The sequence below is a fragment of the Ranitomeya imitator genome, chromosome 3 (genome assembly GCF_032444005.1).
Source record: "Ranitomeya imitator isolate aRanImi1 chromosome 3, aRanImi1.pri, whole genome shotgun sequence".
Classification (NCBI taxonomy): Eukaryota; Metazoa; Chordata; class Amphibia; order Anura; family Dendrobatidae; genus Ranitomeya; species Ranitomeya imitator.
Window position 1 is genome coordinate 774,925,110 of NC_091284.1, and position 104,850 is coordinate 775,029,959.

The window sequence follows — 104,850 nt, forward strand, 5'->3', positions numbered from 1 at the left end:
CCTGCCCCATCTGTCTCCATCCTGCCCCATATTCCTGCCCCATTGTCTCCATCCTGCCCTATATTCCTACCCCATGTCTCCATCCTGCCCCATCTGTCTCCATCTGTCTCCATCCTGCCCCATATGTCTCCATCCTGCCCCATTTGTCTCCATCCTGCCCCATTTGTCTCCATCCTGCCCCATTTGTCTCCATCCTGCCCCGTGTCTCCATCCTGCCCCGTGTCTCCATCCTGCCCCATGTCTCCATCCTACCCCATTTGTCTCCATCCTGCCCCATATCCCTGCCCCATCTGTCTCCATCCTGCCCCATATTCCTGCCCCATTTGTCTCCATCCTGCCCTATATTCCTGCCCCATGTCTCCATCCTGCCCCATGTCTCCATCCTGCCCCATCTGTCTCCATCCTGCCCCATATGTCTCCATCCTGCCCCATATGTCTCCATCCTGCCCCATTTGTCTCCATCCTGCCCCATTTGTCTCCATCCTGCCCCATTTGTCTCTATCCTGCCCCGTGTCTCCATCCTGCCCCATGTCTCCATCCTGCCCCATGTCTCCATCCTGCCCCATATCCCTGCCCCATCTGTCTCCATCCTGCCCCATTTGTCTCCATGCTGCCCTATATTCCTGCCCCATGTCTCCATCCTGCCCCATCTGTCTCCATCTGTCTCCATCTTGCCCCATATGTCTTCATCCTGCCCCATTTGTCTCCATCCTGCCCCGCTTGTCTCCATCCTGCCCCATTTGTCTCCATCCTGCCCCATTTGTCTCCATCCTGCCCCATTTGTCTCCATCCTGCCCCGTGTCTCCATCCTGCCCTGTGTCTCCATCCTGCCCTGTGTCTCCATCCTGCCCCATGTCTCCATCCTGCCCCATGTCTCCATCCTGCCCCATTTGTCTCCATCCTGCCCCTTGTCACACATTCTGCCCCCTGTGTCACACATTCTACCCGTGTTTGCATTCCTGCCCCGTGTCTCACATTCCTGCCCCGTGTCTCACATTCATGCCCCCGTGTCTCCATCAAGCCCCTGTGTCTCCCATCCTGCCCTCTTATCTTTATCATGCCCCGGGCTTGCCGCATTCAGTAAAAAAATTAAAAAAAAACCTTTCTCCTTACCTGGCCGGGCTTCAGCGCCGACGTCCATCGCAGGCATTTCAGCTTGGAGTCGCCGGCGAATGACGTCCGTGCGCGCTGACGTCGCTGCCAGCCTCCGATTGGCTGGCAGCTTTAACTGTTGCCTTGCGGGCCCGGACAGGCCCGCAAGGAACAGAGGACACTGAGCCTGCGTCTCAGACGCAGGTTCAGTGTACTGTCTGAAGCCTGCCGCTGGGGCCGGGGCCTGATGGGCAGATGAGATGGGGCCCCCTCTGCCCACCGGGCCCCATACGCCAGTCACGGCTGCAATGCGCTGATGGCAGCCCTGACAAGGGAACTTGAACATGTCACTCGAGCACAGGCGATTCTCTATGCATACCCGGGCACCCTAGGTAAGCTCAAGTAAGAGATTCTTGCACTCATCTTGCACAGCAGCTTCATCAGGTCATCACCTGGAATGGCTTCCAACGATCCTTAAGGAGTTCCCAGACGTGGTTAGCATTTGTTGTGTAGTTTGCCTTCACATTGTGTTCAACTCGTCCCAGACTATCTCATTTGGAGTAAGGTTGGGTGACTTTGGAGGCCATGTCATCTCATCCGTCTCCTAGGACACATAAGCCCTTACAGAGCCTTGATTTGTTTTGGCAAATTTTCCTGTTTCAACACAAATGATGCTCTCACTGAATGCAAACCAGATGGGTAGGCATATCATTGCAGAATGCTGTGGTAGCCATAGTAAATGTACCTTGAATTTGTTATAAATTACCAACAGAGTCACCTTCACAGGACCCCACACCATTTCACCACCCCGCCATAGTTCACAGTGGACACCACACATGTAGAAACCATCCATGCAACCTATTCTTCATCTCATAAAAACATGACGATGGTACCAAAAGTCTCACTTTTTGACTTAGCAGACCACAGTACAGATTTACACTGTCCAGTCTTTGTGTTCCTTAGCTAAACAATTCTCTTCTTGTTTGTGGTCCTCAGTTGTGGCTTCTTTACAGCAATTTGACCATTAATGCCTACTGCTCAAAGTCTCCTCTGGACAGTTGATATTGAGATGTGTATTCTACTTAATGTCTGTCCATCATTTTATGAGGGCTGTTCAATCTGTGATTCTGTCAATTTGTGGTTCCTGGGGTTGGCAACTCTGCTGAGCTTATTGACTTCTTCATAAGTGGTAATTTTTTAATGTTCCTTTCCTAGGTCCCCATGAGAGCCAGTTTCAGCATAGAAATTGATGATTATTATGACTACACCTGAGGATACCTTCAAGGTTCTAGTAATTTTCCAGATAGACTGACCTTATTGTCTTAAAGTAATGATGGATGGTCACTTGTCTTTACCTAATTGAGTGGATCCTCGCTATATTCTTCCTTACAGCACTGCAGCCAAAACACACCTAATGGTTGCAAACACTTTCTAAAGGCCGGCGATACCAAAGATGTTCTTTTGGCAAGCCATTCCTGTTAATTGGAAGGCATTTCTGGTGACTACCTGATGAGGCTGCTCGAAATATTACTGTGGGTGGTGGAAGGGGGGTAGGTGGTAAAACTGTCACCTGAGCGAAATGAAGGTACTTTGGTGAATCTAAGGTGTTTAACACATTCTAGTTTGTTTCACACGAGCTTCTTTACTTCTTGTTTTCATATGTGTTTCTTTGTGGTTTTGCTGTATTTAACCCCTTCCCGACCTGTGACACAGCGTATGCGTCATGAAAGTCGGTGCCAATCCGACGTGTGACGCATATGCTGTGTCACAGAAAGATCGCGTTCCTGCAGATCCGGTGAAAGGGTTAACTCCCATTTCACCCCATCTGCAGGGACAGGGGGAGTGGTAGTTTAGCCCAGGGGGGGTGGCTTCACCCCCCCCGAGGCTACGATCGCTCTGATTGGCTGTTGAAAGTGAAACTGCCAATCAGAGCGATTTGTAATATTTCACCTAAAAAACTGGTGAAATATTACAATCCAGCCATGGCCGATGCTGCAATATCATCGGCCATGGCTGGAAACACTTATGTGCCCCCACCCCACCCCACCGATCGGAGGGCTGGGGGGGCTATTGGTGGGGTGGGGGCACATAAGTCCGCTCCCCTCCGTCCTGTGCTCCGCTCCCCCGTCCTCCTGTCCGCTCCCCCCGTGCTCCAATCCCACCCCCCGTGCTCCAATCCAACCCCCCCGCACTCCGATCCCCCCCGCACAGCGATCCCCCCGTGCTCCGATCCACCCCCCTGCACAGCGATCCCCCACCCCGTGTTCCAATCCACCCCCCCGTGTTCCGATCCACCCCCCCATGCCCCGATCCACCCCCCCATGCTCCGACGCCCCCCCGTGCCCTGATCTCCCCCCCCTTATACTTACCTAGCCTCCCGGGGTTCGTCCATCTTCTTTCCTGGGCGCCGCCATCTTCCAAAATGGCGGGCGCCTGCGCAGTGCGCCCGCCGAATCTGCCGGCCGGCAGATTCGTTCCAAAGTGAATTTTGATCACTGTAATAAAACCTATCACAGTGATCAAAATAAAAAAAAACAGTAAATGACCCCCCCCCCCCCCGTTTGTCACCCCCATAGGTAGGGACAATAATAAAATAAAGAATTTTTTATTTATTTTTTTCCACTAAGGTTGGGGTAAGAACTAGGGTTAGGGTTAGGGTTTCGGTATGTGCACACGTATTCTGGTCCTCTGCGGATTTTTCGCAGCGGATTTGATAAATCCGCAGCGCTAAACCGCTGTGGATTTATCGTGGATTTACCGCGGTTTTTCTGCGCATTTCACTGCGGTTTTACAACTGCAATTTTCTTTTGGAGCAGTTGTAAAACCGCTGCGGAATCCGCAGAAAGAAGTGACATGCTGCAGAATGTAAACCGCTGCGTTTCCGTGCAGTTTTTCTGCAGCATGTGTACAGCGATTTTTGTTTCCCATAGGTTTACATTGAACTGTAAACTCATGGGAAACTGCTGCGGATCCGCAGCGTTTTCCGCAGCGTGTGCACATACCTTTAGAATTAGGCTATGTGCACACGGTGCGGATTTGGCTGCGGATCCGCAGCAGTGTTCCATCAGGTTTACAGTACCATGTAAACATATGGAAAACCAAATCCGCTGTGCCCATGGTGCGGAAAATACCACGCGGAAACGCTGCGTTGTATTTTCCGCAGCATGTCAATTCTTTGTGCGGATTCCGCAGCGTTTTACACCTGTTCCTCAATAGGAATCCGCAGGTGAAATCTGCACAAAAAACACTGGCAATCCGCGGTAAATCCGCAGGTAAAACGCAGTGCCTTTTACCCGCGGATTTTTCAAAAATGGTGCTGAAAAATCTCATACGAATCCGCAACGTTGGCACATAGCCTTAGGGTTAGGGTTGGGTTGGAATTAGGGTTGTGGTTAGGGGTGTGTTGGGGTTAGGGTTGTGGTTAGGGGTGTGTTGGGGTTAGGGTTGTGGTTAGGGGTGTGTTGGGGTTAGGGTTGTGATTAGGGTTACGGCTACAGTTGGGATAAGGGTTAGGGGTTTGTTGGAGTTAGAATTGAGGGGTTTCCACTGTTTAGGCACATCAGGGGGTCTCCAAACGCAACATGGCGCCACCATTGATTCCAGCCAATCTTGTATTCAAAAAGTAAAATGGTGCTCCCTCATTTCCGAGCCCCGACGTGTGCCCAAACAGTGGTTTACCCCCACATATGGGGTACCAGCATACTCAGGACAAACTGCGCAACAATTACTGGGGTCCAATTTCTCCTGTTACCCTTGAGAAAATAAAAAATTGCTTGCTAAAACATCATTTTTGAGGAAAGAAACGTCAAAACGTCACTACTTCACTTCCGAGCCCCAGCATGTGCCCAAACAGTAGTTTACCCCCACATATGGGGTATCACCGTACTCAGGAGAAACTGGACAACAAATATTGGGGTCAAATTTCTCCTGTTACCCTTGGGAAAATAAAAAATTGAGGGCTAAAAAATTATTTTTAAGAAAAGAAATTTTTTTTTTTATTTTCATGGCTCTGTGTTATAAACTTCTGTGAAGCACTTGAGGGTTCAAAGTGCTCACCACACATCTAGATTAGTTCCTTTGGGGGTCTAGTTTCCAAAATGGGGTCATATGTGGGGGATCTCCAATGTTTAGGCACACAGGGGCTCTCCAAACGCGACATGGTGTCCGCTAATGATTGGAGCTAATTTTCCATTTAAAAAGCCAAATGGCGTGCCTTCCCTTCTGAGCCCTGCCGTGCGCCCAAACAGTGGTTTGCCCCCACATATGGGGTATCTGCGTACTCAGGACAAACTGGACAACAACATTTGTGGTCCAATTTCTCCCATTACCATTGGCAAAATAGGAAATTCCAGGCTAAAAAATCATTTTTGAGGAAAGAAAAATTATTTTTTATTTTCATGGCTCTGCGTTATAAACTTCTGTGAAGCACCTGGGGGTTTAAAGTGCTCAGTATGCATCTAGATAAGTTCCTTGGGGGGTCTAGTTTCCAAAATGGGGTCACTTGTGGGGGAGCTCCAATGCATAGGCACACAGGGGCTCTCCAAACGCGACATGGTGTCCGCTAACAATTGGAGCTAATTTTCCATTCAAAAAGTCAAAAGGCGCGCCTTCCCTTCCGAGCCCTGCCGTGTGCCCAAACAGTGGTTTACCCCCACATATGAGGTATCGGCGTACTCGGGAGAAATTGCCCAACAAATTTTAGGATCCATTTTATCCTGTTGCCCATGTGAAAATGAAAAAATTGAGGCTAAAAGAATTTTTTGTGAAAAAAAGTACTTTTTCATTTTTACGGATCAATTTGTGAAGCACCTGGGGGTTTAAAGGGCTCACTATGCATCTAGATAAGTTCCTTGGGGCGTCTAGTTTCCAAAATGGGGTCACTTGTGGGTGAGCTCCAATTTTTAGGCACACGGGGGCTCTCGAAATGTGACATGGTGTCCGCTAAAGAGTGCAGCCAATTTTTCATTCAAAAAGTCAAATGGCGCTCCTTCCCTTCCAAGCCCTGCCGTGCGCCCAAACAGTGGTTTACCCCCACATAAGAGGTATCAGCGTACTCAGGACAAATTGGACAACAACTTTCATGGTTCAGTTTCTCCTTTTACTATTGGGAAAATAAAAAAATTGTTGCTGAAAGATCATTTTTGTGACTAAAAAGTTAAATGTTCATTTTTTCCTTCCATGTTGCTTCTGCTGCTGTGAAGCACCTGAAGGGTTAATAAACTTCTGGAATGTGGTTTTGTGCACCTTGAGGGGTGCAGTTTTTAGAATGGTGTCACTTTTGGGTATTTTCAGCCATATAGACCCCTCAAACTGACTTCAAATGTGAGGTGGTCCCTAAAAAAATGGCTTTGTAAATTTAGTTGTAAAAATGAGAAATCGCTGGTCAAATTTTAACCCTTATAACTTCCTAGCAAAAAAAAATTTTGTTTCCAGAATTGTGCTGATGTAAAGTAGACGTGTGGGAAATGTTATTTATTAACTATTTTGTGTCACATAACTCTCTGGTTTAACAGAATAAAAACTCAAAATGTGAAAATTGCAAAATTTTCAAAATTTTCGCCAAATTTCCGTTTTTATCACAAATAAACACAGAATTTATTGACCTAAATTTACCACTAACATGAAGCCCAATATGTCACGAAAAAACAATCTCAGAACCGCTAGGATCCATTGAAGCGTTCCTGAGTTATTACCTCATAAAGGGACACTGGTCAGAATTGCAAAAAACGGCAAGGTCTTTAAGGTCAAAATAGGCTGGGTCATGAAGGAGTTAATCGGGATCTACAATTTGCAAATTCCAATGAGTACAAGAACATGTTTTTTGACTAGTCCTGCATGTGTTCAGTCGGAAAAAAACACATACCCAATATGGTCTGCGGGCATTTTATTTTTTCCCGGACCAGTGGGGACGTCTGTTTTTTTAATCCAATTTGTGGATCAAACTCTCCCATTCAATTGAATAAGTCTGTGAAAGAAGGTAACGCTCTGATGGTATCCTAGTGCTGTCCAATTTACACCGACGAGCAAAAGGGTGACAATGTTTTGAGCTTTTGACTTTCAGGCTCCATATCTCATTATCCACTGCTGCATCAAACATGAGACTGCCATCATTTTATAGACAAGCATCTTGGCTATCTCATACATAAATTTGACTTGCAACTATTTAGCATATAATTAGTTATGCAGATTCTTGTCCGCTCACTGCATTGTTACTGTTTTGCTCCTAAAAATCTAAATTTAAATTTTTATTATTTTGCAGTGTTTTATAAATAAACCTTTGGCTTTCAAACCCTTCCTGAATCCATCTGGGCAGCTCTCTATCAGATACCAGCATGTCTCGACTGAAATCTGATCTCAGGTCTCTTCTACACGTTCCCAAAATTGGTGCATACTTGTCGACTCACTTCGTATGTATACAGTTTTTTCTTCAACTCTACCCATAAGTGTTTGAATGGATTGAGGTCTGGGGACTGTGGGGACAAATCCAGCACCTCAACTTCATTGTTATTGAACCATTTCTTTGCCAGTCACAATGTATACTTCGTGCTGTCCCGTTGGAACACTATGTCATCCTTTTCATACCCATAGTACTCGAGTGTATTGATCCTGGTTAAGTATCCAATGCCTTTGGCTGTGAAACAACCCCATATCATTAGACTTCCTCCACCATACTTGGCAGTTCCTTCAATTTCTCGATCCGTTAGCCCCTTTTTCCCTTGTTTCTTTCATACCCTTTTGCACCCACCAGAGCCGAGTCTATTGACTTTCATCTCATCCCTCCCAATCACCTGTTTCCAATCTTCTTCTGCTGTACACTTTTCGTTCTGTTTTGCAAAGTCGAGTTCTCGCTTCCTATGACGATACTGAAGTTGAGGTTTCTTCACCATTATTCGGGCCACCATTCCAGACTTGTGTAACATGCGTTGCATGGTGCTTGCATGGATGTCTGTGATCTCACTATCATGAACATACGAGCCACCTCCACTGCCGTGTTTATCGCACCAGAACTGATGGACCTTGTAATGGGCTTAGGCTTCTTGCACACTTGCGTCATGTGACGTCCGTCGTTTTGGGGAAAAAACGGATCCTGCAAATGTGCCTGCAGGATGCGTTTTTTTGCCCATAGACTTGTATTGCCGACGGATCGCGACGTATGGCCATACGTTGCATCCGTCATGCACTGGATTCGTTGTGTTTTGGTGGACCGTCGGCACGAAAAAACGTTCAAGGGAATGTTTTTTCGTACGTCGCTTCCGCCATTTCCTACCGCAAATGCGCGTCCGGAACTCTGCCCCCTCCTCCCCGGACTTTAGAATGGGCAGCGGATGCGTTGAAAAACTGCATCCGCTGCCCACGTCGTGGCAAATTTTCACAACGTGCGTCGGTACGTCGTGCCGACGCTTAGCGACAGACCCGTACCGACACAAGTGTGAAAGAAGCCTTACTTGTTGACTACAATATTTTGCCTGGATGTCCACCTCTTGGCTTCTCAATGGATGGACGGATTCCATGTCTTATCCTTTCAACTGTTATGGCATTCACATGATGAGGGTTTTGGTTCATGTCTGGAGCCCTAAGTTACCTTTTGAAAACACCCATTTATATATGTAACAATAATTAAATGGGTCTTTTTTTGCGCATTCTGGATCGTGTATCTTTCCTCCTGTTACACCATCAGTTTTATGTTTACACAGACTAGAATTTTTAGTCCATCCTAAAATATTCTATGAGCAAATTCTCGTTGACCGCACAATCATATATTTACACTTTACGCCTGTCATGAGTGTGTCAGAGGCTGCAGACAGTCGCACTACATCTGGCTGCAGAAGGTCTCTGCGGTTGGCTTTGCGGACACCTTCTTAATCTTTCTGACTCTTGGACCCAGTGGCAATCTCCCCCCAGCTCTAATTGACACACCTGGACTGGGTGTTAATAGATTTCCTTTCTGCTTTCCAATTTTCCCTGTTGAGGCTTGGAGCTATAGCAGTCAGCTATCTTCCTCTTTGGTGCTGTCGGAGGACATCTGTGTTACCTCTCTGAGTCTACTCAAGATAAGTGTTCCCCTTGTTTGTCTATCCCATCTGTCTTTAGTTGTAGTGGGGATCGACTAGTGCTAACCTCATCCTTCTCTAAGCAGTGCTTATTGCCAGGGTCAGGCAGGGATTAGGTTCCTGCTCAGTGATAGGTGCAGAACTTATATAGAGACGTTTAGGGCAGATAGGGTGACTTTAGATCTGCCTAGGGATCTCCACTCCCCTAGTGTTGGACTCCCTTCCCTTCTTCCCTTCGTGTTGCACTTAGTCTTCACACACTGTGTGTGACAGCGCCTGCTTGATATAACAATTTTTTTACATGATAATCGCTCCGCCATCTTACACCTAGGTGACGTGGTACAAGCTTTAGGACAGTCAATCGGTCATCTCTAGGACATATTTGGCTGCTACAGATGATTTACTTTTTTCAGACCAGGAGCTACGTCCCTAGCCAAGAATCAAACATGTCGGAAGTGCTCCAAGCTAGCTGTGCCAGCGATTGTGTACATTTCGTTGCTCACGTTTGATCTTGGTAATTTAACAATAAGGACAAACCTTCCCTGAATATGACGAATCCAGCTCTCTACCAGAACCTTTGACGTATTATTGTTTATGAAAGAGAAGCGTAATTCACCATCACCGTCTATTAAAGAGATGAAACCCTGGTGATGATCCGCACTTACTAAAATAATAATACGTGTTTACATCCACTTCGTTTTTTCCAAATTAACTAATTTTACAAGAATTCGGTTTTGGTTTTAATAGCTGAAGTAGAGATTTCATCTAGGTGTGTGTTTTCTTTAATTATTTTCTGTGTTTTATGACCGAGCAGTGATTAATGCTTTATACTTTGATTACTGTTGTATTTAGGTGACAGTTGATGCAAGTCATTATCTCTAAAAGGTGGATCAAACCATTGTGTTATAGGGCTGAAATTTATTGTGCGTGCTCATTATGTTCTTCTAAGCAGTTTATACAGCACAGTAGATCTCCAGAGGCACAGCTCAAAGCTCCTGGGGCTCGATGCAAAAGGCATAACTGGGCTAACCACAACTTCTAATGACATCCTACACTGCCCTAAATAAAGTTGCACAGGATTTCTATACCTGGAAAAAAATTCCCTGTTCAGGGATCTGGTCTTACAACGAGGTCTACTAGATTTCTGCCACGGAAGGGCTGCAGTCCGGAGGAGTAAACCAGAGGCAGGAAGGGTTGCCAAGCAGGATCAAAGCCATGAGGTCTTGTTAGGAACAAAATCATAAAGCAAATGGGTAGTCAAATGTCAATTTGAGGTCAAGGACTGGGTATAATCAGGACAAAACACAGGAACACAGCACAGAGGCATATGCCAGAACAGCAGAGCTATTGACTGGCAGCGGGAACTAATTCTCAGGGGTTTAAATAGTGAGCAGCCCATACTCAGTGCTAACAAGAGGAAGAAACACATCCTGGAACTAATTCTCAGGAGTTTAAATAGTGAGCAGACCCATCCACTGCTGACAACAGGAAGAAACACAACCTGGAACTAATTCTCAGGGGTTTAAATAGTGAGCAGACCCATTCACTGCTGACAACAGGAAAAATACAACCTGGAACTAATTCTTAGGGGTTCAAATAGTGAGCAACCCACACTCAGTGCTGACAACAGGAAAAATACAACCTGGAACTAATTCTCAGAGGTTTAAATAATGAGCAGACCCATCCACTGCTGGCAACAGGAAAAATACAACCTGGAACTAATTCTCAGAGGTTTAAATAATGAGCCATCCCACCCAGTGTGGTCAACAGGAAAAAATACAACCTGGATCTAATTTTCAGGGTTTAAATAATGAGCCATCCCACCCAGTGCTGACAACAGGACAGCAACACAACCTGGATCTAATTCTCAGGGGTTTAAATAGTGAGCAGCCCATTGAGGGACCATTTCTACAAAGTCTTTCAAAGGAAGTTGGGATGGAAATTTGTAAACTGTGAAATAGAGCTGAAGCAAAATGCCTGATCTTAATTTATAGGAATAACGGGAGCATAGGAACGGCTAATTTTGATCTTATGTCAAAGTCAAAGTCCTTTTAAAAAGGATAAACATTGTAAGGAAAGCTGTGAAAATGCAGACCAAAGAGAAAGATCAGCTCATTTGGCTTTTGATGTGTTTTTTTAGGGGGTTGAATACTTTTACAACATTGCAACACATGGTATATTCTACATATTTAGTATAGTACAGCAGGTTCACGACTAGGCTGACGTGCTTTCTTTTTTTATCCGTGCCCTCGGGGGGAGTTTGTTCTCATATGAGTTCTATCATATTTCGAAAACAGATAATCTTTTGGAAACAAATGTTAAGAATGAAAGATTATACTGGAGAGGGCACTCTCTGCATTGTTTTTTGCTTAAGGGAGTAATTGGATTGTGAGTGTACGACTGCTAGCTCACCCCTATATTAAACTAGAGGTACAATCAAAAAATCCTAATTTGTCCTGCAGTGCCACTAAAATGAAAGGGCCAGATATGTACTTTACAAAGACTCTGCAGTCTGGCCAGTAAAATGAGCTCTAAATTGCAGAGCAATGGAGTAAATGTAAACCTGATTTAAATCTTGCCTTGTGCAGGCATGTACTACGGAGGACAGAGAATGAACTTCAATCCAATATTGCAGCCAGCATGCAGCCAGCGTGTAAGGAAAGGGTGAATCAAACACCCGAAAACCCCGCCTCCATGGCTGAAGATTGTTCCCTCCAAATTCAGGTGACAGAGTCCCTTTAACGTGTGTGCGCCTTTATCCCCCAAACAGTTCTTCAGCTGGTTTAGACTGGCAAACCCGGTTAGGATGGTGCAAGATTGAGAAATGTGCCCTAGTTTTATCTTGCTTTGTGCACATTTTTTCATACTGACTCCAAAATGCTTGCTGTTATGAAAGGCAATTCAGTATCACAATGGACATGGAGGTCAGAGCACATACAGTGATCTGACAATAACCCAAAATAATAGAACGCGCTCTGAGACGTGGGAACCCTGCAGACCGCAATCCCTGATCCTCTCCAAACACAACTAGAGGCAGCCGTGGATTGCGCCTAACGCTACCTATGCAACTCGGCACAGCCTGAGAAACTAACTAGCCTGAAGATAGAAAAAATAAGCCTACCTTGCCTCAGAGAAATACCCCAAAGGAAAAGGCAGCCCCCCACATATAATGACTGTGAGTAAGATGAAAAGACAAACGTAGGGATGAAATAGATTCAGCAAAGTGAGGCCCGATATTCTAGACAGAACGAGGATAGGAAAGATAACTTTGCGGTCTACACAAAACCCTAAAGAAAACCACGCAAAGGGGCAAAAAAGACCCTCCGTACCGAACCAACGGCACGGAGGTACACCCTTTGCGTTCCAGAGCTTCCAGCAAAACAAATAGACAAGCTGGACAGAAAAAATAGCAACAAATAGCAAAGAAGCACTTAGCTATGCAGAGCAGCAGGCCACAGGAATGATCCAGAGGAACACAAGTCCAACACTGGAACATTGACAGGAAGCATGAAACAAAGCATTAGGTGAGGTTAAGTAGAGAAGCACCTAACGACCTCACCAGATCACCTGAGGGAGGAAACTCAGAAGCAGCAGTACCAGTTTCCTCCACAAACGGAAGCTCCCAGAGAGAATCAGCCGAAGTACCACTTGTGACCACAGGAGGGAGCTCTGCCACAGAATTCACAACAGTACCCCCCCCTTGAGGAGGGGTCACCGAACCCTCACCAGAGCCCCCAGGCCGACCAGGATGAGCCACATGAAAGGCACGAACAAGATCGGGAGCATGGACATCAGAGGCAAAAACCCAGGAATTATCCTCCTGAGCATAACCCTTCCATTTAACCAGATACTGGAGTTTCCGTCTTGAAACACGAGAATCCAAAATCTTCTCCACAATATACTCCAATTCCCCCTCCACCAAAACCGGGGCAGGAGGGTCAACAGATGGAACCATAGGTGCCACGTATCTCCGCAACAATGACCTATGGAAGACGTTATGTATGAAAAAAGAATCTGGGAGGGTCAGACGAAAAGACACAGGATTAATAACCTCAGAAATCCTATAAGGACCAATGAAACGAGGTTTAAACTTCGGAGAGGAAACCTTCATAGGAATATGACGAGAAGATAACCAAACCAGATCCCCAACACGAAGTCGGGGACCCACACGGCGTCTGCGATTAGCGAAACGCTGAGCCTTCTCCTGGGACAAGGTCAAATTGTCCACTACATGAGTTCAAATCTGCTGCAACCTGTCCACCACAGTATCCACACCAGGACAGTCCGAAGACTCAACCTGTCCTGAAGAGAAACGAGGATGGAACCCAGAATTGCAGAAAAATGGCGAAACCAAGGTAGCCGAGCTGGCCCGATTATTAAGGGCGAACTCAGCCAAAGGCAAAAAGGACACCCAGTCATCCTGATCGGCAGAAACAAAGCATCTCAGATAGGTTTCCAAGGTCTAATTGGTTCGTTCGGTCTGGCCATTAGTCTGAGGATGAAAAGCTGAGGAAAAAGACAAGTCAATGCCCATCCTACCACAAAAGGCTCGCCAAAACCTCGAAACAAACTGGGAACCTCTGTCAGAAACGATATTCTCTGGAATGCCATGCAAACGAACCACATGCTGGAAGAACAATGGCACCAAATCAGAGGAGGAAGGCAACTTGGACAAGGGTACCAGATGGACCATCTTAGAAAAGCGATCACAGACCACCCAAATGACTGACATCTTTTGAGAGACGGGAAGATCTGAAATAAAATCCATAGAGATATGTGTCCAAGGTCTCTTCGGGACCGGCAAGGGCAAAAGCAACCCACTGGCACGAGAACAGCAGGGCTTTGCCCGAGCACAAATCCCACAGGACTGCACAAAAGAACGCACATCCCGCGACAGAGTCGGCCACCAAAAGGATCTAGCCACTAACTCTCTGGTACCAAAGATTCCAGGATGACCAGCCAACACCGAACAATGAACCTCAGAGATCACTTTATTTGTCCACCTATCAGGGACAAACAGTTTCTCCACTGGACAACGATCAGGTTTATTAGCCTGAAATTTTTGCAGCACCCGCCGCAAATCAGGGGAGATGGCAGACATAATAATTACTCCTTCCTTGAGGATACCCGCCGGCTCAGATAAACCCGGAGAGTCGGGCACAAAACTCCTAGACAGAGCATCCGCCTTCACATTTTTAGAGCCTGGAAGGTACGAAATCACAAAGTCAAAACGGGCGAAAAACAGCGACCAACGAGCCTGTCTAGGATTCAAACGCTTAGCAGACTCGAGATAAGTCAGGTTCTTATGATCAGTCAATACCACCACGCGATGCTTAGCTCCTTCAAGCCAATGACGCCACTCCTCGAATGCCCACTTCATGGCCAGCAACTCTCGGTTGCCCACATCATAATTCCGCTCAGCAGGCGAAAACTTCCTGGAAAAAAAAGCGCATGGTTTCATCACTGAACAATCAGAACCTCTCTGCGACAAAACAGCCCCTGCTCCAATCTCAGAAGCATCAACCTCGACCTGGAACGGAAGAGAAACATCAGGTTGACACAACACAGGGGCAGAAGAAAAACGACGCTTCAACTCCTGAAAAGCTTCCACAGCATCAGAAGACCAATTGACCAAATCAGCACCCTTCTTGGTCAAATCGGTCAATGGTTTGGCAATACTAGAAAAATTGCAGATGAAGCGACGATAAAAATTAGCAAAGCCCAGGAACTTTTGCAGACTTTTCAGAGATGTCGGCTGAGTCCAATCATGGATGGCTTGGACCTTAACAGGATCCATCTCGATAGTAGAAGGGGAAAAGATGAACCCCAAAAATAAAACCTTCTGCACACCAAAGAGACACTTTGATCCCTTCACAAACAAAGAGTTAGCACGCAGGACCTGAAAAACCGTTCTGACCTGTTTCACATGAGACTCCCAATCATCCGAGAAGATCAAAATGTCATCCAAGTACACAATCAGGAATTTATCCAGGTACTCTCGGAAGATGTCATGCATAAAGGACTGAAACACTGATGGAGCATTGGCAAGTCCGAATGGCATCACTAGATACTCAAAATGACCCTCGGGCGTATTAAATGCAGTTTTCCATTCATCGCCTCGCCTGATTTGCACCAGATTATACGCACCACGAAGATCAATCTTGGTGAACCAACTAGCCCCCTTAATCCGAGCAAACAAATCAGATAACAAAGGCAAGGGATACTGAAATTTAACAGTGATCTTATTAAGAAGGCGATAATCTATACAAGGTCTCAGCGAACCATCCTTTTTGACTACAAAAAAGAACCCTGCTCCTAATGGCGACGATGACGGGCGAATATGCCCCTTCTCCAGGGATTCCTTCACATAACTGCGCATAGCGGTGTGCTCAGGCACGGATAAATTAAACAGTCGACCTTTTGGGAATTTACCACCAGGAATCAAATTGATAGCACAATCACAATCCCTATGCGGAGGTAGGGCATCGGACTTGGGCTCATCAAATACATCCCGGTAATCAGACAAGAACTCTGGAACCTCAGAAGGGGTGGATGACGAAATTGACAAAAATGGAACATCACCATGTACCCCCTGACAACCCCAGCTGGACACCGACATGGATTTCCAATCCAATACTGGATTATGGGCTTGTAGCCATGGCAACCCCAACACGACCACATCATGCAGATTATGCAACACCAGAAAGCGAATATCCTCCTGATGTGCAGGAGCCATGCACATGGTCAGCTGGGTCCAGTATTGAGGCTTATTCTTGGCCAAAGGCGTGGCATCAATACCTCTCAATGGAATAGGACACTGCAAGGGCTCCAAGAAAAACCCACAATGCTTAGCATATTCCAAGTCCATCAAATTCAGAGCAGCGCCTGAATCTACAAACGCCATGACAGAATATGATGACAAAGAGCAGATCAAGGTAACGGACAGAAGAAATTTTGACTGTACCGTACCAATGGTGGCAGACCTAGCGAACCGCTTAGTGCGCTTAGGACAATCAGAGATGGCATGAGTGGAATCACCACAGTAGAAACACAGCCCCTTCAGACGTCTGTGTTCTTGCCGTTCAACTCTGGTCAAAGTCCTATCGCACTGCATAGGCTCAGGTTTAAGCTCAGGTAATACCGCCAAATGGTGCACAGATTTACGCTCACGCAAGCGTCGACCGATCTGAATAGCCAAAGACATAGACTCATTCAAACCAGCAGGCATAGGAAATCCCACCATGACATCCTTAAGGGCTTCAGAGAGACCCTTTCTGAACATAGCTGCCAGCGCAGATTCATTCCATTGAGTGAGCACTGACCATTTTCTAAATTTCTGGCAATATACCTCTATCTCATCCTGACCCTGACAAAGAGCCAGCAAATTCTTTTCTGCCTGATCCACTGAATTAGGCTCATCGTACAGCAATCCGAGCGCCAGGAAAAACGCATTGATATTACTTAATGCAGGATCTCCTTGCGCAAGAGAAAATGCCCAGTCCTGAGGGTCGCCGCGCAAAAAAGAAATAATAATCAAAACCTGTTGAACTGGATCACCAGAGGAACGAGGTTTCAAGGCCAGAAATAACTTACAATTATTTTTGAAACTCAGAAACTTAGCTCTATCTCCAAAAAACAAATCAGGAATAGGAATTCTTGGTTCTAACATAGATTTCTGATCAATAGTGTCTTGAATCTTTTGTACTCTTGCCGAGAGCTGATCCACAAATGAAGACAGACTTCTAATGTCCATCGCTACACCTGTGTACTGAACCACCCAAATGTCTAGGGGAAAAAAAAGACAAAACACAAAGCCAAGAAAAAAAAATGGTTTCAGAACTTCTTTTTTCCCTCTATTGAGAATCATTAGTACTTTTGGCTTCCTGTACTGTTATGAAAGGCAATTCAGTATCACAATGGACATGGAGGTCAGAGCACATACAGTGATCTGACAATAACCCAAAATAGTAGAACGAGCTCTGAGACGTGGGAACTCTGCAGACCGCAATCCCTGATCCTCTCCAAACACAACTAGAGGCAGCCGTGGATTGCGCCTAATGCTACCTATGCAACTCGGCACAGCCTGAGAAACTAACTAGCCTGAAGATAGAAAAAATAAGCCTACCTTGCCTCAGAGAAATACCCCAAAGGAAAAGGCAGCCCCCCACATATAATGACTGTGAATAAGATGAAAAGACAAACGTAGGGATGAAATAGATTCAGCAAAGTGAGGCCCGATATTCTAGACAGAACGAGGATAGGAAAGATAACTTTGCGGTCTACACAAAACCCTAAAGAAAACCACGCAAAGGGGCAAAAAAGACCCTCCGTACCGAACTAACGGCACGGAGGTACACCCTTTGCGTCCCAGAGCTTCCAGCAAAACAAATAGACAGGCTGGACAGAAAAAATAGCAACAAATAGCAAAGAAGCACTTAGCTATGCAGAGCAGCAGGCCACAGGAATGATCCAGAGGAACACAAGTCCAACACTGGAACATTGACAGGAAGCATGAAACAAAGCATTAGGTGGGGTTAAGTAGAGAAGCACCTAACGACCTCACCAGATCACCTGAGGGAGGAAACTCAGAAGCAGCAGTACCAGTTTCCTCCACAAACGGAAGCTCCCAGAGAGAATCAGCCGAAGTACCACTTGTGACCACAGGAGGGAGCTCTGCCACAGAATTCACAACAGCTTGCTTCTTGCGCCGTTCCCCAGAAAGTTAGGGCTTGTGCAAGCCTGTGTGCAGGGGGCTGGGAGACTGGTTAGCGGTATATGGAGTCCATAGAAGGAATCTTCTGTTCACACATAGCAGCGATAATGTGCGATGCTTTCTAGTTATGTCATGTTGTTTCCTGCCTCACTACTGAGACCTGGGCAAAGGTTCCAGACTCGTCTGCATCTCAAGGCCGATTGTTCTTGCCAGGAGCCGCCTTTCAGTTCTGTTGTGATTTATAACTCTGGCTGGGATTGTCGCTAACAATTGATCATAAGCCCCAGTGAGGTTTTTATTTGAAATATTAATCCTTGAAATGAAATCATAAGATACCAGATCTGCCGAGTGCGGTGTAAACAATCTATTATTGTCATGCACTACAGCAAACAACTGCAAAACAAAGCGATTTGTTAGTGGTGAGAGGTTTTATGGCCAAACACTCCTTGTACTGACTAAGTGCTGGCTTTCAACTCTGTTCTTCCCGGAAAAACAAGATATTAGGTTTTTATATTATGTTTTCTTTAAAAAGTCTATTTCCATTGATTACATATATAATTTGTAAAGCGCTGCGGAATATGTTGGCGCTATATAAATAAAATTATTATTATTATTATTATTACATTCCTGTGTCTTTAATTACATCATGATCTCTGAAGGTGAAGAAGCTGAATGTGTTTTTTTTTTGGTAAAAATATTCTGCCATTTTGCTGCTGCACAGTATGTGCAGGTCCTTCTCTTAGCTGGCTGCTCTGCAACAGAGGCACAGATGTATCGGAGCGCTGTATCTAGCGTCTCTTGGATTTCTCCTCCTCTCTCTCAGTGTTGGAGATAGCAAGAAGGTGGGGAGGAATCCTTTACACAAATCCGGATGTTGAGAGGTGGAAAAGTATTGTTCTCAGGAAAAGCCTGTGCATAAGGAAGTACCGTATATTAAAAGCCATAAGAAAAATAAAATGTGGAATTAATTGTGTGTAAATTTGAACTTAAAGGTTTGCTCCACTACTTATTGATCTATCCTAGGGGCAGGTCATCAATGTCAGATTGGTGGGGGTCCAACACCTAGCACCCCCACAGCGATCAGCTGTTCTCAGTGTCTGACATATGTTAGCAGTTGTGAAGCAAAGCCGTATAGCTCTGTCATCTGTGTAGTGTCTGCGGCCAGGTTTTTCCTCTCTTGGAATAAATAGGGGTAGTTCTGCAGTACCCAGCTGTGACTACTACATAGTTTATGGAATTGTACTTTTCAGCTGTGCAACTTCTAACATCTGGCTGGTGGAAGTCCCAGGTTTTGGCCCCCCACTGATCTGACATTGATAGCCTATCCTTAGGGTAGACCCTCGATAAAAAAAAAAGTCATGAAGAAAAGTTGAGATAATTCAGGGTACCCCAGTACACATTAGATGATTGTCCAGTTCCTCAAAAAATCAGCAGGTTCAGCCAACTTTAAAGGGATTTTTCAAGTTAATATTTTTTTTTTTTACTCTGCAGACTTAGTCTATATGAAAAAATGAGCCTTACATACACTTTGAAAGTTCAGTGCTTCCTCTCCGACACTGCCCTTGTTTTTGTTGACATGGATGGAGCAGTGACATGACTACTACAGCCTGTTTCTGCTGATCCCATGACCATTTAGCCCAGTGATTGGCTGCAGCAGTCACCTGCTGTAGTTGTGATGTTACTGCTGCAGTCTTGTCAACAAAGACTAGGGCTGCGGCAGAGAGCTAGTGCTGGGCCGGCAGCAGATAAGTGAGGGTCGTGTTCTTTTTTTTTTTTTTTACCTACAGCAATTTTGTGGAGTTACTGAAAACCTTTAACCTGGAAAATCCCCAAAATCTAATGTGTATTGAGTCCTTAGAACTGTATAACAGTTCGATGGATGTTACATTTGAGGAGGATACTGGTAAGTTATTACTTTTGTGCAAATTCTTAACATCATAAACAAGGCCTTTTGCAAAAGAACTGACACCAGGTTCAGATACGAGTCAGCCCTGCAAGCAGTAGAGGGGAAAGGAAGCATTGAATGACAGCTGTGGTTGATCTAACAGACATGTCTCATCACTCATTAAGAAACATAGTTAGAGATAATCTGTCATCTGACCTATCTATAAGATATGGGAACCATTGTCTGCCTTACAGGAGAGCTCTTATGGACATATGTTACCAATGGGCTCCATGTTATACCATTATACACCTGTAGTGGCGGGTGTAATAAAAATATGCAGGGGCTTGTTACTAGTGATGAGTGAAGGTGCTTGGATGATGGGCATGCTCGGATGCTAACCGAGTGTATTTGGCCTGCTCCCAAAATATGTTTGAATCCCCACGGCCGCTGTTAGACTGCCGTGAGACATGCAGGTGCGGAGACTCCAACATATTTTTCGAGCACGCTGAAGACACTCAGTTAGCACCCAAGCGTGCTCGGCTAAGGCCTTCATCTGCCAAGACCTATGGTGATCTTATTGCTAGTTGGTCTAATGAGAACAGGTTGACTAAATCAAAAAACCTCTTAAAGGCACACTACTGTCTATTGTAAATGGTGCCAGCATTCTTCTCCTTTGGGGCAGGGGTAAGGAATAAGGCACATTAACGTATGCTTTGTGGGAAATGGGACATAAAGGAAATGGTCACTCAACGTGGAGATTTACTGTACACATATCTTATATATCCTTATTAGAGATGAGAGGACTTGTGGAAGCTCGGGTTCTGGTATCCAAACTGTACCTAAAATTAAACCCCATTGAAAACAATGGGGACCCGAACTTTGGACTTGGAAAAATCTCTCTCTCTCAGTCTGTCCTCCCAAACTTCCCCCAGAACTCTGAACATTAAAACGGACTTCCGGGAGAAGTTTATGTTCGGAGTTTAGCACCGGACACTACCTGTCCAGTACGAACCTTAAACTTTTATGTTGGGGTTCGCTCATTTCTAATCCTTATCTGGAACGAAATAAAAAGATCAAAATAAAACATTTGTAGATCATGTTTGATATTAATCATATCTGGTCTATTAAGTCTTTCTACAAGATACTCGGGAACCCCTTCTGTACAGTGAATGACTATACTAGAGGTGCCCGGGGCAAGCCTGCCCTAACCCGAGCCTTGTTGAGTGCATTTCTTCTTTTGTTTATATGCTCATTTAAATCATTTCTGTTTTGTCATCTTTGTCCCCTCCTTAAAGGGGACGTTCACATCTGTAGCACTCCTGGCACAGCAGGAGTGTCATCTCCAAGCTGGGCCTGTGACGTGTCCAAACATCTGGTCAAACAGGTTTCTCTCTCCTGCGTTGAGAGACTGTCTAACGCAGCATTAGGAGGTAGATTTTCCTCGTGTACAGACGACTGGGAAACATTCTCTTGCTCTTTTGTTTCAGCAAACTTAAGATTTGGAAGCGAGATGTGAAATGGCTGCACGCCGTGTCCGGAGAGTGGTTCGAGGAGATCCAGAAGAAAAAGTTTAAGGATGATCCAGACGTGAGGAGCTTAGTGAGGTCCCCTCTGACCCATCATCTGAAGAAGAAAACCCCTAAAGGCGGTGAGTCGGGGGAAGCTTTGATGTAGGAGGAGGTGGGTCGTCTGTCAACAACAATGTAAAAAATGAGTTTCACTTATTTAAACAGTAGTAAATCACAAAGTAGCCGAGTAATGATTGACAAAAGGATTAAGAGGTCCTCAGATCTGGCCAAAAAGTAACTATTAGGGGGCGAAAGGCATTGACCTGTAATAACCCTTAGGTTACATGCTCATCTAAAACAGGTATTATTAGTAAAAGTAAACACTCGAGCTGTTGTCAGACATGATGTGTGTTGTCAGGTGCGATGTCTGTTTTTTGAGAAGGTCTGGTAAAACTGGCAGATTTCCTCTTGTAGGACATTTTGATTAATGGTTCTGTGAGTATGGCTGGGATAATGTAGAGTTATAAAAGTTCCAATCACACTGACTTCCCAGAAATTATCAGGATATTGGTTATTAATTAGCTTTTATCCGTATGGGGACTGGAAAAGTTTTCGAGTAGTTTGCAGTTCTACAGCCTACATGTGCAAAATCGGGTAAGACTGGGTGTGGAATAGTACTCAGTCCTCGACTGCATGTTATTTTCTCCCATCTTATATACAAAATATATTCAAGATTACATGTGATCAGGAACGTTTTTAATAAGGAGACCAGTAGTATTGATGATGTGAATGTTTGGTTGTTGTCTACCCGCATGGTCTTACAATTTTTACAGAAGATTGGTATTGTAGAGGGTTTTTTTTTAGTAAGCATCTTTATTTTCCATAAATAAGATTTACTGAACATTTTTTCTTAGTACTCTGTCCTGCTGTTCCTCTTTTATTCCTTCTAGACATCTATAAGTAAATTGACAACTGGGCGTTATTATTGGAAGGTGGGTTGTCCAGTGTGAAATTGTCCAATCAGCACTAACAGGATAGAGACACACCCCTCTGTCATAGAAAAAGGTAACACAAAGTTGTCAACTTATTTGTAAATGTTTGGGAGGAATAACAGAGGAATGATACAAGGTTGAGTTAGAAAATAGAAAATCCAGAAAAGAATTGTTTACAAATGTTTTAGAAAAAGCTGAGAATTCTATAAATTAGCGTAATTAAAAATACAGTCATACTCACATTATTGATCTCTAAACTTCTGGGTCCCCGACAGGTCATTGTTCCAGCAATGACTTGTTGCCACTGACATGTGGCTGGTGCAGCCAATCACTGAAATCACTACTACAGCCAGTGATTGACTGCAGCAGGCAAATGTCTGCAGGAGTAGTAAGAACAGAGACAGACAGGGAACCTGGAAAAGTGTGGAACAGGAATAGCGTAGGTGCGTAAGGTAAGTGAGGTCACAGGGGTACCTTGCAAATGGCTTCTCTAGGGAAACAACTTTTGTGTAGAAGATTTTGAAGTAAGTTAAGGGACAGATTTCTGTTTCAGTTTAGAATATATTTGTGCCAGTTTTGGCTATTTGAAAAAATAGCAAAAAAGGCAGAGATGCTTACCTTCCTAGGCCTCTGAACAAGTGCATTATCAGGATGCAGTGGAGGACCCAGTGGTTAAGATGGCGGTTACACCGGTGCAGAAATACCAATAAGGCAGCCACTCACAACCTACCAAATTAATGGAGGGGGTGGCTGCTTGGCATATGACTGCACATTAGAGACTTGTATGTGGCGCTGTTCACACAATGGGAATGCACAGCATCCAGGTTAACAGCCTATTAGTGACTCCCTTCTATTAGCTCAGGTGGGCTGCGCAGCGCTATTAAGATGCATCCCATGTGAACAGACACCACAGTTTACAAGACAGAGTGGGCCCACCTACACCCCGAAAAAATGCATAAAACACATAAATATGTAAGCTCGTAACCCAACATCAAGGGTCCCCACGCTTACGAGTCCTACTCTAACCAATGCTAGCACAAAGAAAGGATTCAAAGATCCTCCAAAAATTCCAAAAAATAGCAAAAAATGCAGAGATGCTTACTTGCCTATGCCATATTAATGAGTCCTCAGCCCTGGATGCTTCAGAAAAGTGGTTAAAGGCCCTGCAGCTCTTGTACCAAACTTGTCCAACACCTCTCTTTTTGGAAAAGTGTATAAAAGGGGTTGATGCTGCTGTAGGAGGGGGGATGGCGGGTCACTTGTCTGGTGAGCTGGTACTAAGAAATACACCTAGGTGTCTCCATTTTGTATTGATGCAATAATAGTTAGGCTCTGGTCACCCCTTACACTCTCAGGTGGTCCATTATTACTATTTCAGGTCTTTGTTACGTACATGGCCTTATCACGCTACACGGGAGTGAGACAGAGAAAATTGAGAACCCAAGAGTGGACTCTCTGGGTCGCGGCCCCAGAGCCCCCATGGGCAAGCAAACCTGATGGACGCACCCCCTATACAGGGAGTGTTAGGAGCAGGCCCAAGGAGGATGGAACTGCAACTGCCGGAGCCAAAGGGACGACTGGGTGAAGTTGGAGAACAGGAACTCTGAGGATGACGAGGCGGTGAGCTGGAAAAGAAACACAAGTATTAGGAGACGGCAATACTACTGTAAGAGTATGGAGGCAGCGGAGGACAAAAGAACCAGGAACAAACAGAACAAGCACGGAAGGAACGGCGCACTGGGAACCAGCACTAGAGAACGGCCTGAGCACAATGCTAGATAATCAGATTTGCAGCAACGACGATACACAGGCGCTTTACCTGGGGAAGCGCCGAGCAGAAATACCCGGTGGGCGCCGCCATATTGGAGGCGGAGCCACCGGGTCCCGACCTCCCAGAAAGCCGAGCGGCGGAGGAGACGCTACGGCGCATGTGCGGACCGCCAACGCGCCGAGAACCAGAGAAGCCGGGCAGAGAAGGACGAGGAGGGACGTTGGGAGCGCGCCAGCCGGACAGGTGAGTATCAGTGATCGTGACAGGCCTGTTATTGTAGAAAGTGTCTCACAATGTGCAGAGCAATTTTCTTTCCCCGGGGCATTCATATACAGTGTAGGTAGGACAACAAATTGAGGCACATGATGTGTTTTGTCTCTGTTCATCATCATTATTCATTGTTGATTTAGAGGCGACAGATCATCGGAACATTAGATCATTATTTTTTGCATTTGCATAGAGCTATTGGTCGTAGAGAGTGGAGTGATGGTTTATAGATGACGTTAAGCCTAATTATTTTTTTCAAAATAAGCAGATCTGCAGTACCCGACAGCGGCCGCGACACAGTGTACAGAGCTGAGCTGTTCTGTTCCGTATATTTACATCCGACTGCCGCTAGAGGAGAGAACAGCTGATCTGTGGAGGAGCCGGGTGTCAGAACCTTATTGGTCTTGTATTGATCAGTATAAATGTGGTGGAAACCCCCTTTACGGCCTTGTTGCACAGAGCAATGATCAACGGAACCTAGTTTCATAGGAATGTCCTTTCTCTTTTTAAATCAGATACATTTTTATTAGCAAAATTTAAATCAACAGATAATCTCAATATTGCCAAATTTAACAGGATCACAAATTTCAAAATGACCTCCCCTCCTATTACATATATGAACAGCAAATGATTAATAATACAGCCTTCATTGGGGATCATCTTCTCTAAACCCATGATGTCCACAATGTCTCAAATGTTTTCCCCCTTTTCTTTTAACATAAATACTCTTCTCTATGTTCACAATAGAATCAGATTGTCTATCAAATTCTCTCAGCGTCGGCGGTTCTTCATTTATCCAGTATCTGGCGATTAGTTTCCACGCAATTTATAGTAATCTAGCTATTACCGCCTTATATTTATTTTGTACCCGAATCTCCTCCACGTATCCCAGAATACACACCACAGGATCCTTCTCAGCTATACGCTCCCTCCACGGCATTAACCACTGTTATCTGGGTTGTAAGATAGCGCTCACTAGCGCATTGTGGAATACTCGCTTGGCACGGGATTTAAGCACTCAGGCATGGTTGCTCCACGCAAACAGTCTTATTCGGTTTATTAGACATCATAAACCATAACACAAACAGTTCATTACAGTTCGTTATATACATCAATGGAACACTTTGACCACCGACAGTCTGTTCCAATGGCAGCTACGTCTCTGCCTGTAACCCCTTGTTATCTGGAGTTACCTTGCAGGAGCTCCGGCTCCACACACTGACTCCTGCCAGTGCTGGTTCACAGGGGGAAAACTGCCTCCCCGGGATCACCGTCCTTGTGACCAGCGCACCTCAGATAGTCCAGACCCGCAGTAGGAACTGTAGCTTCCCCAACACAGAAGCCGTCACAGGCTCTGTAGATGCAGCCTCTCCATGCACTTCCAGGAAGTCCAGTCACAGGCACTTCCAACACACAGGCCATCAGTCCATGGTCCCACCAGTTGCTTGCAGGACTCCAGTCCATATCAGGACAATCCAACACCCTGACCATTCCAGGACTCACACTCTCACCAGGTTCTTGCAGGACTCCAGTCCATCCCATGATAATCCAACACCCTGACCATTCCAGGACTCACACTCTCACCAGGTGCTTGCAGGACTCCAGTCCATCCCAGGACAATTCAACACCCTGAGCATTCAGGTCCACTGTCTTTCTAAGTGCTTCCAGAACGTCTCCTACTCCCAAGGGCCTCCAACACAGACCTGACCTTCCACGTGGACCATACAGATCCAAACACTTTCCATTATGTAGTTTGTAACCACACCCACGGGTGAGGTATGGATCACATGGGCTGATCACGTGATCCTGACATCACTGCAGGTCCTCAAACACCCGTACTTCCCACAGGAAAATGGGTACAGTGAGCACCCTCACCCAGTGGTGAGGTATGTGGGTAGCCAGACCCTCCCACCTCTCACAGCTACCCGCAACCTGGACCCAGATGCACTAAAAGAACATTTTAGTGCTCATGTGCACCAAAGACAAAATACTCCGGGTTGCATTGCAGGGAGCAGCTCCCTATATCATAGGGAGGCTTACAGCGCAGAAGACCTCCTCCTCTGCGACACATACCGGCCATTCACAACAATGCCGGACACTGTCTCACTATCCCCATTACACCTCCATGCGTGTCCTGGGGAGCACATACAGCGCCCCCTAGCTATAACAGGGGTCACTGCATCACATGGTTCAGCCTTGGACTCTGCCATAGTATATGGAGGATCCCTGCCCCTTCAGCCTGGCAGGAATGTTCTTTCTCAATCATTGTCCCATGTAAACATCAATCACCCAACAAACACAAACGCTCATATCTTGCCTGATATAATCTTTTATGTAGCAGTACAACAACCCATGTAAATGGCAATGTGCTGTTCATCCGCATACAGTTTGTTCATTCATGTAATTGGAAGCGTAGCGAACATTGTCTTGTTACTGTACCTGTGTAAAAGACCCCTTCCAGTTAACTTGTGCCTAGTAATGAGCCTTACAACTCTGTTGTCATCACATTTACAAATCTCTTTATACATTAGACTTAAAGGAGTTTTCTGCCCCTTTGTTCAGCTTGACATCTAGTCCCAGTGGGCTAATAAAGGAAAAAATTGCATATACTTATCATTCAGTCACCTGCTGTTCCTCCAGGCTGCTGGCCATGTTCCCTACTGGTCTCTTCCCCTTATTGTTGATTGCCTATAGCAGTCATATGACCAAGTGCTAAAAAAAAACCCTATGTATAGTCATCTATTGATCACCTGCACATGACTTCCACCAATCTCATACCCTTATCTTCTAACCTGGTAGCTGCTCAACCACTGCAGACAATTTCTGATTGGCTGCATCAGTCACGTGCTGGCCTTGTCAGAGGAGTAAGATATAACACTAGGCGTACATGGCCAGGTGGAGAAGAGATAGGGGGTCGCTAGTAGTGTACCGTAAATGCCATTTCTTTTTTTCTTACCTTAGGACACTCATACCGTTTATCAAGTTAAAGAAATGTTCAGAAAACACCTTTATTTGTAATGGATAAAAATAAATACTATGAATGTGATGGCAATGGTAACAGGATTGTAAGGCTGATTACAAGGCACAGCTCTGATAACCATAAGGGACCTTTTACACGGGTATTGTAACAAGCACAGCCAGAGATATACCATGTTGATCGGCTTTGGTTACATTTCCAAAACACTTACTTTACCTCAATGGGGCCAAATGTCATGTAACTTTTAGTTCGTTCCACCTTCTAACACCCACTACTGAAACAGTAGTGATAGGTAGAAAAGGACTGATCCAGTCGACTAGCCGTGTCAGCACCAAGAAAACTTATCAAAACCTGTTCTTAGATAGAAATAATATTTACCCATTTGTAATCAAAGTGAATTTGTCTCCAGATTTCACAATACAAAGTGTACAAAAAAAGAAGAAGATCCCTTAGACCTGATGAAACTGGTGTACTTACTTTGAAAATCCACCTCAGGATGGCTAGCATAATCCTGAAATCAATATTATCATTTTGGGTTCCATCCAGAGCTGGATTCCTAAAATGCTAAAATTTTAATTAGGAAACTTTCACAAAGGATCATACAGCCATGGATTTTCACAGTAAGTGCACCAGTCTCATCAGGTCTGAGATATCTAATTCTTATCCTATAAGGAAGCAGCCAATTTTTGTTTTTGAATATACATTTTCTCCTCCCTCTTCCTCAAAGAACCTTTATTTTTTTCTTACGTCAACATAGCCATATGAGGGCTTTTTTTTCTGTGAGACGAGTTGTAGTTTTGAATGACACCATTTAAGGTACCTTCACACATAACGATTTTGTTAACGATATCGTTGCAACGTCACGCTTTTTGTGACGTAGCAACGATCCCGCTAACGATCTCGTTATGTGTGACAGCGACCAACGATCAGGCCCCTGCTGGGAGATCGTTGGTCGTGGGGAATGATCAGGACCTTTTTTTGGTCGCTGATCACCCGCTGTCATCACTGGATCGGCGTGTGTGACGCCGATCCAGCGATGTGTTCACTTGTAACCAGGGTAAATATCGGGTTACTAAGCGCAGGGCCGCGCTCAGTAACCCGATATTTACCCTGGTTACCATTGTAAAAGTAAAAAAAAAAAAAACAGTACATATTCACATTCTCATGTCTGTCACGTCCCCCGCCGTCAGCTTCCCTGCACTGACTGTCAGCGCCAGCCGTAAAGCAGAGCACAGCGGTGATGTGTGTGTGTGTGTGTGTATATATATATATATATATATATATATATATATATATATATATATATATATATATATACTGTGTTCCAAATTATTATGCAAATTAGATTTAAGTGTCATAAAGATTTAATGGTCTTATTTTTCAAATAAACTCATGGATGATATTGTGTCTCAGCGCTCAATGGATCACTGAAATCAATCCTAAACACATGGATGATTAGGTTTCCAGGTGATTCTAATTAAAGGAAAACTACTTAAAAACTATGTTCCACATTATTGAGCAGGCCACAGGTTTCAAGTAATATGGGAACTAAAAAGGATCTCTCCGCTGCTGAAAAGCATTAAATAGTGCAATGCCTTGGACAAGGTATGAAAACATTAGATATTCCACGAAAACTTAAGAGTGGTCATCATACTGTGAAGAGATTTGTGACTGAAACAGAGCAAAGACAGAGTTCATGCAGATAAAGGCATAATGTGGAAGGTTTCTGCCAGACAAATTCATGGGATTAAGAGAGCAGCTGCCAAAATATCATTACAAAGCAGCAAACAGTTATTTGAAGTTGCTGGTGCCTCTGGAGTCCCTTGATCCTCAAGGTGTAGGATCCTTCAAAAGCTTGCTGTGGTGCATAAACCTAATATTCAGCCACCCTTAACAGTGTTCACAAGCAGAAATGGTTAAAGTGGGCCCAGACATACATGAACACTAATTTCCAAATAGTCTTGTTTTACTAATGAGTGTCGAGCAACCCTGGATGGTCCAGATGGATGGAGTAGTGGATGGTTGGTGGAGGCCACCATGTCCCAACAAGACTGCGAAGTCAGCAAGGAGGTGGAGGAGTCACATTTTGGGCCAGAATCATGGGGAAACAGCTGGTAGGACGCCATAAGGTTCCTGAAGGTGTGAAAATGACCTCTGTAAAGTATTTAGAGTTTCGTACTGACAACTTTCTTCCATGGTCTAAAAAGCAGAAACGTGCCTTCAGGGGCAAAATCATCTTCATGCTGACAATGCCCCATCTCATGCTGCAAAGAATACCTCACTGGCTGCTATGGGCATAAAAGGAGATAAACTCATGGTGTGGCCACCATCTTCCCCTGACCTCAACCCTATAGAGAACCTTTGGAGTATCATCAAGCAAAATATCTATGAGGGTGGGAGGCAGTTCACATCAAAACAGCAGCTCTGGGAGGCTATTCTGACTTCATGCAAAGAAATACAGGCAGAAACTCTCCAAAAACTCACAAGTTCAATGGATGCAAGAATTGTGAAGGTGATATCAAAGAAGGTTTCCTATGGTAACATGTAACTTGGCCTGTTAGGAGGTTTTGGAGTTAAATAGCTTTTTTGTTCAGTGAATGTGACCTCCTAATGCTACAAATTCCACAAATGAGCATTTTCAGTTCTTTAAAACATATCAAATGTATAGAAATTCTACTGTGCCTAATAATTTGGAACAGTGCATTTTGAGTTTTTATTTGTTTTGGAGATTATACTGTTATCATTGGGAGGTTTCTTCAATAAAATTCGATGTATACGGGTGATGACTTTTATTAGACTGACTGTCATTTGCACCGACCATTTAGGAAAATCTGAGTAAAATATCATTTGCATAATAATTTGGAACACAGTGTATATATATATATTTATTTATTTTTGTAAAGCTTTTTTACCTTTAGTCCCAATGGAAGACTTGAACTTGCAGTTGTTTGATGGCTTGCTCTATTATATTCTATTGCACTGTGTAGTGTTATTCTGGGACTGCTATGAAGCTCAGCCAGAGGATGGGCTTCACAGAACAACCAATGTGGGAGCAAAAGGGTCTTTCAGCAGGCCCCCCAACTGACATGACAACTTATCATCCCCCCCGTGATTACGTTTCGAGGTGGATTGAGGGCATTCAAAACTGACACTTGAGTAGGATTGCACATCATTGCTGTCAGTGATTGATAGAGGCATTTAACAGGTTAACAGCAGAGATTGAAGCTAGCTCCGATTCTTGCTAACAAGAGGCGGATTTATTGGTATCCATTCGCAAACCCATTTGTCACACATGGAAGCCATATCGCGTGTGTGAACAGACACTAATTCTTTCAGTATCGGCCTCCATGCTTACACTAAGAGATGTTTTAGATTTTCTTGGCAAGTTAATAAAAATTCCAAATAAATTAATAGAAACCAATCCAAAAGGTTTACATGGGATTTCTGATGACAGGGACTGATGCCGATCTCAGGTCTGTGATGTCTCTCCGATAGTCCTTGTCCGGAGGGAGAAGATTTGAGGACAAACTGGATTTTAATCTGGCTGATACTTTTTTGCCTGGAGATAAGCATTGAATGAAATGTCTAGCAGCCGCTTCTATCATGTTCAAAAAATGCAAATCCAAGCATGTTTTATGAAACACACAGGTAAAATAGCTTAAAGGCTATGGAAATCTTTGACATGGAAAAAAAATATTTTTACATGTGTTAGTGGTTACCTTTAGATAATCAACTAAGTTTCAGGCTGAATTTTTCATTCCTTCATTAATATCCAGACCCCTTGATATGCAGTTTGCAGCCTGATCCAAGTTTCAGATTTTTCTTTCTGTGGGAGTGTCATTCCCAGTAATACAGGCTGGATGTGAGGTGCTTCTGTCTATATTAGCTCATATATCAGCACAGCTTCTATCCTGCATTCATTTTCTTCTTCTCTTGTGCTTTACAACTGTTTTATAGAAAGCAGTAAGGAGAAGATCTCAGACATTTTTTGGAAAAGTAATCAACTGGATAAAAGACATTCAGACACTCTCTCTGCAGCAGCAAAATTTCAGGAAGGCTATTTGTAAAGACGCTTAACTATGTATTTAGGAAGTAAGTTAACAATAAAATTCTGGGGAAAGGTGTGCGTTGGCTTTAAAAAGCTATGGTAAATGTGTATTGTTGTTGTTCGTTTGCTTCATACAGTAAATGCAGAATTAGGCAACTTTCTACAGACTCTTCATAAAAAAATGCAGAGAATTTTGCCTAGCTAGCTGGTCTGCAAAATGTGCTCCTGGCTGTGACAGCTCCCGGTGCGCTCTCCTTCTCCCTGCTCTGTGTGTGCAGGTAGGATGAGGAAATCAGGAGACACAGTCAAATTAATTCGGGAGAGCAGATCACTCCCTTTGTGGACACAGAGAAAAGCACACACAGGTCAGTTTGTAAAGGGAGTGAGAGAATCGTACCGACTGGGTACAAGTGCAAGGAGAAGGCAGACAATGGAGAGAAAGATCACACATTCTTCAGCATGACTGTCAACACAAGCTGGAAGGGATCCCTCATGAGGTCTAGCTGGTAAAATCACTCCCAGGAATGAAGCTGTGCTGATACTTAAAGGGCTGGTCTAACGGTAAAGCATTTTTCTCCTAACTCCCTATCTATTTAGTCCCGTAATCCTAAGCAACGAAGGGTCATCAGTGACGCTCATTTCAGGGACTGATCTCTGCTCTGTCCTTAGGTGTCTCCTTTGTGCAGTGCCTCCCACCATACAAAGTCTTCCCCAGTGTCCTTTTCGATGAACACAGCGTCCGGTCTGTTGTCGGTTTAGATAAACAGTTATGAGCTGGCATCAGAGCTTTTGGGACCACCCCTTTAAGCGCTACTGACCACTGGTCACACAGATCTTACATCCAGCATGTATTACTGGGAGACACACTCCCACAAGAGAAAGGCCTAAAACGGAAAGCATAACGAGGGCGTCTGAAAATAAATGAAGGACTGAAGATGTAGTGCAATATTATTAACTAAAGGTAACCACAAATATACATGTAAAAATTGTGATTTTCATGTCAAAGGTGTCTATAGCCTTAAAGGGGTGATGTTCTTCACCCCAAAAAAGATTCACTGGACCATGGTCTCCTGCGTCCAATTTGTACTCTGACAGCCCAACCAGGATCTTGTGTCGAGGCAGCACGTGACATTATGACGTTGCAAGTTCAAGGGACCCTGAAAATCTGAAAATCATTTTTCTCTTCTATTCTGGTTAGAAAGGTCCCTTGACAATAATCCAGAGTCTTCCTCCTGGAACCCCCAGTGATCAGCTGTAACCTCTTGAGAAACCAGTCTTGATCCAAACGCAGGGTCTTAATGAATTTGACAAATCTTTCAGCTGTGCGAGCGCCATCCTGGGTATCAATGGCACCTAATTCATTAGGCTCCACACGTGCATTTAATGAATGTCTCCATTTTTAGCCACCTGGGGTCTACTGGTAAGTGATAATTATAAAGGAGGGTCGGACACTTTCTCCTCAGTGCTGATACTAGTGAAGAATCTGTAAATCACACCCCATTCCCCAGACACAGCAGGCTCCTTGTGTCCTGGTTACTCCCGTGTATCTAAGCTGCAGTGTGTGCTGCCGTCACGGAGCAGCGTGCTAACAATAGTCACATACTTTGCACTTTGTACCTTTGAATTTTGATTTTTAGATGATAAGTACAGTTGTGCACTACGTATCGGCAGATTATACAGGAGGGCCCGCGTACCAGCACCCTGGGATGACCGAGGGAAATGCATTTATTGCTAAAAAATAAGCTTCATTTTTTAAGTCCGGATTTCACTTGTCACGGAGTGGACTTATCATTTCAGCACTCGCACTGCCAGTATGTGCGTAGTCCTGCCGAGCCGCGTCCGCTGAGTCTGTGGGTGAACGGCTAACATGTCTTCTTTGCTTCCAGATCCTGAATCCTCTAGAATGACAACATCTAGAAACTTTCAGCCCCAAAAGAGCTCCGGATCGTCTTTCCTCGGACTTCGCTCTCCTTTATCGTCTTTATTCTCCTTCAGGAAGTCTGCCAAGCAAAATGTAAAGCCGCCATCTCCGCAGGAGAGGTAATGCTTTATTGAATTTCTTCATCGCCAATCTTCCAGTTTTATGGTTACAGTCCGATGTGTCACCTGTGATCCCCGGTGCTCTTCTTTCCTCGCACATGCAGTGATGGTGGTAATCTCTGCAGATTGCGGAGCTTTGTCTTGTCGGATATTCTGTGCCTAAAATCATACGTACAAGAATTGTCGATATATAGTGGCTTAGTTGCTTAGGACAGAAGTGCGAGGAAAAGGAAGCCAAATCGGTTTTTTTCAGAGTTTTTGCAATTTCTCATTACTTTCAATGAGTAAAAAAAATGCTGCAAAAATCCTGAAAGAATTGACGTGCTGCAGTTCTCAATATCTGTAAGGAAATTTTAAAAAATTTAATTTTTGAAATCATATAGTTTTTGTTGTAAAGTGCAGCTTTTTTCCCACCCGAAAAAAAAAAAAGCACCAAAAAAATGCTGCAAAAAGCAGCGTGTGAACGTAAGCCGTATGTAGTTGCTGCTGATGACAGAGCATCGTCTACACTTGGTGTATGACTACTTAGATGCCAGCTTGCTGCCTGGAGACTGTCCTTATTCACTGACAGCAAGCACGTTTCTTGAAAATGTCGAGGAGGTGAAACAGGACGAATGTTAGAAAGTTGCAGAAGTTTGATTGTATGTAGGGATTACGTCTTATTAATATTATAACCACAAAGCCCTCTAATTGTCTAACACTGTCCGTGGATGTGATGACAGTCTAACTAGAAGAGAAAAGTTGGAAAAGGTTGTGATGAAATCCCCAACTAATAGCAGCAGCTCCTGATACCCTTAAGGTACCTTCACACTGAACAACTTAACAACGATAACGACAGCGATCCGCGACGTTGCAGCATCCTGGATAGCGATATCGTTGTGTTTGACAAGCAGCAGCGATCAGGATCCTGCTGTGACATCGTTGGTCGGAGCTAGAAGGTCAGAACCTTATTTCATCGCTGGATCACCCGCTGACATCGCTGGTTATGGGGGACTTTAACTACCCGGATATTAACTGGGAAACAGAAACCTGTGAAACCCATAAAGGCAACAGGTTTCTGCTAATAACCAAGAAAAATTATCTTTCACAATTGGTGCAGAATCCAACCAGAGGAGCAGCACTTTTAGACCTAATACTATCTAATAGACCTGACAGAATAACAAATCTGCAGGTGGTCGGGCATTTAGGAAATAGCGACCACAATATTGTGCAGTTTCACCTGTCTTTCACTAGGGGGACTTGTCAGGGAGTCACAAAAACATTGAACTTTAGGAAGGCAAAGTTTGAACAGCTTAGAGATGCCCTTAATCTGGTAGACTGGGACAATATCCTCAGAAATAAGAATACAGATAATAAATGGGAAATGTTTAAGAACATCCTAAATAGGCAGTGTAAGCGGTTTATACCTTGTGGGAATAAAAGGACTAGAAATAGGAAAAACCCAATGTGGCTAAACAAAGAAGTAAGACAGGCAATTAACAGTAAAAAGAAAGCATTTGCACTACTAAAGCAGGATGGCACCATTGAAGCTCTAAAAAACTATAGGGAGAAAAATACTTTATCTAAAAAACTAATTAAAGCTGCCAAAAAGGAAACAGAGAAGCACATTGCTAAGGAGAGTAAAACTAATCCCAAACTGTTCTTCAACTATATCAATAGTAAAAGAATAAAAACTGAAAATGTAGGCCCCTTAAAAAATAGTGAGGAAAGAATGGTTGTAGATGACGAGGAAAAAGCTAACATATTAAACACCTTCTTCTCCACGGTATTCACGGTGGAAAATGAAATGCTAGGTGAAATCCCAAGAAACAATGAAAACCCTATATTAAGGGTCACCAATCTAACCCAAGAAGAGGTGCGAAATCGGCTAAATAAGATTAAAATAGATAAATCTCCGGGTCCGGATGGCATACACCCACGAGTACTAAGAGAACTAAGTAATGTAATAGATAAACCATTATTTCTTATTTTTAGGGACTCTATAGCGACAGGGTCTGTTCCGCAGGATTGGCGCATAGCAAATGTGGTGCCAATATTCAAAAAGGGCTCTAAAAGTGAACCTGGAAATTATAGGCCAGTAAGTCTAACCTCTATTGTTGGTAAAATATTTGAAGGGTTTCTGAGGGATGTTATTCTGGATTATCTCAATGAGAATAACTGTTTAACTCCATATCAGCATGGGTTTATGAGAAATCGCTCCTGTCAAACCAATCTAATCAGTTTTTATGAAGAGGTAAGCTATAGGCTGGACCACGGTGAGTCATTGGACGTGGTATATCTCGATTTTTCCAAAGCGTTTGATACCGTGCCGCACAAGAGGTTGGTACACAAAATGAGAATGCTTGGTCTGGGGGAAAATGTGTGTAAATGGGTTAGTAACTGGCTTAGTGATAGAAAGCAGAGGGTGGTTATAAATGGTATAGTCTCTAACTGGGTCGCTGTGACCAGTGGGGTACCGCAGGGGTCAGTATTGGGACCTGTTCTCTTCAACATATTCATTAATGATCTGGTAGAAGGTTTACACAGTAAAATATCGATATTTGCAGATGATACAAAACTATGTAAAGCAGTTAATACAAGAGAAGATAGTATTCTGCTACAGATGGATCTGGATAAGTTGGAAACTTGGGCTGAAAGGTGGCAGATGAGGTTTAACAATGATAAATGTAAGGTTATACACATGGGAAGAAGGAATCAATGTCACCATTACACACTGAACGGGAAACCACTGGGTAAATCTGACAGGGAGAAGGACTTGGGGATCCTAGTTAATGATAAACTTACCTGGAGCAGCCAGTGCCAGGCAGCAGCTGCCAAGGCAAACAGGATCATGGGGTGCATTAAAAGAGGTCTGGATACACATGATGAGAGCATTATACTGCCTCTGTACAAATCCCTAGTTAGACCGCACATGGAGTACTGTGTCCAGTTTTGGGCACCGGTGCTCAGGAAGGATATAATGGAACTAGAGAGAGTACAAAGGAGGGCAACAAAATTAATAAAGGGGATGGGAGAACTACAATACCCAGATAGATTAGCGAAATTAGGATTATTTAGTCTAGAAAAAAGACGACTGAGGGGCGATCTAATAACCATGTATAAGTATATAAGGGGACAATACAAATATCTCGCTGAGGATCTGTTTATACCAAGGAAGGTGACGGGCACAAGGGGGCATTCTTTGCGTCTGGAGGAGAGAAGGTTTTTCCACCAACATAGAAGAGGATTCTTTACTGTTAGGGCAGTGAGAATCTGGAATTGCTTGCCTGAGGAGGTGGTGATGGCGAACTCAGTCGAGGGGTTCAAGAGAGGCCTGGATGTCTTCCTGGAGCAGAACAATATTGTATCATACAATTATTAGGTTCTGTAGAAGGACGTAGATCTGGGGATTTATTATGATGGAATATAGGCTGAACTGGATGGACAAATGTCTTTTTTCGGCCTTACTAACTATGTTACTATGTTACTATGTAATCGGCGTGTGTGACGCTGATCCAGCGATGTCTTCACTGGTAACCAGGGTAAACATCGGGTTACTAAGTGCAGGGCCGCGCGCTTAGTAACCTGATATTTACCCTGGTTACCATTGTAAATGTAAAAAAAAAAAAAAACACTACATACTTACATTCCGGTGTCTGTCGCTGTGCTCTGCTTTACGGTTGGCCGGCGCTCACAGTCCGTGCGGGAAGCTGGCTGCGAGGGACGCGACAGACACCGGAATGTAAGTATGTTGTGTTTTTTTTTTTTAGGTAACCAGGGTAAATATCGGGTTACTAAGCGCGGCCCTGCGCTTAGTAACCCGATGTTTACCCTGTTTACCTGGGGACCTCGGCATCGTTGGTTGCTGGAGAGCTGTCTGTGTGACAGCTCTCCAGCGACCACACAACGACTAAACAGCGACGCTGCAGCGATCGGCATCGTTGTCTATATCGCTGCAGCGTCGCTTAATGTGACGGTACCTTTAAGGCTCACTGTAGCTATTTAAGGTATGTCCACACGTGACGGAAATACTGTCCATTTCATCAGCGTATTTGCACTCTAACAATGGGAGCGGATTACAGGAGCGGACACGTGAATCCTTTCTGAGCGGTGCACAGTTTTAGCTCCTCAGCGGGTAGATTTCCACCGCAGATGTCACCCCATTCACTGCACCAGGATGAAATCCGCGGCAATACCAGAGTGAAATCCGTATGTGGAACCTGAAGGTTTTACCGTGGATTTTATCATCAGATAAATTTTAGCTGATACATTTTAATCCAAAAATGAAGAAAGTGTCAGTGATCAGATAAATGATTGATATGTGCAATACATAAGCGTCACCTCCAATGATGGCCGGTGATCATACACTAAAGCTCTCTATGGAAATTGCATTGGTTTTATGACTTGGACATAGTCCTGACAGCACAGTATGTTGGTCCTAAAAGGAGGTTGTCATAGTCTGGTGCGATTCCATAAAGTGATCCATGACTACAATTCATAAGCCCAGTGTCGCAAAAAAACAGTTGTCTAACTATTTCCATTATTGTATGACTACACTGCGCACATCCCTTTATATTATTATTGTGCTCATGACCCTGGTGTGGTCACTGGCGTATAATGTGGTCACAGTCTCAGGAAATAATGGGAACTAAAGGGGATGTCTCCTTTAGAAAACCATTTACTAGTCACAGAGGAGAGCAACTACAAAATGTGACTCGTGCTTAGGAGGACCTAGCTTGACTATGTGATGCACAACCCTTTGGTTTCAATTGAAAATGTGTAAAGCTGTGTTTGCACTATGGTGACGCTGTAGAAAATCGGGCACTTGGATATACAGTCATGGCCAATAGTGTTGGCACCCTTGAAATTGTTCCAAAAAATGAAGTATTTCTCCTAGAAAATGATTACAATTACACATGTTTAATAATACACGTGTTTATTTCCTTTGTGTGTATTGCAACAACACCAAAAAATAGAAAAAAAGGTAAATTGGAGATAATTTCACACAAAACACCGAAAATGGGCCGGACGAAATTATTGACACCCTCCTCTTAATATTTAATTTCACACCCTTTGGAATAAATAACTGCAATCAATCACTTTCTATAACCATCAACAAGGTTCTTACACCTCTCAACTGGAATTTTGAACCACTCTTCTTTTGCAAACTGCTCCATGTCTCTCATATTTGAAGGCGCCTTCTCCCAAAGGCAATTTTAAGGTCTCCCCCAGGTGTTCGATGGGGTTTAGATCCGGACTCATTGTTAAGAACTCTGCAGCGCTTTGTTTCCATCCATTTCTGGGGGCTTCCTGAAGTATGAAGTATGTTTCAGGGGGCTTCCTGAAGTATGTTTGGGGTCATTATCCTGCTGGAAGACTCATTACCTGGACACAAATCCTGCATTCTAACACTGCGCACTACATTGAGAGCCAAAATCCTTTGGTAACCTTCGGATTTCATGATGCTTTGCACGCCGTCAAGGCACCCAGTGCCAGAGGCATCAGAACAACCCCAAAACGTCTTTGAACTCCCCCATATTTAACTGTAGGTACTATGTTCTTTTCTTTGTAAGTATCATTCCTTTTCAGTAAATAGGAAAATGATGTGCTTTACCAAAAAGCTCTATCTTGGTCTCATTTGTTCACAAGACTCTTTCCCAGAAGAATTTTGGCTTACTCACGTACATTTTGGCAAACTGCAGTCTATCTTTTTTAGGTCTCTGTGTCAGCAGTGGGGTCCTCCTTGCTCTCCTGACCCAGGTTACATTTCATTCAAATGTTGATGGATAGTTCACGCTGACTCTGATGAACCCTGAGCCTGCAAGACAGCTTGAATTTCTCTGGACCTTGGTTGGGGCTGCTTATCCACCATCTGGACTATCCTGCGTTGCAACCTTTCACCAATTTTTCTCCACCATCCACGTCAAGGAAAATTAGCTACAGTGGTGTGGGTTGTAATCTTCAAGATTATGTTGCCTACCGTGGACAAAGGAACATCAAGATCCCTGAAGATGGACTTGTTACTTTCAGATTGGTGATATTTTTCAACAATTTTGGTCCTCAAGTCCTCAGACAGTTCTCTTCTTCTCTTTCTGTTTACCATGCTTAGTGTGACACACTCAGACACACAATGCAAAGATTAAGTAAACTCTCCCCTTTTTATCTGGCTTCAGGCGTCGTTTGACCGAGCATCACATGCTAGAAACAAAGTTGTTTACCCACATTTTTGGAAAGGTGCCAACAATTTTGTGCGGCCTATTTTTGGGGTTTTGTGTGAGATTATGTCTAATTTGCCTTTTTTCCTCTGTTTTTTGTGTTGTTCCAGTACAAACAAAGGAAATAAACACGCGTATAACAAAACATGTAATTGCAATAATTTTCTGGTAAATATGCATCTTCTTATTCAAGGGTGCCAACACTTTGGGTTATGAATGTATAAATGTTTTGTGCGGATCCTACCTTTTGGTGATTCATGCTGGCGGCAGATCTGAGGATAGTGCTTCTATGACTTCAGTTGGTCATGCCTTACTAAAGCTGCGGGAAGACATAGAGAATGGCAATGTTTATGTCCTAACAAGGCTTCTAGATCTGTGCATCTCAAACCGTGAGGGGCCCTGTAAAAGTTGGTATGGGGCAGCTCCGGAAGGTCTCAAATAAATGGTAAATTGAGCCGGCTGTACTTTCAGTTTTGGTGTCGATATCCTTCAGTATTCTCGAGGCCAATTTCTTGCAATAGTCCCTCTTCTCCACTCTGCAGTGAAAGTGGCGTCACCAAGGGTCAAGAACGGAGAATACATTGTTAAAGGGTTTTCCAGCGCTGAACATTTTTTTAAAATATGGCCACAATGCTAATAAGTAGTGATGAGCGAATATACTCGTTACTCGAGATTTCCCTAGCACGCTCCGGTGTCCTCCGAGTATTTTTAAGTGCTCGGAGATTTCGTTTTCTTTTGCCGCAGCTGGATGATTTACAGCTACTAGCCTGCTTGATTACATGTTTGGATTCCCTAGCAACCAGGCAACCCCCACATATACTTATGCTGGCTAATAGCTGTAAATCATTCAGCTGCGGCGATGAAAACTACATCTCCGAGCACTAAAAAATACTTGGGAAATCTCGAGTAACGGGTATATTCGCTCATCACTACTAATAAACAATACTCGCCTTACCACTTCTGACACAACGCTGCTTGCCCACAGGCCTCCGTACTTCTTCTTGGTAGTGCAGTGTTGGACACCAATGTAGGAAACGATTGATAGCAGCGGTCCCATGTTATCCAGTATGAATAGTAAGTACGGAGACTGCCAGGAGACTAAGACACTGTTGGAGTGGCGGGGTATTAATACGTTGTGTATTATTATTTTTTGTCACACTTTGAGGAGGGACTTTGTTTCGGGTCATTGTCATGCTGGAAGACACAGTCACAATCCATCTTTAATGCTACTACTGAGGGAAGAAGGTTGTTGGGCAAAATCTCGCGATACATGACCCCATCCATTCCTTCCTTCAATACGGTGCAGTCCTCCTGTCCCCTTTGCAGAAAAAAGTACCTACAAAGTATGATGTTTCCCCCACCGTGCTTCACGATTGGGACTGTGTTCTTGGGGTTGTACTCATCCTTCTTCCTTCAAACACGGCGAGTGGAGTTGATACCAAAAAGTTATATTTTGGTCTGACCTTCTCCCATGCCTTCTCTGGATCATTCAGATGGTCATCGGCGGACTTCAAACGGGCCTGGACATGTGCTTTCGTGAGCAGGGGACATTGCGTGCCCTGCAGGATTTTAATCCATGACGATGTAGTTTGTAATTAACGATAATGTTTGAGACTGTGGTCCCAGCTCTCTGCAGTTCATTGACCAGGTCTTCCCGTGTAGTTCTGGGCTGATTCCTGACCTTTCTCAGAATCATCCTTACCCCACGAGGCGAGATCTTGCATGGAGCCCCAGACCGAGGAAGACTGAAAGTCATCTTATGTTTCTTCCATTTTCTAATAATTGTGCCAACAGTTGTTGCCTTCTCACCAAGCTGCTTGCCTATTGTCCTGTATCACATCCCAGCCCCCCGATCTGTGGTCCGCTCCCCTCCGTCCTGTGCTCCGCTCCCCCGTCCTCCTGTCCGCTCCCCCCGTGCTCCAATCACACCCCCCGTGCTCCAGTCAAACCCCCCGCACTCCGATCCCCCCCGCACAGCGATCCCCCCCCGTGCTCCGATCCACCCCCCTGCACATCGATCCCCCACCCCGTGCTCCAATCCCCCCCACCCGTGCTCCGATCCACCCCCCCATGCTCCGATCCACCCCCCCGTGCTCTGACGCCCCCCCGTGCCCTGATCTCCCCCCCCCTTATACTTACCTGGCCTCCCGGGATCCATCCGTCTTCTTTCCTGGGCGCCGCCATCTTCCAAAATGGCGGGCGCATGTGCAGTGCGCCCGCCGAATCTGCCGGCCGGCAGATTCGTTCCAAAGTGAGTTTTGATCACTGAGATAGGTTATATCTCAGTGATCAAAATAAAAAAAATAGTAAATGCCCCCCCCCCCCCTTTGTCACCCCCATAGGTAGGGACAATAAAAAAAAAATAATATTTTTTTTTCCACTAAGGTTGGGGTAAGAAGTAGGGTTAGGGGTAGGGTTAGGGCTAGGGTTAGGGGTAGGGTTAGGGTTTCGGTATGTGCACACGTATTCTGTTCCTCTGCGGATTTTTCCGCTGCGGATTTGATAAATCCGCAGTGCTAAACCGCTGTGGATTTATCGCGGATTTACCGCGGTTTTTCTGCGCATTTCGCTGCGGTTTTACAACTGCAGTTTACTTTTGGAGCAGTTGTAAAACCGCTGTGGAATCCGCAGAAAGAAGCGACATGCTGCGGAATGTAAACCGCTGCGTTTCCGTGCAGTTTTTCTGCAGCATGTGCACAGCAATTTTTGTTTCCCATAGGTTTACATTACATAGTAACATAGTTAGTAAGGCCGAAAAAAGACATTTGTCCATCCAGTTCAGCCTATATTCCATCATAATAAATACCCAGATCTACGTCCTTCTACAGAACCTAATAATTGTATGATACAATATTGTTCTGCTCCAGGAAGACATCCAGGCCTCTCTTGAACCCCTCGACTGAGTTCGCCATCACCACCTCCTCAGGCAAGCAATTCCAGATTCTCACTGCCCTAACAGTAAAGAATCCTCTTCTATGTTGGTGGAAAAACATTGAACTGTAAACTCATGGGAAACTGCTGCGGATCCGCAGCATTTTCCGCAGCGTGTGCACATACCTTTAGAATTAGGCTATGTGCACACGGTGCGGATTTGGTTGCGGATCCGCAGCGGATTGGCCGCTGAGGATCCGCAGCAGTGTTCCATCAGGTTTACAGTACCATGTAAACCTATAGAAAACCAAATCCGCTGTGCCCATGGTGCGGAAAATACCACGCGGAAACGCTGCGTTGTATTTTCTGCAGCATGTCAATTCTTTGTGCGGATTCCGCAGCGTTTTACACCTGTTCCTCAATAGGAATCCACAGGTGAAATCCGCACAAAAAACACTGGAAATCCGCGGTAAATCCGCAGGTAAAACGCAGTGCCTTTTACCCGCGGATTTTTCAAAAATGGTGCTGAAAAATCTCACACGAATCCGCAACGTGGGCACATAGCCTTAGGGTTAGGGTTGGAATTAGGGTTGTGATTAGGGTTGTGATTAGGGTTATGGCTACAGTTGGGATTAGAGTTAGGGGTGTGGGGGGCTTAGTGTTGGAGTTAGAATTGAGGGGTTTCCACTGTTTAGGCACATCAGGGGTCTCCAAACGCAACATGGCGCCACCATTGATTTCAGCCAATCTTGTATTCAAAAAGTCAAATGGTGCTCCCTCACTTCCGAGCCCCGATGTGTGCCCAAACAGTGGTTTACCCCCACATATGGGGTACCAGCATACTCAGGACAAACTGCGCAACAATTACTGGGGTCCAATTTCTCCTGTTACCCTTGTGAAAATAAAAAAATGCTTGCTAAAACATCATTTTTGAGGAAAGAAAAATTATTTTTTATTTTCACGGCTCTGCGTTGTAAACGTCTGTGAAGCACTTGGGGGTTCAAAGTGCTCACCTGACATCTAGATAAGTTCCTTTGGGGGTCTAGTTTCCAAAATGGGGTCACTTGTGGGGGGTTTCTACTGTTTAGGCACACCAGGGGCTCTGCAAACGCAACGTGACGCCCGCAGACCATTCCATCAAAGTCTGCATTTCAAAAGTCACTACTTCCCTTCTGAGCCCCGACGTGTGCCCAAACAGTGGTTTACCCCCACACATGGGGTATCAGCTTACTCAGGAGAAACTGGACAACAACTTTTGGGGTCCAATTTCTCCTGTAACCCTTGGGAAAATAAAAAATTCTGGGCTAAATAATTATTTTTGAGGAAAGAAAACGTATTTATTATTTTCACGGCTCTGCATTATAAACTTCTGTGAAGCACTTGGGGGTTCAAAGTCCTCACCACACATCTAGATAAGTTCCTTTCGGGGTCTAGTTTCCAAAATGGGGTCACTTGTGGGGGGTTTCTACTGTTTAGCCACATCAGGGGCTCTGCAAACCCAACGTGACGCCCGCAGAGCATTCCATCAAAGTCTGCATTTCAAAACGTCACTACTTCACTTCCGAGCCCCGGCATGTGCCCAAACAGTGATTTACCCCCACATATGGGGTATCAGCGTACTCAGGAGAAACTGGACAACAACTTTTGGGGTGAAATTTCTCCTGTTACCCTTGGGAAAATAAAAAATTGCAGGCTAAAAGATCATTTTTGAGAAAATAATTTTTTATTTTTATTTTCATGGCTCTGCGTTATAAACTTCTGTGAAGCACTTGGGGGTTCAAAGTCCTCACCACACATATAGATTAGTTCCTTTGGGGGTCTAGTTTCCAAAATGGGGTCATTTGTGGGGGATCTCCAATGTTTAGGCATACAGGGGCTCTCCAAACGTGACATGGTGTCCGCTAATGATTGGAGCTAATTTTCCATTTAAAAAGCCAAATGGCATGCCTTCCCTTCCAAGCCCTGCCGTGCGCCCAAACAGTGGTTTACCCCCACATATGGGGTATCAGCGTACTCAGGACAAACTGGACAAGAACATTTGGGGTCCAATTTCTCCTATTACCCTTGGCAAAATAGGAAATTCCAGGCTAAAAAATCATTTTTGAGGAAAGAAAAATTATTTTTTATTTTCATGGCTCTGCGTTATAAACTTCTGTGAAGCACCTGGGGGTTTAAAGTGCTCAATATGCATCTAGATAAGTTCCTTGGGGGGTCTAGTTTCCAAAATGGGGTCACTTGTGGGGAAGCTCCAATGTTTAGGCATACAGGGGCTCTCCAAACGCGACATGGTGTCCGCTAACGATGGAGATAATTTTTCATTCAAAAAGTCAAATGGCGCTCCTTCCCTTCCGAGCCTTACCATGTGCCCAAACAGTGGTTTACCCCCACATGTGAGGTATTGGTGTACTCAGGAGAAATTGCCCAACAAATTTTAGGATCCATTTTATCCTGTTGCCCATGTGAAAATGAAAAAATTGAGGCTAAAAGAATTTTTTTGTGAAAAAAAAGTACTTTTTCATTTTTACAGATCAATTTGTGAAGCACCTGGGGGTTCAAAGTGCTCACTATGCATCTAGATACGTTCCTTGGGGCGTCTAGTTTCCAAAATGGGGTCACTTGTGGGGGAGCTCCAATTTTTAGGCACACGGGGGCTCTCCAAACGTGACATGGTGTCCGCTAAAGAGTAGAGCCAATTTTTCATTCAAAAAGTCAAATGGCGCTCCTTCCCTTCCAAGCCCTGCCGTGCGCCCAAACAGTGGTTTACCCCCACATATGAGGTATCAGTGTACTCAGGACAAATTGGACAACAACTTTCGTGGTTCAGTTTCTCCTTTTACCATTGGGAAAATAAAAAAATTGTTGCTAAAAGATAATTTTTGTGACTAAAAAGTTAAATGTTCATTTTTTCCTTCCATGTTGCTTCTGCTGCTGTGAAGTACCTGAAGGGTTAATAAACTTCTTGAATGTGGTTTTGTGCACCTTGAGGGATGCAGTTTTTAGAATGGTGTCACTTTTGGGTATTTTCAGCCATATAGACCCCTCAAACTGACTTCAAATGTGAGGTGGTCCCTAAAAAAAATGGTTTTGTAAATTTCGTTGTAAAAATGAGAAATCGCTGGTCAAATTTTAACCCTTATAACTTCTTAGCAAAAAAAAATTTTGTTTCCAAAATTGTTCTGATGTAAAGTATACATGTGGGAAATGTTATTTATTAACTATTTTGTGTCACATAACTCTCTGGTTTAACAGAATAAAAATTCAAAATGTGAAAATTGCGAAATTTTCAAAATTTTCGCCAAATTTCCGTTTTTATCACAAACGCAGAATTTATTGACCTAAATTTACCACTAACATGAAGCCCAATATGTCACGAAAAAACAATCTCAGAACCGCTAGGATCCGTTGAAGCGTTCCTGAGTTATTACCTCATAAAGGGACACTGGTCAGAATTGCAAAAAACGGCAAGGTCTTTAAGGTCAAAATAGGCTGGGTCATGAAGGGGTTAATACAGGTAATGAGTGCAGAGTAGGAGGCTTCTTAAAGAAAGACTAACAGCTATGTGAGAACCAGAATTCTTGCTGGTTGATAGGTGATCAAATACTTATTTCATGCAATACAATGCAATTCAATTATTTAACCCCTTCCCGACCCATGACGCCACGTAGGCGTCATGAAAGTCGGTGCCATTCCGACCCATGACGCCTATGCGGCGTCATGGAAAGATCGCGTCCCTGCAGATCGGGTGAAAGGGTTAACTCCCATTTCACCCGATCTGCAGGGACAGGGGGAGTGGTAGTTTAGCCCAGGGGGGGTGGCTTCACCCCCTCGTGGCTACGATCGCTCTGATTGGCTGTTGAAAGTGAAACTGCCAATCAGAGCGATTTGTAATATTTCACCTATTATAACGGGTGAAATATTACAATCCAGCCATGGCCAATGCTGAAATATCATCAGCCATGGCTGGAAATACTAATGTGCCCCCACCCCACCCCACCGATCGCCCCCGCAGCCCCCCGATCTGGCCGGTACACTACTCCGGCTCCCCTCCGTCCAGTGCTCCGCTCCCCCCGTGCTCCAATCTCCCCCCCGTGCTCCAATCACCCCCCCGTGCTCCAATCACCCTCCCTGCACTCCGATCCACCCCCCCCCGGTGCTCCGTTCCACCCCCCCGTGCTCCGTTCCAGCCCCCCCGTGCTCCGTTCCACGCCCCCCGTGCTCCGTTCCAGCCCCCCCGTGCTCCGTTCCACGCCCCCCGTGCTCCGTTCCACGCCTCCCGTGCTCCGATTCCCCCCCCCCGTGCTCCGATCCCCCCCCCGTAGTCCCCGCCCACCCCATCATACTTACCGATCCAGCCTGGGTCCCGTCCGTCTTCTCCCTGGGCGCCGCCATCTTCCAAAATGGCGGGCGCATGCGCAGTGCGCCCGCCGAATCTGCCGGCCGGCAGATTCGTTCCAAAGTGCATTTTGATCACTGAGAGAGATTATATCTCAGTGATCAAAATAAAAAAAATAATAAATGACCCCCCCCCCTTTGTCACCCCCATAGGTAGGGACAATAAAAAAATAAAGAAATTTTTTTTTTCCACTAATGTTAGAATAGGGGTAGGGTTAGGGGTAGGGTTAGGGGTAGGGTTAGGGTTAGGGCTAGGGTTAGGGTTTTGGTATGTGCACACGTATTCTGGTCCTCTGCGGATTTTTCTGCTGCGGATTTGATAAATCCGCAGTGCTAAACCGCGGCGGATTTACCGCGGTTTTTCTGCGCATTTCACTGCGGTTTTACAACTGCGATTTTCTATTTGAGCAGTTGTAAAACCGCTGCGGAATCCGCACAAAGAAGTGACATGCTGCGGAATGTAAACCGCTGCGTTTCCGTGCAGTTTTTCCGCAGCATGGGCACAGCGATTTTTGTTTCCCGTAGGTTTACATTGAACTGTAAACTCATGGGAAACTGCTGCGGATCCGCAGCGTTTTCCGCAGCGTGTGCACATACCTTTAGAATTAGGCTATGTGCACACGGTGCGGATTTGGCTGCGGATCCGCAGCAGTGTTCAATCAGGTTTACAGTACCATGTAAACATATGAAAAACCAAATCCGCTGTGCCCATGGTGCGGAAAATACCGCGCGGAAACGCTGCGTTGTATTTTCCGCAGCATGTCAATTCTTTGTGCGGATTCCGCAGCGTTTTACACCTGTTCCTCAATAGGAATCCGCAGGTGAAATCCGCACAAAAAACACTGGAAATCCGCGGAAAATCCGCAGGTAAAACGCAGTGCCTTTTACCCGCGAATTTTTCAAAAATGGTGCGAAAATATCTCACACGAATCCGCAACGTGGGCACATAGCCTTAGGGTTAGGGTTGGAATTAGGGTTGTGGTTAGGGTTAGGGGTGTGTTGGGGTTAGGGTTGTGGTTAGGGGTGTGTTGCGGTTAGGGTTGTGATTAGGGTTATGGCTACAGTTGGGATTAGGGTTAGGGGTGTGTTGGGGTTAGTGTTGGAGGTAGAATTGAGGGGTTACCACTGTTTAGGCACATCAGGGGTCTCCAAACGCAACATGGCGCCACCATTGATTCCAGCCAATCTCGTATTCAAAAAGTCAAATGGTGCTCCCTCACTTCCGAGCCCTGACGTGTGCCCAAACAGTGGTTTACCCCCACATATGGGGTACCAGCATACTCAGGACAAACTGCGCAACAATTACTGGGGTCCAATTTCTCCTGTTACCCTTGTGAATCAAAAAAAATGCTTGATAAAACATAATTTTTGAGGAAAGAAAAATGATTTTTTATTTTCACGGCTCTGCGTTGTAAACGTCTGTGAAGCACTTGGGGGTTCAAAGTGCTCACCACATATCTAGATAAGTTCCTTGGGGGGTCTAATTTCTAAAATGGGGTCACTTGTGGGGGTTTCTACTGTTTAGGCACACCAGGAGCTCTGCAAACGCAACGTGACACCCGCAGACCATTCCATCAAAGTCTGCATTTCAAAAGTCACTACTTCCCTTCTGAGCCCCGACGTGTGCCCAAACAGTGGTTTACCCCCACTCATGGGGTATCAGCGTACTCAGGAGAAACTGGACAACAACTTTTGGGGTCCAATTTCTCCTGTAACCCTTGGGAAAATAAAAACTTCTGGGCTAAATAATTATTTTTGAGGAAAGAAAACGTATTTATTATTTTCACGGCTCTGCATTATAAACTTCTATGAAGCACTTGGGGGTTCAAAGTGCTCACCACACATCTAGATAAGTTCCTTTCGGGGTCTAGTTTCCAAAATGGGGTCACTTGTGGGGGGTTTCTACTGTTTAGGCACATCAGGGGCTCTGCAAACGCAACGTGACGCCCGCAGAGCATTCCATCAAAGTCTGCATTTCAAAACGTCACTACTTCAATTCCAAGCCCCGGCATGTGCCCAAACAGTAGTTTACCCCCACATATGGGGTATCACCGTACTCAGGAGAAACTGGACAACAAATATTGGGGTCAAATTTCTCCTGTTACCCTTGGGAAAATTAAAAAATTCTGGGCTAAATAATTATTTTTGAGGAAAGAAAACGTATTTATTATTTTCACGGCTCTGCATTATAAACTTCTATGAAGCGCTTGGGGGTTCAAAGTGCTCACCACACATCTAGATAAGTTCCTTTCGGGGTCTAGTTTCCAAAATGCGGTCACTTGTGGGGGGTTTCTACTGTTAAGCCACATCAGGGGCTCTGCAAACGCAACGTGACGCCCACAGAGCATTTCATCAAAGTCTGCATTTCAAAACGTCACTACTTCACTTCCGAGCCCCGGCATGTGCCCAAACAGTGATTTACCCCCACATATGGGGTATCATCGTACTCAGGAGAAACTGGACAACAACTTTTGGGGTCAAATTTCTCCTGTTACCCTTGGGAAAATAAAAAATTGCAGGCTAAAAGATCATTTTTGAGAAAATAATTTTTTTTTTTTTTTCATGGCTCTGCGTTATAAACTTCTGTGAAGCACTTGGGGGTTCAAAGTCCTCACCACACATCTAGATTAGTTCCTTTGGGGGTCTAGTTTCCAAAATGGTGTCATTTCTGGGGGATCTCCAATGTTTAGGCACACAGGGGCTCTCCAAACGTGACATGGTGTCCGCTAATGATTGGAGCTAATTTTCCATTTAAAAAGCCAAATGGCGTGCCATCCCTTCCGAGCCCTGCCGTGCGCCCAAACAGTGGTTTACCCCCACATATTGGGTATCTGCGTACTCAGGACAAACAGGACAACAATATTTGGGGTCCAATTTCTCCTATTATCCTTGGCAAAATAGGAAATTCCAGGCTAAAAAATCATTTTTGAGGAAAGAAAAATTATTTTTTATTTTCATGGCTCTGCGTTATAAACTTCTGTGAAGCACCTGGGGGTTTAAAGTGCTCAATATGCATCTAGATAAGTTCCTTGGGGGGTCTAGTTTCCAAAATGGGGTCACTTGTGGGGGAGCTCCAATGTTTAGGCACACAGGGGCTCTCCAAACGCGACATGGTGTCCGCTAACAATTGGAGCTAATTTTCCATTCAAAAAGTCAAATGGCGCGCCTTCCCTTCCGAGCCCTGCCGAGTGCCCAAACAGTGGTTTACCCCCACATATGAGGTATCGACGTACTCGGGAGAAATTGCCCAACAAATTTTATGATCCATTTTACCCTACTGCCCATGTGAAAATGAAAAAATTGAGGCGAAAAGAATTTTTTTGTGAAAAAAAAGTACTTTTTCATTTTTACAGATCAATTTGTGAAGCACCTGAGGGTTTAAAGTGCTCACTAGGCATCTAAATAAGTTCCTTGGGGGGTCTAGTTTCCAAAATGGGGTCACTTGTGGGGGAGCGCCAATGTTTAGGCACACAGGAGCTCTCCAAACGCGACATGGTGTTCGCTAACGATGGAAATAATTTTTCATTCAAAAAGTCAAATGGCGCTCCTTCCCTTCCGAGCCTTACCATGTGCCCAAACAGTGGTTTACCCCCACATGTGAGGTATTGGTGTACTCAGGAGAAATTGCCCAACACATTTTAGGATCCATTTTATCCTGTTGCCCATGTGAAAATGAAAAAATTGAGGCTAAAAGAATTTTTTTGTGAAAAAAAAGTACTTTTTCATTTTTACAGATCAATTTGTGAAGCACCTGAGGGTTTAAAGTGCTCACTATGCATCTAGATAAGTTCCTTGGGGCGTCTAGTTTCCAAAATGGGGTCACTTGTGGGGGAGCTCCAATTTTTAGGCACACGGGGGCTCTCCAAACGTGACATGGTGTCCGCTAAAGAGTGGAGCCAATTTTTGATTCAAAAAGTCAAATGGCGCTCCTTCCCTTCCAAGCCCTGCCGTGCGCCCAAACAGCGGTTTACCCCCACATATGAGGTATCAGCGTACTCAGGACAAATTGGACAACAACTTTCGTGGTTCAGTTTCTCCTTTTACCATTGGGAAAATAAAAAAATTGTTGCTAAAAGATAATTTTTGTGACTAAAAAGTTAAATGTTCATTTTTTCCTTCCATGTTGCTTCTGCTGCTGTGAAGCACCTGAAGGGTTAATAAACTTCTTGAATGTGGTTTTGAGTACCTTGAGGGGTGCAGTTTTTAGAATGGTGTCACTTTTGGGTATTTTCAGCCATATAGACCCCTCAAACTGACTTCAAATGTGAGGTGGTCCCTAAAAAAAATGGTTTTGTAAATTTCGTTGTAAAAATGACAAATCGCTGGTCAAATTTTAACCCTTATAACTTCCTAACAAAAAAAAATTTTGTTTCCAAAATTGTGCTGATGTAAAGTAAACATGTGGGAAATGTTATTTATTAACTATTTTGTGTCACATATCTCTCTGGTTTGACAGAATAAAAATTCAAAATGTTAAAATTGCGAAATTTTCAAAATTTTCGCCAAATTTCCGTTTTTATCACAAATAAACGCAGAATTTATTGACCTAAATTTACCACTAACATGAAGCCCAATATGTCACGAAAAAACAATCTCAGAACCGCTAGGATCCGTTGAAGCGTTCCTGAGTTATTACCTCATAAAGGGACACTGGTCAGAATTGCAAAAAACGGCAAGGTCTTTAAGGTCAAAATAGGCTGGGTCATGAAGGGGTTAATACAGGTAATGAGTGCAGAGTAGGAGGCTTCTTAAAGAAAGACTAACAGCTATGTGAGAACCAGAATTCTTGCTGGTTGATAGGTGATCAAATACTTATTTCATGCAATACAATGCAATTCAATTATTTAAAATTCATATAAGGTGATTTTCTGGTTGTTATTTTTAGATTCTGTCTCTCACAGGTGAAGTGTACCTACGATAAAAATTACAGACCTCTCCATTCTTTTTAGGTGGGAAAACTTGCAAAATCGTCTGTGTATCAAACACTTATTTTCCCCACTGTAACTTAATCTGTCAGTAGAATCGTCCCTTCTAAGTCATCTAAATGGGATCACAGGTCATAGGAATCTGAATAAAGTGATACCTTGGTATCTGCAATCTGATGTCTTATTCCATAGAAATCCACATTTTGCTTATTATGTAAATGAACTGTTACGATCTATGGGCCGGACATAGATCTCCCTGAGAATCTGCCTCCAGTGTGAGACATGTAATGACTGACAGTCTGCTCTCTAACTCCTTATCTACATGTACTTCTCTGGAATAAGATATCGGAACGCAGATATCAGGGTATCATTTACAGCAACTTTCTATAACCTACATGCCCATATATACGACTTAGGAGGGTTCATTTTTCTGACAGATTCCCTTTAAAGGGAACATGACAGCTACTACATGGTGCATGCTATACTGGCAGCATGTATCAGACACTGGCTGCAAGATTTTAGCCAGGTATGTTTGACTCTGAAACTCTGTGACATTTCAGAAAAAAACATACTTTAAAAGCACTGAGCCTAGTCGTCAGGTGGACCCCCAACAGCTTCTCGTGTCCGCTGCCAGTCACTGACAGGTCTCACTCTACACACACAGGGAGTTATCCGCCACTCAAGGGCAGTGGGCAGGGAGAAGCCACGAGGACCGGCCTTTCCGACTAGTCTCCCCGTGCAGCCAAGCTAAACTATATATCTATTTTATGAAGATAACAATTGATGTTTTGAAGTGACCTTCCAGATCAAAGGGTTTTCCAGAGGGAAAAATGTAGAATCATTGGAATTTGTAAAGTATATAACTTCCTAATATATCTTTACTTCCTCCCATGGTCTGTCTCATGGTCATGAACTGACCCCAGACAGTGTCTCCTGTGGTGGTTTATGACTGCAGCAGAGTGTAAAGACTATATATCTATTTTAATAGCTAAGCCAGCCCCCTTCTGTAAATTCACTCCCAAGAATGGAGCTGGTGGCTCGACCATGCGAAGCACGCACATCAAAGTCCTATTCCCTTGAATCACAAACTACTGTACAAGGCAAAGCCACGCAGAGAGACCAGAAGCCACGTCTGTGCAATAAGTAACGGGTACGTGGAGCTCGCAGGAGGACCTTAGAAAGATTTGTGTTCCACCAATAGAACATAAGGACAGACCGTGAATGTTGAAGTACCGGACATCCCATGTAAAGCCAGTTTTACATGCCAACTAAGACAATTGCGTTCCTTACTGACAAGATGATTGTTCTATGTAGGCCATGGTCAGCATTAACATGCATGCACGCCGGTCTCGCCCTGTATCTAATGATTGTTTTGTTTCGGGTGCCGACGTTGCTTGGTGACAGTAAATCACTTCTCTATGATTTTGCTCCTGACATTTCCACACATGGCGATCAGTTCACACTAGAGCAAGTAAGAACCTGATCGCTCGATGACTGACAGCTCGTACGTGTCACTGCCTTTCCCTCAAGAACTTCTCAATTATTGCAAAAAAATAAAAAATAAATTGGGGAGTGCTGGAAGGCAGGGTAGGACACCCGTCATGAAGCACTTTAATTTTGTGTCTGTGATTTGGCTTAATTTCCTCTCGGTGATTTCATGACAGTAATTTGGAATAGTTTATAAAGTTACAAAACACGAACTTGTCTTCTACCCACCGAAAAAATGTCTTAGTTTAGCCATTTACGATTTGCTAATAATTGTGATACCTGTAAAATTGCTTCTTCTTCACGAATGGAGCGAGGTGTAAAATGTGAATGTGTAAAGTCCGTAGGTTGGATACAGACAGGGAGAACCTGCGGTTTCTGTTTTTTTCATTTTTAAGGATAAACCAGAAAAGTGCGGTTACTGCAGGTCCTGGCAGGTTTGACAATTATCAGAGTTCCTATAGAAAAGAATGGAGAGAGCTGCAAATGTGCGGCCATCTCTGCTTTTGACAGTGGAGTCCCGTTATTGTGGTGGGTGCCGAATCTGTAATTTATAGGTTATCCTGTTGATTTGCCATAAATGTAAGAGAAGAACAACCCTTTAAGCTGACAGATTTGCTTTAAGTAAATGAAGAATCATTCTTACAGTATTTTGGGTCCAGCCATTTCCACATCATTCTCCATCCATGCATTACTCTGGGGGTTTTCTTCTTTTGTGTACTTTTTCTCTGGATGACAATATTGGTAAGGCGATTGTGTTTTCATGCATTTGGAGATATTTTTTTTTTTTAGTCGCATGCATTTGGAAATTTTAGTTACGGTACATGCATTTGGCATTTTGGTTAGTTTGCATTTTGATTGTTTTTTAATGTTGCATGCATCTGGAAATTTTTAGTTGCATGCATTTTGCAACATGCCTTTGCATGAGGTTGCATGTCAGCTCTAAATAGGGCGTCCACAAACAGGCTTTGCTTCACCTATTCTATCCAGTCCGAGGGGAGCCCTGGGCTTCCCGCTTTATTTCCTGTACAGGTATGTGGACTTACACAGGGATCCTGGGTTGAGATCTTGGAGTAGCTGCTGGCTGGTGGAGCTGCCTGGCAGAAATGGTCAGGTGCAAGCTTGGACTGGCCCACAGGAGAACAGGAGAATCCTCCGGTGGGCCCCTGTGCAAGAATGGACCACCACCCTTTTATATGAGCAGCAGTTGCTTGAATCACTATGTTCAGATAAAGGCAACATCTTATTAATTTAACAATCTACCCAGTCCATTGTTATATAAATTTGTGACTGAGGATAATGTCATATTTACATGTAGTTGGGCCCTGGAGTTGGTTACTGGAGGGCACCCCTGTCCGGCACTGGTCAGGTAGCCGGGTCAGGACCTGGAGGTATGGATGGGGACAAAATTGTCAGAGGAATGGTCAATAAACAATCCGAAATCTGAAACAGGAAGTCACATGAATCACAGGAGCTGAGAACAATAGGAGTTTACCAGAGCTAGTATAAACTATAACTGGCAGTCTGAGTGCTGTAGGTTTAATAGGAAGAAACCCTTCCCATGGCTGCAGCAGAGTACTAATTACATCAGACTTAATGATCCCACTGAAGAGAAAAGGAAAAACTTTCTGTGACAACACAAGTCCTAGTAGTGCTAAGGTCCAACAGAAACACGCCTGCACCGCACAGCGACAACCATAGTGCTATTGCCACCATTTGGCAATTTTTAGTTGCATGTATCTGGATATTTTTGGTTGCATGCATTTGGCATTTCAAAATTTTGTTAGCAGGCATTTGGAAATCTATATTAGTCATTTGTGGCTTTCTTTTACTAATTTTAGTGTTTGTTTTTTATTTCTAGGCAGTGTGATGATTCTAATATACATTTTTCAGTTTTATTAAGAGTGCATACCATCAAGGGTGGTCATTATTATGTTGAACGAATCTTTATTATATAAGTGGTTTTTCATTTTTGAGCCTAGTTTGTGTATTCCATAAAGTTCAATATGTGATGCTGTAGTTTATGGTTTTTTGCATTTTTTGTGTTTCTTGTTGCTGTATATCAATTTTTCTACTTTCTGATTTTCTGCTAATCATGGTAATGTTTCGTCCTTTTCCTCAGACACAGTATCTTTTCTATCAGCGGCCAGATACTGCCCAACACCGAGGTGAAGAAAAAGGCAAGTAAATGGTTTACAGAAGTGTTTTTAAGTTCCATATTTTCTTTTTGGATTTCGGGTCAACAATTGTTTCTTTACCTTTATATTAATAAAACTTAAATTAAAAATAAGACATAATATAATTTCAAATATTGACTACAAATTTGTTATTTTCCATATTTATTTCTTCCCTCAATGGTTAAAGAATATTCATAAATACTCTGTCTTGGCTAAAAAAATAATTTTCATTAAGGTGGTAGTTTTTTTTATTTTTTGCAAAAATGTCATATATTCCGCCATAGTTGTGCCATAATCCCTAACCATTGGTGTTTTGACAAAGACGGTTCCTTCTTAGTTGCTATTAATGTATTTGTATTCCTTCATACTCTGTTTCTTATTTTCGAGCAGTCACAGCGAGAATGACAATTCGAATAATAATTTTGCAAAAATATAAATGAGAATAAAATATAGACATTTAATTGTGTCAGTAGCTAAAAACAAAAAAGAAAGAAAAACGTTATTAATTTTTGAAAGTCAAAGAAAGTAAACATCCATTAAAACCAAATTTTATTTGTTTTAAAACATGTTCTTTTTTTCCATTCGAAGTTTGAAAATTACCATTCTGCAAGAAGCGTAAAACAGATTGCCAATTTTTTTGAAGGGCAACATAAAACCAGACACAATGATGCCCCAAAGGCCACCGTCCAGCTCGAAAAAGAAGTTTTTCAAGGTTAGTAGTTGAGTAAAGACTGCGCCACAAAATAATTGTAATGAGATGGATGGTAAAAACGGACACACGGACCATACACTGATGACACACTGATCCAAAACACTGATGACATTGGTACCATTTTTCCATTTACATGTTTAAACAAGGAAGTGTGAATGAGGCCTAATTATTACTATTCATTTGTATAGCACCATTGATTCCATGGTACACGAGACGTGGTTACATACAAATTACAGATATCACTTACGGTAAACTAACAATTATAGACTGATACAGAGGGGCGAGGACCCTGCCCTTGGGGCTTCCATTCTACAGGAGGGTGAGGAAGGAGACGATAGGTTGAGGGTTGTAGGAGCTCCGGTGTTGGTGAGGCGGTAGCTTCGGTAGTGGTGAGGAGGCAGCGGGGTCAGTGCAGGCTGTAGGCTTTCCTGAAGAGGTGGGTTTTCAGGCCTAATGCAGACATGTACACGCTAATACACATACACACTAAGGGCGCAGACAGACGGATGTATTTCCCATGTGAGGGCCACATTACAGTACATGGACTGGCACAGCACCTCTCATAACCTCAGTGTGATATATTTCTATGCAGCTGTCACACTCAGGAAATAATCAACAACTTTATTGGGACTCGCAAATCCCTTACAGCTCAGCTAAGCTCCACTAATTCACAAGCAATTCGAATTCGTCCAGTCCTCCTGACAGTCATCAGTTCTGCTCCTGCCATCCTCTACCCCTCATCATGGGCTCCCTACATATTAGGCAATTGCTGTTCATTCAGAATATCTCATCAGGTACTACGGTCAGGCTTCACTAACATTGTGTACATTACCTCCTCAGCTAGAATTGTATCCGTGCACCTTCACTTATCTACTAGGCTTGGCATACAAAGACAGCCGCCATTATATGACCGTGACTCATACATTCCTTTATATGTGGATAATTCCAGTGAGGATTGCCATGTCTAGAGAATACTAGCCAAAAGGGGAGTTCATAAAGTAATAATGTGTAGGCCTTTGTTCAATCCTTAAAACCTAGGTATTCCATATGGCAGAAGGAATATGTTTGGACTTGCCATCATGGTAATGTTATTTCTCAAATGTTATTTCTTAAATGTTTAAGTAAGAATTTCAGAAATTATGAAACTTGGTCTAAGTTAAATTGTTTACATGTTTCAGTTTTAGGAGATCTGGATCAAAAACTTGCCCAAGAACAGAGTCTCAGCCAAACACCAAGGATTAGTAGACTTGAAAGCTATAAGCGAGGAAGGCACAATGGCAAAGAAGATTCACTCCATAATACATCAGAAGCTAAAAACGTCTTCAGCAATTTACCTTCTCATGATGGAAAAAGAACTGTGTCACTTCAGGAGACTCAAACAACCTATGCCACATACCAACCCAAAAAATTTTCTGAAATGTACTTAAACAGACAACACTCTGCTTCCAAACTAGAGACTTCCAAAAAACCTTTTTACAAAAAGAGTTCTTTGCTTTTTTCAGCTGCAAGCAACACTACAGCAACTTCATCCTCTCATTCTGGCTCATTTTCATCAAGTAGCTTGCAGCCATCAACTCCAGGCATAGACCTGGAGAGGACAAGACCACACAAGTCAAAGAGGACACCTGTCACTTCCATCAAATGGGATAATGCATTTCCTTCTGAGCAGCCTAAGGAGACCGGTAGACCGTTCAAGACACAATCAGCTTTGGATCTTACAATACTTGATAAATACAGTCAACACAGCAGAGTGTCTGATCTTTTCAAGTACAACACACCGAGAGTACAAGTGTCCTCTACGAATGACTTTAGTGAAGTCAGAAATATCAACACTGAAGCAAGCACATCATCATTTATGTATACTGCAGATAATAGATCCACTGGATATTACAAAACTGACTCTCCTAGCCACAGGCATGAAGTCAAATATGCCACAATATCTGAAAGGTATTGTGAGGAGGAATCTAAAAATAATTATTTTAATAATGAAATGAGTAAAACGCCTAATGAGAATTCGAGTGGCAATGACAAGGAAGCAGAACCAATGGAAATAGAAAGTGAATTATCCGTACTGAATGATAGCAATGTGCATTATATAATGGGAAGAGCAGAGGCTTCTAGTAACGTGCAAACAGAGGGCTGTTCTACAAAAGCAGATGTAATAATTATAGAGTCAAAAATGGCAGTAGATAATGAACAATGCAGACATTCCGAATCCGAGATCAATGATGAAGATGTTCCAGTAGATCATACGTTCCATGAACCGATTGAAATATCTTCTAGTCAAGCATTAGAACCCAAGATCTTGGATATTGATGCTCCAAAAGTCTTCCTTAGTTCTAGAGATACCAGTTTGTCAACTTCTGCTGACATTGGTTCCATTGCTCAAGAAGATCGTTTCCCACCAAAAACAGAAAGGCTTGTTCATAATCCGATATTAAATGCCATTAAAAAATTTTCTTCACTTGAACACAAAACATCTTCTAAAATTGATCCTCCTTCTTTTAAGGATATCAAATCTTCAATAATCAGTGATCGGAAAAACACAGCGGCTTATAATAATAGTTCTAGTTTTTTTAAGGACACCTCAAATACTGGCGGAAGATTTGCTTGGATGAATAAGAGGAGAGGATCAAAAGACAATCAAACAGCAGGTTTTCGGTCTGATACACTTAAGTTTCAGAAAAGAAACGCGTCTTCTCTCCCAGATTTACTTGACCAGGACAGTGATATTTTGTCTAATAATATCTACGCTACAGGACCCAAAAAGAGTTGGGAAAATCTAGAGGTAGAATTTGATACCACCCTGGTTCCTGAAACAAAATCTTTCAGAATTTCTGATGACGTAGATAAAAGTTACTCAGAAAATGATTCCAAATATGAGCAGCCTTGTGTTCAAAATGCCATTTATCAAGGCAAAAATCGAGGTACAAAAAGTTTTCTGTATCCACAAAAGCCTTATATGTCAGATATAAATGCTACATTCAGAAACCTAGACAAAACGACAACTTACACACCAGCACCATATCAGCCAGACAGGTTAAGGGAAAAGCGAGCAAAGTATAAACTGTCGGGAGGTTTCATGTCAGATACTCTGAAGTATAAGAAAACAAATGCGTCCTCTCTGCCAGATTTACTTGACCAGGAGAGTGACCATTTAAGTAATGACCTTGAAACTATATTACATAAAACCATTTGTGAACCTGTTCGGAATTACCATCCCTCAAATGTTTCTGAAACAAAGTCTTTAATGAACCCTGTTGAAAAGAAAGAAATGTACTTGGATGGTAGTACAAGGCATGGACTATCTTCTGTCCAACATCCAAATCAATTACCAAAAACATCAAGTTTAAACACTAGTCAGTCTTCACGAAAGATTTTTACATTATCCTCTGGTTCGGAATTAGGCAACGCTTCAATAAAAACTGAAAAAAAGACAACTGACTCAGAATTAGCATATAGGACTACTCCATTTTCTCATGTACATGCAAAATTTAAGTCTGTAAACTTTAATAGAGGTCGATACAATGGACAGAATATATATGACTCTAATAATAATAGTTTTGATGATGGATCAAAAACGAAAAGTGCGTATATTTACCAAAGACAAAATGATCCAGAGCCAAACCAAGTAAAGGCCTTAAAATGCGACACATCTTCCAAATCTAACCAGTCAGTACTTTATCCACAGGATGTTGTTTCGTCAGCACATCAAATTTGTACTGACCAACAAATCCAAGGTGAACAGGGTTATAAGTCCGAAAGAAACCTACACCAAAATTTAATTTATCAGTTGGATGAAAAAGAAAACAAATCCGTGGAATATATAGAACCAGCCAAAGTCATAGACTCCTCAAGGTTTCCTATTAGTCAGATTGTGAAGGAACATTCAGAAGGGAACATCTTGAGCACAGGTACATGCCTGCCACCCACAGAGAATAAGGCAACCAACATATTAAGGCATCACTTACTTGTGACACCAGAACCGTTCAAACGCAATGTCCATATAAGTGTCATCCCCAAGTCACAGTGGAATCAATCTACGAGTTGTGAAGATGGCCAGACCAAAACTTCCCTGGAAGGAGGAATTATTAAAGATTTTGCTCGTGAAGAAGAAACATCACCAGAAGGTTTACAGCTTTACAATACATACAGCTGTCAACAAGTTGTTGAAAATACTGAAGTGTATGAGAGCATTACAAATTCTTCTTATCCAGAAGAAGATAAAATTGAGTATCGTCAAGTTGTCTCAGTCTATTATAGCCTTCCTCGAAAATTCACAAGAAAGATCTCGGATCTGTCCAAGAATAACCTAAAAAACATTGATAAAACTTTAGAGCAAAATAGAACACCTAGTGCAATTCTAGATAAAATAAATAGCTACCACAAAGAAGATTATTCCAAAAACCAAAACTCTAAAAATACGACTGCCGTTACGGAAAAAATACACAATGATAAGGGACATTCAGCAGATGATGTTACATGTAAAATGCATCTCTTAAATTTTCACATCATTCCTTTACAAACGAATCTCGTGAAAAATGACAACAGGACAAATTCTGGTGAAGAAACGGATGATTTAGTGAACAAATTTAGTTCTTTGCACATTTCTAAAAATGAAGACAACTATAAAGCAAGGGAAGAACAAAAGAATAAAAATGAACACAGCCCTTCAAGATCCTCCCCAAGACATTCTCCAAATACTTATTATACATTACCAAATAGGAAATCTGGTGTCCAGGATCTGGGGAAAAATGTTCTAGAGAGAGACATTGCCATGGTACGGCACAGGATTAACCCATATACAAGCAGCAGTCCAGTATCTCAAGATGTTTTCACAGCACCAATGTTCTCGTATGATAACCTTAATTGTTCCCCTGATTATGATTTTATGCATTTTCAGGAAAACAACAAGCAAGAGTATAACATTAATAACAATTTTGCAAAATATGGTGATGTCTGTGAGAGAAAATCCATGGATGAAAGCTTATTATTAAGAGAAGACTTGCCTTCAATCTATAAATCAAAAAGTTTCAAAGATTTAAGTCACAGCAAGTCCTACAACACAGAAGACATCTCGCCACACCACAAATATAACACCAGTCCACAGAATGATTATAATTATCCAAGCTTTAATAAAAGCAATGATGTGGTAAATCGGACTCGACCTTCTTATTGCTCCGAGTTTGTCCAAAAGAAAATGAAGCCTATTAATGCTAAGAAGTTCAGCTTCTCTTTTGATCGTTCAAGTCAAGAAAGTGTGAGCCCTAGACAAACTGGTTCTTATAGTGATAATTTTCGGATATCTGACGTCAATTCATCACCTGTGTTCTACTCTACAAATGACATCTATCCATCTCATGTACCCAAACATTTTGGCCAGAGAAGTCCCAAACATTGTCAAAACCCTACATATTCTAACTTGTATAGATCAAAGAGCATGAGGCTCTTAAACACCGATGGCCAAGAAAATGCTATGGACTACAGAAGAAAGAGCGATAGCAGTTTTTCTTCAAAAAGCTATGGTGGAACTTTGAGGAGAAAAAGTCCTACTTCTGGTGAGACATGGAACAGGAGATTTTCAGATGAAATTTTAGATGAAAATGAAAATTGGCCAATTTCTGAAGAACACAAACCTATTTGTACATCAAAGTCTCTTGATTATGGAATTTTTGGTAAGGAGCAGCAAGAGGCTATTTTAAACAATGTAAAGCGGTCACTTAATGAAGGCAGGCTATGGAGACCAAGTTTTTTGAAAAATCCAAGCTTCTTGAGAACTGAGGAATATTGTTCTTCTCAGGAAGCAAATCCAGTAGGTCGGTCTCCTGAAGATATCCCATCTCAAGGACCTATTTTGAAAGACCATCTAAATATTTATGCTGATGAGCCTGTTTCATCAGATTCAGATAGTGGCACAACCACGGACGATGAATATTACTTAGATGAAAATGACAAGGAGTCAGAACTATGAGGTGTCCTGAAATGGTAACCAACGCAGTATTGATAGCTTTATTGACGAGATACTGATTGTCTGTCTAATTTGGTAATTTAAGTGCAATATAAACCCCACCTACAAGAGCTGGAATATGCTAAATTATATATCAATGCAAAATACTAACGAGCATTCCATCAGCTTTCTGAAATGTCTGTTTCAGTAGGTACTTGTATTCCCCATGATATAACCATTCTGGTGCATTTTTACTTAGAACTCTGCATTTTGTCGTTCTGTTTATCCTGGAAATCGGAAACTGGGTGCTATCATTACCCTATCAATAAAGTGTGTCTTTATAAAGGCTGACACTGCCAGCACTGGTTGGACAGTATCAGACTTCAGTGGCAAGTTGAATGGTAACACTAAATTCCATCAATACCAGGAGGAATCTGAGAAATAACACAATGTAGAGGTTTAAGAAAAGATATCTCAGAATTACTTAGGGTGAAATACAAGTATTTACTAACACACACCGGTCAGGGGTGCAGACAGGGCCTCTCCTCTGACTATGGATGCTTAATAGGAGATACACATATAATTATTGCAGAAAACATTCAGAAGATTTGGAAATAATGGAATTTGTCTTGAAAATGATATGGTTGCCTTCTAATGAATAGTGTGTATAGACTTTATAGTTGAAACTGCCCATGTAGTAAGGTCCAAATGTGTTACTATTCAATTACCTGTTTTGTTTATGATATAATGCAATCATAATTTTTCAATTGAAAATTGCAAATTAGGTTATATTAGCAACATTGCCAAATTTTCTACAGATAAAATATTTAAATAGCTCAACACAACTAATTTAACAGGTAGGGTTTTTTTTGTAAATTTAACACAAAATCGCATTTTTAATGACTAGTCTTCATGACAAACATCTTTAGTATTTAGTAGAACCCCTTTGGCTGTTGTAACCTGATGCAAACATGACTAAACCCCCAGGTTTTGGTAGTGATCCTTAGGAATCTGAGCTCATTCCTCATGGACAATGACCTCCAAGACACTAATGTTCTTGAGAGTTAGGAGAGTGGTCTAAATTGTTAAGAGATCAATAGCTTGCATGAAACAATGAGAAGGATAAAAGGCATTGAATGTTCCTATGTTCCTGGAGGTACAGGTGGAAGCAGAGTTCAAGGTTAAAGTCTACTGGCTACACTACCTAGATATGGCAGAACGTGGAAGTTGCCACCAGATTCCTGAGGTGGTAACTGGTCAAAAATCCTTTAGTGACCAGCGGCAACATTTGGCTCTGAGGTTTCAGTTTGCACAGTAAGTGTTAACGTTCTCCATGCCAGAATTCCTAGACGGTCACTTCTACTAACCCAACAGGACAATGTTCCCAAGGATATCTCAAAGATTCTAGAGTAGCAGACACAGTCGTCTGACTTGAATGCTGCAGAAAATCTTTGATGATGGGATTTGAAGGTGTTTGCAGCATGAAAACCCAAGAATTAGTGACCTGGAGGTCATTGCCCTAATATTCCTGAGGAACGCCACCAGAAGCTGATGTCTAGCTATGGATCACATTTCCAGCAGGTCGTTACAGCCAAAGGTGCCCTTCTAAGTACAAATGACAATTGTCATGAATTGGTTGAATAATCCTGAGACTGCAGTAGTCAATAAAAGTGTCATTCTGTGCTGAATTTGGAGAAACCACTTCTTACATTAGCTGTGTTGAGCTATTTATATTGTTTTATTGCAGATGGCAGAAATTTTGTACATTTTGCAATAACAAAAAACCTAATTTTCAATGGGGGAGTGAATAATTTTGATCGCAACTGTATTTACAATGTTTTCTTTTTCTGTTTTGCTGCATTACCCATTTTTGTAAAACCGACGGAAAATGTAGCCATACTGGTTGTCACTTCTGAACTGTCTTCTCAGGAACTTACTGATAGAAATATTATATGTTCACTGTTCATTATCGATTTCTGAAAAACAAATTCTTAAAAGGAAGAATGTAGTGAAAATGATCGTCTGACATGTCATAGATACTTATGAGAAAGTCACATTGGTAAGGTTCGTCACCTAAGATCGGCACTAATTTTTCCTGGAGGCCTCTGTGCACGAATAAACCTTTTTGATTCTGTTCATGGATAGAAATCTCATACAATATTCCGAGTAAATTTTCATTAGTTTGAGAGAACCTGTCAAGTTGTTTTACCACCTTACACCGCCAGCTCGCTTATTACAAGAACCGGCAATCTTTCCAAACTTTCTCCTGTTTGATTGTAATCATTGTTGTGTAACGTGGCGCTGGGCAGGAGACTCGTCTCTTAGGCTAGGTTCATATTGCGTTAGTGCAATCCGTTTAGCGCCTAGCGCTAGCAGATTGCGCTAACGCAATGTTGTTTTATGGGGTCGCGTTAAACGTCCCCGCTCTCGCAGATCTCTGATCTGCGAGAGCGGGGAACGGACCTCGGGCGCACCGCGGACGCTGCAAGCAGCGTCCGCGGCGCGCCACAAAACACCGGCACTTCGCTAGTGATGCGCGACCCCATTGCTGTTAATGGGCGTGCTAACGGACGCGTTGCACAGCGTTAAATTCGGCGTGCAACGCTGTCCGTTAGCGCAGTCACATTAACGCAATATGAACCAAGCCTTACGACCCCACACGCCACATGAAAATGGGTGTCCTGGCTGGGTCTGTGGACTTGTGTTCTGAGGGCGCTATGCCCGTGCAGGCCACATGTAACCGATGTTGCTGGTTTGGCAGGACCAGATGTTTCACAGTGTAATGAGGGAGACCACCAGTCAAAAATAAACTTTTTACTGAATGGGAACTTTGGTAGGGTATATATACAAGGTATAGCGGGCATAAAGTCTTATGAACGTTTCCTTTACAACTCACAGAATTTTCCACAGTTTCCTTCCTTCATTTTCTCTAATGCTTTATTTCCACTGTTTCTCAGTACTTCACCACAACCCAGCGTTAATACTAGTTTTGCTCATCAGGGGTCATTTACTCGTCCTGCGGTTCCATGTCCTCCTTTCCTTTTAGAGTGCCAGTAATGCTGCCACACTGGAACTCCCGCCGGGGACACTTTACTCGTCCCACGTACTCAGGCCCGTTACCTTCAAGTGTTATAGGCTCGGGACCTTGTGGCTAGGCGTCTTCTCCTACGATCTGTTTCTGAAAGGTCACTGTCTCTTAGTCACATCTGCTCCGGATCTCGCTATCCCTTTTCCTCTGTCTCCTCTCACTTAGGGTCACCCCAGAATGCGGCACTGCTCACCTTGTACCTTTAGGTCCACTTACTATGCATTCCAGGCCCTATCTGACTCCAGAGAATTGCCACTTTCCCTGCAACTCATCCCATCCCACTTTTGGCCGGTCCCAAACAATAACTCTTAACTGTCGCTATTGTCAAACTACACACAATATCAGTATTACGAACACGTGTCACAATTCACATTTTATCGCATAACATATTACATGACATTAGTGGGTTACCTGAGCATATGCAGTGCCGCAAGGTGTTGAAGCAAAAAAGAGTACACCAAACTTCACTGCATATGCTGACTAATACAATGCAAATTGGTGACATATGGAGGAACCCGAATACAAGAAGTGGGTGGAAAGGGAGTGGCTGGAGGGTTGGACATCAAACTTCCTGACTCTTCAGCACAGCGTCAACTCCCACTTGACTTTTAACATATATTCTGCCATGGCAATATTATTCATGTTTAGAATTTAGCTTAAAAAAATTGAATGAGCCTATTAAGTAATTTAATAAGTCATGCTGTTTGTTTAGGGTGGTAAAGCAGCCTGACAGGTTCCCATTAAATGGTCTTACATTGTTGCATCGAGGACTATAAAGTCCTCGTATTGTGGAAATTAGTGGTGATACATGTGTTATTTTACGCTATTTTTTCATGTATCTTTGGCTTTTCAAAAAATAATTTTGATTTAATTTTCCTTTGAGTTGGTGCAAATCGATTGGCAGGACCGGCGTCCATCGGCCATGTCAGTAATCTGTAGCCGCCGGACGGGAACCAGGAGAACCTTTTCTTTGGCTCTTCTTTCGATTAGTTGGCCTGGCGTGATGTCACACTAGGCTGGCTGATCGAATGAAGAGCAGCGGATCCTGTCAGGTAATAGCGACCATAACTAATGTGTCCGATGAACCGCCGTGGTCCTCAAACCAACTGTACCACCAGTACGTCTGCACTTCCAACAAAATGGTGACACGGCTGTACAGAAAAATCCCAAGATCTCTAAAGAAAACATGACATCAATACCAAACATGCATTTTCGGTGGAAACTCTGCTTAATGATATCCTAAAGGGAACCCACCGCTGAGGTGGTGATCATGGAAAGGGCTACTGCTCAGCATCGTGATGGCGGCACCGGCTTACACTGGATTAACACTGCATAAAACAATATCAGCTGGAAACCATGCAATCGTATACATATTTATGACTGCTACAAGAAATTTCATTTTTTATATGTTGTGCAGAATTAAACTGAAATTCATTATGGTTTTATACAAGAAGTAGTCCAAAGAAAAGTAAAGGGGGTTTCCATTCTTTTTGAAAAAATGTACAGTGGTGAACTATGCTGATAAAAGAAGAAAGGAAGCTAGACTCACCCTGGGAATCTGCTCCACCGGTCTTTGTTCAGAGTGCAAGTGATGATGTCAGGACCCTCAGTCACCTGACCACTGCAGACAATGATTGGCTGCAGGGTTAGGAGACTGGTGGCCATAACATCATTGCTTCCGATCAGGCAGAGATTTGTAGGAGTGGCAGCACTGGATCCGATCCCTGGGGTGAGTATGACTTGTTTTCTTCTTTTAACTGCATGGTCACTCTGTAAATTAAAAAATACAGCAGGAAAGTCCCTTTAATAACTAAGTTTTCCTCTCTGTGACTATGGAGCTGACGTAAAGCAGGTTTTGAGATATGGAACTTTAGACATTTTGACAGTAATTTGCTTGATTGTTGTAGAATGGAAGTGCAGGAAAGCAAGTGACAAGATTGACTTAAAGGGAACCTGTCAGCAGGATTTCATCCCCCCAAAACTCTATATTCATGAAGCTCTTTCAAAGACAAGTCCAGCAATGCCTATACATGGCCAGTCCATTCCTCCATCACTGAGAAATCAGTGTTTTAATTGATATGCAAAGACTGAAGCATTATGGTAGATCTGAAGCCTCTGTCACTCCAGCTCTATTCCCCATCTCCTTTCTGACTGACGGCTCCTTTGCTTTAAGTCACAAAGCATAGAGGCTGTCAGTCAAGCAGGAGGAGGCAGTGCTGGGCGGGGAAAGGAGCTGGAGTGACGGAGGCTTCAGATCTACAAATAATTATTCAGCCTCATTTGCACGTATATTCAAATGCTGATTTCTCAGTGACGGAGGAACGGACTGGCCATGTAATGTCATTGCTGAACTTGTCTCTAAAGAGCTACATGGGCATATAAATAGTTTGACGGTAAAATCCTGCTGACAGATTCCTTTTAAGACTTCAGATGCTTTTACAAAACAATTTTCATGTCAGTGGCAGAGGAAATGGAGAAGTTATTGAAGGACCGTGAAACAGAATGCACTCCCTTTACCAACATTCTATGATTAATATATAATTAATGGATCTTTATCAATCAGCACTCTGCTTCTCTGATACAAAAGTCAAAATCCCCTTCATTGCCGTAGAATTAAAGGGGTTGTCCATTACTGCACAACCCTATATTAATAGCCCCAGGGTGTGCCATAACATAAAAACCTCTACGCTTACCTCCCAGACCGGTCCTTCTGCTCCAGTCTCAGCACTGTGTCTCCCACGGGTCACCTGAACATAAACAAGTTCCAGTGACCGCTGCAGCTAGTGAGCTGGCACTGATTGGCTGCAGCTTTCACTATTCTTTCACAGTGGAAGAAACACATTGTATATGTCAGGTGACCGGAAGAACGACGCAGTACTGAGATCGGAGCAATACTGCCAATTCTGGAGGGAAGTATAGCGGGTGTATTCTAATTTATGCTGCACCCTCCAGCTATTAATAGTGGGCTGTGCAGCAGTGCCCCTTTTAATGATACAATGCTGATTACCTGTAGTCACCACTAGGGGGAGAGTATTTTTGAATAAATTTAGCTCCCCCTTGTGGTGACTGTAGGCTGCCAGAATTTTATAATTGCACTCTGTGAACTCAGGGGCTCTGGACCTGTATATAAGAGACAAAAACCTCTGAGAACTACTGTATAAAGAAATATTTAGAAATTAATCAGTTGAATTATTGAACCTTGAGGACATTTAATGCAGCAGTTGTTTCCTTTTATTCTGAACTCCCATGTTTCCTCGGTGTTAGGCTAGTGCCCCCACACGTAAGACGTATTTATTTTCAGGGGATCATCTTTGTAAATTTCTGTACAGAATGGAATATATTGGAGACGCTGTTCTGACTCCCGTCTTCCAGATCTGATGTATATAGGTGTATATGGCCTAATTGTGACTGACCGCACTTTCACGTGGATATTTATTTTGTCTTTGCTCTTCTGTAATATGGACGACGTCACACTGTAAATTAATGCTCAGTCTTTTGATGTATTATATAATAAAAATATTTTGTATTTTTGTATTGTATTTCTATTTGCTTTTTATTAAAGTAAGCAATCGGAAATTATTATCAGTCTGCAAGAAGACTTCATACAGAAATGCATGCACGTGGTTTTTTGCCCCACTGTGCCACAGATTGGACTTACCCTAAGGGGCGGGACTAAGCAGCCACCTTGGTGTTCGCTGGAGCCTCTAGTGGTGAGGTCAGACTTGTGCAGCAGGTAACTGCCAGGTGCCTTTCCAGGGTGACCTCCGGCCGTAGCTACTGACCCAAAGGGCAGAGACGACACTTCAGATTCACAGAAAAAAAATAGTAGGTCTGCCACTTGGCACAATTTCTGACAGGACGACCTCTTGGGTAAAGTTCTCACTGTGCGGACAGGACGGCCACTGGGACAGGTTCTTCCTGTGCAGTCAGGCTGGCCACAGGGACAGGTTCCCACGGTGCAGACTGGATGGCCACAGGGACAAGTTCACAGTTCTGGTCTGGGTATTCAGTCCCCAGGGTGTCAGACATGTACCGCCGATGTGGCCACCGGGTACAGGTACTGCAGACGTGTTTTCGGGATTCTGACACTGCCAAAGCGATCGCAGGGAACAAGGACAAACTATGGCGGGCTAAGGGTATGTGCACACGTTGCGGATTTTGCTGCGGATCCGCAGCAGTTTCCCATGAGTTGACAGTACAATGTAAACCTATGGGAAAGAAATCCACAGTGCACATGCTGCGAAAAAAAACGCACGGAAACGCAGCGTTTTATTTTCCGCAGCATGTCAATTCTTTGTACGGATTCCGCAGCGTTTTTACACCTGCTCCAATAGAAAACTGCAGATGTAAAACCGCAGCGGAATCTGCAATAGAAAACGCGGTAAATCCGCAGTAAAAACCGCAGTGGTTTTGCACTGCGGATTTATCCGCAGAGGAGCTTTCTACGTGTGCACATACCCTAAAGGGAACACAGGATACGGGACACTAACAGACTAGGGAAGCCAGACATGACAACATACAATTGCACACCTAACTGAACTATAGGAGTTGCTCAGGCACCTCCCAGAAGGGGAGGGTGCCTTATATACAAAGATGTCTCCCAGCTGGAAGCATTTACCATGTAAGTGTACTGCCCTTATAAGAACAGGGGAGTGCGTGCACCCGCACCACACTGAGGCACACAGCAGGAAAAAGGCAGGAATAGGAGCATGCCGGGGACCGCACCGCGGGTTGATGAGTGAGCCAACATCCTCACATGGTGGCAGAACAGGACACTGTGCAGGGCCACCGTACACAATAACACAATACTGCTGCTGGGGTTCACTTGAAAAATAGCCAGTGTGCTGTTTGGTTTCCACACAGGCAGCACATGGACCAAAAATACGTTACTCTAAATGTACCTTAATGGGGTGTTCTTAAATTGCTTTCATTAGCATGAAAATAAGCAAGTTTGCAATCGACTTGCTTTTTCTTCCTAGTTATTCTCCTGCAATAAAAGCTTTTATCTTTTATAGTGTACACCTGGTCTCCATTGGGCCCGGCCTCTTGACCCTGTGAGGGTGTGCAGTAGCTTCAGTCCAGGAGAGGGTAACTCTTGACATACTAGCCACCTTTCCCCAACCCACTGATTTCTATAAAGTGGTTATCTGCTCACCCTCACCTCCATCTCTTGCAACATCACAGACCATAGCTTTCAGAACAGGTCAGAGATCGTGGCTCTCTGCTCTCAGGGTCCGGACCTGTACGCTTTTCAAATAGCTTATCTCCGTGTACACAGTGATAGCAGTGTATATTTAAGGGGCATTTTCACGGCAACATAATCGATTATCTTGCAGTGTAAACTGCTACCCAATAAACGAGAAAAATGCTCGTTCTTCGGATAAAATGCTCGTTTATGTGGCACAAGAGATTGTCGTTCTCAGTGGTTCATTGTCCACAATAACAGCCCTCATATAGATTGATCAGTGCGCATAGTTTGCTTTGGTCTGCCTGTTTAAACAGTCATTCAAATCGCCAATCAGAAAAGTTAACCGATTGAAGGTCATATTGTGTCGCTGTTCAATCTGTCTAAACAGTTTCCCAAACTCCAGTCCTCACGGCCCCCCATAGCTCTTGTTTTCAGAATTTTCCTTAGAATTTCACGGGTGATAAAGTTTCAGCAAGGCATCACTTCTTTCACCTGTGCAATACTATGGAAATCCTGCAAACATGACCTGGGGGAGGCCGCGAGGACCGGAGTTTGGGAAACACTGGTTTAAACGGAGCCTTAGAACAAACCCTTGGTAGCTGAATGTGTTACAGCAGACGACCTGCTGAGCTGTAAAGTTCTAATACTATCAACTGAGGATGAAATTGGACCGATTTTGAAACACGTTGCCTTTAATATGATTTTCTACGCCTTCTCATCCCAGTCTTCAGCGTGACAATGCCCACTATGTTTATTTCTCATTCTTTTTCCTCGCAAATGTGTTCTTTTAGTCATCTGACCGCTGCTTCTAGTTATGGGCTGCAGCGGTTCTGCGACTTCCAAATGGAGCTGACACCACTTCCAGGGATGGAGATAATTTTACGGTTGGACAACCCCCTTTAAGCCTGCTGAAGGTTTGGTTACACTTTAAGGCATTGATGCCTGTGGGAAGACAAGGTTAGCTCCTCTTGCCAGATTCCACAGAAGAGACTAACTTACTGAGACGGCTCCTACTGGTGGATACCGGAGCAGTGCAGTTTGCGGTGTTTGGGCCCAAAACTGCAAATTCTTCAGAATTCCAATCCTGAATCATGAAAAAGGCCTATAATGGGCATCAGGACTGGGTGATAGAGCAATGGAAGAACGTGCCTGGTCTGATGGATCACATGGCTGAGTGCGCCCTGGAGAATGGGGGCAGTGTGGTGTCCTGATGATGCCCCATAAGCGCATAGTATTAGTAGACCACCATTGATTCCATGGTGCGGTGGAGCCCCCTAGCTCAGGAGACCCAGCGCTCGGCAGGGTATTCCGTTCCAAGCATGGGTATGTGAAACCGGCCTTAATGAGTAAAAGTGGAAATTGATGCTTCAGATTGTGGGTGAGATTTCTGGGGCCAATCCCAAAAATGCAATGCCCGTTTCTCCCACCCAGTGCTGCCGTCATCCCGATACAGGGTGTGTTTCTGAGCATCGTTACACATGAAAAGCAATGAGCACGAAATCCAGATCAATGGTTCCCGCAATCTCGGGAATAGTGGAGGTCCGGTACAACGGCCCCCTTCTTGTATTCCATACAATTTTTACCTTTTAGGCACGAAAATACTCAAAGCACTTCAGTGCTAGGACAAGAGCAGAGCAGCGCTCGTCAGCACCCCACACCGACGGGCAGCGGCATGTGATGTCATGAAGCTACAGACTCATATCACTACTGATGGCACCAGAGACATTGAGGACCCCGAGGAGATAAAGGACAGTAGGCGCTCTATTATTGCGCAGGGGGGGCGGTGTTACTGTTTGGATATTTTTATACAGGAGCATTATGACACGTATTTAATAGGGCACCATGTCGGGATGTGCTGCCGAAGATGGAAGTCTGTAGAGACGAGCGCCGAGCATGAAATGTCATCATGGCGTCTGTACTACATGGAGACAAGAGGGATGGGAAGACTTCAGAGAGGTCATCTATAAGGTTCCAGGGTGTAATGTTTGTGATACTGACTATATCTCACCAGATCGGTGTATGGTCCGCAGTCTGATGAGGACAGATGACTCCCAACATCTCCTTACTACTGTAAAAAGGTTCATGCAATCAAGTTCATATGGGGCAGAGCAGACATGATAATAGATCACTGTACTAAGCTTGGTGCTGCAATCATGTACTGATGGTGGGTCTGGTGCCATATTCACGTACTGATGGTGGGTCTGGTGCCATATTCACGAACTGATGGTGGGTCTGGTGCCATATTCACGCACTGATGGTGGGTCTGGTGCCATATTCACGTACTGATGGTGGGTCTGGTGCCATATTCACGCACTGATGGTGGGTCTGGTGCCATATTCACGCACTGATGGTGGGTCTGGTGCCATATTCACGCACTGATGGTGGGTCTGGTGCCATATTCACGGACTGATGGTGGGTCTGGTGCCATATTCACGGACTGATGGTGGGTCTGGTGCCATATTCACGGACTGATGGTGGGTCTGGTGCCATATTCACGTACTGATGGTGGGTCTGATCGTGTACTCGTGCAACCCAGAACTAGATGACGTGAAGAGTTGTGATAGGACGATTTATTGATTTTTGGTACAGTGTCTGCTCTGTGTGATTCACACTGAGTTTTTGGAGCAGAAACTGTCCAAATCCCCCTCATAATCTCAGAACTTCTCAAAAACTTTGTTATAGTGATTTAAGTCACCACTCACCAGGCATACAGTCAGCCCTGCAGGGTGTCGCACCGGGCACACAATCAGCCCTGCAAAGCACCTCGCACCGGGCACAGTCGGCCCTGCAGCGCATCTCGCACCGGGCACAGTCGGCCCTGCAGCGCATCTCGCACCGGGCACAGTCAGCCCTGCAGAGCATCTCGCACCGGGCACACAGTCAGCCCTGCAGAGCATCTCGCACCGGGCACAGTCGGCCCTGCAAAGCACCTCGCACCGGGCACAGTCGGCCCTGCAGAGCATCTCGCACCGGGCACAGTCAGCCCTGCAGAGCATCTCGCACCGGGCACACAGTCAGCTCTGCAGAGCATCTCGCACCGGGCAGAGTCAGCCTTGCAGAGCATCTCGCTCCGGGCACAGTCAGCCCTGCAGAGCATCTCCCACCGGGCACAGTCAGCCCTGCAGAGCGTTGCACTGCGCCGTGTGTACAGTGAGCTCTGCCCAGCACACAGCTCTCTCCGGATTGGCTGCCCAGCCCACCAATCAGCAGCAGACAGATCTCCTGTCCCACTTCCCACGGAAAACTTTGAATGACTCCCGGAGGCGCCGGTGTGCGCGGACGATACGTGCGGCCTCCGCCGGTCACCAGGAGGAGGATGGCGCCGCTGCTGCTCCTGCTGTTGTGTGCAGGGAGCCTCCGCGCTGCCGGGTGTCCTGAGGCTGTGAGCCCGGAGCGGAGCCTGGTGTGGGGGCCGGGGCTGCAGGCGGACATCACCCTGCCCGTCCGACACTTCCACATCCAGGCTGTGAGCGGCGCCGGCCGGAACTTCACCTCCTCCCCAGGTAACCACGTGACCGCGGCTAATCATCAATGATCCCAGACGGGAGCGGCGGCCACACAGCCCCGCCCTCTGACGTCACCGCCCCACCATTATTATTAATATTATTATTTATTGTTATAGCGCCATTTATTCCATGGCGCTTTACATGTGAGGAGGGGTATACATAATAATAACAAGTACAATAATCTTAAACAATACAAGTCACAACTGGTACAGGAGGAGAGAGGACCCTGCCCGCGAGGGCTCACAATCTACAAGGATTAACCCCTTAGACTCCTTATAATGTACTAGAATCTAGTAACTAGATGGTGGCCCGATTGTAACGCATCAGGTATTCTAGAATATGCACGACCACATAGTATATTGCCCAGCCACGTAGTATATTGTCCAGCCACGTAGTATATTGCCCAGCCACGTAGTATATTGTCCAGCCACGTAGTATATTGTCCAGCCACGTAGTATATTGCCCAGTGACGTAGTATATTGTCCAGCCACGTAGTATATTGCCCAGTGACGTAGTATATTGCTCAGTCACGTAGTATATAGCAGAGCCACGTAGTATATTGCCCAGTCACGTAGTATATTGCCCAGCCACGTAGTATATTGCCCAGCCACGTAGTATATTGCCCAGCCACGTAGTATATTGTCCAGCCACGTAGTATATTGCCCAGCGACGTAGTATATTGCCCAGTGACGTAGTATATTGTCCAGCCACGTAGTATATTGCCCAGTGACGTAGTATATTGCTCAGTCACGTAGTATATAGCAGAGCCACGTAGTATATTGCCCAGCCACGTAGTATATTGCCCAGCCACGTAGTATATTGTCCAGCCACGTAGTATATTGTCCAGCCACGTAGTATATTGCCCAGTGACGTAGTATATTGTCCAGCCACGTAGTATATTGCCCAGTGACGTAGTATATTGCTCAGTCACGTAGTATATAGCAGAGCCACGTAGTATATTGCCCAGCCACGTAGTATATTGCCCAGCCACGTAGTATATTGTCCAGCCACGTAGTATATTGCCCAGCCACGTAGTATATTGCCCAGCCACGTAGTATATTGTCCAGCCACGTAGTATATTGCCCAGCCACGTAGTATATTGCCCAGCCACGTAGTATATTGCCCAACCACGTAGTATATTGCCCAGCTACGTAGTATATTGCCCAGTCACGTAGTATATTGCCCAGCCACGTAGTATATTGTCCAGACACGTAGTATATTGCCCAGCCACGTAGTATATTGCCCAGCCACGTAGTATATTGCCCAGCCACGTAGTATATTGCCCAGCCACGTAGTATATTGTCCAGCCACGTAGTATATTGTCCAGCCACGTAGTATATTGCCCAGTGACGTAGTATATTGTCCAGCCACGTAGTATATTGCCCAGTGACGTAGTATATTGCTCAGTCACGTAGTATATAGCAGAGCCACGTAGTATATTGCCCAGTCACGTAGTATATTGCCCAGCCACGTAGTATATTGTCCAGCCACGTAGTATATTGCCCAGTGACGTAGTATATTGTCCAGCCACGTAGTATATTGCCCAGTGACGTAGTATATTGCTCAGTCACGTAGTATATAGCAGAGCCACGTAGTATATTGCCCAGCCACGTAGTATATTGCCCAGCCACGTAGTATATTGTCCAGCCACGTAGTATATTGTCCAGCCACGTAGTATATTGCCCAGTGACGTAGTATATTGTCCAGCCACGTAGTATATTGCCCAGTGACGTAGTATATTGCTCAGTCACGTAGTATATAGCAGAGCCACGTAGTATATTGCCCAGCCACGTAGTATATTGCCCAGCCACGTAGTATATTGTCCAGCCACGTAGTATATTGCCCAGCCACGTAGTATATTGCCCAGCCACGTAGTATATTGTCCAGCCACGTAGTATATTGCCCAGCCACGTAGTATATTGCCCAGCCACGTAGTATATTGCCCAACCACGTAGTATATTGCCCAGCTACGTAGTATATTGCCCAGTCACGTAGTATATTGCCCAGCCACGTAGTATATTGTCCAGACACGTAGTATATTGCCCAGCCACGTAGTATATTGCCCAGCCACGTAGTATATTGCCCAGCCACGTAGTATATTGCCCAGCCACGTAGTATATTGCCCAACCACGTAGTATATTGCCCAGCTACGTAGTATATTGCCCAGTCACGTAGTATATTGCCCAGCCACGTAGTATATTGTCCAGTGACATAGTATATTGCCCAGCTACGTAGTATATTGCCCAGTCACGTAGTATATTGCCCAGCCACGTAGTATATTGCCCAACCACATAGTATATTGCCCAGCCTGCGTAGTATATTGCCCAGCTACGTAGTATATTGCCCAGTCACGTAGTATATTGCCCAGCCACGTAGTATATTGTCCAGTGACATAGTATATTGCCCAGCTACGTAATATATTGCCCAGTCACGTAGTATATTGCCCAACCACGTAGTATATTGCCCAGCTACGTAGTATATTGCCCAGCCATGTAGTATATTGCCCAACCACGTAGTATATTGCCCAGCCACGTAGTATATTGCCCAGCCACGTAGTATATTGCCCAGTGACGTAGTATATTGCCCAGTCACGTAGTATATTGCCCAGCCACGTAGTATATTGCCCAACCACATAGTATATTGCCCAGCTACGTAGTATATTGCCCAGTCACGTAGTATATTGCCCAGTGACGTAGTATATTGCCCAGTTACGTAGTATATTGCCCAGTCACGTAGTATATTGCCCAGCCACGTAGTATATTGCCCAGTGACGTAGTATATTGCCCAGTCACGTAGTATATTGCCCAGTCACGTAGTATATTGCCCAACCACGTAGTATATTGCCCGGCCACGTAGTATATTGCCCGGCCACGTAGTATATTGCCCGGCCACGTAGTATATTGCCCGGCCACGTAGTATATTGCCCGGCCATGTAGTATATTGCACAGCCACGTAGTATACAGCACAGAGCCACGTAGTATATTGCCCAGCTACATAGTATATTGCCCAGCCACGTAGTATATTGCACAGTGACGCAGTATACAGCACAGAGTCACGTAGTATAATGCCCAGAAAACGTATGTAACAGGTTAAAAAGAGTTAAAATAAAAAATAAACATATACTCACCTTCTGAAGGGCCCTTGTAGTCCTGTCGCCTGTGTGTGGTGCAGGCGGCAGCTTCCGGTCCCAGGGTTGGATGAGCGCAGGACCTGTGATGACGTTGCGGTCACATGACCGTGACGTCATGGAAGGTCCTTCTCGCATAGCATCCTTGGCCCCGGAACCTGCCGCTTGCACTGCCGAGGAGAGGACGCGACGACGGAGGGTGAGTATAGCAGGTTTTTTGTTTTTTTATTATTAACATTACATTTTTTTACTATTGATGCCTCATAGGCATCATCAATAGTAAAAAGTTGGGGACACACAGGGTTAATAGCGGCAGTAACGTAGTATATTGCCCAGTGACGTAGTATATTGCCCAGTCACGTAGTATATTGCCCAGTGACGTAGTATATTGCCCAGCCACGTAGTATATTGTCCAGCCACGTAGTATATTGTCCAGCCACGTAGTATATTGTCCAGCCACGTAGTATATTGCCCAGTGACGTAGTATATTGCCCAGTCACGTAGTATATTGCCCAGCCACGTAGTATATTGCCCAGCCACGTAGTATATTGCCCAGTGACGTAGTATATTGCCCAGTCACGTAGTATATTGCCCAGCCACGTAGTATATTGCCCAACCACGTAGTATATTGCCCAGCTACGTAGTATATTGCCCAGTCACGTAGTATATTGCCCAGCCACGTAGTATATTGCCCAACCACGTAGTATATTGCCCAGCTACGTAGTATATTGCCCAGCCATGTAGTATATTGCCCAACCACGTAGTATATTGCCCAGCCACGTAGTATATTGCCCAGTCACGTAGTATATTGCCCAGTGACGTAGTATATTGCCCAGTCACGTAGTATATTGCCCAGCCACGTAGTATATTGCCCAGCCACGTAGTATATTGCCCAGTGACGTAGTATATTGCCCAGTCACGTAGTATATTGCCCAGCCACGTAGTATATTGCCCAACCACGTAGTATATTGCCCAGCTACGTAGTATATTGCCCAGTCACGTAGTATATTGCCCAGCCACGTAGTATATTGCCCAACCACGTAGTATATTGCCCAGCTACGTAGTATATTGCCCAGCCATGTAGTATATTGCCCAACCACGTAGTATATTGCCCAGCCACGTAGTATATTGCCCAGTCACGTAGTATATTGCCCAGTGACGTAGTATATTGCCCAGTCACGTAGTATATTGCCCAGTCACGTAGTATATTGCCCAGTCACGTAGTATATTGCCCGGCCACGTAGTATATTGCCCGGCCACGTAGTATATTGCCCGGCCACGTAGTATATTGCCCGGCCACGTAGTATATTGCCCGGTCACGTAGTATATTGCCCGGCCATGTAATATATTGCACAGCCACGTAGTATACAGCACAGAGCCACGTAGTATATTGCCCATCTACATAGTATATTGCCCAGCCACGTAGTATATTGCACAGTGACGCAGTATACAGCACAGAGTCACGTAGTATAATGCCCAGAAAACGTATGTAACAGGTTAAAAAGAGTTAAAATAAAAAATAAACATATACTCACCTTCTGAAGGGCCCTTGTAGTCCTGTCGCCTGTGTGTGGTGCAGGCGGCAGCTTCCGGTCCCAGGGTTGGATGAGCGCAGGACCTGTGATGACGTTGCGGTCACATGACCGTGACGTCATGGAAGGTCCTTCTCGCATAGCATCCTTGGCCCCGGAACCTGCCGCTTGCACTGCCGAGGAGAGGACGCGACGACGGAGGGTGAGTATAGCAGGTTTTTTGTTTTTTTATTATTAACATTACATTTTTTTACTATTGATGCCTCATAGGCATCATCAATAGTAAAAAGTTGGGGACACACAGGGTTAATAGCGGCAGTAACAGAGTGTGTTATCCGCTGCATAACGCGGTCCGTTACCGCCGGCATTAACCCTGTGTTAGCGGTGGCTGGAGGGGAGTATGCGGGCGACAGGCACTGACTGCGGGGAGTAAGGAGCTGCCATTTTCTTCCGGACTGTGCCCGTCACTGATTGGTCATGGCTGTTTTGCTGTGACCAATCAGCGACTTGGATTCCATGACAGACAGAGGCCGCGACCAATGAATATCCGTGACAGACAGACAGACAGACGGAAGTGACCCTTAGACAATTATATAGTAGACTAGCTGAAGAGCCCGGCGTTGCCTGGGCATAGTAAATATCTGTGGTTAGTTATAGCACGTCACTTCTCTTATTTTCCCATCACGCCTCTCATTTTCCCAATCACATCTTTAATTTTCCCCCTCACATCTCTCATTTTCTCCCTCACACCTCTCATTTTCTCCCTCACTCCTCTCATTCCCCCCTAACACTTGTCATTTCGACCTCACATCTGTCATTTTCCGATCACTCCACTATTTTCCCTCACTCCTCTCATTTTGCACTCACACCTTTTCATTTTCACCTCACACCTCTCATTTTCACCTCAGTATATACATGTTTGTCATCTCCCTTATATATAGTATACACCTGTATGTCATCTCCTGTATATAGTATATACCTGTATGTCATCTCCCCTGTATATAGTATATACCTGTATGTCATCTCCTCCTATATATAGTATATACCTGTATGTCATCTCCTCCTATATATAGTATATACGTGTATGTCATCTCCTCCTATATATAGTATATACCTGTATGTCATCTCCTTCTATATATAGTATATACCTGTATGTCATCTCCTCCTGTATATAGTATATACCTGTGTGTCATCTCCCCTGTATATAGTATATATCTGTGTGTCATCTCCTCCTGTATATAGTATATACCTGTATGTCATCTTCTATATATAGCATATACCTGTAAGTCATCTCCTCCTGTATATAGTATATACCTGTATGTCATCTCCTCCTGTATATAGTATATACCTGTGTGTCATCTCTCCTGTATATAGTATATATCTGTGTGTCATCTCCCCTGTATATAGTATATACCTGTGTGATCTCCTGTATTAGACCTCGTTAACACGTTATTTGCTCAGTATTTTTACCTCAGTATTTGTAAGATAAATTGGCAGCCTGATAAATCCCCAGCCAACAGGAAGTCCTTCCCCTGGCAGTATATATTAGCTCACACATACACATAATAGACAGGTCATGTGACTGACAGCTGCCGTATTTCCTATATGGTACATTTGTTGCTCTTGTAGTTTGTCTGCTTATTAATCAGATTTTTGTTTTTGAAGGCTAATACCAGACTTGTGTGTGTTTTAGGGCGAGTTTCGTTTGTGAAGTTGTGTGTGTTGAGTTGTGTGTGGCGACATGCATGTAGCGACTTTTGTGAGATGAGTTTTGTGTGGCAACATGCGTGTAGCAACTTTTTGTGTGTCGAGTTGCATGTGACAAGTTAGTGTAGCAAGTTGTGTGCAGCAAGTTTTGCGCATGGCGAGTTTTGCGCGTGGTGAGTTTTATGTCTGGTGCCTTTTGAGTATGTGCAACTTTTGCGTGAGGCAACTTTTGCATGTGTTGCAAATTTTGTGCATGTGGCAATTTTTCCGCGTGTGCAAGTTTTGCGTGTGGCGAGTTTTCCATGAGGTGAGTTTTGCACTTGTGGCGAGTTTTGCGTCAGCCTAGTTTTTGCATGTGGCGAGTTTTGCGCGTGGCGAGTTTTGAGCGGCGACTTTTGTGTTTCGACTTTTATGTGGCGAGGTTGGTGTATGTGTGGTGAAATGTGTGCTGAGGGTGGTATATGTGTTCAAGCACGTGGTAGTGTGTGGCGCATTTTGTGTGTGTTCATATCCCCGTGTGTGGTGAGTATCCCATGTCGGGGCCCCACCTTAGCAACTAATCGGTATATACTCTTTGGCGCCATCGCTCTCACTCTTTAAGTCCCCCTTGTTCACATCTGGCAGCTGTCAATTTGCCTCCAACACTTTTCCTTTCACTTTTCCCCATTATGTAGATAGGGGAAAAATAGTTTGGTGAATTGGAAAGCGCGGAGTTAAAATTTCGCCTCACAACATAGCCTATGACGCTCTCGGGGTCCAGACGTGTGACTGTGCAAAATTTTGTGGCTGTAGTTGCGACGGTGCAGATGCCAATCCCGGACATACACACACACACACACACACACACACACACACACACATACACACATTCAGCTTTATATATTAGATGAATACCTGATAAACCTGCCGGGTGTGTGCGAGATCTGTGGGGCTGATGCCGGAGTGTTTGGGCAGCACGGTGGCTCAGTGGTCAGCACTGTATGATGGCTCAGTGGTCAGCACTGTATGGTGGCTCAGTGATCAGCATTATATGGTGGCTCAGTGGTCAGCACTGTATGATGGCTCAGTGGTCAGCACTGTATGGTGGCTCAGTGATCAGCATTATATGGTGGCTCAGTGGATAGCACTGTATGATGGCTCAGTTGTCAGCATTATATGGTGGCTCAGTGGTCAGCACTGTATGGTGGCTCAGTGGTTAGGACTGTATGGTGGCTTAGTGGTTAACATTGTATGTTGGCTCAGTGGTTAGCACTGCATGTTAGCTCAGTGGATAACACTGTATGGTGGCTCAGTGGTCAGCACTGTATGGTGACTCAATGTTTAGCACTGTATGGTGGCTCAGTGGTTAATACTCTATGGTGGCTCAGTGGATAACACTGTATGGTGGCTCAGTGGTCAGCACTGTATGGTGGCTCAGTGGTTAGCACTTTATGGTGGCTAAGTGGTTAACACTGTATGGTGGCTCAGTGGTTAGCACTGTATGGTGGCTCAGTGGTTAGTACTCTATGGTGGCTCAGTGGATAGCACTTTATGGTGGCTAAGTGGTTAGCACTGTATGGTGGCTCAGTGGTTAGCACTGTATGGTGGCTCAGTGGTTAATACTCTATGGTGGCTCAGTCGATAGCACTGTATGGTGGCTCAGTGGTTAGCACTGTATGGTGGCTCAGTGGTTAGCACGGTATGGTGGCTCAGTGGTTAGCAATGTATGGTGGCTCAGTGGTTAGCACTGTATGGTGGCTCAGTGGTTAGCACTGTATGGTGGCTCAGTGGATAGCACTTTATGGTGGCTAAGTGGTTAGCACTGTATGGTGGCTCAGTGGTTAGCACTGTATGGTGGCTCAGTGGTTAGTACTGCAGCCTTGCAGCTCTGAAGTCTGGGGTTCAAATCCCACCAAGAACAACATCTGCAAGGAGTTTGTATGTTCTCCCCGTGTTTGCTGGGTTTCCTCCAAGTACTCTGGTTTCCTCCCACATTCCAAAGACCATACTGATAGGCAGTGTAATATTTTCTTTTAATAAATTCCTTAAAACAAAATAAAAAAAAGGAAATTCTCTGAAAATCCCATGGAGTCATTTATCAGCGTGCGCGCTTCCTAAAGTAGCGTCACCTCATGAATGACATGACATACTGTATATGTGGATGAGTGGGGTCCAACACTCAGGACCCCCAATCATCTGCTGGATATAAAGAATGTAATATCCGGAGCAGCACAGCGCCGTACACTGCGTAGTGGCCGTTCTCAGGTACTGCAGCCCAGCTACTAGTCACTTCACTGAGAGATGAGTACCAGAGAACGGCCACTACATGGCGCACAGCGCTGTGCTGCGCAGACCCCGTACACTGTGATCGGGTGGGGTATCGCCTGTCCCATGGGATGCTCATCAGTGACTGCTGCTATAATTTACACCACCTTCTGCTCTAAATGATAGTGGGATCGGCCAGGCCCCATGTTCCTTCTGTGACCATGGAGGGAGGGGGCAATTTTCATAATAGTAATAATAATAATAATAATAATATTTTTATTTATATATGGCAACATATTCCACAGCACTTTACATTATAGGGGGGATTTGTACAGACAATAGACATACACATAACAATAATCACTAATTAACTGAAACCAGTGCAAAAAATCTGTCTTTCATAGCTAATGTGCTCATCTATAAAGCTGTGACCGTCCCGGCACACACTGGGGGCAGACATGGCTCCGCGGTGTACAGTGTGTGCTGGGTGTGCCGCTGTCTCAGCCCTGTGGTCACACACCGTCACCCTGCGGGGAAGGTTTATTGGACGCTTTGCTTGTTATTTCTGCCCTTTATTGCAATGTTCATGTGTCACTTTCTGTCAAACAGTAAACCAGGAACAAGGAAGCGTGAACCGCGAGAGCTGACATTGTTATGGGGACACTGTGGCTGGTATCACAGTCCAGGCTCTTGTCCCTGCTGTGGAGGACACTGTCACTGAGGGTCCGCGCACAGCGACATCGGCACAATGTTATAATGAGGCGTGCAGATCTGTGGATTTTTTTCTCAGCTGTATTTGGCATGCTGAAATTTCACTCCAAAAATTGGACAGTGCGAGAAAAAAAATCACATGCTGTACGGACCGTCAGTATAACATCCAATATTTACAGATACATTACAGATCTATTATTGAGGGCAGTGTCAGATAGAATCACAGAAGGTTAGAGTTGGAAGGGACCTCCAGGGTCATCGTGTCCATCCCTCTGCTCAATGCAGGAGTCTAAATCATCCCAGACAGATGTCTGTCCAGCCTCTGTTTGAAGACTTCCATTGAAGGAGAACTCACCACCTCTCAGGCACCCTGTTCCCCTTATTGATCACCCTCACTGTCAAAAAGTTTTTTCTAATATCTAATCTGCATCTTCTCCCATTCAGTTTCATCCCATTGCTTCATATGTTTCCATGTACAAATGAGAATAAACATTCCCAGATCCTTTAACCGTTCCTCGAAGGACATACTTTACAGTCTGCTCACCATCCTGGTAGCTTTTCTCTGAATTTGCTCCAGTTTTTCAATATAAAATGTGGTGCCCAGAACTGGACACAGTATTCCAGATGAGGCCTGACCAAGGAGGAGTAGAGGGGGATAATTACTTCACGTGATCTAGACTCTATGCTTCTCTTAATACATCCTAGAGCTGTTTTACTTTTTTGCTGCTGCATCACACTGTTGACTCATGTGCAGTCTGTGATCTATTAGTATACCCAAGTCTTTTTCACATGTGCTGTTGCTCAGTTATATTCCTCCCATTCTGTAGATATAATTTTCATTTTTTTTACACAGATGTAGAATCTTGCATTTCTCCCTCTGAAATACCATTCTATTAATCGCTGCCCATTGTTCAAGATTATCTAGATCCTTCTGAATCCTTTCTCTGTCCATAGCTATTCCTCCTAGCTTTGAATCGTCTGCAAATGTGATTTAGTTTGCCTTCAGTTTTCTTATCTAGATCACTTATAAAAATGTTTAACAATACGGGGCCAGGGCAGAGCCTTGTGGTACCCCACTTGAAACACTTCTCCAATTGGATGTGAAACCATGTATTACCACTCTTTGAGTATGATCACTGAGCCAGTTATGAATCTACCTAACCGTAGCCTTGTCAATCCCATACTTGGTCATTTTTTTTCAATAAGGATAGTATGAGATACTTTATCAAATGCTTTGCTGAAGTTGAGATATACTATATCTACCTCATTTCCCTAATCCACCCAGTCAGTGATTCCATTATAGAAGAAAATTATATTAGTCAGGCATTACTTGTTTGCCACAAACCCATGCTGGCTCTGGTTAATTACTGTATTCTTATCCAAGTACTTACATACATGCTGTTTAATAATTTGTTCAAAGATCTCTCCTGGTATAGAAGAAAGGCTCACTGGCCTGTAATTTCCTGGCTCCGTCTTCTATCCTTTTTGAAGATAGGGATAACATTTGTCCTTCTCCAATCTTCTGGGACTTCTGTTTTCCAGAATTTTTCAAAGATTCTGGCAAGTGGTAATGGAATATCCTCTGCTATCTCTTTCGGTACCCTAGGATATAATTACTCTGGACCAGGAGATTTAAATTAATGTAAATTATCTAAGTGTTCCCTCCCCATCTCTCTGTCTATAGTTTGTGTGGATTCTTTTATTCCTTCAGTGACATCGTGATCAGTTGAGGTTACATTTTCTTTCTTAGAGAACACAGATGCAAAATAGGAATTTAAATGTTCGGCCTTCTCAACATCATTTTGGATCATTTCACCCTTAGATACTGCTATTAGGGCACTGGTTGTCATTGTTATGGGGGATGCTCTGTTCACACCTGCACTTTTGAATTCCATTTTTCTGCAGATTGGTTGTATTGACTATAATGGGTTCTGTCTGGTTTCCAAGATGTGTTTTTTTGGGGGTTTTGCTTTACAGGTTTTAATGATATTGGAGGGGTTAGTGTTTTAGTGGCTCTGACTAACAGTAGCATGGGGGACAATGCGGCTGACATTGTTATCAGGGCACTGATTTCGCTGTTATTGGGAACAGTAACTGAACTGACGCTACTAATACAGCACAGATTGTCACCGTTACAAGGGCGCTGGTTGTCACCGTTACAAGGGCGCTGGTTGTCACCGTTGTGAGTGACACAGTGGCTGACATTGTTATAGCGGGACAATATGCCTGTATCGTTACATCCGCACACCATGCTAATGGAAAGACAGGATGACGCAACAGAAAGAACACAAGTGAGTTTGTCCATTTTTGTTGTTGCAATTTTCCCATAGTTTTGGTTTTGAACAGAACGGAAACTGTGTAATAAAAGAGAGAACCTGATTAGAACCGTACTGTGACTGATACTGGAAAAGGGTCACCGTAATGACTCTGGAGGGTACTATCAAGAAAGGAAAGACCATAGCACTGAGTGAAGAAAATTGCATCTATTGATCCGGCGGCACGTCATATTCAGGGGTACGGTGGCCAACGTTTCGCCCCCTACAGACCTTGATCACGGGCTTGGATTAAAATAGACACAGAACAATTGTATTTATATATACATTAGAATACACTCGTAAGAAAAGTGATATCACGTCTCCATTATCCTATTCTATATAGTTAAGTGGTGGAAATGAATATATAAAGTGACATTGGATGCATACACAAAGTCTATAGAGGCGTAACACGTGGAGGTATCCCATCACAAGAGGGGAATGGGTGTCTAAGTATGGTAGATGAGTGAAGACTCAAAGCAAAATACAGTCTGTAGTAAGCAGGCTAATGTATGATCAAGGTCCAAGCGGCTGCAAACGTTGACCAATTTGTAAAGTTTGATACTCCTGAAGAAGACACAGTGATATTATCAATACATGTAATATTCTTCACTGAAGCTATGGAGTGCCATGGTCTTTCCTATGTTATTATTGGGATATTTCTCCTACCACGGTTCACCGCCACCCCGGGTAACCACCATCTACCGGCCGGCACTGTGACGAGTACAATGTTTATTTGTAGGAATGGTCGGACAACTCTGGTGAATAACCAGTATTGCATTACTTACACTTTCTGAGAATTGTCTAAAAAATAGGTAGACATTATATACTAATCTGTTTCGTTTGTTACCCCGTAAGTCTGTGGTGATGACGGAAGGCAACGCTCCTCTAGCTGCGAGTCAGACCGCGTACAACACTGACCATTAACGTCAGTTTCTTCTTAATACTGTTATATAATTTGTCTTCTAGGCACTAAACCCTTTAAGGTTGTTATTAAAGCTCTGTCTCCAAAAGAATATATCCGCATTCATGTACCGGATCCCTTGGACAGGAACGATGGCACCTTCCTGATGAGATATCGCATGTATGGAAGTGTTAATGAAGGGCTGGTCATTGAAGTGCGCCATGAGGACAAGCATGTCGCTCAGTCTCCATATCTACTAAAAGGTAATGTAAATGTATACCAGGTGTTGAGACCATGTGGTAGATCGGCTCACTTGGCTGCACATAGAGGTAGATACAAGTATGCTGTCTCTTTAAATCTTCCACTGGTTTATTAAAGGTGCTGCATAAACCAGTGCAGAGTTAGCAAAATAAACACTGCCTTTCTGGCATAACGAGAAATCAAAACATAGCAAATGGCACAGTCCGTGTTGCTGTGGGGATCTGCCCGCTCAGGGAACAAAACATAAAAAAAATAAAAAGGTTCAGCTTTCCTTATCATGAAACACAGCCATGGAGCTCTCATCCCCAGGCGCAACCAACCCTGAATTAATCACCCACCCTTCAGCTGTTCACTAAACCTAGCCCTGAACATGGCCCATTAACCCCTCTCAGGACTTAGCATGCTGGAGCATTTTCCAAGGTTCATATCACTGAAGCTAATAACCTCAGTGACACATATCTCCCCTCTCGTACTTTGCCGGGGACTTTGTCACAGCTCATAGACTACAGAATAGTAAATGAGTCAAGTAGTCTGAACAACTTATTGCAATCACGAAAGGCGTACATAAATATACCTTTTTATTTTGTCCTCACTGTGAATAGGTAAGCAAGGAACCTAGACTTGGTCCACAGGATCACCATCAACCCCGACATAAGTAGTACATGGCTACCAAAAGTCTAACCCTGGCATTACTCACAGGGGCATTATTTTTAAATGTATTTGCTGACTATAGGACATAGAGTTCTTACTCAGATGTTTTGTACACATGCAATTTCTTGTGACCCCTCCATAGGCAAATGCTTAGTCATTGTGTAAAATGTAAAGAAAACAAGAATATAATGATCTAGAAATATTATCGCCATATTTTATTCAAAACATAGGACACAGATCAGAAGTTGAACATTAGACTTTTTTCATCACATTTGAAAAAATGACTCGTACACACCCGGCTCCGCTGAGTGCACCTCGTACACACCCGGCTCCGCTCAGTGCACCTCGTACACACCCGGCTCCGCTCAGTGCACCTCGTACACACCCGGCTCCGCTCAGTGCACCTCGTACACACCCGGCTCCGCTCAGTGCACCTCGTACACACCCGGCTCCGCTCAGTGCACCTCGTACACACCCGGCTCCGCTCAGTGCACCTCGTACACACCCGGCTCCGCTCAGTGCACCTCGTACACACCCGGCTCCGCTCAGTGCACCTCGTACACACCCGGCTCCGCTCAGTGCACCTCGTACACACCCGGCTCCGCTCAGTGCACCTCGTACACACCCGGCTCCGCTCAGTGCACCTCGTACACACCCGGCTCCGCTCAGTGCACCTCGTACACACCCGGCTCCGCTCAGTGCACCTCGTACACACCCGGCTCCGCTCAGTGCACCTCGTACACACCCGGCTCCGCTCAGTGCACCTCGTACACACCCGGCTCCGCTCAGTGCACCTCGTACACACCCGGCTCCGCTCAGTGCACCTCGTACACACCCGGCTCCGCTCAGTGCACCTCGTACACACCCGGCTCCGCTCAGTGCACCTCGTACACACCCGGCTCCGCTCAGTGCACCTCGTACACACCCGGCTCCGCTCAGTGCACCTCGTACACACCCGGCTCCGCTCAGTGCACCTCGTACACACCCGGCTCCGCTCAGTGCACCTCGTACACACCCGGCTCCGCTCAGTGCACCTCGTACACACCCGGCTCCGCTCAGTGCACCTCGTACACACCCGGCTCCGCTCCGCGCACCTGTAACACATGCGGCTCTGCTCCATCCACACTGTAAACCCCTCCTTACCCCACACATAAACTTACCCTCATCCATCACCATGACAACCAGCACAGCAGAGTCCTGCATACACTGAGGCCCCTGATCATATGACCCCGACTCCTCTCCTCCTGTGACCTCTTCAAAGGTCCTGTGCGAACAGTGCAGCCATATATGTTATGTGCAGTGCACGGCTCTGCGTGTGGAGGGATGTGGATCTGCTGAATCCGGGACTATCGAGAGGTATGTGCTGCCAGCTGGCATGAGTGCCTCACTGCAGGCCGAGGCCTCGCTCTGGCCTAGTGTTCTCCACATACCTTTCCAAGATGCTTTTTTTCCTCCCTTTTCTGTTTGGCTATCACTGTCAGATCCCAGGACCTCCCTAGCCGGCTATGATCTGGACCGGGGGCGCTGTGCCGCTCTGGATCTCCTCCTTCCAGCCAGGTGAGTTTAGCACACACTGACTGCACAGTGTGGGCGTCTGCAGTGCAGGGATGCGGCTGCCGGCACCCGGCCTTTAACCCAGCAAACGGCCTGAACCTGCTGCTGGGGGACTGGCCCGGGGGCATCTGCACCCTGTCCGCCCCTGGTGGGATCATCTGAGACACCATCAGCAGCCAGAAGACAGAGGCGGGCCGGCCGAGTCGCACACAGGACTGTCAGGCAGAAATTGAACTTGGCGCTTCAGCGAGGAGGGGGCGGGCCTGCGGTGTGACTTGTTTCCGCTTCCGGCCCCCTGTGCAGTACATGTGACAGGACTGGATCCGAGACTCCAGCAGCAGCCAGAAGACTGAGGTGGGCGGGGAGAAAGATGGAGGGCAGGCGGACCCGGACTTTAAAAAATAAATAAATAATTTAAAAAAATCTTGCCGTGCTCAGGTGCCGCCCCCCCGCATCCTGCCGCCCTAGGCACGTGCCCTCAAGTGCCTAGTGGCAAATACGGCCCTGCATCTCAAGCAAAGTTGTGCCCGGGCCGGGTCCACCATTGTGTAGCATTGCCCTCTTCGTTATGCAACAGTCTGTAAACGTCTGTGAGGTGAGGAGACAATTGCTGGAGTTTTGCGAGAGGAATGTTGTCCCATTATTGTCTGATGGAGGATTCTCGCTGCTCCTCAGTTCGAGGTTTTTGTCTGATTTTTCATTTCTTAATTCGCCAAATGTTTTCTATTAGTGAAATGTCCGGACTGCATCACTCAAACTCTTCTTCTTAGAAGCCATGCTGTTGTGCTGGATGCAATATGTGGCTTAGCAATGTCTTGCCGAAATATGCAAGGTTTTCCCTGAAAGAGACGTTGTCTGGATGGAACATGTGTTGTTCTAAAACCTCTATATAAGGCTCAGCACTGGTAGTGCCTTACACGGTATGTACGCTGCCCGTGCCATAGGCACTAATAGAGCCCCATACCATCTGAGATGCAGGAACTGTGCCCTGATAACAAGCTGGGAGGTCCTTCTCCTCTTGAGTCCTCTGGATATATGTCTGTGGTTTCCAAAAAGAATTTCACATTTTGATTCATCTGACCATAGAACAGTTTTCCATTTTGTCTCAGTTCATTATAAATGAGCTTTGGCATAGAGAAGACTGCAGCATTTCTGGATTGTGTTGATATGGGAGTTTTCACTTAGATTTATGGATTGCGTATCGAATTGTGTTCACAGACAATGATTTCTGGAATAATTCCTGAGCCCATGCAGTGATTTATAAGAGTGAATCATGCCTGCTTCGCCTCAGAGCCCGTGGATCACATACATCTAATATTGACCATCAGCCTTGTCCCTTATGCACATGGATTTCTCCAGAATCTCTGTATGTCCTGATAGTATGTGCTGTAGATTAGTGGGATATTCAAATTCTGTAATTTTATGTTGAAAATTTTTCGGATATTGTTCTGTAGTTGTTCTTATTAGTGAACCTCTGACCATCTTTGCTTCTGAGAGACTCTGCCTCTCTAACATGCACTTTTTACACATTCATGTGTCTTGTTGAAAATTGAGCCGCCGGCTGTTTTTTTCATTAATACCACTTACGGTACTTTTCCAGCATTTTGTTCCAACTTTTTTTTAGATATATTAGCCATCAGTTTCAAAATGAGTTAATTTTTCCAAATTAAATAAAAACATTTCTAGTATTGAAATTCTGATCTGTGCTCTTTGTTCTGTTGTGAATAAAATATGAGTGTAAGAGATTCCCAATCATTAGTTTCTTGATTTCTTTAAATTTTTCTTTACACAGTGTCCCAACGTTTTTGGAGTGGGGGTTGGGCTTTGTTCAGTTCATTATAGTGTATAATGTCACCATGATGACAAGGATTTAAGAAAAAACACATTTAGGAAATGTTTCTAGAACTTTAACAACACGTTCAAAAAGCCCTGCATAACCCCGGCCTATGCTCTAATTCCTAAACACCACCCTTTAAGCACATTTTTCTCTTATAATGAGCATGAAATTACCGGCTTTTGAGAAACAACTTGAATGAAAACAGTAAAGTGAAACTGCTCGGCTAATGATTTCACTGATCTCTTGAAACTTCCTATTATTAGAAGGTGCGGTGATACATTAACATTTCCTGCTGCCTAATGGAGGGAGACCTGACGGCGGGCTTTGTCTTGGCTTGTCCTAGATACAGCAGAGGATACATTTGATCTAATTTCCAGTTTATCTTCATGTCTCCTTGTAAATCCTGAATTACGGTTTTCCCACACACCGCAGAAAATACCAATCTGTAAAGGATCACATACACAATAAAACAAAGTGGGCTGAATCCACCAAATTTGCGTGAATTAGGTGAATACTTTGAATGAGCCTTGTGTAATGCTTCATCTCCCCTGTGGAGGCGCTGCAGGGAAATTGAACACTCATTGTGAGGTTTCTTTTCGGATTCCAGATCACTATGATGTGCTTGTTCTCAAGTTGCACATATAGTAAGTGGAGACTGTGAAGGAACCTCTTCATATATTGCATTTATATGTCCTGGATCTTTTGGTCCATCTAAACTACACATTCACTTACATGTGCACACCTTCCCTTTGACCAAAAACCCATATTTCCTCAGTTCCCAGTTTTCACATTTAGGCATATACACAGAATGTGCCATAGACGCCTGATCATGAATTCTTCTCAATAGATGCCAGATCAAGAATGCTTCTCCATTTCTTCTCCTGAACGCAGTATGGGGCTGTGGGATCCTTGTTCTAGAAACAGATGCATATCGCACCTCTGGAACCCACATCTATCCAGTTGATGTTCCATAAATGTCTAAGGTTGTACTACCCCTTTCAAAGGGGTTTTCTCACAACAGATAAATGTCTGACTGATGTCTGTCCCATCTCTGGAACCTGCAAATATCTCTCAAAAACAGGTGTTTCCAAACCCCACAATTCAACTTTCATCCAGCCGACTGGGAGTGGACAAGGGACAGCTCATGCCCGGGCTCTCCTCATTTACTGCTCTGGGAGTTCTTGTATTTTCTTGGATGTTTTTAGATCTTCTATATCGATGAACGTAGAGAGTCGGCACATGCGCTGCCACCTCTCTCCAATCACTGGTGGTCAGACGCCATCTGAAACGGAAGTCCTTTCTTCTGGGTATAGATGCAGGTCTCAGAGGTGAGACATCCCCATTAAGTGGTTTCTTCTATGTCTTTTCTAGGACCAGTTTATCACGAGTACTGTGACTGTTCAGAAGAAGACCCTGAAACTTGGCAGCAAACTCTTTCTTGTCCAAGCAATGAAGCTCAAATCTCAAAAGACTTTGCCCCCTTTCCATCTATAGACCTGGACAGAATGCTGGAGGAAGTGCCCAGGAGATTTGCAGAAAATCGTGGTGCCATAGTCCATTACACAGTCCTTAATAATCAGATCTATAGACGTTCTTTGGGCAAATACACAGACTTTAAAATGTTCTCTGATGAAATGTTGCAATCTCTGGCAAGAAAGGTAAGAAGATGCCTCCATTCGTCCGGATCCAATAATTGGGCTGAGCAAGTCTCAGCATGCTGATATTTTCAGAACGTGGAGGTTTCAGTGATTTGTCTCCTCTGGGCAGAGGTGTTTATGATTATTCTGAAGTCGGTGAAAGTAATAAACCTCAAGCTTTTCTTTAGGTTCGCCTACCTGACTTGGAGTTTTACATCAATGTGGGTGATTGGCCGGTGGAAAATCGAAAGGCAAATGCCACCCCTGGTCCTATGCCTATGATTTCTTGGTGTGGATCTTCTGATTCTAGAGACATTATTCTACCCACATATGACATTACTCATTCTACACTTGAAGCGCTTCGTGGTGTCACCAATGACCTACTCTCTATCCAAGGCCACACAGGTAAGTAGCCATAGGTTCAGGCCTCTATATGATTTCGTAATTTATTTCTCCGAGTATGGTGTTAACCTACTGCCATCCATACTTGAAAAGCAATCTCTGAACTTTTTGAGCCCTGGTTTACAGCTCATATATAGATATATTCTTTGTAAGAAGCTGAGTGACTTTGTACCTAGAGTGGATCTGTCACCAGAATGCACAGTGCGCACTGCATACAGTGAGAAATAGATCTGTTACACCTGATAAGGTGGTGTATTCACATTGCAAATCCATGACAGAATCTCTGTAAAATCATTATTAAGTTTATAAATTCAATCTAGCCTAGCCTGAGTAATATCTCCTCCATTCTCCTCTCTGCTGCTGAATCTCAGCTCACCCAGCCTGATTGACAGTTTCTCAATGTCCCTCCTCCTTGCTGCTGCTGAAACTCCACCCACTTGGCCTTATTGAAAACTCAGTGTGCTACCACCTTGCTGCTGAATATCACCTAGCGTGATTGAAAGCTCCTCAGTGTCCCTCCTACCTGTGAGATCTCATACCGCTCACTACCAGCTGCTGTCAGTTAGGCTGGATGGACGGACACTGAAGATACTTGGTCTCGTGAGCTTTCAGCTGGAATCATAATTTCTCATTTTATTCTTAGTATAATTCAACCATTCTGCCATGGATTTCCAAAGTAAACGTATCATGGTTATTATAGTTTTCAGTTTGTATTGTATTGTGAAGTCTGGCAACAAATCTGATTTAATTTGTATTGATCTACATTAACATCCTGTATTTTTCAATTGAGCTAGTCATGTTTCAGGATACTGGAGCTGGATTTCCCAAGACAATTCCTTGTCCCTCAAGCTGGAGGACCTTGGGCTATACCTGTACACCAGGTTACCCCTGATGGAGAAGATGCTGGTGTCTCGTGTTTTGATATGCTCCTATATCCTGATCTGTTTCTTCCCCCAACCAGGGAGATATGGAACAGAAGTGTAAAGAATAACACAAACCTGACAGACAGGGGAAACAGACAGGGATAGAAGAAAACTACAATCATACAAATACACTCACCAAACAACTGAGTGGAAATCAAGGGAACAGCAGGAGGGGTAAACTAAATGGGAGAGGATTAGGATAAGCACTCAATACCAAATCCACACAGATATCTCCTGTAAACTACATCAACCGACTGCTACTAATTCAGAACTCTCCTTCACCACCAAACCAGGAAGTTGTAACTATCGCCAGCAAATCCCTAGTGCAAGTTGTGAGTATATATACTAGAGGGGAGTGACCAACACAGAACAGCTGAGACAATTCAGGATGGAGAGCTCCAGGAGATAGACATAACTGATTTAACCCTTGCAATAACAGAGCAAAGAAAACCTGCACTACTAATAGGAAGGGAAAACAGATCTAATACATTCGGGGATTTGTGTAACTGGATGTCGCGATCTTCTGGTCCCTCTCTGTCGCGGTATACCTGTGACATCATCATTGAAAGCTGTTAACAAACATATCAACTGTTAACAACTTAGTAAATAGCTGTACAATGCCTGTTGGAAAGCGGACCCTTCCCAGAGTGTTGAGCTCCAGAGCTCTGTACAGACATTAATCCAGCAAGGAATACTGGGAGATTTCAGCTGTAAAACCTGCACAACTGTTAATGCAATCATCATTTAATTTCAGGATCAATAAAAAGTATGTAACGCAATCTTTGCAAACTTTTGATGCAACCTCTGATGGCGCTGCAGGGAAACTGAACCCTGACGGTGAGGTTTGTCCCCAGATCACAGCTGATCTCTGGGTCCTAGCTGAAAGATACTTTGGGATCAATGTCCGGGACCTTATTAAGAAGTAGGGATGATCCAAAGCAGAGAACCCCTTTGTGAAGCAGTGTTATCATTAATGTGTACATTATTAAAACCTCCATTTTTTGTTCTTTTTCAGGTCCTTCGTGGGACAATAAAACTGAACAGGCCTTTTTCAGGGGGCGAGACAGCCGAGAGGAGCGTCTGCAGCTAGTGCAGATGTCTAAAAAGAATCCCGAGTTGCTAGATGCGGGTATCACTGGTTACTTTTTCTTCCGAGAAATGGAGAAACAGCTGGGAAAAGCGCCACTCGTTGGATTCTTCGATTTCTTTAAGGTAAGTTTTATTTTTCCAAGTGACGTTCCACATCTAGAGTTCACAGAATTTATTAAGTCTGGTTAATAATTTTTTTTTTCTTAAAGTAGATCTGTCAGCAGATTTGACAATACAAACTGCAGACATTATTAAATAGCTATCTTAGCCCTGATGGAGCTGGTGTACTTACTTTGTAAATTCATGTCAAAATGGCTGAAAAACCTATGAGCATTTCATGAGTACAGCTACAGAGTGAGAGATCTCATGAGTCCAAATGTAATCGGTCACCAACCACCCTGCCTGATGGGTGAAGTTGTTTTTTTTTTTAGCAGGGAGGAGGGACACTGAGGAGCTGTCAATCATGGTTGGTGAAAGTGAGTTTAAACAGCCATGTCCCATGAATTCTAAGGCCGGCTTCACACTTGCGAGTTTTACGGACGTAAGAGCGCAGAAACTACGTCCGTAAAACTCGCAAAAAATACGGCACAATTATTCTCTATGCCCCTGCTCCTATCTGCCGTATTAAACTGATCCGTATTATACGTCTTTCTACGGCCGTAGAAAATCGCAGCATGCTGCGTTTGTCACCGTATTGCGCAAATAAAACGTCAATGAAAGTCTATGGAAGCCCCAAAAATACGGATTACACACGGACCAGCAGTGTGACTTGCGAGGAATACGCAGCGCTGTTAGAGAGAAAAGCCGGTAATTCAATTACCGGCTTTTGCTTTCTCCTTCCTAAACCCGACATGATATGAGACATGGTTACATACAGTAAACCATCTCATATCCCCATTTTTTTTGCATATTCCACACTACTAATGTTAGTAGTGTGTATATGCAAAATTTGGCCGTTCTAGCTAGTAAAATAAGGGGCTAAATGGTGGAAAAAATTGGCGTGGGCTCCCGCACAATTTTCTCCGCCAGAGTAGTAAAGCCAGTGACTGAGGGCAGATATTAATAGCCTGGAGAGGGTCCACGGTTATTGCCCCCCCCCCCGGCTAAAAACATCTGCCCCCAGCCACCCCAGAAAAGGCACATCTGGAAGATGCGCCTATTCTGGCACTTGGCCACTCTCTTCCCATTCCCGTGTAGCGGTGGGATATGGGGTAATGAAGGGTTAATGTCACCTTGCTATTGTAAGGTGACATTAAGCCTAATTAATAATGGAGAGGCGTCAATTATGACACCTATCCATTATTAATCCAATACTAGTAAAGGGTTAAAAAAAAAACACACACACATTATTAAAAATTAATTTATTGAAAAAATCACAAAGGCTGTTGTATTAATTTATTCTACTCTCAATCCACTCACTGAAGACCCTCGATCTGTAACAAAAAAAAAAAAATAAACCAACAATATCCATACCTTCCGAGGATCTGTCACGTCCAACGATGTAAATCCATCTGAAGGGGTTAAAATATTTTGCAGACACGAGCTCCGCTAATGCAGGATGCTCATTTCTGCAAAACCCCGGCGAATGAAGCTAAATATAGGTCAATGACCTATATTTAGCTTCATTTGCGGTGAGGCGCCCTCTGCTGGCTGTTCCTAGATCGTGGGAACTTTCCTAGAAAGCTCCCTGGCTCGAGTTCATATGAGGACAACCAGCAGAGGGCGCCCTCTTATGATCTCGAGCAAGGGGAGCTGGAGCCCACGCCAATTTTTTCCGCCATTTAACCCCTTATTTTACTAGCTAGAACGGCCAAATTTTGCATAGACACACTACTGACATTAGTAGTGTGGAATATGCAAAAAAAATGGGGATATGAGATGGTTTACTGTATGTAAACCATGTCTCATATCATGTCGGGTTTAGGAATTGCCGGCTTTCTGCTATCTCGCGCTGTATGAAGTAATAATATATATACATATATGTGTCTCCCTGACATATATATATATATAGAGAGAGAGAGAGACAGTGTATATATATATATATATATATATATATATATATTTTTTTTTTTAACACATGGATCCCTTGTATAGGCGTATGTCGGTTTTGCAAGCCTGCGATAAAAACACGCAGTACGGCTGCCATACAGATTACATACGGAGGATGCCATGCGCAAAAAACGCTGACACACCCTGCCTACGGAGGAGCTACGGACCACTATTTTCGGGACTTTTCAGCGTATTACGGCCGTAATATACGGACCGTATTTTCATACGCTGAGTGTGAAGCCGGCCTAATAGTAAGCATACGTTAGTATGCCTGTTTGTTAGGCAATCCCTGCATGTGTTGGGGTTGTCGAGCAGCCGCGAGACATGGAGCCGCAGGGACTCGGACATATTATTCGAGCACGCCGAAGACACTCGGATAGCACCCGAGCATGGCGGATAACGCCTTACTAGTTGGCTTACTTTATGGGTATGTTACTTGCTGAAGATATTTTCTGCAGATGAATTAACTGATTTTTCAGTTGAAGAAATTTCTGCATCAAAATCTACAGTGTGTGAACTCACCCTAAGCCATTTTTCCATTTTTCCATGCCATAATTTTGCCACATGTTGAATCATCTCAAACTACGCCCATCCCTTTAAACCCCGTTTCTTATGCAAAGAGTATTAAGAAATAATAAATAACACCTAGTGCTTGGTCTGTACGACAGAAGCCTGAGTCGTCCTGAATATAATTAAATCAACGACCTAGAATTAATCGATTTTTAATACAATTAATCACATAGAGGAAGCTCAAAATACATTAAGATAACATATATTTATAAACACTAATGTTCTTGAAATCATTCACGCTCTGCAGCATTGTATGTCTGTGTTTGTGCATAATTAGGGATTCAGACATTTTATTAATAACAATCATTTTTATTTATGTAGCGCCAACATATTCCACAGCAATGTACATTTTAGAGGAGACTTGTACAGACAATACAGAAAAACACAGAAAATAAACGAGTTAAAGAGTGAGGGTCGCGCTCGCAAGCTACAATCTATGAGATTTATTAGAAGTTTACGCTGTTATTATTGCAAATATTTTATTTTATGTTTACTCCTTTCTTTGCTTCAGCTTCGTCCTCCCCAAAGTCCGAGCCGTTTATGGGCTGTGTCTGGTGGAGCAGCCAAGTGAATAATTCGGTGGAGCAAAGCCAAATACAGCCCATGGCGAAAAGAGGCCTCTTGTTAATAAAAAGTAAAACGAAAAAAAAAAAAAGTTTGATATTTTCTGTTTTATTCCCTTTTATTAAGAGTTTTGATAGCAACGTAGTTTTTTTTTTTTTTGCTATTCACAGTACAAATACCAGGTGAACGTGGACGGGACGGTGGCTGCGTACAGGCTTCCGTATCTCATGTTGGGGGACAGCCTGGTCCTGAAGCAGGAGTCCCAATATTACGAGCACTTCTACAGTAACCTAAAACCAGGGAAACATTACATCCCCATAAAACGACACTTGGGGGATTTGTTAGACAAGATAAAGTGGGCGAAGGTAAGGAGGAAAAGTTTCTTCTTTACCTTTTTGTCGTGTCCTTAGCGCCTGCTTAGGGTACTTTCACACTAGCGTTTTTTGTAAATCCGTCACAATGCGTCGTTTTGCAGAAAAAACGCATCCTGCAAAAGTGCTTGCAGGATGCGTTTTTTCCCCATAGACTTCTATTGGCGACGCATTTGCGACGGATTTGCACACTTCGCATCCGTCTTGCGACGAATGCGTCGTGCTTTGGCGGACCGTCGGGGAAAAAAAACCCTACATGTAACGTTTTTTTTTCCCGACGGACCGCTTTCTCCGACCGCGCATGTGCGGCCGGAACTCCGCCCCCACCTCCCCGCACCTCACAATGGGGCAGCGGATGCGCCGGAAAAATGCATCCGCTGCACCCATTGTGCAAAGCGTTAAACGCTAGCGTCGGAATCTCTCCCCGACGCACTGCGACGGGGAGATTCCGACGCTAGTGTGAAAGAAGCCTTATGTCATGTCACTGTAGGTCTATTCAGGTCTCCTGTCTTCCCCTGTAATATCACATCTATCACTTGCCATTAGTTCACAACCAGTAGAAACCAGTTCAAAGTTTTCGATCGGAGGTCATATACATTCAGGATCAGGACCATGTTTTTTGCTATAGGAGGCCGTATTGTATGGTAGGTTGTGCTGGTTAAAGTTAAGGTCAGATTCGAGGCCAAGAATTTTGGAAATGTAGAATAGCCAAAAATAAGCTTTGAGCATTTGTCACTTTCCATCCCCCAATCATTCACAGGCGGGGGGCGACAAGGAGAAAGAAAAAACTCCCCCCAAAACCTCCCATGAATAACATCTGTTCTTCATCCTTAGACATGAGGAGAACATCAAAAACCAAATGCTCACGTGGCCCCCATAGATTTCCCATAAACACCCCATAAACATGCACGCTCATTGCAAAAGATGCAAATTGTCGCTTCAGAGAGGAAGAACTCTTGAACTCTAGGGCCACCTTATACTAAGTCATATTTCACGGCTCGTTAAAGGGTCGATAATGATTACATCCAATACTAGAGTTCAAGTCCTCTTCCGAGACAATTTGCATATTTAATATCCCAGGCCTTTAAGTCTCCTCATACTGGCATGCCACTTTCCACAAGGAGAAACCTTACCCTTTAGATCACATTGCTAAAGAGAAATTGGACCTGCCCAACCCTTTTTTTGTCCATGCACATATACAGCTCTGGCAAAAATTAAGAGACCACCACATCAAATCCCTGTCATGGGCAGCCCAATCTCCAGACCTGAACCCCACTGAAAACCTCTGGAATGTAATCATGAGGATGATGGATCGTCACAAGCCATCAAACAAAGAAGAACTGCTTAATATTTGTCCCAGAAGCAGTGTGAAAGACAGGTGGAAAGCATGCAAAGACGCGTGAAAGCTGTGATTAAAAATCATGGTTATTCCACAAAATATTGATTTCTGAACTCTTCCTGAGTTACAACATTAGTATTGTTGTTTCTAAATGAGTATGAACTTGCTTTCTTTGCATTATTTGAGGTCTGAAAGCACTGGGTTTTTTAAAAAATTTTGTCCATTTCTCCTTTTCGGAAAAAAAATACAAAATTTATTGCTTGGAAATTCGGAGACAGAAGTTTATAGACTAAAAGAACAATTTACATTTTACTCAAAAATATACAGTACCTATAAAGAGAAAAATCAGACAAACTGAACATTTTGCAGTGGTCTCTTAATTTTTGCCAGAGCTGTATGCTGTTGGGTCACCAACATACCCATTATATGGATTCGGTGGGTTGGGTATAATTTGAACGCCCACTTTAAAGGGAATCTGCCAGCATAAACTGACTTATCAAACTAAGCACATGCTCTCGGTGACTCTTGGTGTGGCCGAGTAGTTCAGTGCAACGTCCTACCTACTTGTTTTCCATCTACCTTTGGAAAGTGCAGAACCGTTTGCCAACAGCAAGGTTTCAGCGCGCACCTGGGCTTGGTTTGAACAGTCATTTGGTGCTGATTGATTTTACCTTTCAGCCTGTAAAATACGGTCTATCAGCCTATGATTATATATCATGTACTGATCTTGATTTTAGTAGCTAAAAACTAATTAATTTTCAAGGAAAATGATGACGAGATGAAGAAGATAGCCAAGGAAGGTCAGTCTCTCGCCAGGGACCTGCTGCAACCTCACAGACTATACTGCTACTATTATAAAGTATTCCAGGTAAGAAGTGTGAAAAGAAACAACATGTGGTCGATATATTTATATCTAAAATCACCACAGCAAATAATCAATACAAATATATCTGGAAAGGGATTGTCTGGGCTCATAATGATATACAGTATAAAAAAAAACAAACATCTACTTAACCCCTTAGTGATGGAACAAATTTTGACCTTAATGACCGGCCAAGATTTTTAAATCTTATTAGTGTCACTTTATGCGGTATTAACTCTGGAACGCTTCAACGGATCCCAGTGATTCTGAGACTGATTTTTCGTGACATATTGTACTTCATGTAAGTGGTAAATTTTGGTCAATATGATTTGCATATATTTATGAAAATATCGAAAATATAACAAAAAAATGTGAATGTGACCGGAAAAAATGGCCCTGACTGTGTTCTCCATGATCTCAGCTACCCCTGGTAGCTGAAATCCCAGAGAATTTCCAACGCTGTGGGGGGGGGGGGGCGCTATACTCTTATTCCTGATCACCACTTTAAAATGGCAATGAGGGAATAAGGCCCCTTAACGGCTGTTGTTTTAATGCGTATTGGCAGTCGTTAAAAGAGGTTAAAGAAGTTGTCCACTGCTTTAGCATTTATGACCAATCCATGGATAGGTCATTAATGTCACTGGGATACCGCGACAGAGAAGGGCCAGAAGACTGCAGTGTTCGATTTCACGTGCTCCTGCACTGGTTAGAATCACTTCACCTTTATATTAAATAGTGCGGGTTTTTCTTTGCTAGCAGTGCAAGGGTTAATCTGTTCAGATAAAAGCTTATGAAGCTTTCCTGTTTTGATGGTCTGAGCTGTTCAGTGTTGGCCACTCCCCTCTGCTATATATACTCGCCTCTGGCATTCAGGGATTGCCAGTGTTAGTTTTATACTGCCTGGTTCTGGAGTTGGAGGTGTTGGTTGTTTGAGGAGGTGTTTGGAATGTTGTTCAGAAGACTGTTGCTTGGTGATTTGTCTGTGAGCATATCCGCTTTCCCTTCGGTTTTTCCTCCCTTTACTTCCCGGTGTTCCACTCTGTTGTTTTTGAGTGCATATTTGTATGATTTACGAACAGAAACTGGGAAAGAAAAGCACAATAGGGTCTTATCCGATGACAATGGGGTGTCAGAAAAAAGGGGAGATACACTCACCTTGCTGAGTTGCTGATTGGCCACACAAATGGCATGTAACAGCTGCTGCAAAGATACTGGTCAAGAGGACGGCCACAGGAATAAAATAGAAGAAGAGGTGTTTTTGTTCTGATGAAGAGGTCCTGCGTGACCTCGAAACGCGTTGACTTTTTTATTCTAATAAATGTTTTTATGCTAAGGATATTCCATTTCAGTAGCACATAATTGATACCTCCGTTCATTTCTCTTTTATTTGTATGATTGGTATTTTCATTTATCCCTGTCTGTCTTCCCTTGTTTGTCTGTCTGGTGTATTCTTATACACTACTACTCCCCACTTCTCTGGGTGGGGGTGGGGACAGATTAGGGCTTATATAGGAGCACAGCAAGGCATGTGGCCCTGGCATCTTCACCATCAGAAGTAATCGGAAGAGCAGAATAGACTAGGGCACACCCTAGCTTGAGGGATAGGGAAGGAGCCCCTAGGATATCCTGCTACCAGGCCATGACACTCAATGACTGACGGTTGAGGTCTGACACCCAGCACCCCCACTGATCAGCTGCTATAGGTGTTGGCAGCCGCCGCAAGTACTCACTTGGGAAACTGCTCCATCTTCTGATAGTAGCCGGGGCTGTGTACTACACATCTACCTCCTATTCAAATCAATAGGAGGCTGATGTGTAGTACCAAGTACTGGACACTATCAGAAGACGGAGCAGCTCCTCAGGTGAGTACTTCCGACTGGTGGCAGGCGCTGCCGACACCAATCACAGCTGATCAACGGGGGTGCTGGGTGTTGGACCCCACCCGATCAGACATTGATGACCTATCCTAAGGATAGATTATCAATGCTAAAGTAGCGGACAACCTATTTAATTATCGGACTGCTGCCGTTCCACCACACTACTGCATCTGTCTTCATGCTTCTTCTATTGGCGGAGAAAATCATGTGCCCTCTGTAGCCAACCAGTAGTAACCCAGTATCATTCTGGCAGAAAAGCAATTGTTCAGACGTGAATGCTACAGATAATCAATGGCCGTTGATTTTCTGCAGTGGTAACATGATGTTCCCTGCCGGAAGAAAAGGTCAGGAGATCATTGTGGAACTTTGCTGGTGGAACTGTATCTTTCTACTTGACTCCCAATCTGAAAGTCTTATTCCACCTGTTTCTCGGGATCGTAGGGGGTACCTGGAAAAAATTGCAAGAGGTTTTGGGGTATTTACATTCCACTGCATTCTTTTTATTTATTTATTTTTTTGGTTGATTTGATGATTTTTTTTATTTGTCTTGCTTATGTACTGACTGTAGATCTGATTTTCTTTAGACATATGCTAAGCGCCAAATAGGCCGCCCTGAAATCCGTGATAAGATGGAACATGTTCCTCAGCCAGACGATAACTCCACCACCTGTAATTGTCACAGAAGGAAGAATGAGAGTAAAGATGAGTTATAGTCTACGGCGTCGCACTGAATGATGGAAAAGTGATAATGTACTAACATGGCCAGTGATGGGCATTATGGGCTCCCGGAGAGCAGCTGCCTTCAGCCAAGCACAATCATTCCTTTGTTATTTTATCTGAAGTCCAGTCTCGTATACCTACAGACGTGTCTAATATTCCAGAAAAGGGGCTATAATGCCCTGCAGAAGCCTGATCCAGCGGGATGCATACAGGTACACATACGTAGCTGCTCCTGCCATGTTTGATAGGACCGCGGACTACGTTTTACTGCCGATCATCATCACGACATCTTGTAAAACACTCCGTGTTTAAAAGGGAAGGAAAAATGCATCACAAAGTAATCATGAAGATATAGTGACTTTGTGTATTGTCAATGCTGCAAATGAACAAATGTATATTTACAGTTTTGTAATGAATTTTTAATAAAATATGATTTATATGTTCTTTATTTTATCATTATCGCTCAGTTGTTTCACTGGATGGATTTGCTGTACTCCATAACATTATCCCTGCAGAGAGTTAGCAATTTTATGCAAATATGTCCATTCTTCTTTCAGACTTCATACAGCAAACGCTGCAGATTCCATTAAAGAATAACTAAACTTTTATCAGTTTTTTCATATTTTTTTAAGGCACTCCAATTTCTGGCAGGTCGGTGAAGGTCCAGGAGGCACGGTAGTGCGTATCCCCAGCACCTTAACTGGTCATACCAGTACTCCACCGCTCAGGTGTACCTGACCTTTGTCCCTGGTCTTCAAGAACCCAAGATAATTTCTGATGAAGGCCTAATTGTGAGGCCGAAACGTCAAGTGTTCAATCAGTGGATGTACCCAAACCTCAATAAAATTGTTCGTATTTTTTTCTTGCATCTGACTTGGGTGTGCCGAATTTCAATTTTTTATATATTTTTTCAAATCAAAAACAGACACGTGAACAGCCCCATAGACTATAATGAGTACCGTATTTTCTGGGCGTATAAGACGACCCCCAACTTTTCCATATAAAATATGGAATTTGGGATATACCCGCCGTATAAGACGGGGGTCATCTTATACGCCCAGTCATCTTATACGGCGTGTGGTTCCCAGGGTCTGGAGGAGAGGAGACTCTCCTTCAGGCCCTCCGATCCATATTCATGTAAAAAATAAAGAATAAAAATAAAAAATATGGATATACTCACCCCTCCGCCGGACCCTGGCTCTCAGCGGTGCAAGCGTCTGCCTCCGTTCCTAAGAATGCAGTGAGCGAAGGACCTTCGATGACTGAACGGTCACGCGAACGGTCCTTCACTCACTGCATTCTTAGGAACGGAGGCAGACGCTTGCACCGCTGAGAGCCAGGGTCCGGCGGAGGGGTGAGTATATCCATATTTTTTATTTTTATTCTTTATTTTTGACATGAATATGGATCCCAGGGCCTGAAGGAGAGTCTCCTCTCCTTCAGACCCTGGGAACCATCCAGGATCGCTCCCTGCACACGCCGTACCCGGCGTATAAGACGACCCCCGACTTTTGAGACCATTTTCAGGGATTAAAAAGTCTTATTCGCCGGAAAATACGGTACATGTTTTATAAGCAAAAAACTTGGGACAGAATATATACAAGAAAAATGGACGTCTGAATGAGGTCTCAGTCTAGGATTTCTGCCACAGAGACTTAGGCCTTAGGGTACAAGTCTGCACTCAATCTATCAAACTGCAGACTTGTGAATCCTCACAGTGTGCAGGGTGCACACTGTCAGGATTCCCTGGGAGCGGGCGGGCACATGACCCCAGCAAG

At 44.0% G+C, this 104,850-nt stretch overlaps 2 protein-coding genes across 3 annotated transcripts; both read left to right on the forward strand.

Annotated features, from left to right (window-relative positions):
* Nucleotides 1-21,138: 21,138 nt before the first annotated feature.
* On the forward strand, nt 21,139-62,217 carry EXPH5 (exophilin 5). 2 transcript variants are annotated; one of them, XM_069759080.1, is made up of 5 exons: nt 21,139-21,389; nt 33,191-33,344; nt 55,334-55,391; nt 55,977-56,100; nt 57,279-62,217. In XM_069759080.1, exons 2-5 carry the CDS (start codon nt 33,208-33,210, stop codon nt 62,069-62,071), a joined length of 5,112 nt encoding a protein of 1,703 aa, XP_069615181.1. In that variant the 5' UTR covers nt 21,139-21,389; nt 33,191-33,207; the 3' UTR covers nt 62,072-62,217. The 2 variants fall into 2 exon arrangements, with proteins under 2 accessions (XP_069615181.1, XP_069615180.1); XM_069759079.1 differs by lacking the exon at nt 21,139-21,389 and having other exon boundaries at nt 33,089-33,344.
* Nucleotides 62,218-70,563: 8,346 nt separating this feature from the next.
* Nucleotides 70,564-103,520, forward strand: POGLUT3 (protein O-glucosyltransferase 3). Its single transcript, XM_069759081.1, has 8 exons — nt 70,564-73,826; nt 86,432-86,629; nt 92,041-92,327; nt 92,495-92,711; nt 94,647-94,843; nt 98,074-98,268; nt 100,377-100,481; nt 102,937-103,520. The coding sequence occupies exons 1-8, from the start codon at nt 73,574-73,576 to the stop codon at nt 103,063-103,065; spliced, it is 1,581 nt and encodes a 526-aa protein (XP_069615182.1). The 5' UTR covers nt 70,564-73,573; the 3' UTR covers nt 103,066-103,520.
* Nucleotides 103,521-104,850: the final 1,330 nt, after the last annotated feature.

Bases quoted from the DNA above. Each gene is read 5' to 3' on its own strand.
- EXPH5 (XM_069759079.1), top strand. From the start codon at position 33,172: ATGTCTTCTTTGCTTCCAGATCCTGAATCCTCTAGAATGACAACATCT. The intron at 33,345-55,333 runs GTAATGCTTTAT...CCTTTTCCTCAG, and splicing joins CCGCCATCTCCGCAGGAGAG to ACACAGTATCTTTTCTATCA. The intron at 55,392-55,976 runs GCAAGTAAATGG...TTCCATTCGAAG, and splicing joins ACACCGAGGTGAAGAAAAAG to TTTGAAAATTACCATTCTGC.
- POGLUT3 (XM_069759081.1), top strand. From the start codon at position 73,574: ATGACTCCCGGAGGCGCCGGTGTGCGCGGACGATACGTGCGGCCTCCG. The intron at 86,630-92,040 runs GTAATGTAAATG...TGTCTTTTCTAG, and splicing joins GTCTCCATATCTACTAAAAG to GACCAGTTTATCACGAGTAC. The intron at 100,482-102,936 runs GTAAGAAGTGTG...GATTTTCTTTAG, and splicing joins ACTATTATAAAGTATTCCAG to ACATATGCTAAGCGCCAAAT.